This window comes from Catharus ustulatus, chromosome 3 (genome assembly GCF_009819885.2).
Source record: "Catharus ustulatus isolate bCatUst1 chromosome 3, bCatUst1.pri.v2, whole genome shotgun sequence".
NCBI lineage: Eukaryota > Metazoa > Chordata > Aves > Passeriformes > Turdidae > Catharus > Catharus ustulatus.
This window is the reverse complement of record NC_046223.1, coordinates 48,919,157-49,063,335: the sequence shown is the minus strand read 5'-3', so window position 1 is coordinate 49,063,335 and position 144,179 is coordinate 48,919,157. Positions and strand designations below refer to the sequence as shown.

The 144,179-nt window shown below is 40.1% G+C and overlaps 4 protein-coding genes and 1 long non-coding RNA gene across 6 annotated transcripts; 3 read left to right on the top strand and 2 right to left on the bottom strand.

The window, feature by feature from the left end:
• Positions 1 to 58,672: 58,672 nt before the first annotated feature.
• On the top strand, positions 58,673 to 77,800 carry TAB2 (TGF-beta activated kinase 1 (MAP3K7) binding protein 2). Of its 2 annotated transcripts, none has more exons than XM_033055582.2 (6): positions 58,673 to 58,862; positions 64,060 to 65,572; positions 72,217 to 72,377; positions 73,003 to 73,096; positions 74,446 to 74,526; positions 75,751 to 77,800. In XM_033055582.2, the coding sequence occupies exons 1-6, from the start codon at positions 58,761 to 58,763 to the stop codon at positions 75,894 to 75,896; spliced, it is 2,097 nt and encodes a 698-aa protein (XP_032911473.1). In that variant the 5' UTR covers positions 58,673 to 58,760; the 3' UTR covers positions 75,897 to 77,800. The 2 variants fall into 2 exon arrangements, with proteins under 2 accessions (XP_032911473.1, XP_042635057.1); XM_042779123.1 differs by lacking the exon at positions 58,673 to 58,862 and adding an exon at positions 62,159 to 62,252.
• A 14,630-nt stretch (positions 77,801 to 92,430) lies between these two features.
• Positions 92,431 to 102,149, bottom strand: ZC3H12D (zinc finger CCCH-type containing 12D). The gene is made up of 5 exons (XM_033054378.1): positions 100,022 to 102,149; positions 96,332 to 96,471; positions 95,119 to 95,353; positions 94,396 to 94,502; positions 92,431 to 93,712 (listed from the first exon to the last, which is right to left on the bottom strand). Exons 1-5 carry the CDS (start codon positions 100,402 to 100,404, stop codon positions 92,745 to 92,747), a joined length of 1,833 nt encoding a protein of 610 aa, XP_032910269.1. The 5' UTR covers positions 100,405 to 102,149; the 3' UTR covers positions 92,431 to 92,744.
• LOC116993587 lies at positions 96,310 to 108,026 on the top strand. The gene is made up of 2 exons (XR_004417336.1): positions 96,310 to 96,392; positions 102,146 to 108,026. It is a non-coding gene; the product is annotated as an uncharacterized LOC116993587 (long non-coding RNA).
• A 2,830-nt stretch (positions 108,027 to 110,856) lies between these two features.
• PPIL4 (peptidylprolyl isomerase like 4) lies at positions 110,857 to 132,224 on the bottom strand. Its single transcript, XM_033054379.2, has 13 exons — positions 132,131 to 132,224; positions 131,586 to 131,653; positions 131,436 to 131,500; positions 128,295 to 128,412; positions 126,434 to 126,576; positions 126,108 to 126,204; positions 124,549 to 124,665; positions 123,532 to 123,656; positions 120,570 to 120,636; positions 118,804 to 118,915; positions 117,240 to 117,336; positions 116,487 to 116,625; positions 110,857 to 111,132 (listed from the first exon to the last, which is right to left on the bottom strand). Exons 1-13 carry the CDS (start codon positions 132,198 to 132,200, stop codon positions 110,911 to 110,913), a joined length of 1,440 nt encoding a protein of 479 aa, XP_032910270.1. The 5' UTR covers positions 132,201 to 132,224; the 3' UTR covers positions 110,857 to 110,910.
• A 43-nt stretch (positions 132,225 to 132,267) lies between these two features.
• Positions 132,268 to 140,078, top strand: LOC116994151 (ligand-dependent nuclear receptor-interacting factor 1-like). Its single transcript, XM_033055623.1, has 3 exons — positions 132,268 to 132,341; positions 136,619 to 137,807; positions 138,416 to 140,078. The coding sequence occupies exons 2-3, from the start codon at positions 136,743 to 136,745 to the stop codon at positions 138,584 to 138,586; spliced, it is 1,236 nt and encodes a 411-aa protein (XP_032911514.1). The 5' UTR covers positions 132,268 to 132,341; positions 136,619 to 136,742; the 3' UTR covers positions 138,587 to 140,078.
• The last annotated feature ends 4,101 nt before the right edge of the window (positions 140,079 to 144,179 follow it).

Here is a 144,179-nt window from a genome sequence, read left to right as displayed (position 1 = left end):
TGATACAGTAGTGGCTCTCTGACATTTTAAAATACCACACCACATGGATTTCTCACTTCATTTGCATTTTCCTTCTTCTCTAGACAGCTACAAACTTAAACTGATTCAGATGCTAGGTAGTAACAGCAGTGTAAAATAATAATTATCTCAGACTAACAGCATAAATTGAATCGGGCAACCTTCTGTACACTTTGTTATCAGCCTGCTGGGAGCAAATATAGCCCAGTAGTATCAAAAGTCATTAGTTCAAGTCAGGACTTGGGTGACTGAGCAGGTGGAAGTTTTACATGTCAGACGGAGGAAGCTTAATGCAATATTGAGTAGCAGTTACATAAACTCTGCTACGGTGTTACTGCTCCTTTACAGACAGGCAAGCTGCAGAGGTTAGGGAGTTGGAAGTGGTTAGAAAAGTCAGGTAGTCCACAGCCATAAAGCTTTTCTCAAAGTTTGTCTGGATTCAGGTTTTATCAGCAAATCATTGCTAAAGAAGTAATTTTGTAAGCTTCTTTGTCTGCCTCTCTGTGTAAAGGCAGGCTAATTTTCACCATGCTGTTCTCTCACTCCCACCATCAGCTGGCACTGAACTGTGAATGGGATTGAGATTTACCATTCATTCAGGGTTTTGTTGTGACTCTCGTCTTGGAACATCCACTTCTGTGCATCTGATCCACAAAGAGTTGGTACAGCCAGCCAGTGCCAGCAGTGGTACTGCTCTGCCTCAGGGTGAAACGCTGTACCAGCCTGGGGACTACAGCTCAGGCATCACCTCTGCCAAAACCCCTGACACTGGGCTTTAAACAAGCTCTTTCTTCCTCCTTCCGCTTGGGGTGCCAGAAGAAGGGGGTTTTTCATCTGAACTATGAAGTAACTCAGATACCAGGTAGGATGCAGGAGGCCTTACATGAAAATTTCCTCTAGTGGCATGGGTGATCAGAACATGCATGTAGGAATGACTTGGACCCTCCCTGGCAGAGGAAGACTCCACATCCTAGTTGATTCCTTTCTGGTGAGTGCTATATGCTACTACACAAAATGTAGCGAGTGTCCACTGGTTTAAATAAGTGCCAATAAGCAACAATTTGAGGAGAGATGGCATATGGAAAGAAGTAAAGGAAGTGAAAGTAGAGGTAAAAAATTGTATTATCTCTAAGCTACTGAGAAATACGCAAGAAGGAGAAGGGTGTTTAATACTGAGAAATGAAACTGAGGACATCTATGATAGCAAAGTCGAAAGATCTGAATATGCGCATTTGAAGGGTGGGGCAGAGATGATACAATAAATAATCACTACATTGGAAGAACTAGCACATAAAATGGAATCTAGAAGTAAAGATTTTGAATAAGAGGCTGTGACTTGCTCATATAGATGGAAAGGGCATAAATAGCAAATATGTCCCTATGATTAAGATGAGGCATGAATGCATCTAAGTAGTTGTGGATCCATTGCATATCTCAACCTCTAAACCCCAAGCAAGACTTGTAAATATTGAATGAAGTCTAACCAAAGATATTAAGAAAAATTTAAAATAGGATCCAACATGTACTTTAGGAATAGATTATATCACAGTGATGAGGTATATGTCATTACCAATGGTAAAGTTCTTCTTTCTGACTAGGAAAGCATTAGACCCAAGTGCTTTGGATGTCAAGGAAACACATGAAAAGAAAAGTTAATGTATAAAGATGAAAATTAGTAGGAAAAAACAAAAGGTGGCTAATGGACCAGCTGAAGAAGAGGCAAAAAAAAATTAACCTAAAATCAAAGAGAGCTTAGGATTGCTATCTCCCTCTCTGGTGGATAGAAAGTTAATATTTAACATAAGAGTCAATGCTGGCACAAGAATGAAGTAGCGCAAACTGCACTAAACAAATATACTTTGAAAACTTCAGAAATTTTGAAACATCTGAGAAGAGCAGAACAGCTGCCCAGTCAGTATAATGGAAGTAGCATTTTAAGACAGAACTTTGCAAAAATATCGAAGGTTGATAAATTATAGACTACAAGGCTGACTCTGATAACAGGAACACAGTCTTGATGACCCAGGAGATCCTTTCCAATCCTTTTTTATAAACTGGAATACTTGTCGACCGGTCTTCTTACTGATAATGTCTCAGATGATAATTTCTAATACTAAATAATATTATAAAATGAAGTGACTTATTCCTTTATCACCTGTTACTCTGAAGGAAGATGTAGAGAAGAGGTATAATCTTTTGTGAACCATAGAACTCTGTAAGAACGCAGATTTTTTTTCTGTTTACATTGGACAGCATTTTTTGCATATATCTAACATGGTAGTGTTTTACATAGATAAAGAAGATGATCACAAGGCTAAAGGTTATGATAAACTAATACAAATGTTTGCATTTCAAGTACACATTTTTATTGTATAACCAGAATCACATGTAATAGAAGTAGGCCTAGGGAGGGACTTAGAGAAGCCATTTAATTTATTCCCTGAGGGATGAACTACAGCCTACAGCATTCCTGATACATTTTTACTTTAAGTTCTTTGAAGATCTCTCCAAAGGTGGAATTGTGTGGAACTACCCCAGCTGTTGCAATGCTTTTGTTGCACTCACTGTTCAGAAACATTTGCCTAAGCCAGTGCTGATCAGGGCAAGATTATTTTCTATATCTTGCTGACTTTTTTTGTAAAGCCTAATATGACATTGCTTACTCTGAAGTTCTTCCTGTTTCAGAAAATGATCATTTCATGAAGATGAGAACATGGATCAGTCAGGCACTTTCGAAACAAAAGTTTAAGTTTGAGTTTTAAAGGGAAATACAGAAGCATAAAATAACAAGGAGAGTTGTTGGTTGATAAATATCAATCTCAGATTTCTGGAATTTAGTCAAGGGAGAATACCCTGGTAGAAGTAAGCCAGTAAACATGAGTAGAATATTTAATTTCTTTTGTTTTCCACATATTGGAAACTAAAGGAATTCTTTCATAATAGTTATAATAGTAATTAGTAATAGCTGTAATTCTTTTCAAGTAAAAGAGAGAAATGTTAATTGAGAGTATCATGGAAGAGAAAATGTTCATGTAATGGAACTGTTATGTAATTTGAAATAATGCAGTGTTGCATTTGACCTACTTCACAGCTTTTGCTGATGTTGAGGTGAGGAGGTTCTGTGTTTTCAGGTTGTTTTGTGTTGCATATATGTCAAAAGCCAATGTTCCCAGTGTGTTTACATTCGGACCAGGTTTTCTTCATGCATTCCAAAGAACCCGTTTTGCAGCAGGGGGAGGACCCAGCCTTCGCCCAGGTTAATTCTGCTGCTGTTTGTGGTTTTGGAGAGGTTTTTCTACATGTAGATATATTTGTAACAAATCAGTTTGTTGCTGTGCTGTCCTATGTGCTTGCCTTCTAATTAAGGCATTTCTAATGTCTCTAAGTTAGGTGCATGACACATTTTTCTCACCACAGGAGTAAGTAAATAATTTAAATGTAGGCATCTTCCTACACAGTTAAAATGTTAGGAATTACAATCCTCAATAAATTACTTTATTAACAGTATTTCAGGCATTGCACTTACCAGAAACCTCTTGCTTGCTTCTTACTCTGTTTTTACCATAAAGATAGGACAATGCCCCTTTTACCTTGCCAGGGAAAGAATTATAAACAGCACTTGCTTTAGATCACATGCAAGTAACTGCTGTGCATTATGCAATGTGATTAAAAGACACATGGTACTGCCTGCAGTGTCTGCTGATCGCTCTTAAGCGAGGTATCATTAGGGTACCTGTTGCCACCATAGTCCAGGCACTGTGTGTTGAGTAGAGACATGAAAGAACTCTGCTCATAAAATTATCTTGATCAATGAGAGCTCTGTTTTGAGACGGGCTGCAGAGCCAGCTGTGATTATAGCTGTGCACCACAAACTGCTGCTTGGTACTTCCTGCAGCTTTGTGTTCCTGCCTCAGTTTTTGCATAGATAGTTATAAGGCAGATGGAAGAGTTCCTGCTTGCACAGGGTGATCTGGGATAGCATTGCAGCCGGGATAATGGTCTGAACAATTCTGGCCAATAACACCTACAGTAAAGACATGAACATAAGACTTCACTACAATCTACACTAGTGAACTCCACAAGGGCATGGACCAAGAGCCTTCAGATTTACATTTGAAATGCTCAGCTAGCACCAAACCAGGAATTAATGCGTGCAGCACTGATGACTTTTGTGGAGTTTGTGAAGTTTATTATTTGTTTAAAACACACAGTAATGAGGCCTCTTAATAAGCATAACTGGTTTCTTAAACAAGGTGGGTTTTTAACTACCGATATTTCCCTTTCAATACAAATCTTAAAAGCTGTATGGACTTAACACGTAGCCAGGTAACCAGAACAGAAGGCCTCTCTGCTAGCTACAGTAGTGACACTGGAGCTCTGCTCAGCAAAGTGTTTTAAAAGTACATTTGAACACACTGATGATCTGATCTGCGTATTTAGAGGCAGGGCACTGGATTATCTGAAGAAGATGTAAACTGATATGGGTACTGCAACTCTACTGTATTTCAATAGCTATTTTCAGCCTAATTTCAGTGCCTAGAAGTCATGCCACCACAATACTGCTAAAAGTACTTTCCAATGTGATACACACTTTTTTTTTCTTAAAAAATGTATCAAATTATTGCAGTTTCAAAATTATTCACCTTTTACTGTTTCTCTTGGAATGGTTATAAATCCATACGAGTAAAAGGCACTGCTTCTCACTGTTCTTGATCTGAGAGAGACAACTGCAATACAAACACCTTACAGGAAATGTAGGTGTACTATCTGCAAGCCAACTTTTTTATTGCAATGCATGGTACTTTAACATTGCACACTATTATTTTATTGCATCATTGAGGATTGCATGTTCTTTCATTTCAGAAAAAAATTACACACTGTGCTACAATTTTTTCTCCTCCCTTTTACAAGACTTCTATCGGATTCCACTCTGAAATTATACCAGGTATTGTTTTTTCATCGCTACTTTGCTTCAGGGTGACTACATACGTATAATTTGCTTTGGTAATTCATCATACCTCAAAGAAACAGAGAACAGTTGTAATTAAATTACCCAGTTACATGGCCATATGGTCTATGTAATTCTTTTTTTGAAGCCGCGTTATCTGAACTGCAAAGTGCAAATTTACTTATGCTGCAGTTATGAGAAAAGCTGTAGATTCAATTAGATGAAATCACAGCTCAAAATTAGTGACTTATGCATTCTTAAACTAAAAGTTGGATAAATTAATGTTTTATCACGGGTGAACAATCAAAAGGAAGCCAATAATTTAGGATATCTTGACTTACATATTTCAAAACTCATCTCTTGTGCAGCACATGTGCTACTTGTTCTTTATGCAGGTACCTTATGAGTCTCAGCTGCAACATTTTAACACCATCTCTTAACTGTTTTCTACACTGTTTTTATTTTGTTGTGATTTTTTTTTTAGGGTTAGGATAATTATAATCAAAATAATAACTAAAATCTACTTTATTTTCAGAGTCTTATTTTATTTTGTAGTTTCTTCTCTCCTGTGCAAGCTGATGCATGAAAGCTAGTTTAGATCTGAAACTGTTGATTTTTAAAATCCCAAAGTTCCTGTGAGTACTAATCATACTTCAAACATACTAATTATTTTAATATTTATTGTCTCAAAAATACACAGGTTCTTTGGAACTTTAATACATGCATTGCCTTTGTAGACTTTTCATATTCAGGAACAAAAATTTGTGCATGGTACTGCAGCAAGATTTCTGGATAGAAATACTATTCCTAAAAATTAAACTGACACTATTTAAATTAGAAACAAAGTCTGTTTACGCTTTTGGGCATCAAGTATTTATAAACAAGCTGAAAATTTACTTGTTAAAAAAGTTACTAACAGTGGCTAAAATCTTCTCTTATTCTTTTTTTTTCCTGAGGATGATGGTCTCACTAAAATAATTATATAGTGACAATTATCTTTTCAATAACAGTTCAATGCATGTACAAATTTCAGATTACTACTAGTTATTGGATTTTGGTACTTAGGAAATTGAACCAGATGAGACCTCTATGGTTCATTGCACATAGTTCCATGTTTATCACGTTTAAATACATGTTTATTACATTTTATTTCATTTTAAACTAGTTTTCACTCACCATTATTGTTGGAAGACATTTCAGAACTTAATTGCTGTGATTAGAAACTTATTTTTGCTTTACTGTAAAGTGTTGCCTACTACTGGGACTGATTCTGACAAAGATTAACTGAAATGAGTAGGTGTTTTGCTTGGAGAAGGGCTGATGATTAAGCTTCAAAATATGTAATGCATTAGGAAGCTCCCAAACTGAGATCTCAACTGGTGGGAGTTTTTATGGTTCCATTACAACAGCTCTTTTAAACACATAACCCTGAGTTAACTGTTGGTGGACCTGAACCATCATTCCAGCCATGCTCCTTAGCCTGCTCCCTGTGGCTGGTTTCTTCTGCAAGTCAACACATCCTAGCTTGACTGCCCAGCTTGACTTAGCCCTAGCATTGCTGCTGTTACCAAGAAATGAAACTTTCCTTTCTCCCACACTCTCAGTCAATGTGCAGCTGAGTGCCAAGGGTTCTTTGCACTCCTGTCTCCACACAAAACCTGCACAATTCCAATTTGCATTCTGGTCTCCTGCCCATCAGTAGTAGTTGACAGCCATGCAGCAGAATTGAGACATGACTTGTATGAGTCATTTTTCTCCATGATATTATTGATTGCACAGTGCTTATGTCCAGCTGAACAGGTGGTACGGAGCTTTACTAGAAGTGTGCAATTTTAAAAATCATTTAAAACTTTAACCTGATTAATGATATCTGTATACAACACTGCAGAAATCAACACAGAACCTCAGAAGAGTTAGTGGAGAGGTGAATTTTGAAGAAAAGGCAACCTCTGACATAAGTGGTAGGAAAAATGTATTTTCAATTTTTTTTTAAACAAACCCTACTAACTGAAGTCCCATAACTGTCTATAAGGATTACTGGAGAAAGCATTCCTTTGGAGCCATTTTTCTTACCATCTGTAATCTCGTAAGTTTCATGGAGTCAATGAATTTACTGTTTAAAGTTTGTTTGTTCTGTAAGGCATTGAGACCATGACCAGGTCTTCACTGAGCAATGGGCCTTGAAAATAAGATATGAAAAAATGTTTGTGGATCCTGAGCTGTAAAATCCAGTCAAATCAGGAATTTATTAATAGTGGAGTAATGAAACCTGCTTTTCATATGTCTCAAGGTTGGTGTTTCCAGCAGATTCCCTCATGTGTCATAAGGGTGAGATAAGATCCATCTTCATTCTTTCCTTTTGTAAGGACACTACTGTCAGCTCAGACACTTATTTTCTGAAAAAGTTCTGAACTAGAAACCTGTCTATCTGAAACTCTTCAATGAGCTCTGGGGCTGTAGCTGGCAATGCAGAATGAGCACAAACACCTGCAGGCTGTGCACTCAGCAACCTTGCACCTTTGGAAGACGGCCTATAAGGACAGAGCTACTAAAGAGCCTAATTTGCAAACGAGTTATGGTATCTTCTGAATGAAGGTTTTTCCTTTGAAAAGGCAGAAAATACAATGCACATGCATTGCCTGGTGATTCAGGTGTTAGCAATGCTAAAGGAGTAGATGACACTGTGGAAGACTTAACACATTTTCTGTGCGAGGGTATAAGTGAGAGGGTTGCTGGTACAACTCCACTGCTGCTAGGAAGTACCAAAGTGTCAATGCAGAGTCCTGCTGTGACCACTGGTGCCTCAATATACAGAATCACAAAATCATAGAGTGGGTCAGGTTGGAAGGGGCCACAGGGGGTCATCTGGTCCAACCTCCCTGCTCAAGCAGAGGCATCCTAGAGCACATGGGACAGGATTCTGTCCAGACACTTCTTGAATACCACCAGGAAGGAGACTTCACAACCTCTCTGGGCAACCTGTTTCAGTGGTCGGTCACCCACATGGTACAGACATTCTTCCTCATGTTCAGGTGAAAATTCCCAAGCACCAACTTGTGCACATGAAACTGGTGAAGAATCTGGAGCACAAGTCCTATGAGGAGCAGCTGTAGGAGCTGGGATTGTTTAGTCTGGAGAAATGGAGGTTTATCACACTTTACAACTACTTTGAATGAGGTTGTAGACAGATAGGGATTGATCTCTTCTCCCAGCTAACAAGTGATAGGATAAGAGGAAATGGCTTCAAGTTGCGGCAGTGGAGATTTAAATTGGATATAAGGAAAAATTTCTTCAGTGAAAGGGTTGTCAAGGATTTGAACAGGCTGTACATGGAAATGACAGAATGACTTCCCTTGAAGTTCAAAAAAAATGTGTAGATCTGGTGCTTATGGACAAGGTTTAATGCTGGACTTGCGAGTAATAGTTGGACTCAATGATCCAAAAGGTCTTTTCCTACCTGTACAATTCTACGATCCTTGCTCTTAGGGATAGACTGTCCTTGAGCTTGAATATCCACTAGCTCTCTTGGATCCATCTTGCCTGCTGGGTCAGTTCCCACGGGATTCTTCCAAGAAGGTAGCTGAAAATTAGCTCTCCTGAAGCGCATGGTTGCATTCCTACTTGCTGCCCTCCCTCCTCCATGCAAGATATTGAATCTCATGTCTGCTGTATCCAGGGCTGCCCCCAACCCTCACATCTGTAACAAAGCCTTCCCTGTTTTGTTAGTACACGGTCGAACAGCTCACCATTACTCGTTTTTTCCTCCAGCACCTGTGTCAGGAAGTTGTGGTCAACACTTTCCAGAAACCTCCTGGACTGTTTGTGCTTTGCCATGCTGTTCCTCCAGCAGATGTCAGGGTGGTTGAAGTCCCTCACAAGAACCAATGCCTGTAACTTTGTGGCTGCTTCCAGCTGTCTGTAAAAGACTCATCTACTTCCTCCCCGTGATCAGATGGCCTGCAGTAAACACCCATGCAGTGTCACCCTACCAGTCTGCCCTTTAAACCCAGTCCACAAACTCGACTTGCTCATCATCCACCCAAGACAGAGCTCAATTCAATCCAAGTGTTGCCTCGTTGCATAGAGGGCAACTCCAGCTCTGCCCTTCCCTGGTCTGTGTTTCCTGAAGCATGTGTGGGCCTTCACACAAGATAGAGCAGCTCTGAACGATGACAGATAGCCCTGTGCTTTAAATGCCAAAGGAGCCATAGCTACACTAGAACTCATACTTTGCCCCAGTGTTGTTAGCAACAGAAAGGTTTTGCTGGAAAAAATAAAATTAACACGGACACAGTCTGGTAGAATTGTATTCCTTCTGGTTTTGAGAATGATGTAAGTTCTCCTTAAAGCATAGACCTACAACATCAAATATTCAGAAAGGTTCTTAGCATTAAAAATAAATACACATCAGTGCACAATGCATACAAGAGAATTAGTTAGCTGACATTTATAGTATGTATGCAATTATGTGAACTTGAATGACCAAATTCAGGTGCATGTGTGTAATGAAACTGTGTTTAAAAAGCTTGGCCTCCTGTCCTCTTCTCCAGGGAATGCAATGTTATATCTGGAAAAAGCTAGGCTGTTACTGAACAGTGGGAAAATTGCTTTTGAAACTTGTGCTTGCAAAAGATGTTTTTCCTTGATGTGCAAATCAATTTGCTTTTGGGGGTGCAAGGATGCAAAAAACTGTTTTTTCTTCAAATGAATTTTTTTTTTTAAAAATGCTTCTGTAGCAGACTAATTAGTTTACTATCTAAAATGTTTTGTTTCACGCCTGATTTCTTTTCTAAATATATAAATACCAGCTAGTGTTTTAAAGCTTCTGTGACTGTGAATGGCTCTGCTGTCCCTCACTGCAAGCTACATTTTTATTACTTCTTCCCAAGAAATTTATTTTGCTGACATAGGCCCTAATCCAGTAAAGTGTTAAAACATATGCTTAATTTTAAGTGAGTTGAATAACGCCAACAAAACTTTCCTATGCTTAAATCTAAGTACAAATTTGTGTTTGGCTTAGCTGGGGTTATACTTTCTGGGTTATGATCTAGAGGGCTATGTGTGTTTTGCAGAATGGATGCCCTCCTGAAGGAAGAACAGAGTTTTGTGGAGTTTTAAGGTATTTTGTTATTTATCAGAAGATCTTGAGACGAAAAAAGTGCCGACAAGTGAACACTAAAATTTTTGGTAATGAATGTACTCCTTTAAATATGTATGTCATGCATCTCCTAACAAACTTCCCAAAATTTCCTCTTTTTTCTCTATGTGACAATGTAGTAGCTGGAAACAGCTGCAGTGGTAGCTGATTGTTTTCACAAATTATCACTTTCTTTCTGTATTGGTTTTCCTAGTTGTATCAAGAATTTTACCTTGGAAAAGAGATGACCCTTCCTCATGCTAGTGGGCTGATGATCTGGAAGTTAAGTATTTCTGAGTATTTTGTTCTGTGATACTGAAACCTTTTTAACTGTGGGTGCCCACAAGTCATCTTTTCCCACAGAAAGGGTGAAACCACAGGAGATTATGACTGAAACGCAGCTCAGTTTGGAACTCGAAAGTCACGCAAGTAGAACAGGAACTTGAGGATTCTGATGCAGTAGCTAGAGGACAACTGGTTACATAGAGAACTGTATTCCCACAATTTTCACTTCTGCTGCCAGTCTCACAGACCTAGGACACAGTGGACCCAGAATAAGCTGCCTTTTCCTTACAAAGGCTTGCATGAGACCCAGAAGGAAACAAATTGGTACCGTGTGTATATAAGCTCACATGATCACATGATTGATTTCTTTGTTACACCATTGAGTTTTCCACTGAAAAGGGGAATCCAGTACCCTCTTCTTCAAAATTTACTTTGTCTAATACCTATCAGCATTAGAAAGCTCTGAGTTGCCTTTTTTTTTTTGATATGGGGTGGCTTAAAGGCTTTGTGTGTTTCATTTGTACCATGCAAGCTGTCAAGTACTGCAGCTGAAGAGAAGAAAGAATGCAGAGAATTTGTACTAAGCTTTAATTTTCCTTAATAGCAGGCACAGGATTTGTTCAGAGAGTTTTATTATTTGGTGATAAGTTAAGGTAATTACAGTGGTGGGGCAGAAGGCCAGAAGAAGACAGAGAAATCTAATACCACGAAACATTTAGGTTTAGAGTGCTTTGGATTATTTTTTAAAATATATTAGCCACCTACAAACAGCCTCCTGCACATTTAGGCAAATTTAAACACAATATAATTATTGTACCTTGTGTGTTAACATATGTAATAAGATTAAGTATCTTGCAGTTTGCACTCTCACTTCTCACATTTATAAATTGTGTAAAGGGAAGGAATTTGGCTGAAGTCACTGAGACAGAAGAGGTCAAAATCAGTAGCTAGAGAAAGAAAGAGCTGTAAGACATTCTGCAAGGGTTTTTACTATGAAAACATTCATGCCTGATTTGTATCTGGAACAGGCAAGTCATTTGTTTGGACTTCAAGGTAGGTTTCCTGTCTCAACTCAGCAAGTTATACCTGTCCAGAAACACTTAAACCCATTTTTTGTCTCAGGTTTCAACACAGCATAAAGTTCAAGCAAGTGATTGAAAGGTATTTGAATAAAGATGGACTTTAGCAAAAGACTAGAGGTGTCTTGCTGATCAAAACCCTGGAGACATGTAGGAACTACATACCAGTATTATATAAATCTTAATAATAGTGGAAATAAAATTTTATCATTACTTTCTACTCTATTTCCTACAAAGCATAGGAAACAGTTGATTTGGGAAGAAACATAATCTGTGTTTCTCCTGAAGTATTTTGAAGCCTCTAATAGTCTTGGCTTTTTATATTTTTCCATTGAATTATCATAAAATGATTCAATAAAAAAGGTTTATGGTAGCAATAAGTAATACTAAGTTTGTCTCCCTAGTAGCTACTGACTCAACTGTATGTCATATGAACATATGAGCTTTTATTCACACATTTTTAATTCTTTTATTCAGAGCACTGAAGGATGTGTCAAGGATGCATTTTTTCCTACTTACCCAAAAGATTGTTTTAATATACTGTCTTCCCCAGTTTTAAATCAATTATTGAAGAAAACCTTCAGAATTGCTTTGGGTAGACAAAGATATTTTCCTTCAAGTGTAAACATTCTCCTAAGATGCTCATGATCAGTATAAACAAATGTGGGGGTCTTAATGCATTTTAAAAGTCTTACCAAGTCTCAAAACACTATATTTCCATCATTTTAATACATAAAATACAATATGCTTCATTGTAACAAACATCCTTTTGCTTTTACAACTGGAAAGCCTGCTAGGCTGGCTGTCCTCAAAATCTCAATGGATTTTCCTTCAGCAAAGACCTTATCCAAATCTTGTGAAGCTGCTAGAACTCATGAACCACTAAGGCACCTCTTAATCACATCCTTATCCCAAATGTCATGTTTGCGCTCCACTCCCAAATAGATGAGCTGTCAGGAAGTGAAAGAGCTGGTGCTGCTATCTTGAAGAAAGGACGGCAGCAACCTGGAAAAGGAGGGAGTCTCAATAGTAGTATCAGGAGCTGTTTGTGTTCTGCAAATTGCAAAGAAAGACATCGTAGCACAACACCTGGTAATTTCCACATGGAAAGAGAGAAGTACAGTTCCTGAAATTTCTTGTGAAGTAAGGTGAATTTCTGTGTTTCCTTGTCATGTTATTAATTCAATTTCTAATTGCTTTTGTAGGAGAAGCTGTGGTTGCAACCTCAGGCTAGGAACTTGCAAGGAGTGTCCTTGGCCAGTGAATGCTACTTCTGTTTTTGTCACCCTTCCAATAGAAGGATTGACAGACCTCCTTTCTAGAAGAACGAAAAAAAATTGCGAGGTGAAGGTTCAGTGGAAAAGTGTCTTTAAAGCTGCCAATGCTACCTTCTTCTGCTGTGGAAGATGACTTTTAAACTCAATTTCAGCAATAATGATGCAGTTGTTGTGGATTTTAACTGGACTCTTCCTCTTACCTTTTCTGAAGAGCATTCTCAGGAAATTTCATTGTCAGAATTGCCAGTAGCAAGATGATGAAATTGACTGTATTTTGTAGAAATAGCTTTTCTGTACAAGATGTTCAAAATAATTCCCCAAACCTATTCAAAATTTAATTTCCTAGCAAGGAAAAATATAAACAGTCTAATGAAGGTTTAAAAAACATGACCTCATATCTTCTATGGCAAAAAGGGGGGTAATATCTAAAATCTTCAGGGAAAGAAGCAAGGCCAGTGCCTCACTGATGACTGAGCTTTGATTTGCACCACGGTAAGAGTTACACACAGAATGTACATATGTACTATGCCTAGTTCTTGTTTCAGATACACAAGAAACAGTTCATTTTTGAAACTCACTGAAAAAACTAATTTCCTAAATAGTTGTTCTTTGCTTTTGTAAAGGTGTTATAAACTGATTCAAAATTAGCTGCTATAGGAAGAGAGAAGAGCTACTTTAGCAACGGACTCAAACATAGATGTGGTGTGGGGAGCCGCACCTGGAAAAGGGGGAGAGGGACAGTGCAGCTCACCCACATGATCCCAGTGCTTAAGCACTGCAGTAAATTCTGCTGATAGCACAGTGAGAAGTGGTCTCACTTTCCTGGGGTAAATTCCTGTTTTAGCAACTGTAGGCAAAAAGGTCAAATATTTAACTTGGTATTAAACTTAGCAAGATAAACTGAGTTTCTTGCACACAAACCATATTAATGTAAGTATATTATCCTATCTATCTTAAAGGTCAGGAATGGCTTATCGAAGTTTGAAACTGGTGCTGGAAGAGCTGAAGAGCAGGGTGGTTGAGCAATGAGCAGAAAGACCATGAATTGTCTACAGCACAGGTGGCAAAAGAGAAAGGTTTGATTAATGTACCAGGATACTTAGAGTGGAGCAACCCCTGGTACAGCTGTGACCTGATGTTCCCACTGCATTTTCTTTCTTGGTGCCCCATTACCCATTTTTGTAATGGACTGTAATAATTTCTGTCTCAGTTTGGAGAAATACTATTTTGTTTGCAACAAACAAAGAAATTTCAGTGACTCTCAAGCCTGTATAAGCTTGACACAGGCTGAGTACTAAGGTTTGAACACATGCGTTTCATACTCCATGCTGCTGATGTACAAAAGAATTGCAGACTTCTCTGTTGCAGTTTATGAAAACAACTGATTTTTACTGGAATGTATATACATACATACATGCCCCCACCCTTATATTTCCGTTTTATGAAGGAAAAAAAGCTGTCTTCCTCTTCCCCTTTTTGCTATTTTTTCTCCCTCACAGCATAACAACTCACTATTAGACTCCTTGGTATTTTCTCTCTCCCTGCCTGCACCAAGCAGTCAGTCCTTGCAGTTCCCTTGGGATTCTGACAGCTTTAACTAAATGTAGTTGAGAGGGATTTTTTCACTTGTTAATGCTTTCATTTGGGAAGTTCATTTCCAATTTTTTCTGCAAATGTCCATTGTTTCAGCAGCAAGGTTGACTTTATTTCTTGTAACGGAACACTTAGCCTAAATTGTCATGAGTAATTTAGTTCCTGCCTACAGCATGCTAGATTTTTTATTAGTTCATGCCATTCACTGTTGCAGCTGTTAATTGGCCAGTTAATCGTCCAGAAAGTGCAGCGCTCTCTTGTCACACCACTGAAATGAACAGTGCAAGGGATAGTTTTGAGGTTTGAGATGATTATGACCTGGCTATTTTCTAGTACCTTTCACACACTGGCATGTGCTGGAAAACAGGAGTGGTGCCTCTGGGAGTAAAGGTGGTGGAGAAAATCTCTATTGGTTCCAGCCCAACCCTACTATGTGGGAAAAGCTGAAAGCTTCAGCACACCCCATTCCTTGCCAGGTCTCATTCTCATTCTCATTGCAGGGTTTCAGGTAGTTTCTCTGTGCTATAGATGATAAAGATTACTTTTAAATTATTTCTGTGTCTGGCTGTACTTTTCAGAGTAAGATGACACTAGAATGGATGGATAGACTACTGTTAGACAACATGGGCTGCACCTGCTCATTGCAGGGAGGAAGAAGGAAAATTCAAGAGATGCAGGAAGAAAGCAAATATAGAAAGATAAGGAGTAAATAGTGTAGGGCATCACAACCCCGAAAATCAACTGGTTTACTGGATGATTTTACAATATCATGAGAAAGTTGCCTCTTCATTGAAACTGAAACTACTCAAATTACGGAAATACAAAGACCTACTTGGATACCCCACTAAAATTAAAGATGCCTGTCGAGGACGGGGTGTTGGTGGACCTGAGAGGGGAAGAGGGATTCACCAGCATACTGAGCCCTGTTCGCCTGGAGGCATTTTTGGGAGATGATTAGTCAGAGCTCTGCCTGAGAGGGATGATGGAAATCACGTAGTCTGTAAAGTGCTGCTATCTCTGACAGAAAGCGTCCAACAATTCCCTCGAAACAACCATTTTGGAGATAAACGGGGAAGGGGGCTTAATATTAATTTTCTTAGGGTTTTTTTTCCCCCTTACATATGCTGCTCTTCCTTCCCCAGCCGTTCGAGACCCTGCTCGCTTCCCAGGAGGGCAGTCAGCCCACCTTCCCGCCACCGCCGCTTCCCTCTCCCTCCTCTGGCGCCGGGCCAGGCGGAGCAGCAGGCAGGGCAGGAAGGGGCCGCCGCCTCAGCGCTCCCGGGACACCGGGATGCGCGGGAGCTCACGGCGGCCCCGCTCCAGGTCCCTGTCCCGGTCCCGGTACCGATGCCGCCCTGAGGGCGGAGCCGGCGGAGGCGCCGCCCGCGCTGCCCCCGCCCCGGCGCCCATTGGCGCGCGGCGCATCCCCGTTAGCGCTCGCGGCGCGCTCTCGCGATGCTGGGGCCGCCGCCGCCATATTGTCGCTCTATTTTGATTCGGGGCGCAGCGAGCGCGGGGGGAGGGGGCCGGGAGCGGCGCGCGGCCCCAGCGGCGGCTCCGGCTGAGCGGGAGCGGCGCCGCCACAGCCACCGCACGCACACCCTCACACACCCCCACCCCACCCCGCCCGCCGCCGCGGCAGCACGGACCCCCCTGCCCTCCTTCCTCCTACTCCTCCTTCCTCCTCCGCCTCCTCCCCCCGCGGAGCGGAACGGCGGCGGCGGGAGGCTGCGGAGCGGGTCGGGTCGGCGGGGTCCCCCCTGCCGGGCGGAGGCGGCGGCGGCGCTGGTGGCGGTAGTGGCGGCGGCTGCTGCCGTGGTGGTGGGGGAGGCGGCGGCGGAGGAGGAGGAGGAGGAGGAGGAGAAGCGGCAGCAGGGTAAGGCTGACCCCGCCGAGGCGGGCCTGGTGGCGGCTCCCCGGGCCGGTTTCCTGGTCCCATCTCGGGGGGCTGCAGGGAGAGGCGCGGGTGGCCGGCGGGGGCGGGGGACCCGGGACTCCTGCGGCCGCTCAGCGCGCCCCGGACTGTGCCATGGTGAGGAAGACAGGGAAGGCCTGTGCGAGGGGAGGGAGCAGCCCCGGCACCCCGATCGTGCCGGCGTGCTGGGGCGGGGTGGGAGAGCGGGGACGGGAAGCCTCCGCACAGCAGGGCGTTCGGCAAGAGATGGAAACTTATTTTCCTTCGCGAGTCGCTGGAGCTTCCCGAGGCGGGGAGGGATCGGGGGGCTGCGGCTGCTCGGGGAGGGGCGGGAGCTGCCAGCGGGCTCGCCTGGCTGCGGGAGGGAGGGGGAGAGAGAGAGAGGGAGGGAGGGGCTGGCCCGGCGCCTGGCAGGTGACAGGTGTGAGTTCGCTGGGCGAGACTCCGCCATTTGAGGATGAGTACCCGAGCGTCTGAGGTGTGGGATTTTGGTGCCCCGTGTCTTTGCGGGGGCTGGCTGGGCTCGATTCCATATATAGTATATTTGGGACCTTAGTTTCCATTATTCGAGTCAATTTAATTGTCGAGTAGAAATTCTTGAAATTATTCTGATAAGAAGAGTTTTGCAGAGGGGAGATACATACTGTTTCTCGTTTTCTTCCCTTTTTCTGTTTTGTCCCCTTGAGAGACGTGGGAACGCTTTGCGGAGGTGTGTAGTACTGTCTCATTCATTGGAAGGCTTGTATGAAAAGTCTGAGTGCTCGGTCCTGTTAGATGTAGGCAAGGCCTTCAGAACAGAAACCTGGTGTTCTTTGTGCTGTGCCTGGTGGCTCAGCAGGGCCTGGTTTGTTCCCAATATCTGTGGGTGTTTCTGTATTAGTGATGGGAAGCATACACATAAAAAAGGAATTTCCAAAGGGATACTTCTTGGTAAGAAGTGGGTTTCAGGTGTGGTTTTCTAGTCGTAAGTTTAGGATACAGACTTGATAAAGCAGTTCCTGAAGTTCAACTGCAGAATGCTGAAAATGGTGCTGCATATAATTTTCAATACTCCAACATATTCCTTCTAAACATCAGCATAAGTCAGAGTCTTTCTCTTAGACTGTTCAAATTAGTTCATGTTGTGATTTTACCCACCAAAATGGTACTGTTTATGCACTACTTTATAAGGAGGGCCAGTGATGCTGAAGTAATAGCATTATATTCACAATTGGCTGAAATCAGGAATAATTTTCAACTTAGCTATTGATTTGTAGATAATTAGATATTTGTGTTTCGCATGCATATTGCAGTTATTTGTTCTTTACCTATATTGCTGTAATTGAGTTTTGTCAAACCCCAGAATTCTGATACCTGCTTTTGGCAAGAGGGAAGTTCCACTGACACATTAGGAGAGACACGTCATCAGCTTCAGCAAGTTCTACTCTCTATTTTATATGAAAATCTCAGTCAATTGTGACTGTGATCCACATGTTAAACTTGGGGGTGCTTAACCGTGGATAGTACCTTGGTTTGTGCTGCAGCAGAATGAACCCTCAGTTGAGTCTCAGTTTCTGGTAAAAACTGAGAAGACCTGGGTGGTTTTTGTCAAGTTGCTTCACAGTGGAGAGAGTCTGCAAAGGGGAAGAGGTAAGGAAGGTGGTTGGGGGAGGTACTCAGTGTGGGTCATCCCAATTTTGTATTTAAGCAATACTTGATAAAGCACCATCCCTATCGTTACGTGTGGAGGCAGTGCCATCTTGCTATGCTGTGCTATGCTACCCTTCCTTATGCCAGCTTTTCAAGACTTTGTGAAATGCAAACCATTATCTTTCCCAATATAAGAGAAGTCAAAGAGTTCTTCTCTCTTCCTTTATATCTGCGGATACTGTAGCAGAATTCTTGAAAATGTGCACTCTTCCTATGTCCTGGTAGAAACTTCTCTTTTCCAGCAGTGACAGAACAGTGTTTTTCCACGCCATGACATTGCTTTGAAGGCCGAGGTCTTGTGTTGTTTTGTAATGGTTTTTGGTGTTATAGGTAATTGGTATGTTTTTTGAGTCTTGTAGAACTAAACCTGTCATCTGTTGAAGAGATTATTCTCAACAAAAAAAATGTATATTTTTTTGCTAGACAGCTTGAAGAGCTATTGGCAAACTATTTCTTTTTGCAAGAGTGTACTTTGAAACATAAAATTGTGTTACTATCCATCCCATTGCAAGTGCTGCCTCCTTATCATGATCTCCATGGTTGGAAACACTGGAAGTAATAAGTTGGTCAGACGTGACCTCAGGTTTATGAAATGACTGTAAATTTAGGACTGCAGGATCAGGCTGATCTTTTCTGAACCGCTGCAAGCGGAATGCTGAACCATGTTACTGGTGGTGCTTTTACAGAAAACAGAACAAAAATTCCAGTGATTCAGAACCGGAATTTTAAAAGCTGTATTCAAAACTCAAGTATTTAAATGTTTGACATGAAAGGTAACTTTTTTACCACGAATGTATACAGTGATTCAAGTTGGGTTTTTCTCAGTTCATTGATGTAGTGGGTTATCTCAACTGGGCAAGTGTGTGCTTTCTGTTTCAAAGAGGAGAAATGCTGCTGGATGCTCTAAGATGTCTTGAGCCCAGCTTAGCATCCTGGTCTGGTTTGGATTCCACATATTTAAATCCAGCTATGAAAGCAAGAAAGCTGTCAGATGTACAATTGGATAATATTTTTTTAAATAAAATCTTCAGTGTCATCAGGAGTTTTTCAGTATAATAATTGTTTCAGTTTCATACTCTCTTGAGAATGCTTACCAAAAAATCACAGACATAATATTGATGCTTTCCCTGACAAGTTTTTGTAGACCTTTAACCTGATAATAATAATAAAACTAGGAATTTATTTTTATTGAACTGATCAGTTCAATTTTCAGTCAAGAAATGACTGTAAATGCTATACAGATATTTACTGAGTTTTGTGGTTTCTGTTACACTGTCTTTAGTGATGTTCCTTAATTGGTAGGACTTGGATTCTAGTGAAACCAAGTGAAAAAACATGACATAAGCAAAGTTGAAAGATCTTTGTGTGTAGGGGTTTGTATGTAGTATCCTGATATTCTTGGAACATGACTATTGCTGAATGAACAGCATCACTTGGCATATTCTTGTTGCCATAGGTGCAGATAAGGTGTAGTTAAATGGTTAATATTTTTAGAACTTATTACATTTTTTTTTTTTTTTGCTGGTTGGAAGAAGTCAAGCATAATTTGTTAATGTGCTAAATAAATTGTGAATTAATACCTAGTCAGAGAATTTTACCAGAAAAATGTTTTTTGTTGTCTGAAATGTGCATTCTATTCTTAGAAGAAGCTATGTGTAATCAATTTTTGTAGCAATATGCAAAATGTGTAGCTCTTTCCTATTCTAAGCAGAGATGAAGATCAGATTTCACTGTCTTTTAAGATGAGTGGTTTAAAACTCCTTCAGATCCTGGTTGTACTACGAACAGAATTTTTAATTTTTCCATTATTTAAAAATCTGTGTTTCAGCATGGATTTAAACCTTGTGCCTCCTTTAGTGTTTAAAAAAGCATTGTCTTAGGAATACTCCATGGCAAAAGAAAACTGTAGATTGTATATATGAGTTTTTAAAAAATTATCACCCGAGTAACTAGGACTGTTATACCTATTAGTCATGATAGTGTTAGTTTTGCTAGAATTTACCAAAAATGGGATAAAGCCACTTTATATGCTCACTGCTTTGATGATTAACTTAAGGTAGATTACCACTTAAAATGAAAAGTATCTTATGCTTGTTCCAAAACTAATCGAATGTGGTGCTATGTGGTGCTGGCTTGCTGGTCTTCCGGGGCTGCCAGTGGAGAAGGCAGAATTCCACCTGCTTTTACTCTCATTGAAAGCATGAACTCAAGTTATTTTTTTTACAAAGCTGCCAGTTTTCACAAAATTTGTAGAACCCTTTCATCTTTGAGGATATATGTCCTTTAAAATGCACTTGAAAATTATCAGAAGATGCAAATAGTTATTAAAAGGACAAAACATGTAAAAGCAATTTCTTGCTAGAAAATAAGTTTTTGCATTTTGGGAGTTTGGAACCAGTTGTTCTCTTGTGGGTAAAACATTGAGGTGCACCTATTTTCTGTGGGGTTTTTTAAAAGAAATACTTGCTGGTTTTGTATCTTTGTGTAGTGTATAACCTGTTTTTAATTTGCATTTCTAAAGTCACAAATCTTGAGCAATCATATTTCATTTAATCTTGTGTCTCAGTAAATTTCGAGCTCATAAAAATTTCAGCAGAGAAATTAGCGAAGGGTCAAGGTGTATAAGATTTGACATGATATTAATGTTGAAAAGAAGTTAAACTTGTTAAAGTTGATGGCTTCATTAAGATCATCTCTTTAGGGGAAAGTTTTGCATTAATTTAGCGGTTACCTGTACTTAGCTTCCAGTTGTAAGTGGGGTAAGAACCAGGTCTGAAGTGCTGTACTCTTTTGTTAGGTCAGTAGTTAGAGGACATGAGAGGTTAAGTATATTGTGGCCAATGCTTGGAAGAGAGTGGTAAGATAATAGGCTTCTGGGATCGAGGTGGAATGTGACTAATTGGGACACAGGGGCATGGCTGAGAGAGAGAAAATCTGTGGGAAGCAGGACTGTATTACTTTTGCTGTTTCTGGGACAGCACCCTGAAAAAAAATCACATTAAAATAGGTTCTTAAGAAGATGAAAACTGGAAAAAAACCCAAAACTTTGGTGATATTGTTGCTTCCACTCATGAAGCCTCTTGAACTGTGCCTGTTCTTGTGTTTGTGTGGGTCTGATTCAATAGGAGTGCCCAAACTGGCAGTGTGTGAAGTAGCACGGGGCAAGAATGTGCATGAATAAGGGAGGAGTTACATAAGTGCGTAAGATGTACATGTTTTTCTCAAAATACACTATCCAAAACATTATTTTATTATTACATCATGTGTAGTTGCAGTTTCTCTAGATAATGTGACTTGCATGGTGGTAGTTTAATTCAGTCATGTCTTTGTGGGCTGTTGCATGCCCACAGTACGTGTTGTGTACTCCCAGATCTGAGTGAAGGTGAGACATGGTACTATCAAATTGTTTTAGTAAGCCTGAAATTATTTACTTTTTAATACAGATTTATTACAGACTAAAAATTTTACAGAGTTTTTTGAGTCTTGAAATAAGTATTTGCATGGTACACCTCTATTTTGTCCATAATGCTAGTAAAAATGAGTAAGAAATCACTGACAGGTGGGAAATACTCTTTAAGAGCAACATTTTAATTGTATTTACTGCAGCCTGTCTTTATTGTTCAAGAATATGCTTTCCTGTTATCAGGTGTTTTCATAAGTGACTTGTAGAAAGATCAAGCATAAATATGTTTAGGGAGTAACTCTTGAGACTGTCAAAACTAGGGTTTTAGAATACATTTCCAAAGGAAATTGTACAGTGTGTAAAAATCTCTTGCTGAGCCATCCATTTATCAATGTGTTCTCAGAATGTCTTTTTTAAGAGGGGAAATGAAAAATCCAGTAAGTTTCAAAATTTAACTATGCCACAGACATTAGTTACTGATGCTTCAGAAGCTGTGAATGACATGTACATTCAGATAAATCATCTCTTTTCGTGATGCTGTTTGGGTTGTGAAAATTGTTTTCTGTTTTGTATTGAAGGCTAGAAATATGGAAGTCTTTCCATGTGTGAGTCCTAAGCCTGATTTTCCCAGGTAGAAAAAAATTTACTGTTTCACCTATATATTGGAAACAAAGCACTCAATTAAAGAAATATTTAAGTTGTATTGTGTGGTCTGTAATTGTATCTTTTGTCAATTCTTGTTGTGTTTAAACTCTTAAAGAACTGAATTCTCTCCTTCCTGTGTCCTGTGCTACACATCTCTTTTTGAAGTACTACCCTGTCTTTTTACAGCATTCATAGGGTTTTTTTGTTTGTTATTCTGTTAAGTTTTTTCTTTACTCTTTTAAAAATCTGTGCCATACAGAATTTATCTCCTCCAATTAATTTACTGACATCCTATCATATTTGTAGGTGAGCTAGAAAAGGGGAAATCTGGTCATTCATATCCTCTCCATTTACCTTGCCTAGGCATGCTCATCCATACTTTATAGCTGAAGCATTAGTGCCCTCTTGTTTATACTTCACTTTGTCATTCTTTTTGTTCTAATCTTTCTTGGATTCCTTTCTTAAGAAAAGGCATTCAGCGCTTGTCATTTCATTCCCATTTTGTCTCTTCTTCAAAGTGTCATTGCTAAGTTTGCCCCTGCTTCACTTAGGCTTTCCTGAGAGAATGATAGGAAAAAAAAAGCTTTTGAGTTCTGTAGTTGAGTTTCTTTCTATTCGTTCAGCTGGTTCAAACTGCAGCTTTCTGTGTGTTGAGCAAACATTGTTTTTCAAAGGGAATGGTGAGTTATCTTTCTAAAAGTGCCTTTTTAAGTCTAACAGCCTTAAGCCTGGGAACAATCTCCAGGGGCTCAGCAAAAGTGTGCTTAAAAAGATGTTTTAGGTTGATAAGTACAAAACAGTAAAAAATCTGGTGTCTTTCTCTTTTTTTTTTTTTTAGGTACTATTCTTGTCTTTGATAAATGTTAGTAAGATTACTTTGTATGCACAAAGTTGTGTATTTAAAACTGTCTTACTGTAATAACTGCCAATACCAGGTTATTGTATTATATTGACTGGAATTAAACCTGGACTAGGCCCTTTTGTGCAAGGCAGTGTATAAATATTTATTAAATAAGTCAGTCCTGGAAGAGTTTGCAGTCCCATGAATAATAAGTTTGTTTACCTGGGTACACATCTATTGGATTAGACAAAGACATATAGTAAAGTATTTTTATCTTTCTTTTATTAGGCCTATTAGTTCTCCAGTCATTTAAAAATTGTAAAATAATTACAACTGTATTTGATATCTGTAATTCATTTAGCGATGTTTTGTTTTAATATTTGTCTGGAAAATTCATATAAGACTTACAAAATTACTTGAGTTAGACCCTCACTAGCTTGTGTTCATTGGTACCTGCTTAGGGTGGAGTTTGGCATATCAAAGCTGAGAGGTGGATCACATCTGTGACACACTTGAGGTTTCACCCAGAATAAGAACATTTATTTCTTTGGAAAATGAGTTGAATACAAGGAAAATTTAACCACAAGCAATTTCTTTAAAAATATATTTGTGTTCTATATCTGAGTTAAAACTTAGTATGAACATATGTATAAAAAAGGTTGCTAAAGGATCTGTTTTTGTGCCTCTACAAGAAGCATTTTGATCTTCCTTTTCCATGTGTAAAGTGCAACACTTTTTTTTGTTCCTCTTCCACAGTATCTGACAAAGGAGAATAAAATAAATTGTAAGCAACAGGTGAAAGCTATCGTTTGGATTGTGGAAATTCCTGTTCTTTCCAGTCTCTCTCTGCTTGTGTTAAGCAGCAAAGTTCAGAGAAAATACCCATTATTTGTTTCTTCTTTTCCCCTGCATGAGACTGAAAACCCCTGTGGTTTCCAGATCAAAAGGAAAATATATTTTCTGTCAGTAGTGCTTTCATGCATATACTGTGAAGGAAAAGGATCAGTTTGATAATGTAGTGTCTTCACTGTTCTAATTATATTGGTCTTGTCAAAGCTGGGAAAGGTATCAGCATGGCTGCATGATTTTGGATGGATGGAAGAGTATCCTTCCATAATGCAGCAGTCTGCATACAGAGATTGCTGATGTAGTGCGGTTATGTGCACAGAATGATATTATTATTTTTCTGGAAGAGCTGCAATGTTGAGTGAGTAGTTTTGGTTTATTGATACAAAAATATGCCTTTGCTGCCATGAAAGGAATGCTTTTGCTATTTTGTCAGTATTCTGCATACATGAATTACTCTTGAAGTAATATAACAAAATGGCTTTGAGATAGGAGGTTTAGAACAAAAAATGGAAGAACACAAGTGTTTGTGAGCATCAGGGGCCATTGATATTTTGCTGTGACTGAACAGGGAAATTGCTTTCACTAACACAAGCAGCTGGTCTCTTGTTCTGGTCTCATCTGTCTGTGAGCCAGGGCAGTTTCTGTATGGTGGTTAGAAAATTACCCAGATTGCTATTTAGCTTAGGTGATCTTGTGGGCTGAGACTAATCCCTGGGTGCCAAGGAGCTGCAGGATCAGTCTGGCAACCTCCTGTAACTTCACACTGAGGGGGTTTTGCACTGCGTCAGTGACAGGGCATGGATTTGCCATCCTTTCCTCTAAGTTTGCTGGTGTGGTTTTAGTATAAGCCCACAAATAGGTTTTTCTGCAAAGCTGAGATATGGTAGAAAAGACAGAAGAATAGATATATAGAAGAAATGAGAGTTAATTAAGCTGATATTGTGGATGATGAAAGCCTCTCATGTAGCTGTAGACCTGAGAGTGGTCCTGTGACAGAGAAGCAGAAAGACCAGTTCAAGGAACTGTCCCTATACACTGTGGCATTGCAACTGTTCACAGTCACCAATAGAAATACTGAAATGGTGTAAATTAAAAGCTAGCCCTTCAAAAAGTAGAACTAACTTCATTAGTTGAACTAACTTAATAAGTTGAACTAACTTCACCACAGAACCCACATATGTGGATTCTACCACTGTGTAAGATCTTCACTAGTGACCTACCTGGATGAAAGGTAGTATCAGTCATTTTTCTCCTCTTATGTGGACATGTTCAAGGAGTCTTGAATGCTTTCAACAGCTGTACTTTAATTAGCTCTAAGTGATGGTGCCTGCAAGAATCCTAGCAGTCTTCTCTTGGACAACATAAAGTTTTTTCTAAGATTTTATAATCTTCAAATGCTGTAGTCCAGTTTTTCAGTGCAGTAGGAAGTTCAGGTCCCTCTGAAACTTGTCAAAGTATGGCTGATAGATAAGTATAAATGCAATGAATTATGTAAACTATGGAAAGAGAGATTAAGAGAAAAGGTGCAGCACTCTTGAGGAAAAATGTAGTTAAAACGGGATAGCAAAACAGGTATTTTGTAATGATGTTCATATTTCACCTGTGTACTGCAAGGGAGCATTATTTGTGGCCTAGAGTTGGAGCCTTTTGTAACCTTTAATGGATATAAAACTAGTGAATTTCTCAAATTGTAATCTGCTATTCAAACATATAATGAATACTTAATTTGAAGATGAGTAATTTAAAACTAGCGTGTAGGTGTTCTCTTTCTTCCACTTGCAGATTCTGAATGAACTTTGGAACTCAGCAGTAGTTGCTAATCTGGCCTCCATGTTCAGATTCTGGGCTGGCAGATACCAACAACTTCTTCAAGCTAAAGTTTAGGCTGTGATTTCTTTAATGTTTTCTTGGTTGTGTTTATTGTATTTGTTTTGTGTGATTTCTTACGGGTTTTGATTGTCAGTAGTTTTGCTGTGACAAGAGAGTATCTTAAAGTCGAAGTACCACCTAATGGAGTTAGCAGAGTTGATGGAGCTACCGGCTTCCTTCCTGTTGAAACCGGCCAAAAGAACGTGCCAAGCTGAAGCTTACATTTCTTCGGTGCAGAGCCAGGGGCAGCTCTCTGGAACGATTTTTCCACTCCCCATCAATGAGTGGGGAAATTCTTGTCAACGCAAATGAGATTGAGACCTGCAACTTGCCTCAACATAATGTAGTTTATGCTGAGAGGAATACTTAATCTAGAAAAATATTCAGAGTCATACTAGCATGGGATCTTGTTAGTTAAAAAAAAAATTGTCTTCATGTTTGAAGTTTTTAAGAGTCTTGGACAAAACTGTATTTCAGCATTGTCTGTGTGACTTCAAGCTGCTGCATGTTTGTGATAAGGGCAAGTCATCACCTTACACTGTCATATCAATGAGTGCTGCAGAATGCCTGCAGTGACTATGCAGACTGTCAAAATTCACTGGTTTTGAAAGCCCTTTCTCATTTTATGTTTTACTATTGCCACCTTCTCTGGCTGTTGTAGCTTTGTTTTCTGGTATATATGGATTGACTGGGATTTTGAATTAACTTGGGAGAAGCCTAGCAGTGCAACTTTGTTTACGTTGTGAACTTAAGAATTTATTGTCATTTGTCATCTTTTCTGAACCTCTTGTGAGAATGAAACTTTATGTAATTTGAAAGAATAGTTCTTAGTTTGCCATTTATTTATTGGGGGAAATGGTGGTGATATCACAAAATTAAAGCATGAGGGTTTCTTTTTAATAACTTGGTTCTTGCCAGTTCCTCTGAAAAGTTCCCATCCGCATTTTTAAATTATGCTTACCTGTAAACTATGGCTTATTATTTTTGCAGGACAAGCATTAGAAAATTGGGATGAGTGAAAAATTGAATTCTTGTGAAATGCAGAGCCAAATAGTTACAAATCCTTTGCTGCTTGATCTGTGTGACACTGTTAATTTTATCTTTCAAAAGTCGGTCTACTTCTATTAACAGGCCTCTTATCTTTGTTGCAAATGCAAGAAATGTATTAGTATGTCGAAGCTGAGAAGAGCTGTCTGGACTAGCAGAGTTACTTTTTCACCATGCACTTGTTTAATATTTATTTTTATAAAATGGATTCTCAGCTTTCTTTAGTTTCCTGAAAATTCACAATATCTGGCTATATCTCTGGTTAGAAGATAAACATTAAAGGTTTAACAGGTCTTCTTAATTTTACTTACTTTTTTTATATTTTCTTTTTTTTCTTCGTGAAAGACTATCAACTGATACCAATATCCAGAAAATATATCTAGACAATACCCAGAAAACACTGTGGAAAGTTGAAGTCTGAGTGGAAATGGTTTATTTCTGCACTTTTCTTCTACTTCTCTGTCCATGGTTTACAGAAAGGGCCTGGAATAGGGATTGCACAAGGACAAACGCTTAGTTGCAAGTCCTCTGGATTTTTTTAATGTGAATTTTAGTCTAGTGTAAAACTTAACTACTTTTTTCTTCCCAAGTGATGTGACAAAGTGGAAGACCTTACAAGGCTAAAACCTCTTTACTCGCCTGTTGCCATGAGGCATCTTTCCTATTCTTTCTTGGCTTTCTTGTTACTTTTCCTTGTCTCCTTTTTCAGAGCAGGTTACTTAGTTTATTTTTTCCTTTTGAGTAACTAGGTGTCTTGTTATCTGTTGTCAGGCTCTTGTAAGGATTTTTAGTTTAAGGTAGGAAAAAGTAGATGGTAGGTTACTTTGTAGAAGGGCTAATGATCATCTTCTAAAGGTTGTAACAGCAGGAAACAATAGGTACAGAGAAGCTGTGACTGCTGGACACATTTCAGCTCTTCCTGGCTTTCCTCTTCCCCTTTCTGTGTTAATCTCCTTCCCCCCAATCCTGTATGGAGTAAAATGCAGGAAAAAGAATCAGTGGTGTTAATCCCTTACATAACAGCGAATGCAGTGATCACAGTTTTCTTTCCTTAACAAAAGGATGGAGAACAGCTAGCATCTTTTCTTCCTTGAAGACAATTCATAGTGAAACATGGGAAACCTGGAAAAAAATAGCGATTTTAAAAATTGCATATTATCAGCTCCTTGATGGGAAATCTATATCTTACTGTATAAGAAGATAAATATGGGAAGCTATCAGGGAGCTAGAGGATGAGCTGCTTAGATGTCTGTGTTAATTTGCTTGTGCATCAGATAGGGTCTTGGAAGAAATCGGGAAAACTGAGTTGTATGAGCACTACCATGAGTATTTCTATTTGACTCATGCCTAGCAGTGTCTGTTACCTCATCTTGATGTTGGTGGAGGGTTTTTCCCCAGGTTATTGGATGGATTTTTGTTTATTTTCTACTACTACAAATTTGGCAGAAAAGAAGTGGAAACTAGAGACTTCCTCCCAAATATTGCAGTGGTGCTCTTGGGTTTGTCCTTATATATGTTGGTTTGGGAGCTAATAGAGAAAAGAGAGAAAACAACAACTAGTTTTCCATGACCACACTTCACTCTTTCTTTTCCCCCATTTTCCTGGCAGCTGTCAAAAGTCCTCCACTGTTACCCCAGGGATTTCTGACAGTGCAGTTTCACAGGTGAAGATAACTGCAGATACAAAGTAAAGCTCTGTTAGCCTAAAACCATGGCAGCCCAGCTGCGAGTCTCTTCCTAATATGGACACCCTTTGGATCCAAGGATCTCAGTTACCCTTCTAGAGTAAAGGATTGTCAGAAAAAGGGGAGTTCTGTGGCCATTTTTTTTGTTTATGATACTGTGTTAAATAGCTAAAGGTCTTGGTGGGAGGCTCTCTCTTGGTGTTGTCCTGCCAATCTTTCTGAAACTTCTCTACTGCCTTTCAGTTCAGGTGCTGTGTTTTTACAGAGTTGTTTCCAATTATAGCGGCTACCGATTGAAGGAAGTGGTTTGCTGTTATTTACCCTTTGTATTGCTTCTATAGAACTTGTATGTTTCCTCCTTAGTCTTATCCTACAGGCCTATATTGTTTGTTTGTAACACCTGCCGGAAACAGCTTTGTGTGATTTGGCTAATTTTTTAACTTTTTAAGTGTTTATTCTAGTGCTAATGTAATGTGAAATCAGAAAAGTCTGATTTAATGTTGAGTAGAACGTTGATTTTTCTCCCCCCTCCAAGATTGTCCCTAGGAAATGTTAAGGGTATGATTTGTAAATCTGCTTCTTTCCCTGTGTCCTCCCTGGCATTCATCTGACTCAAAGCTAAAGTAGCAGAAAATTACATTATTCCCTGTCCCGATTTTGCTCCATGAACTGGCTTGCTGCAGAATCAGATGAGTACCAGAGTTGGACACTCACAGGAGGGGTGTGAAGGAGGGGAATGCATGCCTGGAACAGGAGGAATGACAGTGGCAGTACTGAATTGTTTTGGAACAGCATTTTAAGGAGTGGCTGAAATACCCAACCTTACTCTCATTAAAATATTAGGAGTAAATGATATATTGGTAAACAAGCCAAGTCCTTGATTAAGATGAAAAAGTAATTAATTTTTTTGCCAGTCTGGCTTCTAGTAGGTATTTACGCAAACACTGGATTTACCAGTGGCACCTCTCCCATCAATTAAAGAAATCGTTGAGTTTTGTAAAGAGAGGAAGAATGGAAAAGAAAATACCGAGCCAGTCCAGAAGTAAAGGAAAGTATTCAATTAGTCCCGAAGTAAAAGCATTTGTGAGACACAATCCTCTGTGCTCCTTGATCATGAGAGAATATGAGTGTTGCTGGGAAATTAAATCAAATCTCAAAGTTCATGAAATAAACTGGGATGTTTTGCAGGGTGAGTCATGCAGCGTAAATGAGAAGAAAGTATAAGTTGCCCTTTAGTTACTTGGTTTATCATTAGGGAACAGGAGGGAAGTTGGAGCTTGTGACACTTGGCTGCTTAGTTATCTCACATGTTCCCTGGCCCAGCTGCTTCAGACCTTTCATTCTGCTCGCATCTGTTTCTGTAGGAAGTAGGACCACAAGGCTTTCTAAGCAGTACCCAAGTGTCTGATAGTGGGCACACGTCCTACTGTTTCAACTCTTTGGTAGTGACAGGTGATATCATTTTACTAGGAAAGGTGCAAATGTTTGCAAAATGATCAGTGTACTTCCAAAGAGTGGGTGAGTATTTTTCTGTGCTCATTAACCTCTTTCCACCTGCCCACCTTTATGGAATGGGAGTTAAACATAATGGGAGTGTGTAGGATAAGGTATTAGTGGTCATGCCAGAGGAGAGCAAAAGAGTTGCATTTGATGCTTCCTTGAGGCTTTTCCTACTGCCCCAGTTTCACATGTAATTGCAAAAACTTTAAAGCGTGGCAAAATGGAATAAGGAGAGTTTATTTTGGATTAGAAGCCTAGCAAGAAAAATTCAAGGAATTTTCCTTAATAATTTCAATTATTTTCTCAGGAAAATGTAGGCGAAATGAAGTACAGCAGTGCACAAAACTGAAGATCTTTTCTATTTAATCATCAAGCATATCTTCTAATTGTATGTTTAGTTATTACTATATCTTTGATCTTGCTGTTTTCAAAAGATGACCCCTATAAATAAACTCTTGGGTGGAGATATCCCCTTAAAATAACCATAACTACCTCTGCTAGAAAAAATCTGCTTTATATTTCATTAAAATAAGAGAAACATATGAGTGATTGCATTAGCCAATAATTTTCCCACAATCAAAATTTTACCTTAGCAAAAAAATTTTCTTTCACTTCTGCCTTTCTGTTTGATAAAAATACACACTGTGACACGTATACATTTTAGTATAGTGACTTTGTTTTCTAGATTGAAGTGTAGTTATGAGTCTTTTGAAATGGTTATTATTTGTAATGAAAAATTTTAATTGAAGCTACTCTTGAGCAAAAAGAAATATAGTCTGTATGAATGGTGTAAAGACAGACAAGAGACTCTTTTCTTTGAAAAGCTGGGGAACCTAACTTTCTGCCTGGATATTTTGAACAAATTGGTTTTCAATTAGGCTTAAATAATTCATTGAATCTCTTAATTGAATTTCTTCACTTTTTAAATGAGTGAAAGGAAATGGTAGTTTCTTGACCACTAGTATTTTAACCTTTTTTTTTTTTTTTTTTTTTTTTTAGAGAAACCTGATTGGTGCAGATGTTCCTAAGGGAGAATTTTTTCATTTCTTTCATTTTTCTTCAGCTGCTAGGGATAGTGATGTAAGTATCTTTAAGGGACCATGATTATAGCTTTCAGGTATTTAGTTTTTACCTCTAATATCATGCATAAAAAGCAGGCATTTGTATTTATTGGAGCAAATAGTGAGTGAGGAACATGAGTCAGTGTGTGCTTGAGGAAGTGTTCTCTGATAATCCATTCTGAATTTTTTACTCTTCTGTTCTTGGTTAGGATCATGTGCATTTACATTTTCTTTGACACAAAATGAAATGGAACTTTGTTTTTATTATCTCCTGCATGCAAAATGCATCATACAACTTCGTGTAGGTAGCAGTTTTCTCTTGACAGCTTGGACTTAGAAGTTTAAGATGTTGGAAATTGCTGGAATTAGAGGGGCAGAGCCTGAGCTTTGAGTCTTATTATGTTGGTCTCTTACATTTTGAGGCAGATAAGTTTTATCAGCAGCCAGTACAACTTACCTTTCAAGAGCAGATGTAATTGCCGAGAACTGGATCAGCAAACCATTACAGACAGGTGTATGGACTTCTATATTTATATATATTTATATATATATATATTTATATTATGCAATACTTGGTAGGTTTTATATCAATATAAACTAACGGAATTCAACAGAGGATAGTCGAAGCCTGTTTCTAGTAGGCGTTATTAACTCATCTCTTCCTCTCCAAAGATCTTCTGAGTGTCTGCTGTTGTGAGATTTTTTTACTCGTTAGTGGGTTGTTTCTCAGGACCTGAGTGTCCTATAAGGATATTTGCACTGTGATCTTTCTATACCTGTTTTTAACATTTTCTTCCATGCTACTGAGCTAGACCTATTTTACACTACATCTTTACCTGGTTTGGTCTTGCTGACTTGGCAAGATTGTTCTTGAACAGATGAGAGATTAGACAGAAAGGGATCTAGGGTAATCAAAGTGTTGGTTTCTGAATGTATTTTTTTGTTCACTGGTAGGATGTGCATGAAGAAATGACAGGAATAAATGGGAGAAGAAACACTCTGCCAACTCCAGTGGCTTTGCAATGAGCTGCATGGTGCTGCCCAGTATTGAAGTCAGAATTTCAATATTCTTAAAACACAATCTTCTGTCCTTCAAGGCTGAAGAACATAGTTGACATAACTGCTGGTTGTTTTGAATGAAACAAAGTGGAAGAAAGGAAAAGAAATTGTACTGATCAGAATTTCTTTCTTCTTTCAGACTTTATTCTGAAGTCTTCCAGAAAACCAGAGCCTATTTATATGTGGTCATCTGTACTGATTACTGTTTCTTACTTTTAAAACTGAAATTCCAAATACTTTGAGTAAGCTTCATGCTGCTGATGACTACAATTAATCTAAAATGACATTTGTCATAAAGTTAAAGATGTTAAACTACCCAACTGAATGTTTGGTGTTCGGAAGGGTTTTCACAACTGAGTGATGAAGTACCAATCTAAGCTAATGCATCTCCATGACACTCTGGTGGAAGTTGTTTTTATGAATTACCAGATACCTGTACAATTCAGTTACTTTGTTCATGCTTCATGCCTTGCTTCACTTGCAACTTCATGAGACTTAATTTAAATTTGAAGAATTTAGTGAACAGATGGATTGGTTTTCTGTTCTTTTATCAGGCTGATGGGTATTAGCACAGTTGCTAGCAATGGAGTAGTTTGAATCTCCTTGGAGATTCACTGAAAGCTTGAAATCAAATAAGTGTGATCTTTACTTCGTATTAATTCAGTACTTCAGACTATATTTCCATTCCAAAGGGATGCAAGATCAAGAATTCTAGAAGGTACCTAAAATCAGCTAAGAGTTTTATTTTCAAAAGCCCAAGTGTCTTTATATGTGTGTGAGAAAATAGTAGACTTGAGAAACCAACTTTTACTGGTTTCTCTAAGCAATATTGACATGGTTGGTTTTGTTGATAACAGTAGGTGGCTTTATTTGTAACTAGCAACATGCTAGTTGGCTTTGAGAGTTCAGCAGTCATTCTGCTTGTTCCTGTCACTGGAAATAATACAGTGCCAGTCTAAGATTTCCCTCCTGTTAACATAGGAAATGCATCTTCCCCTGCATGTGGGCTTGTATTGGCACTTCTCAGGTACCTCTTCTAACCAGCTCCATTTGCTAAAGACAAATTCAGGCTACCCCTTACCTGCCAGATAATCACTTTCTGTTCACTTCTTAAAAGGACTTCACCTTTTCAAGTGTCCAGTGAGCAGAAGATCCAGAGAAGTTTTTGTATTGGAGAAAGGAGAGTAAAGCTTTTCCGGCAGGTGACAGCAGCAACCTGTTGAGCCGGGCTGGGTTGGACTGGCTTGGAGGTGTGAGGGCACAGAAAAATGACTGGTAAATGATAAACAGATGAAGAAATGTCATGGAAAGTAACTTGCTAGCTTTTAATAGACAATGCCCTGTTAAATGATTTTTCTCAGACCTTTGCACAACAAGATGTGGTGTAGGACACTTGCCATAAAAGAGCTCTGGAATGGTGTTTGGAAAGGAGCCCCTCTGAGTGACAGCAGGCTGCTGTTGTTTGCTCAGCTACTCACTGTAGGATCTTCTGAGGAAGTAGATTTGTTTAGCCCTGCCTGTGTTACCGTACTTTGTTACCACAGTAAGACATATGTAAGAGGAAATTCGCATTTTTAGATAAATGGTTTACTTTTTGTGCAAGATAAACAGGTAGTGCAGTAATTTCATGATTATAAGCTGCACCATTTTGACTAAAATTTTGGTCCGAACCTGGAAGTGCGGCTTGTAATCAGGTGCGGTTTATATACGGACAAGAACGAAAAGTTGCTGTTTTAGTTTGGAGGACAGGTGTCTGCTGAGAAAGGCAGGAGTTTCTCTTTGAAATGGAGAATGTAAACCCCCTCCCTCCAAATTATTCTAATTTTGAAATCAAGGGGCTTTCAGGCAAAAATACGGGAATTAGGAATAACAGTTCTTTTCTAGGGAAATTAAAAGAGAAATACAGTACTACAAAGAAACAAACCCCAAACCCTGACAAAGTCAGAGTACAACCTGACACCCCGTCAGGCAGGGTGTTGGTAGCAGTCCCATTAAATGATGGCTGCATCCTCCTGCAGTGACAGATGTGATTCAGTTGGAGCAGTGCTCCTGTACAAGGTGCAGTTTTCCTCTAATGGTCCAGTGGTGATGTGGAGAAATCTGGTTTTCCTCTGGAGTCCAGTGGAGAAAGGGGCTCCCTTAGTGTCCCAAAACCTCTGTTTTTATCTTGGTAAGAAATGTTGGGCTCTTCTCCTTGGCTGGAGCAACTTCCAATGGGATGCAGTAATTTTATCAGTCCCACAGTGGGACTCAATGGGCCATTAGCAGAAAATGACTTGCTGGAGGAAGGATGGGTTGTGAAAAGATAAAGAACAATGCCCCACCTGGTTTCAATGGATGGCCCATTAGCAGAATATCTCCCATAGAGATAAGGATCACTACCCCCACCCTCAACAGATGGTGATAGAACAGATACCTTTTATCACACCCTGTATTGTAACCCATGACAGTTGGCAACATCCGGAAGTGCGTCTTATAATCAAATTTGGCTTATAATCGTGAAATTACTGTACTTGTGTTGGGTGATGTATTTGGTCATGTCAAAATTCATGACTCTTTATCGGAGTAAAGATAAGACCAGGTAAGGTGCTAGAACGAGTACCTAAATAAAATATGTTTGTGGGCTCCCACAGGCTACCGTTTGACCATGATTTTATCAGAATTTACACTGTAGCAGCAGTACAGTGAAACCTGACCCCTGAAGAGGTGTGTTCAAACCAGATGAGAAGCCAGACTGCTGTCTACAAAAACTCCATTATATGGGCTACTGTGTTTATACCACAGGATGGTCAGTAGTTTGGGATCATTTAGGCAAGGTCTGACAAATACACTGCTTATCATTCTTTTGTGTCTCTTAATTGCTGAAGAAGTACATGCTTCTGGCTGGTTTTTATTTTAATAGATTTAGAGTGCACCACCTTAACTCCTGGGAGGGGATAAGCAGTAGAGCAAGAGGCAAAGTGCACAAACTGATATAGAGGAAGTTCCACCTGGACATGAGGAAGAACTTTTCTGTGAGGGTGACCAAGCACTGGAGCAGATTGCCCAGAGAGGCCATGGAGTCTCCCTCCGGTAATACTCAAGAACCATCTGGACACAATCCTGTGCTGTGTGCACTAGGATAATCCTGCCTGAGCAGGGAGGTTGGACCAGATGATCGCCTGTGGTCCCTTCCAACCTGGCTGTTTCTGTGCCAAGTTGTATTCAGGTGAGGGAGGAATTCCGTCTTAAACTTAGTTAAGACTGTGTCAGTGTTCGACACTATTGTCATTCCTGCTTGAGGTTTGGTTTTGGTTTGGGTTTTTGTTTGTTTTTTTTTAAAGTCGTCCAGAGTTAGCAGGCTTTCATGCGTTATTGTTACTGGTTTGCCATATTGTAGTATCTCTTGGGAGGTAAATATAAAGAGTCAAAATACTAAACAAGGCCTGTTCCTTGTGACCCATCTCTAAGAAGTACCCTGCCCAGCCATGTCTGGAAAGAGTAGTGTGTACTTGGTGTTAAAAATTTCTTCAAATCAGTGTTATAAGGCTTATTCTTCACTTAATTTCTTATAGGAAATTCTGAACTGTACTTTGAATTAAATCTGATGATAAACATCTGAAGTTAACAGGTGAAAAAAATACATTTATTCCTTTTTCTCAAAGTTAATAGTGTTAAAAATGTGTCATGAATGCTTTGAAGCAAATTCATAGAAAGAAGCTACAAAAGTTGGACATAACTGTTTGATGTATTTTAAATGTTTGGAATTATTGATTTAATTTATTGACTTTTCTGATATGCGTTCAGAGACTGGCCTGAGTGTGAAGTATGTATGTGTAAATCAGATATAAAATGAAATAATATAATGTTCCCAGAATTAGTGGGTTTTTCCTTTTAAGAAAAAGTAAAAACATACTTTCTTTCAATATTAAATGCTATACTCTCAAAAATTGTGCTGTAAGCAGCAGGAAGTAGAAGGCTGTGTGCCAGGGATGCTTCTTTTGAATGTGGTTGAGACAGGTGTGTTCCCTGTGTGTGTGGAGTATGACTCTGTGCCATGCTAACGTGCTATAAACCAGCTTCTGATGGGAAGTTTTATCCACGTAGCTGTAAACCTAAGTATTTGTTGCCAATAGCTCATGCCCAAGATAGAAAGTGTTTGTATCAATAGAGCACAACCAACAAGAGTTCCTCCCTTTTCAAGGCCTTGTAGACATCTTTTTGAATAAACTTGGAGTAAAGTAGATCGCTAAAGAGAAAGAAAGTCTTGTCCTGTTGCAGAAGCTTGAAATCTTACCCAGAAGCTCGGGTATAGCCCTTACACCAATAGCATAGCCAGTATTGTGAGAGGAATTGTACTGTTTTAGCCTTGTTACTGTATCAAGCACAGAAAAGTCACTTCCGTGCAAAGGTGCTGTAAACAGTTGTTGCCGTCATAGTTAACAGCTTCTTTTCCCATCCTTTTCCATTGCCTAGGTATTTGTTAAGAGGACAGATGCAGTTACATTTTGGCCCTTTGTCTGAAGGATAGAGATCCAGGATCAAGTTTTGTGTGTGAACTAGTGAAAGAAAGAGAAAAGGGTAGAATACACTTCTTCCACAGACAGGAAATTATGGTGGTGGGGGAATGGGGGCAGACAGTTTGAAACTTCTGTTTTACATGAGTTTTTAAGAGAATTTCTTGTAGCCCTTGCGTAGAATTTTTTGAAAAGTAGGCGGAAACCTACCTTTTTTTCTTTTTCCTTTTTTTAAAACATGCTTGTAAGGTAGTAGTTAGTATTCCCTTTTATTCTGCTGTAGTTGGATTATGCAGTTAATCAGGGAATGCCAAAACATTTAAAGACCAAGAGTGTATTTTCATGAGCATTTCTTTCCATGTCAGCACTGGCATGGGCTGCCCTGACCTTAACTTCTTATTCCTGCCTTGCCCCTCAGTTGTGCTGGTGTAACTAGTTAATGTGCCAGGTGGCTTTGCAGCAAAGCAGATTGTGGAATTTACCATCAGAAAAATATTATTTTTAACCTGGATCGATTCCCTGACTGGCCTCACTGCTCAGCTGCACAAACAGTTGTGCCAGCACAGCTGAGGAATGAGGACTGCTTAAGCTGGTACTGCAGTGGAAAAAGTGTTGTGAAACTATAGCTTAATCTGTGTATTCTAGGTACAGTTGTACTATGCTGGCAAAATATTCTTAACATAGATACAGCTTTTATTAGCACAGTTTGACTGTGGAATGGAGAAAAGGATAATTGTGGGGTTTGTTCTGATATATTTATGTTGTCAAAATGTGTCTATAAAACCTGTCTTGACAGTTCTGTGTAAAATTTATTATTCTTTACATAAACTGATTTGAACTACTAGGGATCATTAGAAAATTGAAGAACTGTAAAATCAAGACATCCTCTGCTTTTTTATGCTGTCTACTTGAAATAAATGTAATGTTGAGATAGTTGCTTCCATCTTCAACCACATTGGTATTCCTACAGTTCATTCAACCTATATTTTTGAAGGTGAAAGTAGCAGAAAGTCTTACAAGAAATGAAATTCACAGTTTTTTAGTAGATATTATAAGAAATTGAAAAATCTGAAGAACATATTTAAGATTTCAGGAGATGATATGCAATTTCTTAAGAATTCCTTCTTAAGTAGCTATGGGTCTTTGCTGAGTCCATGTAGCTATGGGTCCCCTTAAGAAAGAAAGCATAAAAGTGCTTTCATTCTTTGTCCTGAAATGCTGGCTCTCCTATTGCTTGCTAAATGTCCTGTACATTTAGCAATAATTAAATTCTTTAATTTCTTTTCTGGTTGGATTTTCTTACTGTTTTACATGTCAACTTCAGTTCTCAGTCACATGTTATAAATGAGAGTTGGGGGAGTGGGACCAAGGCAAGTATTTTCCCTTATTTGGACTAGTTAGTTAGAATTTTGTGATGCTTTGCTTTTAAATTTTGTAATTCTGCATATGGGTATGCATAGTATACAGTGTTGAATAATTAAGATAATAATAATATTACATTTCTTTGTATTTAGGTGTCATTCTGCTGGGGTGGTCTTCCTTCAGTCATGTGTGCCTAACAGTATATTTCTAAGATTAAAAAAAAAATCCTGCAGTATTTCATGGTTTCTACTCTCTAAGTTGGCAAATATCTAGGCTCTTGTGTGGCTGTAGAAGAGTTTCATTTATTTCATTTGGTAATGAGTCTTTGGAATGCCTTCTACCCAATTCAATTTCCAAATATCCATCTGGAATGGACTTAAATACATGCACAATGAGAGGTCTTAGTTCTTGAAAAAACTAATATTCTAAATGCTTTTGTTCAGCATTACTTATCATGTAAAGTTAAAGTTGAACAATTACAAATCAGTTGAGAAATTAAAGATAGTCTTACAGTAGAAATTTGTGCCTTAAAGAGTTCACTATGCCTATGGCAACAACTGCAAAGAGCTTTTTCTTATTATGCAAAGTTTAAGGTTTCATTAAAATAGGGGGGGTGGATGGGAAGCAGCTCCTAAGCTTCTACATTTTGTGGCTTGGAAAGGAAGCACAAATCTGTTCTTTGTAGACGGTTTTTTTTGCTGACTGTTTGTAGCTCTCCTATGCACTGAAAAGAAATTTTAATATAATGGTAGGCTTACTGATCTGTGTGAGAGTGAAATTGTTCTAGTCTCTGATATTTGAGAAAATTATGCAGTAGTTGGGAAACTGTAAAGACAACTCATGCAGAAATTCCTCTGATGCTGGAAAAAAGGAATACAGACAAGGCATTTCACTATAATTAGTAGTGGTTTCCTTTGCTGAATATATAAGAAATGTATTTCTAACATCCAGTGTTGTTTGTAATGGAATTTTCTTTATAGTAAGTTACAGGAAGTGCTAGTTTTTGTCTCTTATAAATTGAGATACAAGGAATAATTTTTTTAAAGGGCAAGTTACATATATTGTAGAGTTTAAGTAATTAATTGTTAGATTAGATTTTACTATGAAACTTTATAGTGGGTAAATGTGTTTATTCTACTGTTACGCGTATTAATTGTACTATTAACCAGTGCATAGGAGCATTTCATAATTCCTCATTTTGAATTCATATGACTGAAATGGAGTATTCACAAAAGAGTTTATTGTTCTAGAGTATGTTGTTTTGTTTTGTTCCTGAAAGATACAAGGCCTCTCAGGTTGCTGGTATTGTTGGCATTTAGGGTTCTTCTGACTGAGCTATCAATTCTGTTGGGACTCACTGCTGATAAAAAAGAATTGGTTTTACTATAGGTGAAACAATGAAGGAAATTGAAGTGTTTCAGAATATATTTTAACATCGTGAAGTTAAATGGCTCTAGGTGTATTAATTTATTTATTATAACCTGTGTTGTATTATGGCAAATTCAGTGCATTCTTTGGAAGACTGAAATCAGTCATGCTTTCTAAATGTATCTAACTCTCATTGATGTAAAAGAGCACACTATGGTCAAAATTATGGCTGTGATGTCTTGCAGTTCATCCCTGGTGTGATTTAGTTGGTTACTGTCACACCTAAACTGCTGTACCTGTCTTCTGTGCCTCCCAGTGAAAGGATTAAGATGTCTTGGTATTACTGCATAATAATAGTGGGGGAGAGACCTCCTCAGTGATTCAGTCACTGAGGGAACTGCTTTTTTTAAGATGGGCAAAATAGTACCTCAACAGTGTCAAAATGAGGAGGCAGCATTTCCACTGACAGATCACTGACGTTTTTTACAGCTTGAATATAACTTTTAGGGTTAGAAGGGGATTCAAGCTTTTGTTCTTGTGTAATGACCAAAAGCGATTTTATGTCAGCTTTGAAACTAATCAGTAGGCCCTCTGGAATATCTGTAGGATAAGAAGAAACCAGAGCGTTTCAAATATTTTTAATCTTTTTTTTTTGTTTGTTTCCGCATAAGGCATTAACTATACCACCTCATTTAAAGTAACTAACCATTTATTTGCAACATGCTGGTAACTTCTCTTTTATGGAAAGTGTAGAAGTTTCCATTCCTTGTTGGTAAGAAGCATCTTTCCAGGCCAGTGAGGGAAAATGAAGTTTAGAAGTCCATCTGAAAACATTTGGTTTTGGTTTGGATTTTTATTTTTTCCTTAGTTTCATAATGACTGGTGCCAGTAGCAACTCATAATAGCCCTTTTTGATACCTATATGCATTTGCAAGGCTTACTGTTCTCATAGCCAATAGATGGCCATCTTGTATTTATCCAAAAAGGCAGAGCAAGATCTGCCAGCTGTGATGACATGGGAAAATTTGGATCTTGACAATTTTTTCTGAACTTCAGTATATGATACTGAAAAAGCTTTTCCACTGTCTATACTGGCATCAAAACTTCCCTGCTGTGCAAATAACGTTAGTAGTGGCTTTGATTTTTGTCATTTAGAAGTTTGGCATTTTAAAATTTCAGTTTCAAATATTTAAATGTGTTCGCTATGATGTCTAGAGAGGACATGTGTCTGGGCTAGAAAGAAATAAGTCTTACTCAAATGGAACCAAATTCCACAGAGGTACGTAAGCATCTAGTTAGGGGAGAGGGATCTAAAGGTCTGGAAAAAATGTGGGGACTCAGAGAAGCTACTGATTAAGGATTTGCATAGAGCCCAGCAGTACCAGACAAATACTTGGCACAGAGGTTTGAATTTAATTTGGAGTCAGTATCACAAATTGTGCTGAAGGTTATAATTTTTCCTATCATTCTTCCTCCTACCTCATTCAGACCTATAACTTTCCTTTCTCTCTCTTTTTTCCCCAATTCAGTTCTTAAGTAGGCAACTGTCAAACCTGAATTATTTTCTCGGTGTTCTGCAGAAGAGGGAGATTGCACATGTAGAAGTAGAGAAAAAGTATTTCTATACTAGTTATTGTATTTGATTAGATACCTAGCTTTACTTGAGTTATAGTACAACTGCTGGTGTAAAAGCATCAAATTTATTAACATTGTTTTTAAAAAAGCATCTTTCAAACAGCAGCTGTGGATGGGCTTCTCAGTATGTACTTCTCGATAAGTCGGCTTGTCAAAGGATAAGCAAAAGGGCTTTTCAGAGTGAACACAAGAAATAGCATAGGCAACATGCTGTAGGATGTGATTCCTCTTCAGCACTTGTGAGGGTGCATCTGACAGCTTTGAGCCTGCCATTGCAAGACAAGCTGGCAACTTCAGATGAGGGAAATAAGGTGGTTAGTGTTCTAAGTGGAGAGTGAGGAATCTCAGCCTGTTTAATGTGAGGAAAACAGGTCTGAAGATGGACTAATGTAAGGAATTACAGGCTAGATGGGGCAGGAATGCTTTTCTCAAGTAGCAAACAAAATGATAAGAAGTAATAGATTGCAACAAGGGAAATCCCAATAGGATATAAAAAATAAGTTGATCTTAGTGAGTATGATTAATCAGTGGAGGAGATTTTCCAGAAACCCAGTGGTTTCTCCGTCCTTGGGTTTTTTCAGAATTTGGCTGCCCTAGGCCTCATGCACCTGCTTTAAAGCTGAAGTCCTGCTTTGAATAGTGTTTAGAGCTGTTCACCTCTGTCAGTACCTTCCAACCTAAGTTTATCGGTAATTATATGAAGATAGAATTGGATTTTATTAGAGTATCAAGAATGGTAGGACCAAGTTTAGAAAACATTCTGGATCAATACTGTTTTGTCTGGGATGCTGTTGGAAGTGCTTTGAGACAGAGCAGCCTTAGGTTATATAGTGAAAGCTTTTTTGAGAGCTCCATGAATTGAGATTACTGCTTTCTAAATTCTGCTTTTACATGTTTTTTTAGAAATGCTTTTGATTTGTGTTTTTTAAGCAGTTGCTGCTCTTCTGCACCTGTTTTAGGTGCAGAATTGGTTTTATATGTAGTCCCATAGGAGTATGATAGGAGTGGGATATAAAAATGATCCAGTCATAGCACTGATCCAATGCAGGCTGCTGAAATAACAACACATGGCTCTTAACTCACTGCTCCAGTTCAGCTTTTGGCCTAACCATGCTTACAGGGTCTGTAATTCAGATTCTTAATTACAGTTCTTGGAATGCAAGTGTAATTTATGTCAGCCTCGTTCATTATTTCTTTCAGTTTTGCAGTTAGGTCTTTGCCTTCAGAGTAATACATTTTCAGGTTACTTTTTGCATGGTAGCATCTTCGTCTGCTAGATGTGATACAGTTGAATATATCCAAGATGGTTTGAGCTTATGCAGCAGCTCATCGCTGCTGAAACTCAAAAAAGAATCCAACAAAAAAAGAAAAATATTATCTACTAATAAATTGATCTCTTGAATTTGCAACAGAGAAGAGGTGGACAAATATCATGACCACAGCAAGAAAGAGGGCAGAATTGCAGGGTCTCAGAGCAGAGTGGCAGGAAAGGTAATGTATACTGAAGATTTCAGTCTGTTCAGCTGTCTCATGTAGTTTCACCCTAAATCTGTAAGCACTTCATTAGTAAAGGAGTGTGCAAGGCTGACTGTTGCTGTCACACAATTAACTTGCATCTTGTAGTCTTCTCATGAGGGAAGATTCATGTGATAATCTTATCCTCATAGTGAGTGAGAATACTGATTGTGGACTTATGGCCTTCAGGGAAGCTAAAGGAGCCCATTCTGTGTTTTCCTGACTTAAGCTTCTTTGCTGGCCTTGTGCCACAGGAGGCAGCTGACAGATCTAATAATCCAAGTTCTGGAGTTTCACTGTTTGCATCTAGAGCTATGAGTGGCCTTTACCTCTGATTTGAAAAGGCTTATAGCGATGTCAGACATATATATTCAAAGGATTTTTTTTCTATTTTTTTCCAAAAGAAAGTAGGTCAGAGTGTTAATTCTGGGATTACTTTGAAGAGTTGAAAGAAAAATTCTGGTTGGCTGAATAGCCAGCTTTCATTTGTATTGAAGACAGTAGATTTTTGTCTAAATATTTAGAAGTATCTTTTACTTGGGGCACTTAATGAAGGGCCTTAAATATTTTGTTTTGATAAAACTTCAACTGTTTTGCATTAGTATTTATTTGTTTCTTAATTAAGAAAGAACAAAGAAGAAAAGTGAGATGAGTGTTACCTATGGAGTTTGTAATCTAAATGAGCACAATTCTCTCTTCAGCAACTAATTTTTTTTCTTCTTTTCATGTGTACAGATTTTTCCAGAAATTATGCTCTTAGTTTGGCAGTCTCAATTATAAGAAAGGTCCTGCTTTTGAGAGATTATAATCAGTATAATTGCCATCCTGGACCAATTATTTGTGTACTTGAATATTTTCAGGTGATTTTAAATTATGTAAGTGAAATTTTGTTCTTTAAATATGAATATAAAATATAAGGGACTTTTGCATATAGATCACAGAATTGAGAGTACTTTCTGAAAGGAGTATCTGGAAAGTAAAGGGAATACTTGGAGTTACTCTTCAACTTTGTGGATTTCTTGTGGCTTTTTGTGACACATGTATTCACTACTTTGTGAATACCAGAGAAAGTGTAATTTGATCATCGTGCCATGTTTGGTAAATACCAGTTTTGTGGGGACAGGCTGTTCTGTGCACAGGGGGAAAAGGTCCCTGCCAAAATCTAAAAGCTTTCTCTGTTATTTGGTTGTCTGTTATTTTGCTCTAGAGGACTGCAATACAGATGTGTGTTACTTGTGACACGACAGCATCTGTATTTCTTAGTTGCTGTAGTGCTTGATTAAGAAAGCTTCAGACTGCACTTTTGACTAAATACAGCTAAATAGTTGAAAACTTTCGATAGATGATTTTGTGAAGCTGCAAGCCTGCTGCTGCTTAGCACTTGTTCAAATACTTACTTAAGTATGGTGTAGATGAAAAAGAATTGTTTCTGTTCTGTTGTTTGATGCTTTCTTTAACAATCCAAAGCTACTTCCAGTTTTTCTGTTAATGGTGTATTTTAACACATGCCTCATTGGAGGAAGTTGTGTGGTCTCATGGGTGTACATGACAGCTAGGAAGAAGTAAACCGTTTTGTTACTTCCGCTTATGTGCAGTGCACACAGCTATGGGTTGCTGATGGTCCATTAAATGCTTTGGGCTATGGCTTTCATGGAAGTAGGATCACAAATTTCACCAAGTTTCCAAGTACAATAATTTCACAATTATAAGCCAAACCTGATTATAATCGTCCGGATGTCACCAACTGTCTTGGGTTACAATAGAGTGTGATAAAAGGTATCTATTCTATCACCATCTGTTGAGGGTGGGGGCAGTGATCCTTATCTCTATGGGAGATATTCTGCTAACGGGCCATCCATTGAAACCAGGCAGGGCATTGTTCTTTATCTTTTCACAACCCATCCTTCCTCCAGCAAGTCATTTTCTGCTAATGGCCCATTGAGTCCCACTGTGGGACTGATAAAATTACTGCATCCCATTGGAAGTTGCTCCAGCCAAGGAGAAGAGCCCAACATTTCTTACCAAGATAAAAACAGAGGTTTTGGGACACTAAGGGAGCCCCTTTCTCCACTGGACTCCAGAGGAAAACCAGATTTCTCCACATCACCACTGGACCTCTGGAGGGAAACTGCACCTTCTACAGGAGCACTGCTCCAACTGAACCACATCTGTCAATGCAGGAGGATGCAGCCACCATTTAATGGGACTGCTACCAACACTCTGCCTGACGGGGTGTCAGGTTGTACTCCGACTTTGTCAGGGTTTGGAGTTTTGTTTCTTTGTAGTACTGTATTTCTATTTTAATTTCCCTAGTAAAGCACTGTTATTCCTAATTCCCATATCTTTACCTGAAAGCCCCTTGATTTCAAAATTATGATAATTTGGAGGGAGGGGGTTTACATTCTCCATTTCAAAGAGAGGCTCCTGCCTTTCTCAGCAGACACCTGTCCTCCAAACTAAAACAGCAACTTTTCGTTCTTTGTCCGTATATAAGCCGCACCTGATAATAAGCAGCACTTTCCAGGTTCGGACCAAAATTTTAGTCAAAATGGTGCAGCTTATAATCGTGAAATTACTGTACACTCGTGTGTGGTGTCAAAGCTACATTTTGGTGTACAGGTAGCTGTTTGTACTGTCCAGGAAAGAGCACTGAAGATGGAAGGTGATTAAGTTGTTTTGCTCTTAAATCATACAGTTTGTAACTTGCAATAGCTTACAGACTTGCTCAAAATATTGTTGCTCAAGCTATCCTTGGTATTTTTGCTTTTCTTTAAGCAGATAATCTCCCTAAAGCCAGTTTACTGCTCAGGAATTTTTCACTTTTCTTTTGAGTGATGTTTTGTATAAACTAGGCATTCTCGAAATAGTCAATGAATCACAGTGAAATGCTGTATGAATGTGGATTCAGCAAGCTGAATGGAGGTTTTTTGTGCACATTGTATACAAGTGCTGACAGAACCCTTGCTATAAATTTTTGCAAAATGTTAATATTCTTGAAGTGCCTGCTTAGCATATGGGGAATCAGAGACTTTGACCCTGTGACCTGGAAAAATTCCTGTTGTTTCAACAAGTTAGAATTGCTGCTATGTTTTAAAATGAGATCAGCAAGGAGACTGCATTGATAAGAGTGTTTGGAAGATAATACAGTTCAGAAATGTAGTGTTTTACCTACTGCAATAAAGGAGAAAGATGATGAATGAACTGGAGTATGATAAGAAGAGAGAAATTGTCTCTTTGGTTGCGTTCCAGTGTGTTAAATTCAGAGTGTGAAGCTCTCTTCTTGGCAGTACTGTGGAGTTCCTGCGGGATGTTAAGCGGGACTTGAGTGATGTTAAAGCACATCAGGCTTAACTGTGATGTTACTAACATTTTTCACTCTTAACTTCCCAGTGCCTTTATGATTTTATTCTGTAAAAGTAATATTATTAATTCGCCTTTGGTACAGTCATGCTTTTTTGGGGCCTTTCTGTGTTGGTCTGGCTTTCCATTTTGTGGAATATGATGAACAGTATATAACATGGCTACAAGGGCAAAAACCCAGCAGCAATATTCATAACAATGTTATTGTTCATAGTAGCCTTATTGTAGCAGGAAATGAGAATTTAAAATAATTTTTTTATTATTGTTGTTATTCTAATATACCTACTGTCAGAAGCTCAGTTTTTAAATTTGGTAATGAAAAGTCCTCAAGCTAGAGGCCTCTCTTGCTGTGTGAAATGTTATTGTAAAATAACGCTTGTGAAATGTAATCTTATTGGCTGAGTTAGAAACTTAGTAAAATGTTTCCCTCCGTGGCCTGAGGAGGTTTCCGTTCGGTGCTAGGACAACTGCATTCAAAAGCATTGCCAGTAGTGCCAGTGTTATTACTGATGCCCTCACATCAGTAGTAACAACCTTTAGAGCAATAGAATAAATAAAGGATGGAGGAATCTCTTGGCTGGTTGGCTCTGTTCTGGGAATCACTAAGAAAACAAGATTAATTTGAGTCTTAGTGCAGAGATGGTAGTTTCCTCCAAATCAGTTTTCCAGACCTGGATTATTTTTCTCCAGCTCCTGCTTATGGCAAGAGTTAGCCTTATATCCTTTATGTTCCCTTAGATTCTTATAGTTAACCTTATACTTTTATCATCAGTAAGAGGATGGACTGAACTGTCATCAACCTTTAGACAACTTCTGGCCACTCGCATTGGTGACTCAGGTGGGGCTATACTGATGCCTTTTGAATTTGTTCCATTTGCCTGTCTAAACCACAAATAAGTTATCACCTTGCCTCATTTAGTCACATTCAAGAGACATAAAAGGAACAGGGAAAGAAAATAGTAAAAAGACCATACTTGCCAAAGGTAAACATCTTCCAAATAAGAACATAGATGTTTTGATTTGAATTTTGAATGACTGGAGAGAATGTCAAAGTGCATCTAGACCTGAACTTGAAATCTGTGCTTTGTTTCTTTTTACAGTCACACAAACATTTGAGAACCAGGCATTCTTGGAGTACAACTTGCAGATCTTTGCTTCCTGTATCTTTGCTTTCTGACAGCAGATGCTGCTCTTGCTAGGCTGTGCTTCTGTGACCAGGTTGTGCCGTAATGGGTCACTGTATAGATGGGGCTTGCACAACTAAGAATATATAAATTTAAGTTAAAAAGTAAAGAATAGAGAATGACTCTATGAAATCAGGCAAATACTTAGGAAATCTTCCTTGTAAAATCAGGAAACGGCCTGTATGTTATGTGTGCCTAAGAAAGAGAGATGCAAATGTCTTAGGAGTTTTTCCCATAAATTAATGTTTTCAGTCAAAGTAAGATAAGATAAGAAAGATAAGATAGATTCACCATAATTTTGAAATTATTTGGGACAAGCTTTTGTTTGTTTCACAAAATCTCACTTTTTATACACTAGGTGTGCTATCACAACATTTTAGGCCAGTATTATACATGAACCATTTCTTTTCTCTAGGGAAAAATGTAATACAAAAACTAGAAAATAGGACACATCATATAATGTGAATAAGACAACAATAGGCATGCCTTGTTTCTGCTGGGATTTCTCTGTTTTTCTTAATGAAATTGTATGCATTTAATTTGCTATACAGCCTGACTTCAGCAACATCGTGTAATTGTAGGGAAAAAGGCATTACTTAACTGCATTAAAATCCAGTTGCTTATCCTTGGTTTGGACACCACTGATACAGAATGTTTTAAGTCTGAAGGGGCTTGTAAGATCAGGAACACCTTTCAGAGGTTCACATTGCTTAAAACTCCACCAAACTGTTCACTGCCAAGGAGGGGCACCTACAACTTCCCTGGGCAACCTGTTCCAGTGTCTCACTACCCTCAACACAAATTATTTCTCCCTTATGTCAAATCTAAATATGTGCTCTTCTAGTTTAGAATTATTACCTCATCTTCAAAAGTTTTTGGTTGTGGCTATGGGCAATTATTGAGATACTTTGATTCTTTAATGTTTTCCCTAAAATGCTGTTATGTCTCTGATCTCTGATTAGATTCTTTTCTGGCTTACACCTGTAGGATAATGGAACTTGTCAGCATTTTTAGGGGTGCTTGCTTTACTATCAGTATGAAACACAGAAATAAGTCTTTCAAATACCAATCTAGTCATCAGTAAAACCACTGGAAGATTGTGTTACATAGTGCAAGCTCTGAGATTTGTAATACTGTTGTTGACTTCTGTATTGAACTGCTGAAGTTCAGCTATTTGCCTGGATACAGAGGCTTTCCAGAGCTTCCTGCTGTGAACAGAATAACCCAAAATACATATCAGAAATTGAGCTACCTGGCAAGCTGCTAAAACATGGCACAACATGTTCATATTCTCATATGAATTTTAACAAAATACAGTAATATTGTCTTTGGGAACATACTAAAAGGGCACAAAGTTCACTCTCAGACTTTCCACTCTTGTGGAAATGTGACAACAGGATAACTTTACATTTAGCAGTTGCAGGTCACTATAAAGATCACTGTAAATGAGAACAAAAACATTATGTATTGTCCATGTAATTTAGCATTTCTTTAGCCTTTTGGATTCTTTCATCATTGAAATAGCAGTATTATAATGGAATTGAAGATTTATTTTTTTTTCATGGATAAATCTGAGAGTTATTGCAGTTTCAGAGCAGCTGGGTTTGAATTGTTTCTCTGATACAGTCTTCTGAGTCATGGGGAGCAGTGTAGTGTTAGTAACTCTCTTTCTTAGTTCTGAGTTGAAGCGATGACACTTACTGTTCTCTTCAGAGTGATAGCAAAGGTATATGAAGTTCCAGTGTGAAACTCACCTGTACTTTTGTATGTCATTATTTCAATGTGGTTTTGAGTCTCTGTGCTTGGTTAAATGTAATTTAAGTCATTTTGATCTTAATTTATTTCTCTAAGTCATATTTCTGTTTTCAAAAAATAAATTGTTAATGTATAATTTTGAATAGATATTTACATTGAGAAATCCAGAGATATTCCTGGTCGTGTGATCTTCTAAGAACAAAAAAACGTCATGTCCTTCCTATGTGCCTCCTTCTATACATTGATGTCCTATGATGGCAGTAGTAATTGTGCATCTTTTACTGAAAGGTTTGATATCTGGTGTGTGTGCTGTCTTGTTTTGGTTTTAAATTGGGAAGTCACTGTCAAAAACTACTGCTAAATATGTAGCTTTCTAGGAGTTGTGATTCTCATTTAATGAGATGTCTGTTTCATTTATGTGAAGATTTTTAAATTAAATATGAGCTTAGCAAGTGTAAGCTCAATCTTCCCTGGGTTCAGTGAAACTATCATGGGACTGATGATTCTAGAGTTCAGATTGACAGCCCTGAAGCAGCCAGTCATGCTGGACTGTGGTTTTCAGTGGTGGAGCCAGAAGTCTGCAAACTCTGCACGTCCAGGTCTAGTTGGAATGTGGTTTCATACTATTGAAAGAGGGTTAGGAGCCAGGAGGTTTTGAGATGGGCTCCTGTGTACTTAGGCTGCAGGGTAGTCCCCTTTTGCCTGGAGTCAGTTATCGTAGAGGTTCCTGAAGCTGCTCAAAGAACTTGTCATTCACGTACATTTTATTGCTGCTGTTGGCAGTAGGTTACTGGCGACTTCCCTGAACATCTAAGCTTTGTGGGGGCAGTTTGTTCAAGGAAGACTTTGATCTGATTTGGACTGGTGAGGTAAAACCTGAAACTTTACAAAGTACTCTGGAACCAACTCAGAACCGGCTTTTAGAATTGTTCTTTTTGTAGAGTAGTGATTGCAAGTCATGAAAGCAGGGGGATAGTGATGAACAAAGTAACAATTTCATGTGCTTGTTACCCTACTTGTTACTGTGATCACAGCCAGCAGGTATGTCAGACTTCGTGTCATGAACTTCAGGTTTTTCTGACTCATGCATGCTGGACTTCCTTGGCTGTGGCTCCGATTCTTCTTGGCATTGTAGCTTTTACGAAGCTGTCTTCTACTCAGTGAACTCAGATGTAGTAAAATATTGGGAAATGTTTGAGGTACTAGATAGGAGAAGGAAAAGTATAGGTGGGAGAAAGAGGGATAGGTTATTAAAGTTCTAGTATGTCATCTTGTGGTGTGTAATGAGCCTGATCTTGTGCACAGATACTACATTCATAACTCATTGCAACTGACAAGAACAGTCTTGGATTTGTGAGGGAGTTAGGTGAAACTTCTGGTGGAATGTTCAGGAGCAGATGGAAAAGCCAGCAGAGCTATTGAGCATCATCAGAACGGTACTGAGAACATGAGAAATGGTGTCGTTCCTGTCTAAAACCCTGGTAAAAGCCTTCCCCTTCAGTACTGAGGACTACAGTCCCTGTATTTCAGGGAGTGTATGTTGGTGTTAGAGAAGGTAGTGAGAAGATGTTATTTTATTTTTAATCAAAGCCTCTTGCCTTCCAAAGAGGCATTTAGATGACAGACTTAGCAATTTGGAAAGGTGAAGATTGTAGGAGGATTTATGAGTGAAGCTTGCAAATTAATGCAGGTGGTGAATGCAGAACCGTTAGGAAATGCTGCAACTTTGGAACTGTGTGCCACTCAGGACCTGTAGGACAAGAGGTTTGAAAAAAAGTCTAAGGAAGATGTTTTGGTTGATTTTGAATTACTGTTTCATAATGCATGAAGTAATAAACGTCTGGAATTCTTTGTCACAGTGTATTGGAGGAGCAGAAAATTTCAGTAGGTTAAGAAAAGGAGTTTGATGAATACATCATCAACAGACCTGTAAAGAGAATAGGCAGGGTGCTGCTCTCGAGTATCCTCAATCACACAGTTGTAGATACAGAGACAATGAGAGGAAAGTGCTCAAAAAAGGCTTAGGCTTACATGTTCTTCCTGAATATTGCTTTTTGTTGCCACTCATGCAGACAACACTGAGCTAAAATGATCCTTTTTTTGACTCAGTAGGATATTTATATTCTTACTTTAGTGCACATTGTGATCAGAGAATCTGTGAGAGATTATAGCATTTAGTTAGATTTAAACTGGTTGTTTAAAATCATTGCTTCATTTTAGGCAGCCTTTGTATCTTTTTGTCAGTTATCAACCAAAAGCAGATTTTAAAGAAGTTATAGTTAAATTAATTTAAAAAAGAAAACAACTTTAATCATCTTTCTTTATAGGTTGTAATTGTTTTCAGTTACTTTTTCAATTTTTTAAAATAAGGGCTGGTAATATAGGTGTGGTTTTCCTGCCTCTTTCTCTGATTGGCATTTTTATTGTCCTAAGGTTTGTTCTCTTCCTTCAACTCTCAGAACAGTTGCACTGAAAATAGTGCATACTCTTCAAGATAGCCACACCTGCTTTTGACTTCAGAGAGTTCGTAGAGGATTATCTTTATGAAAGCTTTATGCTGCAGTGACAGTAGAAATTAAGTATGCAGGAGGGAAAAAAAAAAGACTTGATGGTTTTCTCATATTGTTCATCTGTGGAAGAAACCTGATATAATCACCGTTGGGGATGTGAAGATTAATACTTTCTGGTTGACCTTCCTGTGAATTAATAATGGGTTTTTCATTCACTGGGAAGCTGACAAATGGAAGCAAATGTACACATTTGCATAATTAAAAAGGGAGTAAATCTGTTTAAGGTAGAGAGTGTTGATTATCTAGGTGAAACTGACATGAAGAATGTTAGGACTGGAATCCTAATGCAGGCAGAATTTAGTGTTACTGCGGCATTCGTTAATGTAATTTTTAAAAATACCCTGACTGGATTATGCAGTGCAATTTTAGCTTCATGTATCTCATTTCTGTATGACATCCTACAATTGCCATAAAACAGGTTTTGCAAGACATATACAAAACATAAGGTTGCTTCTAAGGTGAAGAAGATGGTTCATAAGGATAGATTTATAACATTCTTGGACTTTTAATTCTGAGTTTCATCAAGTACTGTATTTAAGATACACATGTAGTTCAGAAATTTTGATTTTTGTCTTCACATATATTACCATTATAACTTAATGAGTAGTGATGTAGAGCTTTTAGGGGTCTTGTGAGAACTATGTGGACTGGAGAGCACAAGAGAAGTGTTGCTCTTCTACTGTTGCATGTGCCTCAGAGAATAAGTGTAGGAATAATTGAAAATGCCTTCTCAGCTATCTTAGAGGTATTTTGCTTTCCCCACCTTTAGTTCATCTCCAGTAAAAATGAATTAAACCCTTTCTACAAATTTCAAAGCTTTCAGATCTGGATTACTGTTGATAACATACTGTGCTAAGAATACAGGGCAAATCTCAAACTGCCAACTCCTAACAGTAGCTTAAGTCAAGTTCAACTGTTGTGATAGATTTTTCTCTAATGAAACCGTATTCCCGAGGAAATTTTTACAATGATCTGAGAAACCTCATTTTTAACATGCTTATATATGAGGTTTACTGACACATTGCTGTGCTATAGATGAAAAGGTCAGCTGTGCTTTGGTAGAATTGACAGAATGACCTGCAGTAAAGGATAGTGGCTTTGTTTTTAATTAATTCTCTTAAGGGAAAGGAGAAAAAAAAATTCAAATCAAACTTAGGTACAATCCATTAATAGAGTCCCTTAATGTGTGCATTAGCATTACTGAACTAGCATGAGTTAAAAATGCACAGTCAAACACAACACTTTTTTTGAAATGTACTCAACATGAAAAAAGTACAACCTCAACTAATTTCCCTTGAAAAAGAACTCATGTAACTGGTCATAGTTTCCAAGGAAATACCTGACAGATTAAACCTCTTTAAGTGTTTCATGTGTGCACACTTTTGCTGTGGGACCCATTAAAGTACATTGTTATTCCGGCCAGGAGTTTAAAAGACATTATGAAATGTGTTAAATAAAAATTTATTTCTGGAAATTACTCTTTGTAATGAATTCGGAGGAATAAAAAATACCATGTTGTGCTTCCAGGTAGGAATTGCTTCCAGGTAGGAGTTGCTTCCAGATATGGTCACTTAAAATAAGTTTTCCATAGGAACAGATTATTTTAACTGTTCCAGAGTTTGCCATTTTCCTCTGACCTTGCTCATCACTAATTATTTGATAGAAGTCTTTTGGTTTGATCCAATTCAGTAATGTGCTTGGGAAAATCTCTAAGCAATGCTTGTTTGCAATTTTGATTTTTTTAAGTTTTGAGGTCATGCAAAGAAGTCAGATTTATACCCTTCATGTTCTTATTTGGATTCAGATCAATGCAGAGTAGAAATCTGGCAAACAGTTACAAGGAAGTATCACTGTGTAGTAGGTTGAGGATGAGATGGGAAACTGTGATGAGCTAAATTTATTCATTCTCTATTTATTTAAGAGATGGATGGTAATGAGTGAAGTCTAACATCTGGATTTGATAATACTATTCTTTAAGCAGAGATACTGGTGAAGATCTATTGAAATGGTTCAAATTAGCCATGGAAAAGCTGAGTAATACATTAGAACAATTAAATTCTACTAGGAATATATTAATAAACCTGTTTCCATCATCCAGTTCTCACACTTTCTTTAAAAAATATGCATTTAAAGCATTAACAATGTTAGCATAAGCTTTTAGATTTTGTCCTGTCACTTCTTAATCTCTTTTGCAGAAAGAATAAGAGTGTGGGACTCTGTGGTAGAATGTTCTTGTTTCTGTAATTTTTCCCTTACAAAATTACTCTAACTTTTAGTTTTAAGAAAACAAGTATGTGTTGAGACTGCCTGATATTTGGCTCCATGTAAGCTTTCAGAAAAAGTCTATTAGGGCTAGATGTGGAGAAAAAAATTTCATTGTTTCTTGTTGTTTAATTTATAATTCTGTGTGTGTGTGTTTAGTTTCTCCGAGAACCATATGATTTTGGTTTTGTTATTCTTGGGTTTTTCTCTTTTCCTGCCTGCAAGGTGTCAGTGACATAGTTAAGTGTGCTGTCCTACATGTAGCTAAGAACCAATTTCTTTAAGGAAAAGTTGGCCTTACATGCAGTGGTATGTCTTTAATTCTGCCCCCCCATTTGCTGTTATATATACAGTGAAAGTTTCTAGTCTCATATTTAACAGGAATGTGCAGTTATAAGTGAGGAAGAATAGGTGTGGAAATTGGCATGTAAGATGTTGGAGAGATAGATTACAAGAGAACAATACGGCATTTATTGTCTGATGTTGTTTTTTTCCCCCCAAGCAATAGAGATACAGAAACATACTTCTAATTGTAAGGGGAGTGTTAACACATAAGTAAGTTCAAATTGGCAATAAGCTTGCAATGCTTGTTACTGTCACAAGAATAGAGATCCTGCTTGGAAGGGGTCTTCTGTGAATAGAGATTTGTTTATTTTTAATGTTATTGCCAGTCTTGTAAACTAGAGAGGAAATTATATTTTTTAAAGAAAGCTGAAAGAATTGCTCACAATATTAATATCAGCTATTCTTTATCATTCAGGCAATTCAGTGTAAAGAAGCCCTCGATGTAAAGTGACCTAAGGTTATCTTTTGTTGAATTATTGGAGTGAAACATCAGAATTGTGGTCTGGCTGAATAAAAGAGCCCATAGAAATTTCTTAATATTTGTTGGCTTGGTGCCTGGATAGGTGTTTGGATAAGATAACAGGAAAAACGGTAGCTAAATATATGGGGCAAGGTAAAAGGTATTGCTCATGAAAGCATGGAGTGAGGAGGGGTGAAGATAATTGTACTTTTTAGAGTTACCCAGTGCACAGACACATAGTCTGTGTGTCTTAGTCCTGATGAAGGACCTGAGATAAGTATAGAGAGATTGGGTGGTTTCTTTTGGGTATTTTGCTGGGTTTTGGTTTTTTTCAGTTATCTTTATAATTGCTTGTGTGTTTCTGCTGTTGGTTTAGCAACCTTTACCTGTTGGTTTAGCTGCATCTGATTTCCTGTTATTACAGCAGTCTTTTTATGCACAGTGTCTGTAACCTGCACCATTCATACTACAAAAGAATGTTCTCTTGTTTCTGTATTCACTCTTAAAAATTATTTGCGGCCAGTTTTCTAAAATAAGCTTTTAGATAGATTACAGCATTTTATCTAGGTGAGTAAAACACAGATGTGATCAGATTAAAACAACAGAAAAGCGTGAGCAATTTACTTACTAGATGTAGCTGAACTAACAAGGGAGATATAAAGGCTACATTGATTTGAGTTTGGAGAAGGTGAAGGGCATGCTGGTTACTGTGCCAGTGTTCTGCATATTTCCAAAAGCTGTTCTCTTGAACGCACAAAGGCTGTTTTCCAAATGGCAGCTGACCATAAATGGGACTTCAGTCATAATGAGTGCATCATAACTTGAATTATTAAATACAGCAGTTATGTTAAAATCTGCACAATTACCTTTGGTATTTATTGTGACTTGGACTGTATGTGAACTTGCAATAGGAAAAAATTAGAAATTAACAAGAAGTGCAGATAACATTCTAGTCTGTCAGCTTCTTTGTTTAGATTTTTTTCAGGTTTAATTATTTCATAGAATCCCTTCTGGCAGAATCTACTCAGAAGAACACTTGTTTTTGTAAGAGTTTTATGGAAAGTCAATGTGATACAAAGTTAAGTTTTGTACTGAAGAATTGTCTGTGATACTTTAAACATGTGCTCTGTCAGAAGAAAGGAGACTAGAAAAATTATGTGTTTAGCTAGCACTGGTCCAGCACTATTATGGCCCAGTATTTGGCGTTTGAATTATATTTCACTTTAAGTTGTCTTCAAATATTTTCATAAACAAGAGAGCCCGTTTATTTTGTGTCTCATACTCATGGTTCTGAGTAGTCTTTGGGAGATGACACGTTGTTTACTTTGGTTTCAATAGTTTTCACAGAATAAAGCTTCAACAGGAGCTCCATCATGATACAATTGCCAGGCCTTTTAAGTTGTCTGGGGATCATGCCAATACTCTTTGAAAAACGACACAGCTAATTAATTCTTCCGGTTACTTAGTATTTCTGGCATAAATGAGCACTGGGATCTCTGTCTCTCTTCAACATTATAAAGTCACATTGAAGGGCTTATTTGTTTTGGGGTTTCTTTTTAAATAGCTAGAAGCAGTATGCAAAATGATTAGTAAATGGACATTATTACAAGAATAACTTTATATTGTACTGCACTCCAGTATTTAGAAGTTTTCCTTTGTAATTAAACTCTCATATTAATGAATTTAGGAAGAATTATTTCTCTGAGTCACCAGTGTTGAGTTTTCCTTCTTTCAGTAATTAATTTCTTGAATAGATTTTTGATTACTTCTGTAGTGCTGTATTGCCTTTATTTTTATGCCACGGTCTGTGAATGAAGTCAGCAGTTTCCTTTGCCTCCTATTGGTACCCTTTTCTTCTGCGGTCTAGTTGCAGGCAGTCTTGGCTATTTACTCTTGCATTCATGCCTTTTATTTTCCACTTGCATATGTAACTTTCTAACAAAATTCTAAGAATATTTCTGACAATGATCCTGAGTTCCATGGCTGGCAGCAGTGGTGTGTGTTTGTTCCTTAAGCTTGCATCTATCAAACTAACTTTCAGTTCATTTAAGTTTGCCACTGGAGATGGATCCTGCCTCCTTTTGGTAGTTTCTTGCAACATCAAGAACATCAAGAACTTTTTCATTTGTCTGTAGTACTAGAGAGGCCTCAAAAGGCCCCATGAGCTGTCACTTAGTCTTCCTTAAGGTTAATTTGTGTTTATTAATAACCTTTTTGTATCTTTGAGCTCTTTAGTGGGTTTTTTCTTCTTGAAGTGATGATTGGAATGAGACCTTCATATTCATAGGATACATTTTTCATATGTTAAATTGTCAGTAAAGCCGTATTAGTTGCTTATTGTAATTGAAACTAAGGAAAAAATCTTTTTTCTTTTTGTGTTGGAGTATATTTCTCTGAATTAAGATAGTAGGGGCAGAGCCTCTTTGGTTTACTTCCTCCCCTATTAGACTAAATATCATATTTTGCTATGCTGACTCATTTGATGCCTACGTGCAAAAATTTATCAGCAAATTTAGTAAAGTGATAGTGCCTGCAGGCATCTGCTTGGTACTAAGCCACTAAAACTCCAAAGTACAGTAGAAAAAATAAAAATAAGCAATCTCCCAAGTTTTGCATGCTACCAGCAAATGATTGAACTTCGCAAGCTTTGAAGGATGACCCATAAATCATTTTATGCATCATGAAGGTGCAGCCAAGTTTTTCTGTAGCACTTTTGAATTTTAAGGTAATTGTTATAATATTTTGCTGTTTCAGAGTAATAAATGTAAATTGTGGTTGTATGTTTTATCAAGACTTCAGACACTGAAAAATGAGTTAGAATACAAAATAATTCATTGAAATGAAGCACTGGGGTGACAATGTGGAACGTTTTTTTAAAATACTGTTTTTTTAATTTATTCTGTGTTTTTTTGAAAAGACTACATACATTAATCTCGTTCCATGGAGTTTTTGCTGTACTAGCTGTGAAGGTGTTTTTTTGGTGATAGAATTTAAATAAAGAGTAAGTACAAAATTTTGATACTGTGCAAGGAACCTGAGATGGAGATCATAGAATTTGCTCTTCTGAAATAATAGAGCATATTGCAAAGAGATTTGCTTTAATGTAGGTTAGAGAAATTGGAAAAAAAATTAAGCAGTCTTAGGAGAATTGAGGGGGGTTAACTATTTAGCAGGAAGTTTCATGGACTGCTTAGCAGATGTGGAGTGGAAAAATGGCATTTGGTACTGAACTAGGGTAAACCAGTTTTCTTGGTAATAGAATCTTATGTTTTTGTGGACTTGCTGTGATCTTGTTGGATTTGAAGGTTAATGAGAGAAGTAGTGGAGTACAGTTTTTGATAAACAATGTAATTGTTCAGGTTTTTTATTTGAATAGTGTTTTTCCTTATAATTTCTTTAATGAAGGTGCAAAATCAGTAGTGTCTTGTCACTACTCAGATTAGTCTAGCACTGTAAACCATTGAAAAAATAACATAGGGATACTTCCAGTGAAACATAGACATAGAGTAACTTTTTAAATTTCTCAACTGTTGCCACAGAGAAAGTGAATAAAATTCATGGAGATGCGTGAATGAAATTTGCTATTTTAAGATGTAAATGTACATTGGAGTTAACTATGTCAGGGTTTTTATGAACCGTATGGTCACATTTATTTATACTATTAGTTTAGATGAAGAAGATACCATTCCATTGCTTAACACACAGGTCCATTCTTTGAAGATTTATTGGTGGAAAGTCTTGGCAAAAGCCTGTAGATATCATATGGTCTGGACAGATAATTTATATGAATGTGTTGATTGGATAATTGTGGAATAATCTTGTTCATAGCTCTTCATAACTTCATTTAAAGCAGAAACAGAATTATTTGAAGAAGCCTAAGTTGTTGTCCTTCTAGTAATAATTTCAGAGTATTCTGAAGTATGCTGGGCAAAAACCAAGTAGACAATTGCTAGTAAATTCTGAAACTTAGTGACATTGAACTTATATCCACAATATCCTAGCAAAACAACATAAACAAAACCAATGATGGTAAAAGTAAAAATGCAAGTAGATTAAAAAGCTGAATGAACACTATTTTCTAGTGTTTGATGTGGACTACTTCTCATTTGGTTTTGTTTAAAATATGTAGAAGTGCTGTTCTTAAACCAAATAATTTTAATACTTGGATAAATCAAGTCTCTTTTTTTGTTCTTATTGTATTTTATAATATCAGTATAAAACCAAAGATAGAAGGAAACTGATTCTCATATGTGTCTATAACTGGGCAATTTTCAAGGTTATGAGTGCGTGAAGGGCAATTACTTAACCAGAGATATCGCACGGGAAAACATCAGCATGAAGTACTGACTTAGGTTGCTTAATTGAAGCGGGATTTTGTACATGTTTCAGTTTTTTGTGAAGTGTTCTTTTCATCAGAAGTGCCTGTTTTTGGTGTCTCAAGGCTTTCCTTTCTCTTCCAGAAAATGCTGGGACAGAAGAGATGAGTACTCCCTTTACTAAGGCCTGAAACTGCCTGTTGAAAAACAATCCTGACCAGGCAATATACGAATGGCCCAAGGAAGCCAACAAATTGATATTCAGGTTTTACATGACCTGCGACAGAAGTTTCCTGAGGTACCTGAAGGTGTTGTATCCAGATGCATGTTACAGGTCAGTGCTCTGTTCATGCCTGTACAAGCAAGCGGTGTTGTAATTTAAGCTTTCTGTGTGGATGTCCCCTTTAAAAGCAGATGTTTTTGTTTTTCTCTATAAATGAGACAAATATATGCAGCCAATTTCTTTATATTGCACAGCAAGCAAAGTGTTACATTGACCTCTCTTTTTCCAACCTAATCAGGGTTGGTCCAAAGCAAATCAGCTTGTAAATCAATAATCAGTGTGTGCTTTCAGACTACTGTCTCACCAATCAATATGCTCGTGCCTGTTGACCATCTCATGAGCCAAAACTAACTCTGGCAAAAGGAGGGATGCAAAGCCAACTTGAGTCCAGCATGGACAATTTAAGGCAATGCTACAAAGTGTGGCATTTTTAAATTTCATTTTAATTTTTATTTGAGTGTTGGAACAGGTCCAGAAGCAACTTTGTACCTGGTTTCCATCAGAATTAAAGGTGGGCCCTTGCCTGCGGGCAGGTTGGCCCTGATGCCCATTCCCAGCTCCCTTGGCCTGCAGAACCAGCACTGGTGGCCTTAGGTACCCTCTGCAGCAGGGAGCCTGGAGTGCAATGTGGGAACAGCCACACATCCAAGTTGGGCTCTCTCAGGCAGGGTGAGGTGCTTGTAGCTTTGCCTCCACCATGTTAGATCTGAGTGGGGGTGAGGCAGTGGTGTGCATCTGCCCAGGGCTTTGGCTGCCAGATGGGCTTCATTTTTTGCTGTACCTTTGGAGTATGTAGTTAATGGATTTCTGTTGGGCTTGATAATAACAAAACATTTTTGACCAGTGCTGTAGTTAGTGCTAAAGCTGCATATTCTCAACTTCTACATGCAACTGTCTGTTTGTAATTCTGCCACTATCAGAACACATACCATGTTTTGTGTCAGCTTCTTGTTCTGTAACATCATGTTAGCTACTTCAGAAGATAAATTAATTTGTTCTTCCAAAGCCCAATAGGGACACCTAAATGCCTAGAGATAACAAATGATGGTAGGCTTATTTAATTATGTTACTTAAACATGTTTGCTTTGCACTTTCCATTGATTCAAAGCATCCATATTGATTGATTTTGTTTTTCATTCTAAGATATTCAACGTTTTATTTGCTCTGGTTAAGAGAATTATCCAAATAGTCATACTGATCATCAGTATACACTGATAGGAAAAATGTTAGGTTATGGCTTCCCAGAAGTTAACTGTCTCTGGACTATGGCTAGGACATCTGTGGTTATGATTCAACATTCTTTATGTTGTAATTGTTTGGTTCGATATTTAGATGTACTTTTTAGTAGGAAATACATGTTTTTCTATACTTACATATGTATATGTACTCACACACGCATACGTCCAAATAAAGTGTTTGTCATGTTGGGAAGATTGTCTGTGACAATTTAACATTCATATTGCCAACACTTTATCATGACTCTCCAGTCTTTCTAGAGTAAGAAGAAAAAGTGAAAAGTGTGTTTCATCAACAGAAGTGGTTTTGATTTGCAAAAAGGCAAAATTCTGTTTGGGACTCATGAGCTTTCAAGCTTTCTCCAGTCCCTTCTTTTTCATTATTTAGCTGAAAAGGAAACTGAACCAGAGTATAAATTAACTGTACTTGTTCTCAGGACTGTACACTATTTTTATGTTAGTGCTCTGTAGGACTTTATACTACAAGTATAGTTTTGTTCTTCAAACTTCAGAACTGCTTGTTCAGCAGGGTCTGTGGACTTGATGGAATGAATGCATCAGTAATCATCTTTTGAATTTAATTCTTCATAAATTTAAGAACTAATGCTTGTCTTTTAAGAGACTCTACGGTCTTCATAACATTGAATACCTGGTTTTAATAAAAAGAGACTTATAACTGTGAAGAAAAGGTACTGCACATCCCATATTATGACAGATTTATGGGGAAGTGTTTTAAGTAGCTTTCATACAAGGATCTTTCAAAAACACTCTAGGGTAATTAATTTTCCATGTGTGCAGTATTGCTAAATTAAACTGTCACTGGAAAGCCACCTTTTTGTGAACTGACAGCTAAAGACTCACCGTGAAAATCCTGTCATGTTGGTGGTTCTTTGAAATTTCATGAGCTTGGGTTTCTCTGATGCAAATTCTAGCTTTGCTACTCTTTTTGGCTTGGGGTTTTGTTTGTTTGTGTTTCAGTTTGTTTGGGGTTGTTAAAAAAGCTGCCTAACGTGACTTCTTCAAACCAACAAATTTTGTGCTTGGGCTGATGGGAAAGATTGAAAAGCAGAATTTGAGAGTACTTGTTCACATGTTTTCAATGCTGCTGGAACAGTTTCTGAATCCTGAGTTCTGCCACCTTGTAGTTGAACATAGAGGAAGGAATTTCTTATAAAGACAGTAAGTGTAGTTTAGGTCAAAGACAAGTACTTGAGGACATTTGATATAAGAAATGCCTTGCCCCCACAGTACCTTATGTGCAGGCATTATATGTCAGGATGAAGTTACTTTAAGCTAGGAATTGCAAGAATACGCCAGGTGAGAATCTGAAAGAATATAAGCAATTGTGCAGTTTATAGTATTATTGATGAGGCTTTTATAACAAGGAAAGGGTTTTTTTGTATCACTATGAGTTGTGCAGAGAAAATGTACAGATACTTGAGTCATCCGCCATGAATTGTTTGTAGACAATCACTTACAGCTGTTTCTAAAGAAAGGTTTATAGCATTATATGCTTATAATGAAAAACTTAAGGAGAAGAGAATATGCAAATACCTGGAGGTAAATAACCGACTGTTGAAATACGTAATACAGCATACTGAAAACAGAGGACCACAAAAGAGCTAATAAGAGGAAACTGCTAAATCTAGGGAGTAAAAAGTCTTGGGCTGACAGCACTGAATATTCCTTAAAAGTTTTGTATCCCTCTCTTCTTCCCAACAATCCTCCTGCATTCAGCTCTCCCATTCTCCTCATTTAAAGGAGTCACTGCAGTGTCCACAGTCTGTGGCTATTGTTCCCTATTCTATTTTTTGTGTCCAGAGCATTCTGTACCTGCTCAAGTCTGCGTCCTCTCCTTGCTTCCTCATTTCCCTCCAGCATTCTTATTCTTTCTTTTTTTTTCTTTCTCTTTCAGGGTGCCAACATTTTAAACTCAATTGGGACATGGGCAGAGATAAGATGAGGGGTATTGTTTTGCTGGAATATGCTCAGTTCTGCCATCAACCGGTTCTGTGATCTGTAAAGAGCTAGAAGCGGTTGAAACTCTGCCTCTGCCAGCCAGAAGATGCCAGGGGTTCCATGTACCCCGGTTTCCCCTTTGAGTTCTCCAATTTTCTCATTGACGTCACTGAAATTTTGGAATTGATTGGATGCGATCTTTAAAAAGAAAAAAAAAATTATCCAAAGAAATGCATTCAAGCTGAATGTAAGGGCCTTGCAAGCTTGGCCTGTTCCTTTTTGGTTTGGTATTTTTGGCCTTTCTGTTAATAATTTTATTCACTTCATGCAAAATCTGCCTTTGAAATCTTTCTAGCTTGTTTTTCTGTGGCATCCTATCTTTTTCCCTTTTCTGGTTCCCTTTTCTCCTTTACAACAAATACCAGGCTATTGTTCTTATCTTTTCTTACCCACTGTTCTGTCCGCGTGTTTTTCTTCACTACTAACTTCCTTTGATTACTTTGTCCTCTGGTGCTTATTCAAAACTAGAGCCAATATACATATCATCAACTTGATCCATTTTTCATATCTCTGAATACATTTTTGCAGCAATCTTATATAGAATTGGCTTGTTAGATAGCCTTTAGGAAATCCTGTCATTTTAAAAGGTTTTGTGGCTGAGGTTTTTTTGGGGATTTTTTTACTTTAATTTGGAAGAATTCAGAACTGTACTGGTCTGTATGAACACGTAGTTTTGGTTTGGTGAAGTTTAGCCTTATCCCTCCCCACTTCTGTTTTCTTTTTTCTTTTTTTTATGTAAATCTGTAAGGTAGAGACAGTCCTGCTATGTCTACACAACACTGTGAGCTTCATCATGGTTGAAGAATGAGAAATGTCTGCTAGTTTAACAAAAATAGAAAGCATGTAGCATGGATCAGTTTATCTGGTTGTGGTACTTTTTAACTAACTGATGATGTTGCTACTTGGCACACGCAAATTTTTTCCTTGATCACCTGCATTTTTTTTCTAGTAACTGTTTCTATGTGCTGGATGGATTTGCCACCTATATAGTATTAATAATATGGACCTGAACAGGTGCTCTTCTGGCTGAAAGTATTAATCTTTATTTCTTGGGGGGTTCTGTGTGAAAGGTGATGAAGACAGAGCACAGTATAAAGAAATTAGATCACTGATGCATGTTCACTCTTTCTAAAAATCCTTATGTAGGAAACTGAACTGGAAAGATTAGAGTACAATATTATTAAACGTGGAAAAGGAGGTGAGAGATTAGCAATTTGCTTCTGAAATGTTCTTTAAAAAGAATTAGCTAGGCTGTAGTTTCTGTTCTAAGTCATCCTATTACAGGTTTTAAAAGGCAAGAATATAAGTATTTAAAAACTTTGCAACCAGTGGTTTAAAACGAAAACACAATTGTCCTCTGGATTTTCAATTAATAGCTTTATCTTACAAAAGAGTAATCCTGCTGTATTTGTATAAACTGGATTTTTACATTTCTTCTGAAGTCATGTACAGTTCCTTGGGTCAGCATGTTTCTTCTCTTCATAAGATTTGCTTTCTGTTTTCAGCAGGAGGTAATGCATAACTGGTATTGAAGTGTTTGGGAAGACATTTAAAATAAGCATGTGTTTTTATTTCTGTTTTGAAGTTATTAATCAATACTATGCAGATGCTGTGAATCCATCCCTGCTGTCATTTTGTTCCCTAAAGCCAGAGATTTGGTCTCTGCTGAAGATGGTTCTGAAACTGAGAAGGAATAGAGAAAGTATTCACCCTAGGTGTATCGTACTGTATAAAGCTAGCTTGCCAAGGTGCAGCATCTCCCTGTCACTGCTTCAGAGGCAATGCAGATTTCTGCCCTTGGTGCCACTGGCTGAGTCACAGTTCCCAGAGCAGTGAGCTTCCCATGCAAGCCCTTTGTGTAGAGCAGCTATGCTAGCCAGCCACCTAAAGCTTTCTATCTGATGCTCTATTGTTAATTTTTCAGTTACGATTGGATGTATTCATACTGTGACAGTATTTTGTCAGTAATGTAAACTTTCATCTATCTTTTTTAGAATAACAATAATTTGGATGCCTGTTGTGCAGTTCTCTCTCAGGAGAGCACAAAGTATCTCTACGGTGAAGGAGACCTGAGTTTTTCAGATGACTCTGGGATTCCTGGACTACGAAATCACATGACATCTCTTAATTTGGATTTGCAGTCACAGAACGTCTATCACCATGGAAGAGAAGGAGGTAGAATGAATGGAAGTAGGACTCTAACTCACAGTGTTAGTGATGGACACCTTCAAACCAGTCAGTCCAACAATGAACTGTTTCAGCAGGAACCACAGACAGCACCTGCGCAGGTTCCACAAGGATTTAATGTCTTCGGGATGGCTAATGCAGTTAGTGCTTCTAATCCAGGGCAGCATCTTGGATTTCACCTAGGCAGCAAAGGAGTATCTAACTTGTCTCAACAAACACCCAGATTCAACCCCATTATGGTAACTTTAGCCCCAAACATCCAGCCTGGTCGCAATACCCCAACGTCTTTGCACATACATGGTGTACCTCCTCCTGTACTTAACAGTCCCCAGGGAAATTCTATCTACATTAGGCCTTACATCACAGCTCCTAGTGGTACCGCTCGACAGACGCAGCAGCAGCCAGGCTGGGCATCTCAGTTTAATCCCATGCACCCTCAGCAAGTCTACCAGCCTTCGCAACCAAGTCCCTGGACTACTATTCCTACATCCAGTACTACGCCACATACCTCATCGCAACACTCAACACAGCCAAACCAGCAAGGCCACCAGACTTCTCATGTGTACATGCCTATCAGTTCTCCTACTACTCCACAAGCACCTATGATTCATTCATCTGGTAGCTCACAATCTTCTGCTCATAGCCAATACAACATTCAGAATATATCCACAGGACCTCGCAAAAATCAAATTGAAATCAAACTTGAACCGCCACAGAGAAACAGTTCTTCTAAATTGCGTTCAACTGGCCCTCGCACCTCCACTGTTCCCTCTTCCCTCAACAGCCAGACATTAAGTAGAAGTCAACCCACTGTTTACATATCGGCCAGTCCTCCAAATACTGATGAAGTGATCACACGTGGTCAGCCCAAGGTCTACATTTCAGCAAATGCCACGACAGGAGATGATCAACTTGTGCGGAACCAACCCACGCTTTTCATATCGACAAATCCTGGAGTATCAACTACTGCTAGGAATATGTCTGGTCAAGTAAGCATGGGTCCTGCATTTATTCATCACCATCCACCCAAGAGTCGAGCAGTGGGCAACAGCACCACTGCAACCTCTCCTCGAGTGGTTGTTACGCAGCCTAACACAAAATATACTTTTAAAATTACAGTTTCTCCAAATAAGCCCCCTGCAGTTTCCCCAGGGGTAGTGTCCCCAACTTTTGAACCTACAAACCTTCTAAACCTTCCTGATCACTTTGTTGAACCAGAGGGTATCCAGCATCTTACTGACCCTGTTTTAGCACATGTGGATAGGATCAGTGATGCACGGAAATTGAGTATGGGATCTGATGATGCTGCCTACACGCAAGGTAATATTCTTAATATAAATTGTAGAGATTTTGACCAGGTTGTCAATTCAGTGTATAGATTGCAGAACAGGAAACAGCTAGTAACTTTTGTGATGTTAATACAGTAGCTTTAATTTTAGCATTTGTGAGTGTTTCCTAAATAAATAAAAGCATTTTATAAGCAAATCATAGATTTCTTTTTATGGTAAAGACATGTAACTGAATACTTGGAGATATTCTCCTGTTTGTCTTGCATAGATATGTTATCTGTTTAATGAAGTGGAGTCATACCATCTTCATTTTATGTTGCTATGAAAGAAACATCTACGTTTGTTCAACTTGTCCTAGTGATTTAAAGCTACAATTCAGTTGTCAGATTTTTGAATCAGTTGAGGTACTGTTTGCATTGGATAATGTTCCTTTTTTGGGGGGGCAAGTGTTATTTAAGAAAGAAAAGCAGACTTCAGAAGCAATTAATGGGACAAAGTGTTGGCCTGACCTCCATGTTTCCTACTGTGTGTCTGACAATAAAATGCTTAAAGTCTTGACACTCACTTCTGTTACATTTTAAAATGTGAGAAGAAACACCAAACCAAAGGGATCAGTGGTATTAGAGGGGTAAAACTTAGAATATATGACACATCTGTTAATCTTTTTCTTCTGTTTTCATGGGTTTGCATGCTTTTATTACCAACTTGATGGTTTATTAACCCTCCTGTAAGCTTTTTACATAAAAATGTTGAATGAGTCTTAGGATGTTTAAACAATATTTATGATAGGTTGTCAAAATAATTTGTCTTTGACCTCGTTGGTCCTCTCTGGACTTACCAAACAATTCAGAATTTAAAAAACTGTCTTCTTCCACAACCAGTGTAAACATTCTTCAGATTAATTTAACCATTTTATTTTGTGTAAGTACAGTGATCAGGACACTGGAAACCAGGTCTGCATCTGGAGTACTGTGTTAATGAAGTAAATAAAAAATTGATTCTAGCTTGTGCACTACTCCTTTGGTGAGGAGTAGTCAATCCTGACTCAAAAGTTTCCAAAGGTTATGTGTCAAGCCTAAAAAGCTAATCATCCTTACATTCTCTTATGTTCAGTGCATAAAAAACTTCAGAAAATTCATCTGTAGGTAAACAAAAAAATTGCCCTCCAGACTGTATTTCCTTATCTTACTTTGGAGGGAGACTTACCTATCTGCATTAGTCTTAGTCCTGGAAGACGTCATATACCAGAAATTAAGCAATTGAAATCTTGCCCTTAGGCTCTAAACACTCTTCTAGATCATGAACTTGCTTGCCAAGCAAGTTGGGTACTTTTAGGGGGTTGGTTGCAAAACTGCACTTAAGATATTTTTGAGGAGTTTTCTCTTTCTTCTCTCTTTTTCCTTTGGAGGGGACTGACTTCTAACAGTCGACTTCTTTGTCTCTTGTACTCTTGGTAGTGATGGCCACTGTAACCTCCTGCACAATCTCTACAAGCTGCAGGTATTAGTATTCAGTTTATTGAGGTGAGGCAAGCTTGATATACAATCTGGAGTTCCAGAAGCATTGACCTCATATCTGCTGTGACCTCATATCTGCTGTGGGGCCCAGCTCTTCCTGAAGGCAAGCTGCAGCTTTTAGATGATGTGTACATGTATGTGGGCTGGTACAACTTTAGGGACCTCAGGAAATCGCCATCCTTCTGTGTCCTTCACTAGAAAGTGCACTTATACTTATGAAGTTCTTCACATGTACAGAGATGTTTTGCATTTCCTGCATGTGTGCTCCATTTCTACTGCAATAAGTGAAGTTTTTCTAACATTTTTTTATTAATTAATATTTGGAAAGTTGAGAAATTTGTAATAGATTTACTTGTATGATATCGATATCTGAAGCCCTAACTGTTGCTTTTAAACATGTTTCTTACACTTAACAGTGGTTTTTTTTCCCCCTCTTGTATACAAAAAGGGATTTGAGTTACCTCATGTTTTCTGTGTTCTAAACTGTTTATGATTTAGCCAGACTACCAGAATCCTTCCATGTGAGATGCTTGTTTCATTTTAATTTTAGCCAGAGAAGATGAGTGGTTTCTCTGGCCATGATTAGAGAAAAATGTATTTTCATCAGCTTTTCCATTTCTGTCAGAATGCTCCTTATCTTGACAGGGGGAATGGAAACTGGCTTGGGTGAAAAGAAACCTTGGGATGGAAGATGGAGTTGCTTTGATGTCAAATGAAATTCCCTTTGCTCTTTTTATTTATTTTACATTTATATGCATGGCCCAATGCAGGAGGAAAGAAGATGTGTTGGACCACTGTAGATGCTGCTGCTTGCCACCAAACAAGCTTTACTTAATTATAGTGTGTGTAGACACCTCAGTCTCCTTCCATATTTCAGGCTTCCCTCCCAAGAAAATCACAGTGGGTAGTAGAAGGCTGCCACAGATCTGTCTTATTTGCTGCCAGACCTGGAGGTTATATAATGTGTACAGGAGTGAGTGCTACTCAGATAAAATCAGTGTCATTTCCCTGGAATGCTTGGTTGTATCTCTGGCACTGACTCCATGATCCTAAGAAACTTGCTGTCACCAGACTTTTCAGAGCTGGTTGCTGTGGGATGTTTCTTATTTTCTAGGATTCTAGTTTGCCATACTGAGGACTCGCTTGTGGAAATGTTGGGTGCATGTGTCCACTGTTTGAAGTCAGTAAAAACTCATAATGCTGTGAACTGAGTAAGGCTAGGTGCATGCCCAGAAGGACAACCAAAAGAGGAGCATTTTTATGCTCCTCTGTTTGTTAATCATTCTGTTAGTGTGCAGGAGTATTCCCATTAAATTAGCAGAGATTACAATTTATAATTGGTTCTCTTCGTATGAAGTAAAGTGAGATTTTTGTATGTAATTTAGGTTAATATGAAGTGTCTTATGGATGAAGAATTGGAATCCTGTTAGAAAGTGGAAATTCTGTACTCACAATTTTGTGATGTATGCTCTGTATGCGTGTCATGTGACAAGTAGTGAGGCTGATCAGTTGCTTTATAGTTGGTCATTCTGCATATAGCTTTCCGTCTGTATAATGGGAAGGCATCTCATCAAGAAATTGCATAATAAAATCACTAGGCTTTCTTACTAGGGAACTTAAGTCCTTTGGTTAAATATTACATGGCTTTTACTGTGATGTTTTCATATTACTTTCTTTAACTTGAAAGAGGATGGTGTGCAAAGTTGAGTGAATCACTGGTACCAACTAAAGTCACATATATGGAGCATGTTTGCTTAGCAATTCTTGCCACTGTGTTTTTAATGTAAATAAATTAATTAATAAACTAGATCAGTAAATTGACATTTTTCACAGGTCTTGCTTTGGTTTCTTGGAGCTTTTTAAAACTTTAAAAAAGAAATAAAGCTGCAGGAAACAAATCTTTAATTCTTAGCCAGTTCTTGTAGATGGTTAAGAAAAAGAACTTGAATGGGATTCAGCTGTGGCCCATGCTCCTAGGGGCTCTGAGCCTGTTGCATCATGTGGTCTAAGAAAAAATAACACTTTATATTTGACTCTGTATATCAGGCCCAACTCTTCATTGATGCTCTTTTTAAAAAATTAAGTGAAGAGAGTATTGAAAAGAGAGAACAAAACAAAAAAAACCCAGTTTGATCTATTGAAGTTGTATATCAGATGACTGAATTTTGTGCAGCTTCAAATACAGGTTTTGAAAACATGCACAAGCATAAGTGTGTTTTGAGACTCTCGTGAACCTCCTGCCACAGTGTAATTGCATTGCCAGAAATCCCCTCCGTATCTGGCAAACTAAGAGATTTGGGAAATACATAGGTCTCTAGGATAGGGCAAAATCGTATTCCTAGATTAGAATTTCTCTTAGAAACACTTAAAAGACACTCTAACTTTAAAATTCACATTCAGAGAGTCTTTGAGAAAACAATTATGCATACATTTACAAAATTAAAGGTATATTTACTGCCTGACTGAAAAGGTCTCTGGGAGAGGAAGAGTGAACTTTTGTCCTCCAGACTTTTATACTCCTCCTTGTAATTATAATGATGCATAATCTTTATGCGAAAAATGTGCACTTTGGATGTCAGAGGAAACAGTGGCATCTGCCAGAGCATTGAAGTGTTCTGCACTGTGCTGAATGCAAATGTGCACAAGTGTGAAAAGCTAAATGTGCCAAATAACCTGTTTGCAGGTTATTTAATTAAGAAGTTGAACTGCATTGTTTTTCTGAACGTTTTCAGTTGCTCTGAGCAACACTAGAGGGAGCTGAATACTTAAATTGCCAGTTTCCATTCATAACTACTGCACTGAAATACAGGGAGGGTTTTGTCTTCCCCCCACCATTGTTTTCCTGCAGCTGCCAAATTGGTATTTAAACAAAATTACCAAATTATATATGGAAGTGTCCACTTAAACCAATCTCTTTCAAGTTCCTTATCAAAGTTACTTTTAATAGTAGAAGGATAGCATAATGGTATCAAGTGATTCTTCTTTAATCACAATGGTAATTTTTAATGTGTTTTTAAAACCTGTTGGGATTTGAAATTGTCAGATGGTAGTCACAAAGCTCCTTGGAGAATAAATTGCATAACTTTCCAGACATGACATGAAAATGAAAAGCATGTAATAGTGCTGTGGGCTTCCATCAATGCCTCCTCCTCCTTGTGCAGTTCCGTAATGACAGCTGAATTTCTAAACCTCGCAAGTGAGAGAACATCAAAATGAGAAATGATGGGTTTTTCCCTTTACAAGAGTAGCTTAAAAAAGGACATGAGGGATGCACAAGCAAAGTCTTGGTCGTAGTTGAACTCTTGAGGTCATGCCATGCCGTGCAACCTGATATTCTGGGAACAACGCTCCTCACCTACCACATCCAGCTGCACTGGCTATTTGCCAGCAGCCTGCATCCACAGTTTGACAGGTCTGAAGGGTTTCTGAGTCTGGGCAGTGGAGCATGGCTGTGTTGCCTCAGCAGTCTTACCAAGGTAATGAAAACAGAAGAAACTGTCTAAAAGTGGAAATAAAATGTAGAAAGAAAAAGGGCTTGTACACTCTGCAGAAGAAGAAGCAAAGTAGTCTTTGATTTCCTTTCTTTTAACTTGCAGCTACATTTGCTGTTTGTAAAAGGCAGATTTTCAAGAGGAGAGAATGTCTCTTGAGATTACTTACCTGATAATTCCCAGTCTTTGACAAAAATCTTTATCTTGAGATTTCAGTTTTTGTATTTTTATTTTACATATGAGCACAGCTGCCATTTTTACTCTAGCGCAACTACTGTGACCCAAAACAAAGGTATGTTTATGAAAACTCTGATTTGAACGAAATGTACCAGAAACTAGGTGTCATTTCAGTATCTTGAGAACATTTGTGGCTCAAAAGCTTAGGCTGGATCTGAGTACAGCCTTGCATTTTGTAACACTGTTCAAAAATAGTTTGGCATGGTTCCTCCTTTTAAAGAGCCTCTGGAAGACAAAATGCCATGTGTGAATGAATGAATGAGCAGGCAGGAGCTGCAGGAGAAGGTAGTTCTGCTTGCCAAAGATGTGGAAGGTTGCATCTTTTTGATGTGTTTTTTTTTTCCTCTGCTACTATTTGGGAAACCTAGGTAAACAGATTTGAGTAGTTCTTATATTTGGGTACCTGAAGAAATTGTGAGGAATTAAAAATCATGTTCCAGCTACAGTTTGGCTTAAAGACTTTGTGAGGCAAATTTGATATTTTTAAAATACCTTGTTATTGCTACTTCTTTATAATTTCCAGGGTGATAATAAAAGTATTCATAGTCTGTGAAACTGATCACAGTTGATATGAATTGCTAGTTTAATGGATGAATGAGTGACTGTGCAGAAGTTAAAATTATTCTTTGGTTTATTTAATGAAATACATTTTTATAGAAGGTGATTATTACTTTGAGCAGTGATATCTACTTTTGTGATGATATTTAATAGTAAACCTGCCTGCAATGAAATAAACTTTTTAGATTGCATTAATTTGTATCATCTACTACTTGGGTTCTTTATACTTTTCAAAAATTGTGGTTTGAATGTTAACTTCATTGTTTCTAAATTAGGTCTCCTTGTGCCTTTGGCTTTACAAATAGTAAGCAGTTTCATAAATTGGAAGCTGAGCTAATGATTCTGCACCGTAGTTGAGGGGTAAAATGACATACAGTCCAGCTTTTGACAAATACCACAGTTTGCTAGTGATGTGCTTATTTCTGGTTTGGTTTCATGTGGTGGGTTCTACTAACACTGGATCCAATCCTGATTGTAATAAGCATATATAGTGCTCCATATTGCAGTTGTCTGAAATCCTTTTCATGCTACCTGTTTTACAATGGTTAAGATGAATACACAAAGAAGTATTTGTTCCTGGCTTTAGGTAGTCATTTGTAGATTTTTACAAATTACAGGTAAATTTTGCATGGCTATTTATTACGTTGTATGGCTTTCTCGTATTTGCTTGTCTGTAGTTAGTTTGTGCTGTTTTCAAAAATACAGCACTTTCTGTCTTATGGCAGAGATTTTCCAGTGAGGAAATTTGGAAAAGCAGTCTGTAGTAGTGGTTTTTCCTGTTTTTTCCCAAAAGAATACTAACTTGCATCTTAATCTGATGTTGCCATGTGAAGGATAATAAAGTAGATAAAATGGGACTTTATGTATTGCAGCTTTACTGGTACACCAGAAGGCCAGAATGGAGCGACTTCAACGAGAACTTGAGGTTCAAAAGAAAAAGTTGGATAAACTAAAATCAGAGGTCAATGAAATGGAGAATAATCTAACACGAAGGCGCCTGAAAAGATCGAATTCTGTTTCCCAAATTCCATCAGTAAGTTGAAACGTCTGTAGGGTGCAAACCTAAACCACAAGCAAGTGTGGTCTGTCACAATAAATTAAAGGAAGAGTTGTTCATATATTGACAATATACTATGGACAGGCAGTGTAGTTAGAATTAAGCTGGTAAACATGGAGTTTAGAGTAAAGACTAAAAATGTGTCATTTAACCACAATCTTGCAGTTCGCTAGTTGCTTTGTGAAGTATTGCTTTTAAAGGCTGTCACAAAAGGTTTGACCTGGTAGTCCTTACAGGTTAATACTCATACTGCTATCACACCAGGTACTTTTTGGTGCATATACTGATCTCAAAGAAACTGATTAATGCACCAGTTTTCAGTACTGGATGATCATCTGTTGATCTGGTGGACCAGACCACTGGCTGTGTCTTTACTGCAGTTTGGAGTTGTTCAGTCTGCTCTGAAGTCTGATGAGAGCAAACTGTTCAGTGAGTCTGGAAGGCTTTTGTAAGATTATGCTTGGATTAAAAGAAAGCTGGTCATTAGGGCAGATTCTTTTATCATCGTTTCTGAAATAACTAAATGCTATTTATCTGTGCGTGAATAGTAACTGTTCATAAACTGGGAAAATTAGTCTAACAGGCAGATTTATTTTTTCAGCTGGAAGAAATGCAACAGTTAAGAAGTTGTAACAGACAGCTGCAGATAGACATAGATTGCCTAACCAAAGAGATTGATCTTTTTCAAGCAAGAGGTACAGTATGTCTTAGTACATCAGTAACTGTAAATGTTGATTTTCTTTTTTTCACTGTCCACATGGTTTCAAAAAAGTCTATGTCATAAATTATGGATATAAACATGTTTTGCAAAATCATCACATTATTTTTAGTGAAACCATGGAAGAAAATGTCTTTAAAGCCTGTTGTTTTTGTTGGCCATATGATTTTCCTAATCCCACAGTCATTCATATTTCATACTTGGCTCAGAAGGCAGAAGTTTGTGATGCCATTTATTTTTTAAATGCTGGGGGGGAATATTTAGTTATTTAGTACCAAAGAAAGGGAGTAAGTTTCTTGGACAATACAATTACACGTGTGTCCATCTCTCTCTTTTTTTTTTTTGGTTTGTTTTTTGTGTTTTTTGTTTTGTCTGTAGTGTCTCGAGTTAGCAAATATAAAGTACGGTTGTAACTTCCAGTGTGCTCTCTGCTTTCCTTGTCTGCAGGGACACAACCTTTGGTCTTGGGGGTGAAATTATGAGACAACTGAGCCAGTTCAAGAACTGCCAACACTAAAACCTTCTCTCTTCCTGCTTCTCTCTCTTGCCACTTACTGAGCTCTGGCTCTGTATTCGTTTTTTAGATCCTTTGCAGAGAGGATTCTGTTCACGAGCCAAGCTAAAACTTGCATTGCTGGAAAAGCTTGCTACCGCTGATGTGAGGGAGAGGCACAGGAAGGGAGGACTGAGATAGTGAGAGGGAAGGAACTGATACTTCCCACTTTCAGAGCAGTGAGCTGTTAGATCAGTTGGGACACGAACCGCAAAAATTCTGCTTCAGATAATAAACCTGAAGTTCAGGAGGAGGTAGGCAGGTATGCTAAATGTAATGCTGCTCTAAAAACTTGACCTTAAATGCTGCTCTAAAAACTTGACCTTAAATAGAGTGACTGATGGGTGATTTTTTTTTTTTTTTTTTGCTTGTTGCAGTAAATTGCATTTAGAACTTCCTCTGAGTTTTAATTCTAAGCATATATAATACTGCATTGTAGGTAAGATATCTGAGTAAAGTTGCAATTTAGAAAAAGTCAGCTAAGATTTACTAACAAAATGGTTTTAAAGAGTAGCAGAAAAAGATACCTTTAAAGGAGTCTAGTTTGATAGATTTTTGTCTCTGACTTTATAGTGCATATTTTGGGCAGTAAGTTTCTTAAAGTGTATTGTAATCACTATATCTCACTTAGGTCTGTATTGATACCTTGATATAAAAGGTGATGAGTGAATAACAGTATTGTTGCAGAATTAGTGCCAGAAAAAAAGAATATACCTCCCTATTCAAGTTTATTTTTTTAAACTGCTGCACTTCTTTTTTTTTTTTATTTTTAGGACCACATTTTAATCCCAGCGCTATTCATAATTTTTACGATAATATTGGATTTCTTGGTCCCGTGCCACCAAAACCCAAAGGTATTGTATTGATAAAATTTGGATTTGATACAAATACCTGGTTTGTATCTAATATCAAGTTCTAATTTACGACTCTTAGGTGTTGATTACGAAATAGATTACTTGAAAAGCATACAAACCTTGCGTTTTATTTGTATTGGCAGTAAGTATGCTTCTGTTTGCTCTCATTTCCTCTCTATTCATACATTCAGGAAAGAGAAGTATATTAAATGGGTTATGTTAAAGATAATATATTGTAAGGTAATTTATGTAATGGAAGTATCCATCTTTCTTTAAAAATGAGCATGGAGTGTATTGCTTAGGAACCAGTGAAATTCATTCAGATGACTTCGGTATCTTAGTTCTTCATTAACTTTAATTTTCATTTCATTTTGAACTTCAATTTAGCTATCATGTAGGCTTTGACTTAAACCAGAAATACTGCTGTTCACAAAAGAACAAAAATAATTCTTCTTGCAACTGTGATCAGTACCATTGTACTTCTGGAACTCTTGCTGTCATTTTGCAGCAATTGCTATTGATTAGTTGCTGATGAGATGTTCTCCAGATAAAATAATGGGCTAAAAGGATTTTGCAGTTGCCTAAACCAGGGAGCCGTTAACTTAAGAAGTCACTCCTGTGTCTTTTCATCCTTTTCATTTCTTTTCTTTCTTCTTCCTTTCTGTTTTAAAATAAGTGAAGATTACAGTCTAACACACCATGCAAAAAGATGTGTTGGTATAGTTGGGAGGATTACTCTGTAGCATGACAGAGCCAGGTAATGGTTTCTCTTTAGTACATCTGCCTGCTGAGCTGGCTTAAGAACTGCTACCTTCTTTCTAAGACAAAAAGTTAAACATGTCAAAGGGTTACAAAGCACATACTTCTTGTCATAATCAATTTTAGACCACTCCATAGATCTCAGACTTCTAAATCTTGTCCATGTTTCCAGTGCTAATTAATTTGCAAATTTTACCTCCGTTTTATGCAGTAGCTTTGAACTGGGGGAAGAAAGCAGAGTTAAGGGATGGGAAACTTGATTTTTGTAGTTTTACCTTGAGCCTTTTGGCTGACCTACAATCAAGCTGTAGTCATGGGGGTGGTAAAAGGCTGATTCTGTCACTTTTAATAACTGTGCTGTTCTCAGAAGAGCAAGATAGCTCTCAGTTACTGAAAAAAATCTCAAAATTCTTTCCATGCTGTTTTCAGTTAGTAACTGCTTATCTTATCTCTTCCATGTCACAGATCAGAGGCCCATTGTGAAAACACCAAAGACTGTTCCCGACACAGATGAAGATGAGGGAGCTCAGTGGAGTTGTACTGCCTGTACTTTTTTAAATCATCCAGCCTTAAATCGCTGTGAACAGTGTGAAATGCCCAGGCATTTCTGAGCCAACAGGCCCATTACCTTCCGTAAAACCGTAGCAAACATACAAGGAATTGTCCAGGCATTGGGGGGGCAAAAAAACGCATTTATGCATAGGATTTTGTAAAGTGGAAGGTGTGATGAGATGGTATTTTGCTAATGTTAAATGTCAGTCCACAGAGCAAGCAATACCTCAGAGTTGTGTCACAGGCAGTTGGCGCTGATCAGCTGAAGGGCAATCGGCTGAGAGGCTCGCCAGCTGCCTAAACCATGTACAGTATTACCGGTAACACACACCGTGTTCAGTGCCTGGGTGTTGCCCATCCTCTTCTCTACCCCCATGTCACTACTGAACTTTGACAGGGGAAAGGAATAGAGTGCTAGTGTTTTTGTTTTGAGAACGTTCAATGAAACACTACATGCACAGAGGAGATCTTAAAAGGAACAAGGTTTAAATATTTAAACTGTTTGCTGCCACATAGTGCCTTTGATAAAGGGAAGAACTTCACAAATCAGTGAAGTTTACCTTGTCTTCCCTTAAAACATCTCTGTGAAGCCAGAAATCAGTACAATCACATCTAAAGATGAAAAGGAAAAACTGCATGCGTTGTCTGTACAATACACACAGTGAAATACCCCAAAGCTTTTCCTACTGTACATAGCTCTAGAGCCTGCTTTAAGTGATTTCTTTTCCTCACCTTTATTATTTTCTTGTACTTCTGTATGTATAGTGTAATAGTCTTTTTGTTAACTTTCTTTTTTTTCCCTTTAAGTGATTAAGCACGATCATGTCCCCTTTTTTAAGCTTTTATCTGAGAGAAGCAATGCCTTAAAATAAGAGCATTAATAAGAAACTATGCACAAAATAGCTTTCCTCTGCTCGTTCTGTACATTGCTCTTGTAAATGCTGATGATCTGTGAAGACCTGCAGATGCAGCGTGGTAAAAGTGCAGGAAAAGTTGGAAGAATTATGCATATAGTTCACTCTGTACACTGAGTTTTACGGTGGGTGACACAAAGGAAGCATTTTGTCTGGTGTGAGGAAACTTTATACTAGGAAACTTTCAACCCACCAACAGATCAGCATCCGAGTTAAGCTTGCTTCATCTGCTGGGTGTCTTGCAGACTCCTGAAGAGAGATTCATTGGGGAAGTACATACAGTGCCAAAATCAACAGCAGCAGCATCATACAGCTTTGTTCAAGGACTTTAAATGCTTTCCTGTTTTGGCAGCCAGTTTCTAAACCTGACTTTGTGGTGAAGTCTCATATTTATAGAAAACAAGGATAGCAATATTTAGGACAACTGAAATAAAGGCTGGAAAAGAGAAATCAAACAGACTTGAACACTGAAGCAACCTCAAGCATCTCTTATTTTGATGATCTATTTTTTTTAAGGAAAATACTCACATGTTCGGGGATGTATGTAACCGAGATCAAGAAAATGGAATTCCAGTACAATTATGCATAAAAGACGGCACGAAAAGAATTATGTAGCAGCAGCGCTTAGTGAGGCTGGAGGGAGTGCTAACAATGTAGCAAGAGACAAAGTAGACTGTCACCCACTGTAAACATCCGCCAGTGGACACTTTTATTAGAAGTTTTACAAGTGATCTATGTGAATGCACAGAGGCCTTTGTTTTGAAGGCTTTGCATTTTTTTTATGTGGGAAGAAAATGTCAATCCCAGGTAATTAGGCAGTAGACCCAAAGCACTTGCATTCAATGCATTTTGTTTATAAAATGAGGCCTTGTTTTTCAGCTTCATCTGCAGTTCTATGTGAAGATTGACAAATCAGTTTTTACCTGTTTATTAATAAAACCTAATTTGGATATCTTGAGTTGATGGTTTTGTGATTTAGCTGGGTAAACTGCCTTTGTAACAGATAAGTTATTTATAAAAATTAAAAAAAAATATATTCTAATGTTTTCTTTTGTGATTTGTTTGCTTTTTCCATGCTGTGGATCAACAGAATACTCAACAGAACAATAAGTATTAACAGTATTAAAAGCAGGCTGATTTCTTAGGATGAGAGTTTTTATTTAAGCTTTTGTTTTCTTGAACCTTGTCTCTCCTGCCATGCATTATTCTGTTTAATTCCAATTCAGTGAACATAAGGAATGTATTTCATAAAGTTGCACTGATGAGATTGTTTTCTGATCAAAGACCCACTCACTTATTCATAAAGCAATAAGGTAGACATGGATCCTTTTACTTCATGCTTCTGGGCTTTATGATTTTTAAAGTACTTTTCTACATCAAAATGGGCAACCACTTTGTGGTAACAGATGACAAACTTATATTGATATAAGCACAGTTTAATGATTGTGTTTTGGTGCTATGGATATAAATGCTGTGAGATGTGGAGTGTTCCTTGACATGTCTTTCCCGCTTGGACCCTGTTAAAACACGCAGATACTTGTTATGTGGAGTTGAGCTTTCCTGAGACATACTGATGCTGTGTAAAACGCCTTCAGGAGACATCTATAAACTGATTTAGCAAAGGAAAAAATAAGCTGCAGATCCAGCAAAAAAAATCCTTAATGCATATTATTTAACTATAGTGCCTTAATCTGAAATACGAGAAATAGTGTTTGGAGTGAGAGGGGCAAATGTATTTATAAAGGAAACTAAAAACTCCAGTCAACTGAGGGGTGGAAAGAGCATATTTGGAGAAATAGGTGAGATGGAATCCTGCTCATTCTATGAAATGCATAATTTATCTTTTCCCTAAATATTAATGTTTATTTTCTGAAGGGAAAAAAAAAAGAAACTTGCATCCTTGCTCCAGCTAGCTGGGCAGAGCTATCTACTCAACATGAGTGTGTGTTGGACAGCCTTTTCAGTAACTGATCCTGGAACAGTGGCATAAGAGAAATTATGTCTCCAGTGTCTATTCCAGACTTGTACCTTCCCCTTCAAGAGTTTTGTGTTCTTTGTGTATGTGAGGTCATATATATCATCAGGTAGTGGCATATCAATGTAGTGTGTCATTCAGCATTTCAGTCTGAAGGGTGACCTAGAACTGTATTTTTTGTGAATGCTTAAGATTATTACTTTGTCAAGTTCCAGAATTGGGGTAACTTTAGAAATGTAACAATGAAACAGCTGGTACCTGGCTGCTGTGTGACATCAACTCTGTGCAACTGACCAGTTTACCTTGCTAGTTTCTACATATTTTAGAAAAACGTTTGTGTTGTGCAGTCTCCAAGCAGTAGAGCTATTCTGTTGTCCAGGAGTGTGTGGCCAAGTGTGGCACCTATGAAATTCAGTTTAGTTGTGAGATTCAATATCTTCAGTCTCAAGCTAACGATAGATTTGCTTTAAAACTGTCTGGTCAGTATTCATTACTGTCTATTTGCTTTATTCATGTGAATTTAATCAGTTTTGTGATCTTAAAATGTCTGCCTTTAGTGTGTTTTGTAGATGATCAGAGGGGAAAGTATCCTTATCAGTACTATATTTCTTCAATCAAATTCCTCTAACTTGAATGTATATTGAAGCCTGGACACAAATTAAAGGAAGACTTGATTAAAGATATGGAAGGAATATTAGAAAGAAGTCATCTATTAAATTTAGTATTTACTATTTTCAATACTGCTTTGGTATTCTAAAATACTCCTACTGCTTCAAAGCAGTGGCAGAAACTTTTCAGTATTATTTAAAGAATATGTAGTGCAGCTTGTGAATGCACATCAACTATTACTTATGTTTCATTCTAAATTTAGCAAGAAAATCCTTTGATATTTAATCTCATATTTGTTAAAAATGCCCTGCTAAGTTGAACAGCAAATGCAAATTAAACTTTAGATTATTTTCATTGGCATAGGGCAGAATAATTACAGTACATTCCTTTTTCAAGCCTGACTGCTTGAATAGCTCTTTTATTGCTAATTTTGAGAAACAGTCTTTGATTTTATGTAGTTCAAAATGCCTTGTAACATTCATATTTTGTGTAAACTACTTTTAAAAGTACTGAGAGAAAACAGGAAGAGTTAGTATGAAATGTTTGGAGACTTAAGGCTCTATGACAAACTGAAGTGCTATAGGAACAATTGGGAGTGGTGGTAAACACTGAAAATTATATTATCAGACTCAATTTTGACTTTTTGATATGATTCTTTAGTTTTAATTGGTTTTTGCTGTATGGATAGCATCTACAGTAGAACTCAAACAGTGCCACCTTCAGAGGGAGCACTGGGTGAAACTCTCAGAAATTTTTGCTTCAGTCAAGACTTCAGACATGTTAATTTCCAGCAGTGTGTCTAATTATGCTTTCATCACAAATGCAAATAATTTTAATATTTAATCAAAATGTAACAGTCTTCAGCCACTGCAGTGCTGCTGAGTTTAGCTGATTAATTTTCTCAGTGTGTTGTTCTCTTCATTGATTAAATTTGCAGATATGCACGTGTACTTATAGATGGACTTTGAGCCAAAATGATTGATTATCTACAGGGGTTCAAACTGCCTATGACTTGCAAGTTTATTTAAAATAATAAAACCCTGTCACATTGCATCTGACTGCAGAGGTGCCAAAATAGTTTTGATGTAGCTGATATGGTAACTAATGGAGATGCCGTCTATTAAGCATTTTAATGTCCTTTTTGTCTTAGTAGATATCAGCAGACCTTATCAGCCTGTGACTGATAAACTTTACCTAAATTCAGGTTCCTCTTGCAAGTGATTGAAAGTCCAAGACTGAGGAATTTGGTGTTGGAGACATCAAGGAAATGGACTAAGGAATGCTCTACCCTTTGTTCTCCGCATACAGAAGCAGGTGATGTTGCATTCCTTGCACCCTGCTGTAACATACAAACTAAAACATGGCAAGCAGAAGACCTCAGAGCTGGACAGGGTGTGTTGGAGTCAGGAACCTGGGATATTATATGAGAGAAATGCTGGTGTCAGCACTGTGCATGTGCTGACAGCACAGCCACGTCTCCATTGTGCGCTAAGGTCTTGTGCTTACCACGTTTCATTACATGCCAAGGAAAAGTTCTCAAGGCTTTCCTGAGGAGAGGACAGTGGGAAGTGAGTACCTGGAGTTCCTTGCTTACCTACAATAGAGAAGAGGTACCTGCATGTAAAGGGGATTGCTTGGCCTCTGTGGTTTTGGAGGTTGGACACTAATTCCTTAAAGGCAACACTATTCTCAAAAGAACAGCCCACGCATCATTAATTCTGGATTAGCTATGTACCATCGTAGTGCAACAATAAACCAATAAAAATGGTGTTGCCTAATTCAGGTAGTAAATCTAGGAGTTCAAGAGAGATTAAATGAATATTGATAGTTCTTCTGAGGTGATAGGAAACCTGATTCAAATGAGAGAATTAATGTATGTTTGTAATGAACACTTGATTATAGAAGTTATCATCCCAAAAACTTTAAATAAAAAAATAGTTTTATAGCATTTTAATGTTGATCTAAGATTACAAACAAGCAATGTTTGCATGTACATAATGGCTCATCAGCTGATATAAAAGGCTTTATTTACAATGTACTTATTCATGGGAGCAGCTCGGTACTTCAAGTTAGCTGTAAATGGTAAGTTAGGAACCCTTTTTTGATGGTTATTTTGACTTTTAAATTTATGTTTGATATTTAACAGGCTGTATCCTGTGTAGAACAAAATTGGATGGATGGATGGATGGATGGATGGATGGATGGATGGATGGATGGATGGATGGATGGATGAATCTTTATGCAGCTTTACTCTTGTTTGTCCTTGTTTTGTGTCTTTACTTGTCACAGAGAGCTGCTGTTTGGAAGAAGGACATGTTTGGCTGCATTGTGTCTCATCCCTACTCTGAGGCTAGTCCTGACTGTGAGCCTGTGTACAGTAGTGAAAAAGCACGAAATACCACTTAGGCCTTAAAAGGTACCGGAGAGTCTTTGAATGGTTTGGGTTGGAATGGACTTTAAAGCTCATCTAGTTCCAGCTCCCGCTGCCCCAGGTGGGGACAACTTCCACTAGAACAGGCTGCTCAAAGCCCCACCCAGCTTGGCCCTTGGCTTGTCCATCTCAGCAATATTGCTGTGTCACTGGCTCAGTTTCAAAAAGATGCTCTGTTTTTGTGCCATGGCAGTGTGCAGAATGCAACCCCAGGATTTTGCTATTCCTTGTGCCTTCATCTCTGCCTCTGTCTTTTCAGTTTTGCTTTTCTCATCTCTTATAAGAGACTTGAACAACCACTCAGGCCAAGTTTCCTGTGTTTTGTTGCAACTATCCAGTAGCTACAGTGAAAATTTGGGTTAGAAGTAGTATTTATCTTTTGGGGTTTTTGCAAGCCTTTTTCTTCCCTCTGTGTTTTGGGGCCGTAAATAAATAAATTAATTTTAATTTAATGTGGCATCTTTTCTGCCTGCAAGAATCACTTTTTGGTTGCCAATGTCTATAGTTTATATTTGCTGTCACAAAGAGGATGTTGGATGCTGTCATTGGACACCCAGCTTGAAATTTGATGGCTTGTGGTTTGATGGCCTGTTGCAGACTTGTTCAGTGGTTTGGAGAAAGTTGAGCAATTCCCCTGTGACTGCAGAAGCATTTGGAGGTGCATACATCTTTTCTGCTATGCGTACTCCTGAATATTAAGGTTTTGAAGAAGTGGAGCTGTTCAACAGAGAATCTTACTGTGTTGCTCCAACTGAGCTGCTACTGGGTTTAAGGGGATGAGCGGGGAAAGGCAGCATGATGCTTGGCTTTGGAAACTCTTCGTAATCCTTGGCACAACTGCCCTGTACGTGAGAAAAAAATTGTCTTTTTTGAGTGGAAGGACATGAGAAAAGCTTTCTGTCTTTAAGAGTGATTAGTAATGTGGGGGTTTTTTCCTGCTGAGCTTGATACTTTTAAATTAAATGGCTTAGACTTTCAGAAGCCCTAAGGAAACTGAGTGCTGTCCTGCCTGGCCACTGTTCTTCCCCCATGAGCTTCACTTCTCGCCCTGGGACTCTGGAGTAAATGAAACAGAACAGCCAGCTAGCATCGCCAGGGGCTGAATTTCCTTTTGTTAATGGACCCTACAGCTGCCCTGATGGATCTCACCAGGGAGTGCTTTTCTGCCAGCCCCACAGCCATGGCTGCCAAGCTCCACACTGCAAATGTGGAGTTTGCTCTGAAGCAAGACTTCATTGTTTTTCAAGGCAACTGTCATGTGTCCCAGTCCTCAGTGCTTCCTGAAAAACTCATAGGGGTTGAGTGATGGGGAGAGGTACTTTACTTTTGACATGATTTACTATTTGCCCCCAACACAACTGTTGGGCAGCACTGTGCCATGTGATGCCACAATTGGGAACTTCCAACTTTGAAAGCCCAACCATGTTCAAAGTGGACATGATGAGGTAAGTGGCGTGCAAAGGTATGTCCTACATAGTTACATAGAGAAGTGTCATCTATTTCCTGATCTATTGCTTCATGTTGGTTTTCATTCTCTTTCTTTTCATCCTGTTCTTTTCCTGGACCAGTCCCTTAACTCTGGTAGCAGGGTTGAACCTATTGACACTTGATTGCACACAGTGCTTGAGTGCAAGACTTCAGTCAGCATCTAGATCTCACTTGATCATCATGGTAGCCATGCTTTCCTCTCGGATTTTGAAACACTTGTGTTAGTCATGGTACTGACCCGGAAGGTGGTGGGCTGCCATGTGGTGATTTCAGCTCAGTATCTTTTCATTTCATATGTGAAATTCATCTCATGAGACTGAGACAAAATGCATTAGTAATGCTTCAGAGCTGGGATTGCATCACCCCCAGCTGGAGGTGTCCTTGTAACTGCTTTACAGGGCTACACTCCCGGATGCTCCCATTCTCTGTGGAGCTGTTAGTGAGCTATGAATCCTGTGTTCTGGCACTGGAATGGCACACCCCTAGGGCTGACAGGGAATGGCTGATCTTGGCATTGCCCATCATTTGGTCGCAGCTGCTGTTTCCTGACTCGTGTGGAAGGGCTTTCACTTCTGCAGTTGAAAGGAAGATGTTGGCAAGTGGTGATTAATATATTTTTCTGGATTTTGGTTTTATGACTCCAGATGAGTCTCAGGAAGGTAACACAGCTCATTTCACATCACAATTGGCTTCTGCTGTTACTGCCATGACCTAATTGTTTTTATTTTCATTTTAAGAGTAAAAGCGTTTAAACCCAACCTTATAAAGACCAATGAATAAAACAAACCAGTGAAAAAGCTGTGGCTGAGGGCTTGTGGTAGGTGACATGAATTAGATTGCTCAGAGGCTTGTTTTGTCAGTCGTTATTCATCTGTTAGCAACTCCTGTGTGATCCTCTAAAGCATCAGCCATCACTCATGTTTGACAGGACTTTCTGTGGGATTTCCCCTGTCCCAAGCCTTCCTGTTGTGTGTTTAGCTCCAAAAGCTGCTCCATACCTGCAGGTTCTGTTGGCTGCTTCTGGTTGGTTTTCCTGCAGTGGTTTGAGAGGGTGCCTGCAGCTGTCAGGGCACAGGCACAGTTAGCTCTCTCTGCATGTCTTTTAGCAGTAACGTGAGCCAGCATGCTTGCTGACCTTTTCCAGATGTTTTTTTACAAGCCTCCAGTACCTGGGTCAATGGAGTTTGTTTTCCCTGCCCTTTTAGCCTTTTCCAGTCAGGAGAAGATAAGCCTGCTGCAGTGCTGTGAGGGGTTATACCATGTTATGGCCAGGGTTAGCTCCCAAACCAAGTGTTTCCTCATTCTCTCCTGACTTCTCTGCTAGCGTGTTTGGTGGTGCAGGGCTTGATGTAATGCATACGTGCTGCTGAGTCGCCCCTGAGCTGGCAAGGTTTTATTGTACTCTTAAACCGACACAGAGTGTTTGGTCCCTAGGCAGGCAGGAGCCAAGTTGGTACTTCTTGCTTCCTTCCAAATCCTGTCAAGGCCAGCCTGGGGGAACCTTTGTTTTCAGGGCAGGTTACCCTGCACTTCAGAGGCCATGTACTGCAGAGCAGAGTTTCCAGGCTGGGCCATGGCAGTATCCTGGAGGTGCTCCAGTAAAAGCCTCAGTGTTTAGAATCATAAATACGCTGAGTTGGAAGGGATACATGGGAACCATTGAGACCAACTCATGCCCTGCACAGGACACACCTTGTACCTGAGAGCGTTGTCCAAACACTTCTTGAATTCTGTCAGGCTTGGTGCTGCAACCACTTCCCTGGGGAGCCTGTTCCAGTGCCCAGCCACCTCTGGGTGAAAAAACCTTTTCCTGATATCCATTCTAAGCCTCCCCTGGCACAGCTTCATGCCATTTTCTCAGGTCCTGTCACTGGTCTCAAGAGGGAAGAGATCAGTGTCTGCCCCTCCACTTTGCCTTGTGGGGATGTTGGAGATAACAGAAAGGTCTCTCAGTCTCCTGTTCTCCAGGCTGAACAGACCAAATGACCTCAGCTGCTCATACAGCTTCCTCTCAGACCCTTCACCATCCTCGTGGCTCTTCTTTGGATTCTTTCTAATAGCCCTAAGTCTTTTTTTATGTTGTGGTGACCAAAACTGCACACAGCACTTGAGGTGATGGTGCACCTTGTGGGTCCTTTTGGATGACAGCTCATTGTCAATACAATGTAACATAATGTTTATACATAACATAGTAAAATTATATTATTAAAATACAGGAAATACATTTTTATAAGATACACACATTTTATACATCATAGAGTTGTCTGTGTCCTCTGGAAGATTTGCTTTAGAAGTTGTTCAAGAAGGATGGGGATGTCCTCTGTTTTTCACAGATTCTTTTACATATTGCAGAGTTTAGAAAGCATATGTAGCTTTTGTAATATCAGTGCTAATGGCTCTGGTGTAAATCTGCCTTGAAATGGAATGAACTGCATTCAAAACTGTATTGAGCCCTGAAAACCGAGAGCTGGGCACCACAAATGCAGCATTTCAAGCAGGCCTGAATAAATGAGATTGAGTATGGCACAGTATTGGGAATCATCTGCTGGCTTGTGGACAACTACAGGGTCCATCAGGAAATCCTGCCTTCAAGCCAGTTTTGCTGCTCTGCTGGTGATGTGATAGCCGGACCCACAGGGTTATTTGTGCCTCTGGCAAGGAGCTTAGAAACAAAGCGGCAGGCAGGTTTCAGATAGCTGTGAGCTCAAGTGCCGAGTTGCACATCCAGCCTCTGCCTGGTGAGCGGAGAATTTTATTTTCAGTTCTGTTGAGATGTGGGTGCACGACCCAACTGTACAGCTGTGGTGACCTTGCTCCCCAAAAATGCAAAGAAGGTGTAGAAGGAACGCAGTAGGAGCTTGTGCTGGTTTGTTTTGTGACAAAAGTTCCCCCCAACACTTAATGCTGCCTTACAGCTGCATGCTGGCAATATTTGTTGTACATCTAACTGCTGATTGACACATACAAGACAATAAACTTAATTAGTTTAAGTCCCCTCTGTTCTGATTGACTGCCAATGTCCAAAGTCCACCTGGGAGACAACATTTGTGAGGCAAGGCTATCTGGGCTTGCAGAGTGTTTTTTCAATTAATTTCTGCCTAAGGATTGGCTGTGATACTTATCCACTGGCAAACCTAGTTTCAGATTTCAGCTTTAAAATATAATTGGCAGCTCAGCAAATTCATAAAATTGATCCCCATTCACACTTATTTTTGGCTTGCGTTAAGAATGTGCCAACCTGGAACTCTAAACTTAACCCCGAGTGACTTTCCCAGGGCTGCTGCCCTGAAAGGAAAGCCTGGCAGCAGCGCCTGGGCCTCGGCCAAGATAAATCCTGAGCCGCCGGTGGCAGGGCAGCCACAGCTTGAACTGCAGGTGAGGGGAGAATAAATAGGTGGGATAAAGGGCAGATTTTGTAAAATGCCCCCTTTCTGAAACCTCTTGTTCTGCATTTGTCTCTCACTGCTCTGCAGCCTGACCCTGCTGCAGCCTCCAAGTCCTCCTGAGCTGCTTGGACACAAACCAGGGGCTGAGCTCCAGCAGCCTGTGAGTGTTACCGCAGCACCCCGTGCTTCAGCTGCCACAAGGCAGCGCAATGGCTCCAGCTGTGACGGAGCCTCTGCCGCACCTTCCTGGTTTATTCCAGCCTGCAGGAGCCTCTCTGCCGGGAGCGCCGGCAGAGGAGAGTCCGAGCTGAGCGGGGCTGGGCTGGGCTGAGCTGAGCGGGGCTGGGCTGAGCTGAGCTGAGCGGGACTGGGCTGAGCCTGTGCCGCGCTCCTGGCTCCTCTGCTGCTCCCAGCGCCGCTTCTGCTGCCAGGATTTCCCCGAGTGCAGGCGCTCCCTGGGGAAAGGCGGCCATGGAGCAGCAAATCCTGTCTCCAGTGCTACCACATTGACACCTTGTGGCGGACTTGACCATCATGTTTTTTAGAAATAGGTTAGAATAGGTGAATGCCTTAGGGATGTCAATCGCGGGACATTCCCTAGAGGCTTCCATTTGGCTGTGGGCAAATTCAGACATTAGATCATCAAAGAGCAAAGTGTAGAGTCTGACCTAAACCGGTGTCTCCCTAATACCATCCCCAACCATAGAAGATGAACAGAAATAACCACTGATGATATTTTTTTCTACTTTTCTACTGATGTAGAAAATTGGATTCTCTGTTCCCCACCCCCCCCCACCCCCCCAATTTAATATTGTTTATTTGACTTCAGTTTAAACTGATATTAACTTTTTTTCACCTTCTGCAAGGCTTAAATATGACCTGGGGAAGATGCTCCAAAATTTAAAGATCTTCCATCTGCTTCTTTACGTGAAGCCAGGGCTCCAAATCCACCACATCGTACATTACATTATGAACAAAAGGATATGCAGATGCTGAAGTTCTCTGAGAATGTTTCCCTGCTGGAAATAACATTTTTACAAGCTTCTGTATTCACTTCAGCCTCTTCCTAACAGGACCTCCTGTGGGGAGAACTCAGTATTTCTCATTCTGATGATGGTTTTGAGTAAGACTTATAATTGTCTGCCAATGGCCGTGTATATTTTGGCAATAACAAATCATAGTCAAGTTTGCTTCCCTGCTAAAAATTTCCTTAGCACTACTTTTGGAGCAGTGGGGGAATGGACTGCAACCTTTGCCAGGGCATCATGGTACTTCTTAGGATTTAGATTTCCTTGCAGTTGGAGACTGTGGTTTTATTTAGGAAGTGCATTTTGCCATTTACCATTTCAAGTAGGAGAAACCATCACATTCCTCTGGGCTTCTCCTGCTGCCCCCCTTGGCAAGCCTTGGTTGTTCTTTGGTCCTCGTAGGCAGTTCTGGTCTCTGCACAGCTCTCCTGAGCATGCCAGAAGAACTTTAATTCCTGTAGTAAAATGAAATCTAATCTGCAAACGAAATCACAGACGGTGAAGTTATCTTTGTCTTGACTTTATGTTCAGTGTTGTAGCTCATTTGGTTACTACAACTGATGCTGCTTCTTATTTAGCGCTTTTCTCACTTGTTTGGAGTCTCTACAGATATTAAATTACAGATTCTAAATTCAACAAACTGAGAGCCACAACAGGGCTGGACCTGCTTTGCTCAGCCTTGCAAGTGTGCAGATGGGTGGCAGACACCTTTTTCAGTCTTACTCTGCACAGCAGCTCTTTTCCAAGGTTCATCCTACCGTATGTGACATTCAGTACTTGCTTCTTCAAGCTCTACTATTCATTGATTGTATTTAATTTCTTTTTGTTATTTTCTTGAAAAAATCTACTTGTTTGTCCAGTGTGGCATTATGCCATCCATATTTTGCTGTCTACTCCTAGTTTATGTTTTTCTTCTGCCATCAAGTGTGCTGATGCCTATTTGTCTTCTGTATGGAACCAGTAGTGTTAGTAACTCCCTTCAATGCCCAAATTAGGGAATTGTAGGTGCAGTAGAAATCCTGAGCCCAACAAGGATGGGAGAAGAAGGGGAAGACAAGGAAGTTTGACTCAGGGAAAGAGGAGCTGCCAGTGTGATTAGGGTAAACAATCCTGTTGCCACCCTTCATACACATCATCCAATTTCCTGACCGTGCTCAAAGCCCTTCGAGGCCTGCATGTGTTGTCCTGCTTCTCTGGCTCACTGTCCCCACAAATTGCTGTGTTCACTCCCTCCTCTGCTCCACTTGTATGTCTGTCTGGGTTACATTTGCCAAGTCAGCCCATCAGCACATCTCACTGAACAGTTCCTCTGAGCTTGCTGCAAGACTTGAAGGCAGTGAGCCCAGCTGGGGGTGGAAGAGGGATGTGGCTAAAATACTATGAAAAATCCCTTTGCTATCAATTTCAAGTCATAGCACCTTCTTAATAATGCTGTAATAATGCTGTAATATTAAACTCTTCTCAAGAGTTCAAAGCATCCCAGTCCCACCACTGCATCATAGATAGATCCTACAGCAGTCTTGTGTATACATCAGTGAGTGCAAAGGTCTATCACACTTGGTGAAGTACAGGCCTTCTTCTCACCTAGCAGGCCAACATTTTTTAAGAAGTCATGTTCTATTTAGTTTTTCTGATTAGTTCAAATGTTTGCTGATGGATTGTACCAGCTCTTGTAGGAACTGAATTAAATTATTATTGAAACTTCTCAGAATAATTGGCAAATACAAGTGTTTGGTACCCAGTAAGATTACCTACTTCATAGATTGTTTTATGGCATTAATTCTTATAGTACCTTAGCCCACCACATCAGTAGGTTTGTTATCCATGTTCTGTGCAAGAGAGATTTCTGTATTTTAGAAGAGGTGGAGGGAGGTGCCCAGGACTGCAAAGAGCACCCTCTTTCCCCCTTCTTATGCTGAGGAGCTGTTGCAGGGGGGAGCCAAGATTTTCAGTGAAATATTTGTGTATAATTTCCCTAGCCCCTTGCAAGGGAGAGTGTTTCTGGCTTTTTGGGAAGGGCTGAGTGTAGAGAAAGGAAGAGGAATTTTTTTCAGACTTTTTTATTTTCTTTTTTTTTCTTATTTTTCTTTTTTTTTTTTTTTCTTAAAATGAACTTGGCAACTCTATAAATCTCCCTTGGGAAAGCAACCCATCTCCTGGAAGATTGCTCTCAGTGCTTTCAGCATCTTCTAAAAGAGTCTTGACAACCAAAAAGCAAAGAGCATCAAGGGCTTTCTGAGCCTGTTAAGATTTATGGGTTCATTTGCAACTTGGCAGCGAGAGCTGGCCTCAAATGCATCTCAGCAGAGATACCAAATAGCAACAGCCTCTTACCCCCTGTCCAAGAGCTGCCTCCTCCTTTCTGTTGGCAGTCCTTTCCCCTGCTCCAGGGGCTGACAAAGGCAAATCGAAATCCCTGCTTTGGAAAGCGCAAAAGGCCCTGCAGCATGAGCTCCCAAGCCCCTGAGCTTGTGCTGTGCTGGATCAGGGAAACAGTCCCTGCTTTCTGTGGGCTCCTGGCCAGCACAGTTCCTCTCAGGCAGTGACACAGTGCTGCTGCTGAGCTGCCCTTCCAACAGAATCCCCATGAGAAAAAACCCTCTGGTGAGCACAAAAGCCAAGAGAAATCAAGTTCTGTTTAGCACCAAAGTCTGATTTATTTTCTCAGACACTTTCTCAGCAAATTCTGTGTATTTTACAAAAAGATTCCTCAGTAAATATGACAGAAATTAAAAGAAAAATAATTATTAAACGTTGAGAGGGTTTTGAACAACCACCAAATTCCTGTGCATCCTCAAAGGAAAAGGGCAAAAGTTTATACACATCCTCAGCATGCCAAGGGCATATAAAGGCAGTGTGGCAATTTTCCTATGGATTTTTAAATGCTTTGTGTACTCAAATATGCAACGTGCATGCCAGACACAAAAAGTGATGCTGACATGTACAGTTGCATCCTGCTCCATTGCTGTGTGTGTTTTCTGAATGCTGCCATTTGGGACTTGCTTTGCTTGCGTGGGTGGAATGTGTTTTTCCACTCGGCATCATACTTTGTCTCCAGTATTTTTTGAGGCATATCACAGCAAATTTTTTCCACAGTTTTGTTTTAAGACAACTTCTAATCCTTATGTCATATGTAGGGGATAAATTTGTAATCCATTCCAACAATCCATAGGACATAAGGACAAAACTGAGGTGTTCTGTGAAGGTAAGTCATACCTCCAAAATCCAAATTGCTGTTTCTTGGATCCAGTCACAGGGGCATAAGAAATTGAACAGATGCAGTTTACTTATTTTCTGCAGATTCTTCAAATACAATCACAAAAAAGTAAAAGGAAAAAAAAAAAAAGAGCTGGTGATGGTTTCCAGAGGGAAACTTATCACCACTTCCAAAATATGCATCATGTAATAATGTCACTAATGGTAAAATTCTGCAACCTTTGTGAAACTAACAGAATTCCAACTTCTCATTGAGGACCATGTTTAATTCCTGCCTGGAACACTGCCCTTCAGAGAAATGAGATACTGCAGGGTCAGAGAGATTGAAAATTCCACTTGAATGTTGAAGCACCGGTTCTAAGAGGACTGGGGGGAAAAAAGCAAACAAAACCAAAAAACTAAACAAAATAACAACAAATCCCCCACCACCACCTTAGTAAAACCCAGAAAATAAAGAAGACATTATTGAGAACAAATTGTTATAGATGAACATTTTATAATGTGTTAAAGCATTTTTAAAACATGTCATACTGACATACTTAAACTTTGGTATAGTGCCAAAAACCTTCAGGATCAACCTTACTAATGCAGAGATTAGCAGCTTTACAGCTTACTGAAAATCAAACATGTCCTAACAGGACATAGTTTGCTGTATTGCATTATGGGGCCACATTTAGGAATTAAGAGTTACGTCAACAATAGATTTCTTGTTCAATACAGGAGACACTGAAGCTTTTTTTTTTTCTTTCCCTCTTTGGCATCATCTGGACTTCTGGATTTTAATTACCAACCCCAAACCCTCAGTCCACACCAGGACTCACACTGGAGATGACTTCCCTGATTTGATTTATGCTGTATGTGTCCCTTTTCTGAGAAATGTGTCTTCCTTCAGGTGCTCTGTGCACCTCCAGCCCCTCTGCTAGCAGGTCTGTGCGTTCTCAGCTTTGATTTAGAAGCACAAGATGTAGCTTTGAAAGCTCACTGGCAGCAGGTTGGGCTCGAATTGGGTAATGACAGGGACCCAAAGCTGCCTACTAGCAGAGAGCACAGCCCTGTGCTGGAGGAACAGGGCAAACCATCTGTGCTGGCTGAGCAAGGAGTGACAGGCAGGTGATGGGAGAGCCCTTGACTGGGGAGCACGGGTCTTTTACGGAAGTTGAACAATAGGTCAGTCACCAGTGAGGTTCAAATGCTGACAGCCCAGTAACCCTGAGCCCTCCTGTTCTCTTTCAGGGGAGATGGAATGCAATCCTACTGCCACGGATAACAGCCTTTTCCCTGACTTGATGCTTGTATTCCTGGAGAAGCTCTAATCCTTGCCACAACACCCTCTAAAAACAGTTAAACCTCAGAATAGCATCTTCTTGCCCTAGGACTTGTGCTTGTTGGGAATGGTTTGCTCTGGAGATTTCAGAAGTCTCTGTCTTTGAATCATTAAAGTCCAGCAGGCAATATCATAGAATCACAGAACTGTTTGAGATGGAAGGGATCTAAAAGATCATCCAGTTCCAATATCCCTGCAGCCATGGGCAGAGACATCTTCCACTGGACCAGGTTGTTCAGAGCCCCACCCAACCTGACCTTAAACACTTTCAGGGATAGGGCATCCACAACTTCTTTGACAACCTGTTCTAGTGTCTCACCACCTACACAATAAAAAATTTCATCCTAAAATCTAATCTAAACTTACCCCTTCTCAGTTTGAAGCCATCCCTCTGTGTCCTATCATTATAGTTCCTGATTAAGTGTCCCTCTCTAGCTTCCTTGTAGGCTCCCTTCAGATACTGGAAAGTTTCTGTGAGGTCTCCATGCAACCTACTCTTCTCCAGGCTGAACAGCCCCAACTTCCCGAGCCTGTCTTCATAGGGGAGGTGCTCCAGTCCCCTCATCCTGGATACTGGGGTACAAAGTCATGGCCTGGCTCCTCACACTGTAAGGATAAGGGGAGCACAGCTCCCTGTGTATGTTTATTTGCTGGGCAGAGGGTGGCCTTGCAGCTGGGCAGGGCCAGTAGTCCCTGTAAGAGGCACTGGGGTAAGCACGTGTTTTCTGGAATAAGCCCGTTCCATTGCTGGGATCTGTCTGGAAGGGCGGCCCTGAGGGCTGGCTGTGCAAACAGCGGTGCTGGCGCTCACTGTACAGGGGAAGCCCGCCAGGGGACAGAGCTGTGGACTGCAGCAAAGCAGGGTGCTGGGTCTCCAGGGCCTGTTTGTGCTGAGCACTGCCAGGGATGGAGTGGCTCCCGTGAGCTATTCCACGCACACCATGGCGCTCCTGAGCCCAGCTGTGCCCGGGGCACATCCCGCCCGGCCCAGGTGGGAGCACTCCCTGCTGGCAAGGGCACCTGGCTGAGGCGCTGTGCCCCAAGCCCTGCGGGTGACGGAGTGAGAGCAGCTTGTGCCTGAGGTCAGGGCAGGGCTGAGGGCTGCCCATGGCCCCCCTGTCCCGAGAGGAGCACAAGGACCAGCTGCAGCCGTAGGTATCGTCCCTGATGGACACCGCTGCCATCCTCTCCAGGAGCGGCTCCAGCCCCGGGTCGGAGCCGGGACTGCTGGCCCAGGCACGGAATGGCTGCTCAGAGCAGCTCCCCTGGGATGTGCCTGGGTAGCAGCAAGGCCCGGAGCAGCCTCTGGCTTCCCGCAGAGTTTCTGTGCAGGCATCGCAGGGTGCAGGCTCTCCTCTTGAGCACTGACACCTCTCCTCCTCTTTCCCCAGGGCTAGTGGGACCTTTGTTTTGGCCCTGAGCTCATCAGCAACTGAAAGCTGAGCTTGATGTTGTCTCTCTGGATGGTAAAATTTGCATTTGTTGCCATAGGTGCATTTTTTACCTGAGAGAATAAAAACAAATCAGACAGGAAGTTGTCACTGGCACCAACATCAGTTAATGCACACAGCACTTCTCCCCAGCACTGGGTTTGATGAACACAGAAAAAAAGGGGAAGTACTATTTTCAAACTCAGTACTTTTGACTCCAGATTTAAATATTGCTGATATTAATAGCAGGGTGAAGCAGCAGTGAAAGGAAGTCTCTGCTATTTTGGGAGTGTCTGATATTCAGGTTTCAGTTCCTGCACTCAGTGGCCTGGGAGGCTGCTGCTACCAAAGGTTACTTTAAAAAATGGCATAGGGATTTACCTCTGAGAAACCAGCACACTGCTAGGGGGCTGTCAGGATGGGAGAGAGGGAAAGTGTTTGGATGGCCATTCCCAAGTGCTGCAGCAAAACCCACTCCACAAAAGTGAGAAAGAAGGGTGTGCAGGCAGGATGGTCAGCACAGCCATGGTGCCCGTGAGGGCTGTGTGCAGGCAAGGATGGAGGGGCCAGAAACATCTGCTGCCTTTGCTGAGGCTGGAGCCTCTTCAGCAGGAGGGGAATAAAGCAGCACACCTTTGAGCAAGCCCAACCCAAGTCCCTACCACACACAGCAGGACTGCACGTGGCAGTGGCCCCTAGCTGAGGGAGAGCACTGCTGGGAAGCAGGGGGCAGTTCACAGCCTGGGGAGAAACCCACCATAAGGGCAAGGTTGCCATTTCTTCTCAGGAAGCACTGGCTTTTTGCTGAGGAAGTTACTTAAGGTGGGTCCGTGCCGGCCTAATGGATCATCAGGAGGCATAAACCTGGAAAAGTAAAAAAGTCAAGGATGTAAGCACATGTCTGTGCACTCTGGATGTCCCAGTGAAGTGCATTTCCCCTGGACTCGGCTATTAGGAAACTCAGGAGAGAAGAGAGGTTAGTATGAACAGATTGAGGAGAACTCAGCTCAGCCTCGCATGAATGAAAACCTTCTCTCAGCAGGGATGGTGAAGGGCCAGAGAGACCAGCTTCTTGTCTCTTCTAGCAAGCTACGATTGCAGAAACACAGGGAAAAATCCTATTTTGTCATGTAGGGGAATTAGAAATACTGCCAGCTAGCCTCCTCTCATGGATTTAATTCTGCTTCTTACAGGAGATAGAAATCAGAAGATACCAACTCTTGGTTTAACGTCGCAAATTGGATTGGAAAGAAGCAAAGCTGGTCACTAATGCTATCATTCAAGTAGGAAAGTTCATAGGAGAGTGACATGGGAGGTTTTAAGATCAAAGCTGGGGAGTAGAAAACACAGCAAATGAGATAAGAAAAGCTGCAGTAAATTCCTTTCATAAAAAGGCTCATGTATTCTGTGGGAGGTACTCTGATGCTGGAGCTGACTTGGCCCATAATGTTTAAATTCTGTAACACCATCCACCTCTTACCTGTTACTGACAAAAGAGTACATGAGTAGTCGCTGCTCAATGAACCATTTCCACTCGGGATTTTCATTTTGGAGGTCCCGGTAGTGGTCATTGGAAACAATGACTCCGTCCTTCTCATAAGCGACTTTCACTATGTAGCGATCATCGTAGCACACCACCCTCTTGCCTTTCACCTTCCTGGAGGGTGTGTAGACCAGGACAGATTGCTTTTCCAGCTCCTCAAGAATGTGCTGATCTGGTGGGGGGATTGGCAGAAGTAGATGAGGGAAGCAAAAAATAAAAGAGAAACTAATTAATTAGTTTCAACCATTAGGTCTCGAGCATCTGCTAGAAACCTACAGGACTCTAAATATATTTCAGCAGTTTAGGAAACTCATGGTACAATTTTCAGATGCAGTGATACCTGGTGGTTATTTAGCAACTTGAAAATTTGGTCTTTTACAAAAACGTCAACTTGTAAATTTTGAGACACCCTTTTTTTATTTCTAAGTCTTATCTGTAAAAGAATGCTTTGAATTCTACACCAGACTGATACTGAATCTCTGCAGTGCCCTTTTTACCCTGCTAGATGCCAGAAGGCTCCTAACCAGCCCTGATGTAAGCTTTACCTGGAAATAAAAAGTGTGTGATACAATACATAAATAAACTTCTTTTGTTGCTGAGGATGCTCTGACCTCTTGCCATTCCTTCTCCACAGGAAGGCAGATCTGCCTCATCTGCAGACACCAAACTGCTGGCACAAACCTCACTGATTTGTTTCCAGAAATCTGAGTCTCACTCCCCTCCACAGACTTCTGCTGATGCATTTTCTCCTCCTGGAAGCAGAGCCCATGCCCCCTCTGTGGTGGGTACAGGCTGACAAATAATAGTCATGCAGCAATGAACAGCACTGTCTCCTGGCAGGCCCCAAAAGCTCTGTAGGCTCATTGCAAGCTGACAAACTCCTTCTTTAACTCAGTTTGGCAGCACCTCGTGCTTGTTAAGCAGAAGGTTTAAAGCAGTGTAACAAAGCCTTGTAAGCAGCTTTAGCTGCTAGCCAGGAGCACTGAATGGGGCAATGATTTAATGACTCATTTAAGTGAGGGAAGCCTGATACACAACTTGCACTGTGCTTGTCTTTACAGAGAAAAAAACTGTATTGGGTTCCTCTCACCCCCTCTGTCTCCAAACTGCACCTAATGGTTGCCAAATTACACCCAGGATGATGACCTACCTGCAATGGGGCTGTCTTGTCGAGGGGGTTCCTTTCTCCAGAGTGGGACAAAGACTTTGATGTAAGTGTGCCCCCTCTCTCGAAACCAATCCACTGCCAGCTGGATCCCCCAGCAGGAGAACACCTCCTTGTTTCCATGACTATAGAAACAGAGAGAGGATCATGAGGCAAAGCTTTTATGAAGCTTAGAGCTCTCTTTAACTGAGCCAGTAATGAAAAGGCAAAATAAACAGCTTTTATGTCATTCACCAGTTTCCAAGAAAACAACCTGGCAGGGTGTCCTGGTGGGACAGATCCAAACACCTCCTCCAGCAGAGCCAAAGACTTCTCTGAAAAGTTTAGATACTTAAAAACAGAGGTATCCTATCCCCTATTTCTGTGACCCAAGCCTATTCCTTCCATCTGTATCTCAATGGACTTGAGTTCTAAAGTATCAACAAGATCTTAGGCCTTGTCAAACCCTTCACATGCCTTGTCTGAAAAAAGTTTGAGGAATGAGAGTTTCTTCTTGCATAAGCAGAAACCCATGAGGCTTTCCTGTGAAAAACAAAATGTGGGGATTTTCTTCTGTGGTAACTGAGGCATTAGAGACTTTAAAGGCTGAAGTGGCTGCAGGTGTAACCACAGGGCACTCCACTGGTGATCTTTTTTGGAAACATGAGACAAAATACGGGGGAAAAAAAACTGTAAGAGGTGGGATAGGAAAACAGAGAACCAAAAAAGAGACAAGACGTCAGTGGAGATGGCCACAGGCACCTCAGGCCCACTTTTATCTTGCTCTAGCTGATGGCTATTTTTCTTCATTGCACAGAGAGGCAGGAAAGCCCAAAGACAAGTGTTCAAGAAGTGCCAGTAAGGTGGGTTCTGAAGAATTCAATATGAAGCATAAGATAGAAAATAACCTCAAGGAAAACAACTTGGGGTGACATCCTTCTAAATGTCTCACCTTTCCTGAAAGTTCCTACTGCTTGGCATTCGCTTATCTAAAATTTTACTAGAGTGCAGTGTATCTGTAAAGGAAGGTGGTTTGTTAACTACACAAGGAAACTAAAATAAACTGTACAGAGTGTCCTAAATGGATAAACACCTTCACAGTATCTACAGAATACTCACCCTTGTACTTTGACCTTTCTGCATAATAATGCCAGTCTCACTCAGGCTTTCACCTCTGCAGAAAGCCCTTGTGAGCCACTCTCTTGGCTGCTGCACCCCTGCACTGACCAACCAGCCAAGGGTGATGCTGCAGCCTCCCACCACCACATCCCAGGGATTCATCTCTAGGATCTGTCTACCCCAGCCTCACAACCAAAGCTCTGTTTTACACCAAAAGGCTAAGTGGAACAGGGAAGATGAGGCACCTGGAACTACTCCCCAGCATTATCACCTAATCCAACTGCTGCTACACTGCTACAGCCAGACCTGGGGTCCATGTGAATGAGTCTGCACATGTGTGGGGGGCTGCACATCCCCACTGAACACCAGTGACTGCTGTGCAATGGAACAGGGCCCTCAGAGCTTTCCATCCTCCCTGTGTGGGCACAGACTGGCTCCTGTCAGCCACCTTTTCCAAACAACCCTGGAGTCCATGGACCATAACCCATCCATGATCTGTCATAACTCAGTCTCATCTCTCCTGACAGCAACAGCTACACTGCACTTGGGTCATAGACCAGCAGGGCACATCTCTCTGAAAACAAAGCAGCAATTTGGCATCTTGAGATATTTGGCGAGTGAGACTGGCTGAAGGCAAGGTTATTTTCCATTCAGCTTCTCTGGGTAGGCTGCTTGATGGCTAGAGACTGCTGAGTCAGTTACTTTATTACCCTGGGGTGTTTAAATCCTTTTCAAAACCTTGCACCCTACAGTGGGCTCTCAATGCCAACTCTGAAATGCTCCGGAAACAGCAATCCTAAGATATAAATACAAATGCTCAAGGTATTTTTCTCCACACAGACAACTGCCACTTGATGATCTAACTTCCTGATTGTTTCATTCCTAAACTGCAGCTTCTACTGCACTTTTATGGCTGTTGGTATTGATGATGATGGAGTTTTCCCCAGCAAGGGAATCCCCAGCAAGGGAATCCCTGTCCCCTGACACCTGCAAACAGTCCTTCTCTGTCTGACAGCCGCAAACCAGAAAAATTAAAGCAAGAATACTGAAAGCACTGACCAGGCCTACCCCATTAGCCAAAGTAAATGCCATTCAGCACCACTTTGAAAGGCATCCAGGAGAGGAAAGCAGCTCCTTCCAGGCTGTGCCCTTCCAGGCACCAACTGAACTGACAAGTTCAAGTCTCCTCCATCATCCACACAGTCATTATCAAGACAGAGGTTGGGATGTCTAAGAAGAGCTGTAAACCTTTGCCTTTCTGCAACTTAAAGCTTCTGTGTCAGGAGACCTGAGAACAGAGCCCATGGCCCACCATGGGAAATACTGACCCCAGCACAGGGACAGGGGATCAGCTCACACTGCCTGAGTGGGTGCTCAGTCCTTTTGCAGAGAGGCAAGAAAGGCACCCTGAGGAGGGGCTTGTGTGAAGAGGCAAAGCAGGGTAGGAGATCTCACGCCTGGCTACCAAGCTCACGGCCCACACAAGGCCAAACAAGTTTGCTCTGTTGTGTATTTCCCACTCCTGATGAGCTGTCTTGAGCAGGGAACCTCTTGGTTTTGGATAGGATTTCTCCTTTCACCCACAAGATGGCATAATTTGCTTAGTTGCTGTGGATGCTTGACCACTTTTCTCCCTAACAGAGGAGATATGGTCTCATCTCATCTCACATCTCATCTCATATCTTATCTCATATCTCATATCTCATCTCATCTGACAGCTAACAAAAGGAAGAAGCCTTCCTTTGCCCTGTCCTAACCTGCAGGGATGGATTTGGCCCTGCTGAGTGGACAGGGAGGTTAACAGAGAAAACAGATGAATAGCCAGTGCATCCTGGACTCTTGGCTCTGTCTTGCTTGGATAAACAGAGTCCAATCCACTGCTGTCTTTGGACATCCCATCCACAGGGACATGCCAGGCTCCCCATCTGTAACAGTGTTTTCAGAGTGCCAAGGCACTGCTCAGGAAAATGCTTGATGTGACATTTCCCAGAAACAGAATGACTAAGAAGGGAATGAATCTATTCAATACAAGTTAACTACCAATTCCCTGATATTTCCCTAAAACTGAAGCCAAATTGAAAACCAACAATTATACAAGCTGTGAACACTTTAGAGTTTACTTGCAAGTCAAAGTGGTACAACTGTTATATTGTTAGAAAGCACAACCACCTGATGTTATTTCCCCTCAGATTAGTTGGGCGGCCCTTCTACATGTTCATCAGATTTTCCCTGAAAACATCTCAGGTTTAGAAATTGGAGGTGCCTGTTTGAAAAGGAGACTAATTAAATAGTGAGCCCAAAGGGAGGGACACTGCCACAAACAGTGGACAGAGGTTGCCTTATTCTGGTCAGAATGCAGTGTGAGCCAGTAATTGCATGTGACATACATATTCATGGGCATCAAGACAGCAGGTCCTTAAAAGCTGTGCATCAGCCGAAGAACAAGAATAAGCAATTGTTCATACATCAATTGCATCAATGCACCTCTCACTTGAAGGAAAAACACACTTCAAGCCATCAGTTCTAAAGTTCAAAGCTTCAGAGGAAGAGAGATGCCTTTCAGGGAACGCAGCTTACCTCATTGCGACATTGCTGCCGTCAATCACAATGGGTCTCAAGGAATCAGAAGAATCACTTCCATCTTCTCCAAGCCACTTCAGCCCTAGCGTGGTGCTACATGATCCACGGGCGACCAGCTTTAGCTGGGAAGGCTGAGCCTGGTTCTCCAGAGCCTGAGGTTTGCTCCCCATCCGAATCAGCTCTTTCAGTACATCATCCTCCAAGGCCTCTTGGCCCAGGTTCTTCAGCACTTTGCAGATGTCCTGCTTACCATAGCCCAGCTTGCAGAAAAAATCCATCTTGCTCTGGTGCACTTCCACCCCTGCTGCAGAAGCTCTTCTGGAGTGTGGTGGTGCTGCTTTGCTAGAAACTGAACTGGCCAATGCCATTTTAGTAGGCATTTATCTTCCTTTAAACCTGATGATCCTGTCTTCCCAGCAGTATCTCACAGGCATCAGCTTCAGGGAGGGAAAGATTAGAGACAACAAAACACAAGAGTTAAGGAAGAACATGCAGTTGTCTCAGTTCTTTGCCTAGTGCACAGCAGGGACCAGATTAGCTGTGTTCTCTCTGAGGAGACTGTCCAGTCTTCTCTCAGCATTTAAGCATTTTTCTGGTCTGCTCTCAGTTACAAAAGCAGCAGAGTGTCCCATGCAACGTTCGTCACTCTCCAAACATTATGTCAGACAGGTGTCACCTTACTGGGTGAGCCATGCCAGGCTGCCTGTACGCAGGCTGCATGCGTGAGTTGGTTCTTCAGACTTATCTCACAGGAAATGACACAAAGGGGATTTTCATTTTGCTGTGTGGTTTCTCAAACCGAGATAAATATCAGATTTTACTGGATGGGCTCAGATGCCATAGCAACTTAACAAGTATGGCAAATTTCATCCAGTAGTTTAGGGAAACATGTTGTTTGCAAAGTATCTGGAAACTCTTTTTTTTAAAGTAGTTTTATTTTTCCTGCTATGTGTCTATCTGTGTGCATACAGACATAAATTCTGAAATTCTGTCACTCATCGGTTCTAATGACGCCTTGACTACTCTTTTCCTGTTACTTGCTGTTTCAGTGAGGGCTTTTGTTTTCAGAGAAGCAGCTTGTTTTTTTGAAAGCCATTGGGACAGTGCTTTGAAGCAGGTGATCCGGAAAGCAGTTTCAATTTCACTTACGTTTATTGTCAAGGTAATGAGCATGCAAAAGTAGCAAAAAGCTACTTCATATTCTCCAGAACTGCAACACGTAAATTTCTGGTTTACCCAGTGAATGAAGGTGATGGGCAGCATAGTCAGGGATACCCAGAGCTGCCTAAACCCAGTAAGTGTGACAAAGAAGGACATCAAGCCAAACATCTTCAGTCACTGTTGGCTTGCTTGCACTGCTCTTGCCACATCACTGCAATTATCGGTGCTGCTTAGTTAAAAGCTGTGGCTGGTTGTTTTACCCACATGAGGGATGTAAGGGTGACCTCTTCCCTCTGCTGATTGTGGTCAGATGCAGAATTAAGTGACCAAACTGCCTCTGTGCTGAGCCCAGAGCCAGAACCACATCCTAACCCACCAGCTCCCCTTCCCATCCTGTCAGCCACTCCTTGCCCAGCACTGGGCCACGCCAGGAGCCAGAAGCTGAAACCATGTGAAAGAAGGCATGGAGCAAACAAGCAGCTGGGAGAGGATTCAGAGTGAAGCTCCTCCCCAAAGCATAAGAGGCCTCTCAGGCTGCGGGCAAGAAATCCACGCTGAGTTCAGTTAATTTAAAACTGATTAGTTTAGCAGGAAAACACCATAATTAGTTACAACCTTACCTCATGAAACTTTGATCTTTACTTTTCTATGTAGCTTTATATATTTCAGGTATTCTCTGGGAGAAATCTGGCACTCAGTCAAAAATAACAAAAAGCATCAACTAAATAAATCATACCTTATATATGTCATAACTGTAAGGGGATAACAGTTACCATGTGTATTTTTCCACTTAAACTAAAACATTGCTTATTTTAGTCAGTGACTGTTTTCCTCACACTGCACTCTGTAACAATTTTACAATTTTTACATCTAGTCCTTCTTTTCAATTCATTGATTAAAGGTGAAAATGTATTTGCCTGCCTTTTTCATTATTGAAATGTTGTCTTATCTTTGAAACAGCTACTGTCTGAGCTGAAATACATTGATGTAACTAAATAAAGCAGAAGCAGCTACATCTGAGCTAGCACCACAGTAAAACCTGCTTCCAGGTATGTAATCAATGGCTCCACTTAAAGTGTACTGCTTGATTTTCTTTAAAAACCTAGCTTTTAAAAAATAAATTACTGCTAATTAAAAACTTCTCTTAGTACCTGTCTCTAGGTTGAAAAGAAAACATTTACCACATAGTTTAATAGCCATTACTATTATCTTCAAACCTGTACTTCTGTCTGCTTTGATGCTTTTCCTTTTTTGTCTTCCCCCCCACCCTTTCTTTTACTATCAAAACAATTTCCCATGTTAGCATCACATTGTGATGCATGGACGCTTGTCCTGGATTTCATCTTTAATCAGGTTCAATGCAATCCTTCAGAATTTTACCAGAGATTTTTCCAGCTGCAGAGGGGGCAGAGGCCACATCCACCTCACAGCCTCCATCACACATGAGTAGGTGATGGATAAAGCTGTTCACCACCACACTTCTCTAGCTCCATCCCAGGCAGCTCCAAGCCCATGGTCCATGTCTGCACCCTTTGCTTCTTTTTGCAAGGCTTGGTCCTTCTGTGCAAGGCTTGTAAGCTGGGAAATGCTGAGCTCTGGACGGCTGCCTGGGGCTGATGTGATGCAGTATCAGCAACCACCAGCAATATGGTAATTCTGCAGAGTTAAACACTGGACTTCTGAGCCAGTGTGGCCAAACATTAAAAATGTGTGACACAGTCACTGCAGGGTTTTCACCACAGAGAAAACAATTTGGAAAAACTGAGATGGAAGCCTTGGTCACAGAAAACACTGAGGTCACCCTTCTCAGGGGGGAATTAAAGGGCAATAAAATACCTGCCTTACACATTAGTAAACAGTCAGGAGTGTGCCCGAGTCCAGCAGGTCAGCGGGCTGCTAATAACCAGCACAAAAAACATGACAAGAGGAGAAATTGTGTATCACAGGGTACAGCTTCCGCTATCACAAACAGGTTGTGAAATTCCATTTATAAACTTTATGACCTTCATTTGCAAACTACTTAGATTTCCTCCTGCTACTTTCCTCCCTTTATCTCAGCTGATCCCACTGGAAGCTGTATTTGTTCTCACTCTACTGAAAGCCTGTCTTCTCATTTCATAGAATAATTTATCCACAGATCATGGTCTGCCTATGTTCTAGCTTAAAAAGCACTCTCTGTGGTGTTGTGACTCCTCTTACAGATACACACAGAGACTCAGGTTTCCAAAATTCTATTTCAATATTAACATTTTAGAATGTTAATATTTCAATCAGTACTTTTGTCCAAAAAATCAAAAGACCTCTTACGGTTTTCTGCCTTTGGTATATTTTGACGGATTTTTAAGATTAGAAAAATATAATTGAGAACATTTTTCCATAGAAGTGGTGCTACATCTTGAATGACTTCAAAGAATAATTTTTCCTTGTCCTTCCACCTGATGTTTGTTCCTCTTCTGACCAGTCAGACCAGCACCTCCTGAAGCCTCAGGGCACAGAACCACAGTAAGGACCAGTCTGACTCAGAAGGAGTTAGGGCTCCTCAAAGTCCCCCCAAAAGGCCTGTTCTGCCCAAGCAGACTGAGGCAGAGGGGACACAGCCCCAGACAGACCTGGAATTGGTCAAGGCAGAGCAGGTTTAGGTCTTCCCTAAAGTTCATATGCATGCTGGGTAGCACAAGGAGCACAGCTACAGCTCCCTGCCACCACAGCATTGCCCCTCAAACCTCAGGGCTGGACCACTTCACCCCTCTTCCTCCTTTCACCCCTGAGAATAACACTGCAAACCACCTAAGACTGACAGCCCATTTGAGCCCTGCCATGTTGTGTTTCCCTGAAGGCAGATGGGTTGCTCTACCTTCAGAAAACTAAGAATTTTTATTTACACAAACGAGAGATGCACATGAACTCTTCACAGCAACACCAGTAATTTGTTGTCTTGATGACAAAGAAAAGATTTGCCTTTTTCTTCCCCACCTTCCCTGCTCTGTTTGCTAAAAATAATGAAGCCAAACTCTCCAGGAAGCGAGCAGTACTCCCAGGTAATCCCTCTTGCTCTGCACCTTACCTGGCAGCTGTTTTTTCTGCAGCCCAGCAGTGTTGTCCCACCATCCTCCAGCCAGAAGCTGGATTCAGAGCAGTACCAGGCTCACAAGGAAGTCACCAGCTCGTATTCAGAGGTAAGGCTGATGTCAACTGAGAGCAAATAAGTGCAGTGGGCAGAACTCATTTTATAGGAAGGTTTTACTTCCTCATTTGACTGGCCAAACTCTCACATAACCATAGTTTGATAAACTTTCACTTCATTTTTCAAAAGGAAAATAAAATAAAAGCAGTTCCCAACACATCTCCGATCTGAGTCACAGGCAAAGATTAGTCAAACTCACTACGGCAGGGATGCAGAACATTGGGCAGTGAGAACATAGCATATGAATTCTGGGCCAAGTGAAGTCTTCCACCAGGGTTGCTGTACCAAGTCAGCATAGCCTCATTCCCATGCATCTGGCAAATACCTGACCTCCGGGGAAACATGGAAAAAAAAATGTTTTAAAAAAAAAATCAACATTTTGTTTAGTTCCCAATACTGCAAAGCCTCATTCATGCCTGAAGGAACCTGCTCTGGGACACTACAATGAAGCATCAAAACCCAAACAATCCCCTCTAGCCTGCTGGTGCCTCAATCGAAAGGCTGCTTCAGAGATGCTCCACAAAGCCTGTGCACAACAAAGACCGACAGGCACTTCTTCATGGAAATTTGAGGTTTTCCTCTGCTTTTTCCTTACCTTGTTGCAAAGAAACACACCCTAAATACAATTTTAGGCAGCAAGAAGAGTTGGAGACTCTCAGAGGGGTTAACCCCTGGTGCTTCAGACAGCTCTTGCAAGTGCAGTACCCCCTGCCCCAAGGGACGACTGGGGTGCCCTGCTGTGGAAGGAGAGAACCTCTGCCACTGTCATAAGGTAACACACCAGAGCAGGGCTGACCTTTCCCAGTCAGAAATCCCACTACCTGCACACTTTGTGGGAGTAAGCAGGGCAGCCAAACCCTTTGTAGTGGTATCCTGTTTAATGCAAACAGCGTTTGCTAGTTGCTCCAAGCCTCACTTGTTGCTTTTTCCAAGTGATGGTTATGACTTTACATCACACCCAGACTCCTGGAAACTCTTTGGGAGCCAGGATGCCCTACTGCTGTGTAACGCAGTGCCCAGGCAGTCACAGCATAAAGGGATAACACACGTCCTCCTCTGTCCTGGTACAACACTTCCTCTAATCCACAAAGCTCTGGCTGGGCAGGTTAAGGCTACAGAAACAGGGAAGCGATCCTAAGAGCCACAACTAAAGAAATGTGTTAATTCCCTGCCACCCAGAACAGCTGTGAGTAGAACAGCCACAACCTTTGACTCCTCACTCCTTGGACTCAAAGTCACAGAATCACAGAATGAACTAGGTTGGAAAAGACCTTTGAGATCATCAAGTCCAACCTAAACTTCAAACACCCCTGGAGAGGAGGGATTTTCTCTGTTCCAGTTAAGCTTTCACAATGCCACACATCTCATCACAAGACCACCACGTAGCAGTAGTACTGGAAAGAGAAAGTTGCTGCATTATTTATAACCCAGAAAGGCAACAGAGCAAAGCACACTACATTATTTTTACCCCTTTACATTTTAACCCCTACTTGTCAGTAAAACGGGGTTTTACTACCTAAATAGGAGCTTATACAAAGTCAATTAGATAAAAGAAATTTCATTTCTATTGAAATGACAATGCCCATCTACTGTAAAAAGCCATGAGCAAACAAGACTTCAAAATCATTCAAATCCTAGGCAACCAGGAAGACCCTCAGTCAGCTCCTGAAACCTGTTTACCTAAGTGATCACCTGCTACCAGAAAGAAGACCATGAGAAATAAATGAGCATATTTAACTTTTCAGATGGCCTCACACCTTTTCGCCCATCAGCACAGACACACATTTGAGCACCAAAGCCTGTGGTTTCAAAGACATTTCCTTTCTCAGCTGTGTTCCCTTGAGCTGACAAGCACGCTGAATTTTCCCAGAACAGATTTATTTCTGCTCAAGGCCAGAGGGAAAGAGCTGCAGTAGGAGAAGTTTTCAGAGGGGAAGACCTCCCCACTAATGGATGTTTCAGTGTTGAGGACTGAGGTTACTGGTTTGTGAAACAAGTAGACACTCACCAGAATCACTACCAACCTCAACGTGAGGCAGCCTTGCTGCAGCAGCTCCTGGAGGCTATGGAGACCAAGCATGACTCTGAAGAAGGCTCCCCATGTAAAACAACTTTCCTGATGGTGTTAGACTCCTGCATGGAAAAAATATTCTCTTGAAACTGGTTCTGTGGAACACCTCAGGTGTTTTAGACTACACACCTCAGTGAGATATTTGCTTTGCTAAAGGAAACAGTCGGTATTGCATCAGCACAAAAGAAAAGCATTATCACCCTCTTCCTCATCTGAAAAGTTCACCTGCTGTGTACCAAACAAACACATGTGGCCCTAGTAACACAGTGAAAATCCTTTAGCCCCTACCCAGTAGAATACAGTGAGAATGAAGCAAGTGCTAAATCTAATGTAGGTCTATTTCCAGGAATATTTTGAATAGTTGTGGAATTAATACATTCTCCATCCTGCCTCAAGTGGGAGTATTCCCCTACTCCCTTCAGGAAGGCTCAGGTCAGACCTTCAAGCCAAGCTCTCTCAACAGTATAAGCTACACTCCTGACTTTAATTACAATTTTTTACTATTAGGCAAATCTGGGTGTTTTCTGCCAGTGAAATTCTTTCCCTGTTGGAGACACTGAAAATTTTGAATTGGAGACAGATGCTCACCCCAAAAGCCTACATCACTAATTTAGCAGGTCCTACTAGAGTACCAGCTCAGTTACTGACAGGCAATCCTATACTCAGACTGGCAGAAAGCTACTATCTTTAAAAGAAGTATTTCTACATGCTTACCAAAACGACCACCTTTCCTACATCCCCAAAACAATGCCACTGTAGCAAGCACTCCTTCTGACCACAGAACAGGAAGAACAAAAACAGGAAAACCAGTTTTATTAATGCAGACAATGGTAACTTCTTGGAAAATTTCAACCCCATTCATAACACCTGATGCAGGACGATCCCTACTTGGTTTTGCCTAAAATATCTATTTTTCCTCATTTTATATAACCAGCTACTGCTATGACTCAAGTTGTTTTCCACTGGGCTCAAAATAAAAAAGTACCTTTTTCAATCAGAAAGTCCCAAACAAGTTTCAAGTTCAAAAGTTTACTACCGTTCAGGTTAAGATTTCAGAAGGCTCTTGGAACTGTCTTTCAGCTTCAATGATTTATTGTAAGCTTATAAGACTGAACCCTACATACAGTTTACTGTATTTGTTTTTAACACAGCTACCATATTTAACCAAGGTGATACTGGCTAGCTCATTAAGAAAAAGCACATTCCATCTGTGGCCAGACCAAGCATTTTACACAAAAAATGCTGCCCGGTAGCAAGTATTTACATAAATCTGATTGTGATTTAACATTTTTCAAATTGCTTGTGCTTCCTCTGTATGCAACAGGTGATTCACAGTAGGAGAGAAATTATCCATGCTCCAGGAAGCTTACAAGCAAAACCTGTAATTGTGTTGCCAATAGCCTACAAGTTTTACATGAAAAAAATCAGGACACGGGAGGGTGAGAAGAACAAAGATAACAGCAGCATCAGAAATTGTTCTAAACTTCTTGAAAATTTTAAAATGCTTGTCCAAATAACTAAAAGATGATGGGGGTAGGGGAGAATTTGGTTTGGTTTGTGTGGTTGTTAGGGTTGGGTGTGTTATTGACAAGTGAAAGGAAGCAGGTAGAGCTTTACCTCAGAGTACAGGGTTACCACGAGGTAACCGTGGGGGTTTGGGTAACTCCCATCCTGCAATGCCAACCACTTGGATACAACATTTATGCTCCTTCCACTGACTTGTATGATGTCCGTGGGATTAGAGAGAGACCTCTGTTGCAACCTACCCTTCTCCCACTTGTCTTTAGCACTCTATGACCATGTCCTATTCATAATGTAGTTTTGGCCAAGTCCACACCAAGTCTTGGAATCAAGCTCAAGAGATCTCGAGAGAACTAAAGAAACCACAACATATGATAGCAAAATAGGTCTCAAACTTACTCCAATCCACAGAATAAAACAGTTTAGAGTCTATATCTCATTTTTAAGCTGTTGCAAGTAAAGGAATCCAATAGAAAAGTCTGAGGAACTGGTTTCTAGGCCTTCAACTAATGAAGAAAGAGCCTGAAGCATGAGGCATTCCCCTTCCAATACGCATCTTGACTTGACAGCCAAGTCAAAGCAAAGAAGTTGATGCTTCTGCTATGTTTTTAATGCTATTTTCAACATTCAGAGGAAGGTGGGGTTTTTTGTTCTGTTTTTAACTACCACAAGCACAAGGTCAATACCGAAACTGAGGCTGGAGATGGCATTGACGAAAAAGAAGTGACAGGAAAGTGTGACTTTTCATGCCATTAGAACAAGACAACTCTTCAATTCTGAGATAATAAAAAGTTCTGTCCACTCCAACACCTCTGGCTGGATACGAACAGCAGGAAATGTTTGTGGTTTCAGATGGCCATACAGGTTGTTTGTACCATTTCCCAAAGAACCACATGAACAAAACCATTTCAGATGACTGGAGGAGTAAATCCCATCTAACCTAGAGTGCTAAACTGTCTATGTGCCAATGCCAAGTGAACTGTGATCCCTCCAGTGTCAGCTAGAAATGCAGCCTTAAAATTAAGTACTTGCCTCCAAATTGGGAATTTTTATACTGTCATTGAATCACCTATTATCACCTTATTTTTGAACACCCACATTTGAAAGCTTCCTCTTAAAAAATATAAGCAGGTAATTTTGTTAATCTGAAAATACTGTGTGTTTTTAACAGCACCAAGGCATATTGAAAATCAGAAACTTGGAATCCTTTTGGATGTACTGATTTTTTAACCCCTTATTCTCAAGACTCTGGCCAATGGACTATTTACTTCCGTATACTACTCATTTAAACTTTCTGTTCTTAAGCATTTATCTGTTGCAAAGCAAAGAGCCATTTCTGCTGCAGAAAGGAGAGCACATTCACCTGAAATAGGGTGTTTGTTTCTAAACATCAGTCACTTTTGTGTGTCCTACAAGTGGTTGAGGGCTAGCTGAAGGCCAGGAATGGCTGCTAAAACTTAACATCTTTGTGATTATAAGTCACAGCTCTCCAGTAAGAGGACCTCTGATGTTCAGCAAGAATCCAGCTCTCTTCCCCAGCTAGAAGTTTTTGTTTGTTTCTATGACTGTCATTTCCTGAAGAAAGCAAGAACACAATTCCTTTACTATATCCACATTCTTTTAAATCTGGCCAGTGCTTTTTGCAAGTTGAAAATGTTGTGTGGAAAAGGACAGCAGGACTGAGAACAGTATGACAGCACAAACCTTGTTTCCTTAACAGAGCAGGCTAAGAGCAGGAAGAGTTCAAGACAACCTACTGCCTCCATAGCACTATTCACAGCACCATATGCTGACCTAGCAATAGTTCCTTGGAATCTTCTTATACCCAGAATGAAGGCAGACATTTTCTTGACAGGAATAGGGAGCAGTCCTCAGCCTAGATTCCCCAAGAGATTTCCAGGAGAATTCCTGTTTACCTCTCCTCTGGGACAGAGGGCTCTTGCTCAGACTCTGCAAGGATAGACCTGTAGGGTCTCAGGTGGTTAGAAATGTTCTGCCAGGAGACAAGTTATGGAAGCCCTGGATTTCTAATTCTGTGCTTTGAAAGACACAAAAGTTAGAGATTTGTCAAAAAGCAGCTTCTTAGCCAAGTACATTTCCTGTGTTTGGTCATGTCCACACCAAGTCCTGGAATCAAGCTCAAGAGATCTCCAGAGAATTGAAGAAACTATATGACAGCAAAATAGGTCTCCACCTTACTCAAATCCACAGAATAAAACAATTTAGAGTCCACATTTAATTTTTAAGCTGTTGCAAGTAAAGGAATCCAATAGAAAAGTCTGAGGAGCTGGTTTCTAAGCCTTCAACTAATGAACAAAGAGCCTGAAGCATGAGGTGCTCCCCTTCCAACAGGCCTCAGCTATGTCAAAGTGAAGAAGCCGATGCTTCTGCTACAACATTTTCAATATTATTTTCAGCATTACAGGAAAGTGGGGGATTTTTGTTCTGTTTTCTAACTACCACAAGCACCGAAGATGTTGGACTCCAGCTTTGTTTTTAACAAAGCAAAGACAGGGTAGATGCTGTTGGAAAGCACATTCCTGTATTAAATACCCTCAGTATCCCTGCTGAGCCTAGGTCTGGAGATTATAGCCATCTCACCTGGCCTGCTTAGTCAGAATTTTCTACCACAGGATAGTTTCAGCTGATTATGTTCCTTAAATACCAGCCTTCCCATAGAATCATCTTAATAAGAACTTCTCTTTCTTCACAGTCTATCGAAATCCTCCATCCAGGCACAGCTACTGGCACTCCAGGGCAGAGCAATTTGCAGTGATTCATCTTGAATTTTAGAACTAGCAGATCATGTTCCAATGAGGGGTGTCAAGCTATAAAATCTTACTGCACACTGCAGTCAGACACTACAGCAAGTATTACAGAAAAAACACTATCACAAAAGAAAAAAGCTAAATTTATTATTTTAGTTCCCCTCTGTCTTTTCCTTGTCCTTCATCTGTACTTGGACCTCTCTTTGTCTTTCGATTTCTTAGGACTTCTGCTTCTGTCTGCTTTTCTATCCCAGTCCCTTACTCGGGTGTCTTCTCTGTATTTGTCTTTTTGTCTGCTGTAAGTGTAATCTCTCTCCTGAGAACGGCTGCGGCTCCGATGCCTGTCCTTCTTCTCACTCTTGGTCCTCTCCCTACAGCGCTCTTCGTGTTTTCGGTCAGAGTCCTGTCAAAGGAATTGGACAGAAATGCAGTTAAAACAAGAGGGGGAAACGTACAGAGGCATGAAGAGAACTAGAGAAAAGCTGAGCATGGCTGGTTCCTTAGCTACAGCTGGTACTACCTTAAAGAGACTCACATCCATGATCATTTGAAAAAGGTAACACAAAACCATCCCACTGAAACCCTCTGAAGAAGGTAAGTTTACAAGTAAGCTTCTGTCAGTGTTTATGGAAAAAAGCATGGCTGTCAGGCAAGTTTCTTGTACTGTCTAAGGAATTTTAGTAAAAATTGGTTATATTGGGGATTCCATTCAGATGGATACGATCAAACTCTTCACAAGCATCAAACAAGTCTGTAAGCTAGATTTGGATTTCAGATTTTTTTACCTAAGTTTTGGTTCAATGTCCCACAGGCATTCCAGTGCTATGCAGATGGATAACATATTTTAAGACCTGCCTGTAATAATTCTTAATGGCCTAAATTCTAGGCTTCAGCAAAATGAACAACTTGACAGTTTAGTATCACTATATATGCTAATAGAGAGATACAATTTTATGGGATTTTAGTAACAACTCTGTTAAGCACAGATCAATGTGAGTTAAGAAAATTGTCTGCATTAAATCACACCATATTTCTTTTCTCATTTCAGATCTTTTTCTAAGGATGTACCATGACAGCAGCCTTCACAACTGTATAGGATAAAACCTATACTCCACGTACAAACAAGCAAACTTTATTTATTTACAAGAATGGTGAAAAAACTTTACTTTAAACAGATTTTATGCAGAAAGTCAGCGATTGAGGTGGTTCCCAGAGCAAACACCATCTTTAGAACGACATGGATAATGCTAAAATTACTAGGGTTACAATAAGCAACATAAATCCCCTGGATAAACAGACACATGAATAATCACAGGTTTGATCTATAACAAGAACATTCTGCTATTGCTGGGTACAGTGAACTCACTGGTGGCCAAATGTCTATTCCACATCTTTACTGTCAAAATTTGTTTCAGTACAGATTTTAAAAACGGGATCCACCAAAAAGACTAATGGTCCATCCATTCTCAAAATAATGCACAGCAGTATTACTCTTGTACCCACAAGCCTCACTCTCCACATGTTAGACAAAGCCAATAGGTTTCAAGCTCCTCCATGACAAGGCTTGAGTAAACATCTGATGATGAACATGCTGGTGGAGGGGTACACAGGAACAAGGCAAAAAATATTGGCCAGAAAACCAAGTGGTGGGTTTGGTGTATGGCTGTCTTCTAACTGGTTTGTTGCTGGAGTTTCCTCCCAGCACATGGGAGAAACAGGAGAAAAGCAGGACAGCACTCAGTTGAACAATTTACCAAGTAAACCCTGGAGAAAAGGCTACTGGCCAAGTGGGGGCAGGAACAGGTTAGTGAACATTTCAAACTATAGACAAACAGCCCACACTAAATGCCACAGAAAAGGACAACTTGCTGAAATGATCAGAAGTCATATAAGCATTGAATTGAACAACTATAGTGACCTTCACAAAAGCATTTAAGGTATGGGTGCCCAGGACAAATCTGAAAGTAACACAACAAAGTCCCCACAGTAGCTAATATGATCACAATGCAGAGAAAAAAATGTGCAATTTGAATTAACAGAATGAATTGCATCTTTATTTCTTGCCACCATAAATTACACTTCCCCTTAAATAAGATTTTTCATTTTAAAGTCTTTGGCATAGAAAAAGGTCAATTTTTAAAACACACCAAATTACAAAAATAATGGTATTTTGAAACCAAATTTTTATGCCCGAAAGTCAAGCAAATAGAGAGGGCCTTTTCTGGGGGGAGATTTTGATAAAAGTTGACCCTGAATATAAAGGGAACAGTGCCAATAAGCAGTAAAAGCAGGAAATCTTAACCAGAAAAATCGGTACCTCGGCCAAAACCATGCACTACAGAAATCAGAAATCAGGAAGTCCCTATGCCTCACCAAAATCTATTGGATAGGCTGTACTACCTCACAGATCCAGTTATCTTAAAAAAATAAAATCCAAGAGAAAACACATGGAGAAAACTGGAAGGTAAACAAAGTCATAATACAGATCTCAGGAGGAAGCATGTTCTGTACTCAGAAAAACTCTACCAAATCCTACTCACAACCCCACACGGCAGTCTACCCTCCTGCCCCAGACCCACATCCTGTTACTTACTAAAAGCAAGTCACAGCACCCGACCTCTTCTGCCCACTGGAATCAAGTTAAACAGCACAAGACTCAAAAATATATTCTTGAAACATCAACACAGAGGCCAAAAATTCAGGAAATGGGTGTCAGACTAAGAAAAGGATGAGTCAAAATATACTAAAGAAGAAAAGTAACACCAGCAAGAGAACAGAAAAACAACTCAACATCATGGAAACTATTGAGAAAATAAAACCCCTTCAAGTCATATCTAGAGTTGATAGCACAAACTGCAGTTCCAGTTTGCCAGAACTTCCCATTATAAGCCACATATCTCTCTTAATTAAAATCTCTGCCACACTATGGACTCACAGCAGAAGTTTCTGTATGAAGAATGGCTACTGTGGTCTTTGGCTGATGAGTTATGGAAGGTCTCTGCTGTTTTATTTTAAAGTTCTTATCTCAAATACATTCAGTGATTTACAAAATCGGGTTAAGGAAGAATGCTTTCTTTGCCTATACTAAAAATGCTACCATTCACTAAAAAGTTTCCAAGCTGTTTCCATTGGACTCAATATTCCCACTGAATATATTCCTCCTCAGGAACAGGTCTGTTTCCCCTTAGTTTCACATGTTATGCATAAAGTATGAATAGTAAAAAATAAAACAAAATTAAAATGCTAAACAGGATTTGCCACCTAAGCTGCCTGCAGATTTCACTAGAGGCCATGCCCAAAATACTGAGTCTGTGTGACACTGAGTACACACTGCTCAGTATGTCCATACCGTACAGTACACACTAACAAGAATATCCAAATCCAGAGAGAAAAATTCTTCCCAGAAATTAATTTTCACAGTTCCAAGAATTAGGATGCTTGCCATCAGAGACTAGAAGTAATCCTCCATCTGTGATTTCAGGTATAAGAAAGCTAAACTACTTACAGCAAAGCGGGTAAAAGTGACTAAGAGAGAAGAAAGCTGTGGGAACGCAGACACTAGAACACAGCAGTAGACTATAAGATCAAACCACATCAGGAGCTGGTGACTAAATCACAAAAAGATAAACATAAACATAGAGGAGATCACACAGACAAGCACCAGAATATGTTCTATTCCAGAACCTGAAAACAGCACCAGGAATCCCTCTGTCCTCATCCATGTTTTTGTGCTATGAAGTCTCACAAACCCTTTACGATTAGAACAGATGTTAACAACCTCTTGCTGCCAGCACTGGTTGGCACAGCAATCACAACCTGTTGTGCCACCTGCAGGGGTGAAGATTTCTGAATGATTTTAAAATGTTCTCTGCTGATAATGCATGACCAGCCAGTTCCATGGGTGTAATTCCTGAACTATCAGGAACAAAGATTACCACCAAAACCACCTGTTTCAAGAAGGCTAAAGCAACAATCAGCCAAACAGACAGGACAAAGTCTAAACCAACATTAGTCCACACCTCTTGTACGCACATGCTACAGTCAAGACTTTACTTACCCGAACAAGCCCCTCCACTCAAAGGACCCTGACTGAATTAGTACAAAGACAAAAGGACTGTGTCCATGAATGAGCAATAGGGCTCACTGCTGGCACTGGAAGATTTTAATTGCTGATGTTCATGAGAAAAATTATTTTCAAGCATTACAGCAAGAAGTGATGTATAAAAACAGAATCATGTATGTTTTGTGTATACAGAACTTTCAGCAGTACTCAAAACTCAGATGGGACAATAGCCTTATTTGCTGTGGCTGAAACTTTTTCACTTTCTGCAAAGTTGCTAGAAGACAGCTTTGTTCTCATTCATAAAACTTGCACTGTTAAAATACTGGGGTTTGGTTTTCTTCTTTTTCAGCTTAGCTCAATTCTTCCTAATACTCATTTCAGTGGTGGTTAATCTTCTACTTTCTCACTGCAGACTTTGTTTCCACAAAACACCATATCTTGAGTATCCCAAGTTCACAGAAATATGGGAATGGTGTCCCGACAGGCTGCAATGGAACTAATGAATAACTGAATTACAGTAATTTCACAACTATAAGGCGCACCGGACTATAAGGTGCACCCTCCGGGAGTCACAAATTTTGCAACTTTGTAGATCATATAAGGTGCACCAGACTATAAGGTGCACTTTTTTTTTGCAGCAAGGAGCCGTGCGGCACGCAACAAAGTAACGAATTACTGGCAGGTGCTCAATTTGCAAACATTTTTCAAAGATCGGTGTAGCCTTTAAACACAGCTCCAGGCGCCCTCCCTGTGCAGCAGGTCCCGGAACTCCCACCTGCCCCCGGCGCCAGTTGGCACGGCTCACGGCTCCTGGTTCCCATCGCGCAGCCGTGCTGCGTCCCAGCTTCCCCCCGGTTGGCGGTTGCACTGCTTCTCGCCGCTTCCCCGTGGTCGGCGGTTGCACCGCTTCCCCCCGCTTCTCCCCAGCCGGTGGCTGTTCCGCGTCCCGGTGTGCCCCCGCCCAGCGGCCGCGGCTCCCACGGTTCCCGACTCGGCTCGCAGTTCGCACTTCCGGGTTTGCAAATTTCGCAACTTTGTCCATATATAAGACGCACTGGACTATAAGGCGCACTTCCGGGTTCGGACCAAAATTTCAGTCAAAAGGGTGCGTCTTATAGTCATGAAATTACTGCACTGTCTCCTGGTGCTGTCCTCCACAGCCCCAGCCTAACAGCACCATAGGCTTGCATATTCCAGATGCAAGCAAACCTACAAGCACATTTTACACAAACACTTCCAAAACAGTGAAGGACAAATACAAAAAGACTGTAAAGAGATTGTGTTCCCAACTCCATATAGGAAAAACCCAATATATGATGGTCTGGCAAGAAAACGAGACATAGTCTACAGTCATGAAATATGATTAACTATTACTTTATGACTAGCAATATGTGAGCAACAGGTTCAAAGTGCTGAATACACCCTACCTTACAAGAGGCTACATTGCCTCTTCAGCATGTTTTGGCAAAACACCATCTAGACAGACCGAGTTTCAAAAGTCTATGAGGATTTGGAAACCCCCTTTCATAATAAAATATTAACATCAGCCTTCTGTAGGTTTACAACAGCTGTATTTTACACAGGACTTTGCATGCCATGTCCTTATTCAAAATCAAGACTTCTTCTTTTTCCTGGCTTCTTTTATGAGGAAAACAATGAGCAGGTATAAAGTTAATGCATGAACAGTCAAGTACCTTAGATTTTTTGGTCCTCTTGTCATCATCTTCATCTTCAGAGTGGTGGTGCTTTTTCTTCTTCTGTTTTTTAGCCAAGTGCGACTGACTTGTGTGAGACTCTTCTACATCCTCATCCAGCACAAGGTCATACTTGGCACTGATGGTGCTGGTTAAGGACAGATCTGTTTCCCAATATCAGTAAGGAGCAGAACACAAGAGCCTGGGAAGCAAACCAATCTCTGTTTGTCCAACAAGAGTTTACTAAGACTTAACACATATTTCAGTCAGAACACAGAACACATCGAAAAAACAAAATCAGCTGTGCTAAAATGACTGAACTCTGTCCTGTCAAACAGTACAGCCAGGCTGTATTCTCCTTTCCTTTCTACCTGTGGATATCTGAACAAGCTATGGTGTTTTCTCTCATGCTCACCACAAGAAAAATATAACCTTAGAAAATTATTTAATTACTAGTATGGTCTCTTCTCAGATACAGAAGGTCCCATGTGAAACTATGTAAAAACTCTGATATGTCACATGTCATTCTAGGTCTGTGGACTTGGAACATTACTTACCTGCAAACATTTTGATTTGACAAAATTCATCAAAGTGAAAACCACAAAATATTAAATTCCATCTCAAACACCAAATGGTTTTATAAGGTAGCAGGGAAACATCCATTTGGCAAGCTTTAAAAATAAGAAGTTTTTTCCAGGCTGCTTTCATAAACTCTACTTAATTCAAGACATGTCTTTGACCAGAAAAAGATACTCTTGCTTTGGTTTTACTTTTTCTTTCAGAGCAAATTTCGAAGGTTTGTCACGTTCCTTCTCATAGTCCTTGAAATCTTCCTTGGTATACCGCCCACCTGTCCAAAAAAATATATATCCATTTCAATCTACCCACAAACACAACCAAGACCCACAATTATCATTAAGTTCTGATAATGATTTAGGGGCTCTTTATAACCACAGAGAACTCCACAGTAGGATACAGTTCCAGAAACAACACTGACATCTGCATAACAGAGTGTAAGAGAGCAGGACAAGTTGTGATGTTCTATCCTTCTCCTGTCTGCAGAATCCATTAAACAACATCCAGGTCTCTCCTCATTCATGTCCAGCGCAGACAACATGTGAAGAGGATCACAAAGCAGGATTCAGCAGCTGGCTTAGTCTCATTTCTGTTACAGGTCCTATATCACACTATTTAAAATTCTGTTACCATGAAAGCCCACAGACTGTTCTCATTATTACATTACTTTTTGCTCTGGTCTGCACTGAGGGAAACCTCTAAGACAGCTACAGCTCAAGAATTCAAACGGAAAACTATGAAAAAAAAAAAGTTCACGTCTAGATTTAAAGAGGGACACGATAGATTTCAATTTCCATTCTCTCACTGAAGTACCAGGGCATACATGAACAAACCATGGCAACGTGCTGCCCTCTCACGGCCACGCTTAGAACTGCAGCACTCACTGGCTAGGCCAGAAACCACTACCGAGGATGGAAGGTCATTTTTTGGGTACCATATAAGCACAAGACAACACTATAGTTAGCTTTCAAATATTTTGGACAATTTAGACCTCAGATAAAGTTTCCCACCCAGGCATTCAATACAGGATGCACTGCAACACCTGGTATAGGCAGAATACAGAGTCATCTCAGCTCCGTGCAGGACAAGTTCAGTATCTCCAGTATCCGTATCAATGTTCATGGCCACAACCCTACCTGCAGAAACTGCGTGCCAGCAACTGAGGACTGACTGCATTTTTAGAAGACAAAAGAATGGCACAAGAATGTCACCAATGCAATGCAGTAATCACATAACTACTGCATCCACCCCTTCCACCACCCTTTTTGTCCCAAAACATCCTCAAACACGTGAAATTGGGTGCAGTATGTTTGACCTGCAGTAAGTGAAGAGCAGAAATCCCTGGCCTTAATACTGATTTTTCTTGTATACACCTGACTGTTACAGAGTGAATAAAGAAACTAGAAAACAACAATGCACTGCCATATTATTTTGCTAATAATAAAAAAATCATGTGCCAAGTTTGAGATGAAAAAACATTTTAGTGAAAAAATACATTGGCTAACAGTGGCAATGCAATGTTCATGTAACAGTAGGAAACCCTTCTACTTTTTCTTACGAAAAAAGTGAAGGGAAGAGCTAATAACCGTGTTGCTTTATTTATTATAGTACCAGGAACATTTATATGCCTGAAGATGGAATGATTTAAACTCCTAACTCTTTATATAATGCTTAGTTTAGAAGTCGTGGCTTATTAAGTGATGAGGATCAAAGAATTAAATATAATATTAAATATACCTACCTTTTCCCTTCCATTTTATCTTTGCAACAGACTGGCTAAAATCCACATGTATCCGTCTGTCATCTATCAGCACATTGTCCATTTTGAAGTAGGCTTTTTCACAGTCTTCCTCCTGATATTAACCAGAAAAATAATCTTGAGTCACAATTATTTCATAGGACTATTCACTGAAGAGCTCAAACAAAAATTCAACTGCTTAGCGGCACACATTTGTTTCTGAACTTGCCTAAAGCACCATAGTTCTTGTATTGTACAATTTCAAAAGACATAGTTATGCTTTGCCTGAATATCAGCATTTCTAATCCCAATTCTTCAGTTCATTTCACTATTTTAAAAATTTGCCAATCCAGCTTCATGTTTGGCATATATAATACATGCAGAAAAAAAAAGGAAAATAGAACAACTGATAGAAGTTCCATTTTAACTACATAAGTAGGCTCATGAAAAGTGAGAACACTTCCCATTGTTTTCCTTGCAGATGAGAGATACCAGCACATATAAAGCTACGTAACACCAAGAGAACTACTGCCATCAATCTCACAGTAAGGGAAATGTGTTGATACAGCAAGCATCATTTACAAGCCCAGAAGAAATAACTACTGTACACATGGATTCCATACATCCGCCTTTCTCTATCTCTTCAAAGTCTTCATGCGCTCTGGGGAAAAGTAGGGTCTGATCCCCTCCCACTGGTTTCAAGACAGTCTAACTACAGTAATTTCACGAATACAAGCCGCAGCAATTTCACAAAAATTTTGGTGGAAACCCGGAAGTGCGGCTAATAGCCGGGGGCGGCTAATCTGTGAATAATTTTCTGACATTTACAACCCCAGACGTGCCAGCCAGGGCGCCGAGCCAAGCACCTGCCAGTAAAAGCCGGCATTCCGCGATTGTTACAGTGTTACCGTGTTGCCCTGGCTCCCTGCAGGCAGCACGGGGGGGCGAGGAGAGAGGCGGGAGAGCTCTCTTCTTTCCTCCTCTGCCGCAGCCCAGGGGAGAGACGGGGAGACTCCGCGCCGCCATTGCCGCGGCCCGGGGAGCCAGCCGGGGCCCTGCACCACCATTGCCGTGGCTCGGGGAGGAGGGGGGGGGCTCTGCCCCCGCCCTCCGCCGCCGTGGTGGGAGCAGGGGGTGCTCCATGCCCGGCCAGCGCCGCGCCGCGAGCGGGGCGCTCTCTCCGTGCCCGGTTGGCGCCGTGGCGCGAGCGGGGCGTGCTCTTGGTGCCCGGCCGGCGCCGCGGCGGGAGCAGGGCCGGGGCAAGCGAACCCAGAGGCGGCGGCCAGCCCCGAGTGGCAGCGTCAGGCTGGGCCACCTGGCCCCGTCAGCAGCCCCGAGTGGGCAGAGCCTGCACAGCCTTAGTTGAGCCAGTAAACCCCCCGCCATGCCACGGTTCTGCTAGTATTTGGCAACTTTGTTGCACGCGGGTCCTCACTGTGAACCACAGAACGGCTTATATTCAGGTGCGGCTTATTTATGGACAAAGAACGAAATATTTGCCAATACCCAGAGATGCGGCTTATACTCAGTGCGGCTTGTATTCGTGAATTTACTGTACCTTTTTGTACTGGTTGCCCAAACAGGAAGACTTAAATGTTTGCCTCATTTAGGACCTACAGCTTCTGTAACTAAGTTATAGTTTCTCTCAGTATAAGAAAATATTAGCTATTCCACACTTGAAGATGTCAGTGCTTTTCCTAAATGGAAGAATACAAAAAAGGGGCAGTTCCAAGCAGGATCTACATACAGTTTATACCTAAAACCCATACCTTTTCAAACTCAATGAAAGCATAACAAAGAGATTCACCAGTCTTCCAGTCTCGGATCACTTCACAACTGAAAAAAGAAATTAAAATGTCAACACTACTGGAGCAAAAAATACAGGGTACAAAAACAGTGCTTAAAAGGGAGAGTAAGAGTTAAAAAAAAACCAACCCAACCCACAAAACTGAAACACCTTGAAGGTATTAAAACACTTGCTTCTGAGACCCCCCCTACTGCAAGAAAAAATGCATGAGACATGTTTTGAGCAATTACACTAAACTCACATGTGGTTACCATGAAGCACAGAACTAAAGATGAATTTCTAACCAGTGAAACAAAATATATTTTCCAACATTACAATTTGTTTTTAATTTTATGCATTTCACTAACGCAAGACAAGAAATTTCACATTTTGTTTTCTCTGTCATTTTAAGCAAATTTTAAACAAACATCCTGTGACAAACCTTCTCTTCTTAGGAAGCACCTCTTCAGTAGCCCATCTTTTTGTCATGCAGGTCACTGGGCAAAAATAAGAAGCCTAAAAGTATTGTGTAAGTAGTGCAAAATAGGAAGAATATAGTATTGTATCAGTATTACACAACTCTTGTACTGAACATAAGAATTCTGACTACAGGATGCTGAAGGAGGGTACACAGGCAACAAGGGCAGGATATGTGGCATTAAGGTGAGAATAATGTGAGACCTCCCCCATTTGTAGAAAGGAAGTGACAAATCAGGATCCACAATCAAAAAGATGATCAAGGCTGAAAGAAAAAAAAACAGCTAGGGAAAAAGAAAAAAAGTAGACCATAAGGCTACTCGGACCAGCTATAGGAATTCTTTGCAGCAGAAGGCAGAATAATTTTGCGCAAGAATTCTCCTTCATGGATTATTCAGAGAACCTATGTGAAAGTGGAAGGACTGCAGAAGAGTGACAGCTCTCACAGAGGAACAAAAAATTAGAAATCCTCAGGGCATAGAGAAATCATGCTGGAATTGCAAGAGTGGCACATAGCGCCAATTTCACCTACACACAGAGACAGTGTAGTTTAGGATCTGGGAGCCTACAGGTCTGTGTGCCAGTACTGCACAAGTTGCTAGAAACTTCAAGCAGAACAGAGTTAGCATCCATCTGAATACACAGGGCCTACTCCGGAGCACCTGAATAAACTTAAGTGAAGCGCTCTAACAGAGTCAATCTGCTCATGTGTGGTGATGATGATGATGACCCATTCCACGAAGTCTTTTGAAATCCCTCTGTAAATTCTAATAAACTCCTGTACCAAAGGTTTTTGGGGAAAGTGCAGTAAGGGCATAACAAACATCTTTGCATTGATAAACATGCAAAAGACCAGGTAAGAATAAACTGGTTCAAAGTCTGCTGATGGCACTGAATTGCGCTGATGATATTAAGTTGTTAAAGGTAGCAAAAATAAAGACTGAAGAAATCTCAGAAAGTCCTTACAAGACCAGTAAGACAGCAAATGACCTTCATGACATAGATATATGCAACAAGATAAACATGGGTTGAACCTTAACTGTACATTGTAAAACACCCGCAGAAACACTCATATGAAAAAAACCAGCCTTAGCATTCACTAGAAAAAGGGTTGAGAGTAATAGAGAACAAAACTGTTCCACTATAAATCTGTAAGTTCTTCAAAACTGTGTGCAATTCTGATTCTCTCATCTTGAGACCAAAAGAACAGGAAAAGGACAAGAAAAACAAGAAAAGGTAATTAAGTCTGTACTACGAAGCAGCATGAATATGTAGGTTAGTGCTCTTTACAAGGAAAAAAACCAACTTTGGGATGTAGGATAGAGGAGTGTAGGAATGCAGATTTCATTGCCCATCCTGCATTTGATAACAGTACTGGGAGGAATCAGATGAAACTACTAGAAGCCAAGGTCAAAACTGAGAAGGGCAGCAGGAATGAGAAACATCTTACAAGGAGTGTATTAGATGCCACAGATGTTTGGTGCTTTATCCCAAACCACACATATTCCCACAGGAAAGAAAAACCCAGAGACTCTATCCAGCTCACTGAACATTTGACATAAACACTGCTGAAAAGAGTGAGAGGATGGAGGGCATGGAGGAGTGTCATAAGCTTTCTTGGTTCCTACACTTCCTTAAGCTTTCCTTAAAACCACTCCTGGGGACAGGACACTTATCAAGCTAGATCTGCCTTTGTATCCCCGTTATTGTGGTCTTTCTCCAGTGTCATAGGTTGCAATACAGGATGCGACCAAAAGTATGTATTCTACCACCATCTGTTGAGACCAGGTGGGCCAGTGTTCTTCCCATCCTTTCTCCAGAAAGAAGGGCCATTGAGTCCCACTGCATGACTGATAAAATTACATCATCCCATTGGGAGATGCTCATTGTGGGGAATGACCCAAGCACTTCCTACCTAGATAAAAATTGAAATTGGGAACACCAAGACAGCCTTTTTCCACTGGATCCCAGAGGAAAATTGGACCTTTCCGCATCATCACTAAACCTTTGTAGGGAAACTGCACCTTCTACAGAACCACTGCTTCAACTGAATCACATCTGTCACTGCAGGAGGATGCAGCCAGCATTTAATGGGACTGCTACCAACATCCTGGCTGATGGGGTGTCAGGTTGTACTCTGACTCTGTCAGTGTTTTGGGTTTGTTCTTTGTAATACTGTATTTCTGTTTTAATTTTTCCTAGTAAAAAGCTGTAATTCCTATTCCCATATCTTCACCTGAGAGGTCCTTAATTTCAAAATTATAATAATTTGGAAGGAGAGGTTTTACATTTTCCATTTGAAGAGAGGCTCCTGCCTTTCTTAGCAGACACCTGTCTTTCAAACCAAGACATCCAAACAGAGCATAAATCTCCTGAGACACCAGACTACTCCTTTACAGCCAAACCTAAACAGACTAGGAGGAATCAATTTCAGTTTCAACAAAGGTTTTATCTTTTATCATAATTACCTTTTAATGGGACCAAATCGTGAAAATATTATCTCCAGGTCTTCACCTGTGGTCACAGGATTCAGTTTACAAACAAACAGCACATTTTCTGGTGGCTTGATGTCTGCATCTGGTAAGTCTCCCACCTGGGATACAGAAATAAGACACTCATCACTTCTGCCTAAAGCTCTCTACAGGCAGCGCAGCACACTAGGAAGGAACACATCTTTTGCGTGATCTCACATTCCTATCACAAAATCAAAATATTAATAAAATATTTTTCCTCCTCAGTGTCACAAAAAAAGTGTTTGCTATAGCACCTACAATTTATTATTTATTTGCAATTCCACTGCTAGACTTTATGGAAGATCACAAATACGTTCTACTTTGCTTTTTTGTTCTTAGCATAACAAACAGACAGTTCTAAAAGGTGGAAGTGCACCCTTTTTGTCCCTACAAATCTTCTGCAACTTTGTGGTCAGATCCAGCTTGATCTTCGAATTAGTCTCTGCTGCAAACTATTAACTATAAATTTTAATTTGGTAATTGTAAGGAAGTGAGATAGATTCACTCATCCTTCAACAGTGTGTATGTTTAAAAAAAAAAAAAAAGACTTAAAGCCTGTTCAGAATTTTTTCTTACTATGGAGTTTACAACTGTATGCACTTGAAGGGGTTTGTCACAAATTAGCTCAGCTCTCTCCCACACATGCTAAACCTTTTCCAAGACCGCCGGTATTTCAGCAGCATACCATGTATGCTACATTTTTAAACTGGATGCATTTCTAGCAAGTTTTTAGAAAACCTCCACTGGAACACTGTGGCAATGAAGTATCACCAGTTTTATCAGAAAACCACAACAACATAAGTGCTCACGCTCAATCCTTTCACTGTACAATAGATATTTATCATCAGATTCTGAAACATGACATCATCATCAGATAAGTAATTCAAGACAAGTAGTACATATCCTCCTAGACTTAATAACATGCACACACACTGGAATAAATCTAAAAGGTAAATACAGAAAGATGTTCACCATTTCCAGAAGAATGGCACGAGTTTTTGCTTCTTTTTCTGCCTGAACTTCTTCGATTTCATCTGCAGACCGTCCTTTCATGTCATCAATTTCTTCATCTGCTCCTATTCTGCCGCTCTGAAAAATGAAAGAAAAGGCTATTTATTACCAAGTCATGGTCAAAAATTCTTCCTCACTTTCCAACTATTACTTGGATGATCACTCCCCTCACCCCTCAAGACATGAAAAATGGTTAAGCACTGTATGTCTGCAGAACTGGGTTTTCATTCTGCTCTTCCCACTTAGATTAAGAAAAAAAAAAAAACGAAAAGAAAAAAAGAAAAAAAAAGTTATCCTCATATTTCAGGCACTGTGAACTGTTTCTGAATTTTTGCGACCAGTCTGAACCATATTCAGTGAGGTATTCTAAATTCTTTTATATATACCCACCTAATACTCAACATCTCACTACAAGTGTCAACTCATTTCTAATCCAGGTAACTCCTGCCACAAATGAAGGAACACTGCAAATATCTTTTGTGTCTAGCAAGACATTAAATAGAACACAGAACAATAATAATTTTGTTTTCTTACATCTATACCTAGGCAGGACTTGAAGTTTAATTTTTTCTCCTCACCAGCATCTCTAGAATGCTGTCTTTGTTATAAACACTTCCATGACAAAAGGGGTATCCTTAGACAGACTATGAGGGAAAAAAAGTACGAGTCTTCTTATCTCTATGCTCCTGGCAGTGAGCTACTAAATACCTTACTCTTAACATATCTGAAGGTACACCAGAGATTAACCACAGTACACATATTATAAAACACTAATTTCAATCTTGTAATTGCATCTATTAGGCTTAAAATTAAACAACATTCTCTCTAGTTAATTAATTACTTGAAACAACTGTTTCCACACAAGGAAATAATCTCACATGCAACTTCTGTAACTGTATACTGTGAGTGAATTATTAGTAAATGCAATTATTTTTTAGAAAATTCATTCTGTCTGAACAAACAGCCCACAGTAGTATGTGTACCTGCACATACAACTCTAAGAATGACCAAGATTACTTCCACTGAAATACAGCCTATTCACATTTAAAAGAAAAACAATAGTAACCATTTTAATATTAATAAATGTTTGCTATATTTTGTCTTCTACTAGAGTATACAGAAAACCAGTAATACCACCATTGAATATTCTGAATGTTCTGCTTATCAACACTGTAAATAGAAACCTAAAATACAGCTTTCCAACATAACTCCACCAGAGCCACACGGGAGGGCACCCAAGAATTGCTTTTATCCTTCTCTTGAAAGGTTAAGCAGCTGTATTTGATCAAACACAGCAGTAGCTCCAAATAACTGACAAGCATTTGACATATCAGAACTCAAGCTGGCACAGCAGAAGAACACCTCCTGCATGAAAAAGTGTGTAGTTCTTTTAGGACATAGATTTGAGAGACAAAATCTTAAAGACTGGTTTCTTATTTTGGCAAAATCTGTGCTGGACGCTAATTCAGATAAACTTAATTAATAATTTCTTCCAACTTTTCCCTGTCATGAATACTCACATCGAGCTGTTCCTTTGTAGGCTCTGGTGAACGATCAGGAACACACAAGCCAGGTGGATCATCAAAGGGATCATCTAAAATTACTGTATGGTTTATCCTTAGAGAAAACAAAATCAAGATCAGAATTGGTTATGTGCAAGTAAAACTTGGTTCACCCAACTAACAGCAAACCAGCCCCACCAATTCTCAGTTGTATCCCAAACAGCCAAGTATCCTGTGGGCTTGTAAATACAAAAGCACTGATGCTAGTTTCTAGTTTCCAAAAAGAAGTAAATTCATTACATTACAATGTATTACTCAAAAAGTAAAGTTAAAAGCAGTCACACCTGATATCCTGATAGGGGATAAAATCCTTATCTACAAAGGTTTCATTAATTGTCTTCAATACATCCATGCCTTCTGTCACTTCTCCAAATACTGTATGTACACCATCAAGGTAATCTAGATTTTCCCCTGTGGTAATGAGGAACTAAAAAAGAAGATAAAAAACAAGGAACAGTAAATATAAAAATCCATGTTGCGTTTTCTTTTTTTTTTTTTACCTTAATACTCTCACTGAATTCAGTGGAGAAAAAAACACCTCTTCCCATCTTTTGTATAAGATTGGTCTGAGAACATGGTGAGCCAACGTATAGCTCACAGCCACTGTCTGAGTAAACGTCCCTCTGCAGAAGCCTGTGGGTGCAGCTCACTGGACCCTTCTGTGAATTGCTTTGAATTGGTAATGGAGCACAAAACCACACGGGCAGAGTAGGAGCAGAGAACTCTCTGCTGGGGAGGTTTGGTCAGCAAGACCAGTAAAGGTTGTGACTGGCATCACAGCTGACAAAAGGGAAAGGACAGAAAGAGCCCTTGTGAGCTGAGTTCAAATCACCTGCTCACCAAGCAACATTTGGCAGGTACTTTTTCATAAATTTGGCAAAAACTCCCATTGTACTGTCTTTATCTGATTCTATCCAGACTTTTTTTCCTTCTTCCCACAAGCCCTTGCCTCCTGAAAAACAGGATGCAGTAGCATTAAGAACAAACACACAATGATTTAGATCAACTTGAACTGCTACTGGAAAGTATCCTATCACAAATCAGATCTTTCACCTTAAGGCAAAACTGAAACTATGAAAATTGATACCAGCTGAGAATTTAGTAACAAATTAAAGAGGGTACTCGGTAATGGAGGAAGAAGAGGCAGATATGTACAAGCTACAGGACACAACCATTACACCCACACTTTACAGTCTGACTGGTAACAACCGCTCCTCATTCTCTCTACAACACTGTTAAGACTGGTTAGTATTAGGTTACACTAAGCTACACTATACTTGTAAGGCAACTCCATGTAGTGCATAATTACGTGTATATATTACAAGCTGTAGCTCAAATAAAACCCTACCTTTTAAAAAAATTGTTCTTTGATTGTTAGAAATCCCTCTTCTAAAAAATTTAAATATATGGATATTACAAGTGGGGCATTTTAATTCATAGAAATGACAATGCACCTAAAATAATAATAATTTAGAAATAATAGCAATCTATGACCTTTAAATTAAAAAAGCCTTAAAAATAAGTTAAAAAGAATTACCTACAGCAAAAACTTTATGTGCATGAACAGCAAACAAAGAGCAAAAGGAACAAGACCACTTTCAAAAACTGTTTTATACCAGCACTGGGGTAAAACTGCAAACTTACATTATTGATGCACACTTTCAAGTAACCATACAGGAGAAATATGATTGCAGTTTCCAAACAGAAACTCATACCCAGAAATGTCAACAATATTTCAAAACTCAGTTTCCCTAATTTTCACTAATTTTCATTTAACTACAGATTATTTTCGTAACCATTTTATACATTAGCAAAAAATCACACCAAAATATTAGCATAGAGAAATAAATAAAGGAAAAAAGAGAAATAAATAAATGAAAAAAACACAGGACTGAGCACTAGCAAACAAAATTAATCTAGGATAGGATTTGAATCTGAGCATTTTAATTCTTCTGTCTGTAAGCAAATACCCACTGGCTCATGGAATGCTATGCAAAATATTTAGCTATGGGTTTTTTAACATGCCTTTTGATTGTTTTACAAGATGATGCTATTGACACAACAATGTCATTGTTCTGCAGCTTCTGTAAACTCATGGAACTTTCCTTTTAGTTATTTAGCCATGTAGCAACACCATATGCTGACCTGTGATCCATGCTGATCACTGCCATTGTTCACCATTGACACAGTTCCCTTCTTCTTGTGCTTGATCCTCGGCACCTTTTCTGCCTCAAAAAATCTGGCTTGATCACCGTACAGTTGACTAAAAAGCGTATATAACAAGTACGTTACAAGAAAAAGGAATTTTTAAAAGTGAGCTAATCAAACATCATAAAACCATAAGTGACATCTTAAAATTTTTTTACCTTTCACATTTACATCAGGCCTTCAAATAAACCTAGATTTTACATTGCACCCATGAACATATTTACGGACCTGTACACTTTCACAGTTTCTATTACAAGGAACAAAATATTTTTCTCTGGACATTTCACTGAGGCTTTTGGGGAGGTGGGAAGGGTATATGTATATATTTTTAAATACAGTACATAACATTTTTCTGAAGCATGAAGAAACTACACATTTTAAGTAGGTTCTGCAAAAATAAGTTATTACACACTGTAAAAATGCAGTCATTTTCATCAAAATTCAAGAAAAACAGAAAACCAATACATCTATGTGTAAAATCAGTTCATCATACAAACAGGACTACATGCAGTAATTTGAGATATACAGAACATAGCAAATTGTTGCATTCTTTTTAATTTCTTATGTCTAACCCTGATACTACTTATTTTGTCTCACTCCATAAACAGACAGAGGCACGATCAATAACCATATTTGCCCAAATTTAAGGTGTAATGTAGTGTTTAAATGCATTTTCTAAGCACGTGTTAGCCTCTATGAAAAGAGGATTCAAATTAAACTTTGCCTGCATGAACAGAAACTCAAGTTTCATGGACTGCAGCAGTAGCAAACAGGTACAAAAGATGAACTGACCCTCTCCACGCAGATCCTGGCAGACAGGATCTGACACTCTCTCATCACACAGTACTTCCCCATTTGCCATAACAGTAAGTCTCAGAAGACTTGTAACATACCAAAATAAACTTACAGTAATTTCACAACCATAAGGTGCACCGGACTATAAGGCGCACCCGCCGGGAGTTGGCAAAATTCGCAACTTTGTAGATCAGATAAGGCGCACCGAACTATAGGGCGCACTTTTTTTTTGCAGCGAGGCTCCGCCCCCAGCTCCCTCCGCGCGGTTGCTGGCCGAGGCCCCGCCTCAACCCGGTAGTCATTGGCCCCCGGGCCCGCCTGTACCTGGCAGGGGCGGTGCCACGGGGCCCCAGGCCCGCCTGCATCCGGCGGGGCCGGGGCATGGCCACCACCCCTCCGTGCTGCCTCTCCGGGGCCGGGCTATGGCCGCCACCCCTCCGTGCTGCCTCTCCGGGGCCGGGCTATGGCCGCCGCCCCTCCGTGCTGCCTCTCCGGGGCCGGGCTATGGCCGCCGCCCCTCCATGCTGCCTCTCCGGGGCCGGGCTATGGCCGCCGCCCCTCCGTGCTGCCTCTCCGGGGCCGGGCTATGGCCACCACCCCTCCGTGCTGCCTCTCCGGGGCCGGGCTATGGCCGCCGCCCCTCCGTGCTGCCTGCACGGGGCCGGGGGGTGCCTCTGGACGCGCGGCTTCGCCTGCACGGGGCCCGGGGGTGCCTCTGGAGGGGCCGTCCCGCTTGCACGGGGCCGGGGGGTGCCTTTGGAGGGGCGGCTCCGCCTCCACGGGGCCGGGGGGTGCCTTTGGAGGGGCGGCTCCGCCTCCACGGGGCCGGGGGGTGCCTTTGGAGGGGCGGCTCCGCCTCCACGGGGCCGGGGGGTGCCTTTGGAGGGGCGGCTCCGCTTGCACGGGGCCAGGGGGTGCCTCTGGACGGGCGGCTTCGCCTGCACGGGGCCGGGGGGTGCTTCTAGAGGGGCCATCCCGCCTGCACGGGGCCGGGGTGTGCCTCTGGAGGGACGGCTCCGCCTGCACGGGGCCGGGGTGTGCCTCTGGAGGGACGGCTCCGCCTGCACGGGGCTGGGGCGTGCCTGTGTAGGGGCGGCTCCGCCTGCACAGGGCCCGGGCGTGCCTGTCCCTGCTCCGCCCCACCTTCACCTGGCAGCCATGGCCCTGCCGGCTCCCCTCGTGGCTCGCAGCTCGCACTTCCGGGTAGGCAATTTTTTTGAACTTTGTCCATCAGATAAGGCGCACCGGACTATAAGGTGCACTTCCGGGTTCCAGGGAAAATTTTAGTCAAAAGGGTGCGCCTTATAGTCGTGAAATTACTGTAATTTACTTGTGTGCAGAGACAGCTCAAGTCTGGCAAGTTCACCTACCTAGACCTGCATCTGCTTAGCACAGTTGCACTGGTTCCAGGACCACCGGAGCAGTAATTCACGGATCCGTAAGTTCCAGGTTTTGTAATTAAGAGGCTCTGACAGACTGACTTACAAAGCCAACACTAGTCTAGCAACACTGTCTCTGTTCCAGCTGAACTCTTTTATAGCCTTATATTGTGTTTCTCAGCATCACCCCAGTAATTAGTTCTGCTCTGTAATCTTAATTCTACTTTTAATAACTATTTCAAATGAATCATATAGAACACGCGCACTTTAACTTCATCCTAGCTGTCTGATTTCTTCAACTCTTGTCTCTGTGACCACAGAAAACTTCTAGAGCAAATAAGAAATGCAATTTCCTTACAAACATTCAAAATGACTAAAATTCAAATAAGTAAGGGGATCACTTTCTTATATACAGAGGAAACGAAATATAGCCTCTATGCTCCACTCATGTGCTCAATTTAGTATATTTTTTTATAATAATAAAGGTATTCAAAATGCTAATTGATTCTGTCTTCTACAGAGCATGTAGTTATGATACTTTTCTTACCAAATATACAGTTATTTGCCAGCTTTCAAACAGAGAGAAATGCCTGCACAAGTTGTTACCTGTAACTTCACTTCTAAGGTCAGAGACAGAACAACGTCCAGGAAAAAAACAGTGAATGCCCAAAAGCAACACAGGAATTAAAAAGGTATCTAAATATGAAAACCAGAGAAGCTTATGCATCAGCATTTTTATTTCCCACCACTAACTGTGCCCCGAGAAAGCTGAAGACAATCTAACTGGAACTCCTACTCCTTTATACAAATTCTCCATTGAGATACATATATGTGTGTATATATGTACAGATATATATATATATATGTATGTATGTATGTATCATTTTTATATATAAACACGTACCAAAATATAGATTCACCTCCACGGCCAGTTCCCATGGGGTCTCCAGTTTGTATAATGAAATCCCTCTGTCACAAAGGAAAATATATAAGATACTGCTCTCACGTTTGTGATTTTAAACCAACCGCAAAACAAGGAACTGAGACTACTCACCTGTACATTATAAATAAGACAATAGTTGTAGTACTTGACTTTGCAGAGCTTCAGAAAATTCAGACAAGCTGCAAGAAATCGTACCAACATTTACAAAAGAAACTCCAGATACAATAACAGATGTAACAGAGATCTAGTTTAACGTGCAGAAAAGTGGTTTTGGAGCAGACTGTGTTGAGACTTATCGGGGTACAACTACAAACGCTGAGAGAAATGCTCAAAGGAGACGTAACATTTCCTCCCTTCCTACAAATCAGCTCTAGCGATTCAAACAACCCTAAACACGTCTGGTTATACAGAAACACACTTCGCCCCTCCCCTTCCCCCCCGTTTCTTTTCAAACACTTGAGAAAGAAGCTCACGGCAGCCCTTCGATTTAGCAGATATTACATCTGCGGCCGCAAGCGCCGACTGCATCCCCCGCGCTCCGTCCCGCTCGAGGCCGCCAGCTGCCCGCGCAGGGGGAGAGCCGGCGCCGGGGCGGTCAGGGACGGGCCCGGTGCCGGCGGGGACCAGCAGCCGGTGCCGGCGGGCTCGGCTCGTACCGCGGGGCCGCTCCTCCGTGTACAGGTCGATGACCAGGTCGCCCACCGTGGTCTCCAGCAGCACCGCCATGGCCGCGCGCGCCACGCTCCGCCCTCGCGCCCGCGGATGACGCGCCCTCTGGCGGCGCGGAGGACCTCGCGGGCCGCCGGGACTGTCCACGCGGCCTGGAAGGCGCGGGTGGTGGGAAATGTGGAATGTGTCAAAATTAAGGTAGGACGTTCTTCGGTGTGTAAGATCCTTGCATACTTTCAGATAGAATAATTCGGTTAGAAAAGCCCTCCCTCTGAGATCGAGTCCAAGCTGAGAGCTAACTGGCACGCCCAGTCGCTCCTTAAGCACCTCCAGGGGTGGTGAACCCACCATGTCTCCCTCCTGCACGTGCCAAGCACATCTGCGTGCTGTTTTTTGTTCTGGTGCTGCAAGTGGTCATAGCTTACTCTCTCAGGCTGTACAGGGGTGCTTGCCTTTTTCTATTCTACAAGTTTCCCCTTGGAGGCTATGCATTGTTTCCAAACAGGATTTGTCACGAGCTGAAGGAAGCCACCTCTTTTCGAAATTGGTGCAGTATATATCGTATTTGTATGTCAAGCTCAGCATCTGAAACAGACAAATAAACACAGTGTATAATAAGCAAGGGCTTTACATGTTAGGACTTGGTCCAGAACCCTCTGAAATTTGGGGTTTTTTTCCCCTAGGCGTTTAAAGAAAACTCTTGTGCAGACAAAAAAACCCAAAAAAACCCCAACAACAAAACCAAACAAACCAACAAAAAACGCCACCACCAAAAAATATGAAGTCTGTGAGAAACGATGCCTTGTTTTAAAATTTTGAAAAGGTTTACTGAACTACAAGAAGGGTCTGAATAAGGAAAAAGGGACACCAGTGGCTCCTTAGCTGCAGCCAGAGGCACACCACCCACATCCATAACAATCCTTATATATACTATTGACAAGCCAAACCTCCCCACACTCCTGCAATGTCACTCTTCCAACCCAGCTCCTCCTTCGTCCCACCTCTCAGTCTGTGCGGTCCTTCATGCTTTGACTTTCCCAGAATCAGAGATCAACTTTCAACATTACAAACCTTATATATAAAAAAATCCCAGATCTTGACAGAACTTCTTTCAACTTTATAACATACATTTAACATTTGTGAGAGCCAATATCACACTGTTCATTTATTGCAAATTAACATCTATTCATTGTCTGTGACGTGCTGAGTCACATTCCCAAATCAGTGTGAAAAGCCAAATAGAGGGTTGATACTAAAGCCTTCTCTCCCCTCTCCAAGCTGTAGGCAGGTAAGGAACACCTCCTGGTTTGCAGCCTCCTTGCCAGCAGAGTACAGCAAATGGGCTGTCACCCAGGTTCCCGGAGGGCTGGGCTGAGCTGAGCTGGGAATAATGAGATGGGCTGGGATGACAGGGCCATTTATAGGTGTGCCAGGGCAGAGGTTTCCTTGCTCACCTTGGCCACAGGGCTTGTTTCTGCCCCCACTCCTGAGCACTGCGTGGCAATGCAAGGGAAACAGTGAGGCCAGGATGGAGGCTTGGGCCTGCTAATGCCTTCCCTTCCAGAGCCACCAAACCCCTGGCTGGAGGACAAGGACATCTGAAGGGGCAGCGAGGACCTGTGGCCAGGCTGTGCAATGGGGAGAGGTAGAGGGACACAAGGTTTGGCTCTGTGGTACAGGTCACAGAATCATCTGTGTTGGAAGGGACTCAGAAGGATCATGGAGTGTGGTTGTGGCAGTGAATGGTCCATATGGGATCGAAGCGACATGGTGCCAAGGGCCCTGCCCTTCATGGGCCGGGCTGGGGGCAGCGTGGCTGTGCGGGGCTGCAGGCAGTGACTGGGGCAGTGACTGGGGCAGTGAGGGCAGCCGGTGCCATCCAGAGCAGCTGTTGAACGTGCTGGTGTCAGCAGCCTTTGGAAGGTGCTGGAAGGCTCTCTGCAGTTTTGGCCGTTGCCGGAGCGGTTGCTGCTGCAGTTGAAGGCTGCACTTCCAGCCCGGCGCTTGTGCTCTGGCTGTAGTGGTAACTAAACCTCATCCCTTGTTCCATTCCCCCAGCCTACCCTGGCCGTGCTGCTGAGACCTGGGCTTCACCACAAGCCGGGAACCTGAGGACGTGTTCTGGCCTTACATGGCCTCAGGGGCACCACTGTGGGGTCGAAGCTGATGGGAAAATGGGGTGTTACACAGCAGGGCCTGCTGCCAGCAGGAAACCCATGGAGAGAGCCTTGCTGGCTCGGGAGGGCCCTGTGCCTCCTGCTCTCAGAGCCTGGGGAGCATCCAGGAAATTGCCACCATCTGCATGGCCCTCTACTCAGATTATTGTTGGGCCTTCGCTTTTGGCCACCATCAGAGGCAGGGACTGGGCTAGAAGGACCCCTTGCATGTGCACGACACATTTTTATCAAAAATAAGGAAACTTGAAATATGGATTTTATTCACTTTTTGAGTTCTCTAAAGACTCTTTGCTGTCTTCATCTCTGGTGAGCCACAGTCATAAAAAATGAGATTGTGAGATCAGATGGAAAATATTTATAACGTGAAATCTAAGTAATAGGGAAATCTGTGATCCTCAGCTCCTAAGCATGAAATTTTGCTTGGCAGTCTTCAAGTTTTAAGGTGGAAGAAGAAAGAAGGATTTCTTTCAGATTTTTTTTTATGTGTGTAAACAAGGACATTTTAAGGCATGTAGATATAAAAAATTATTTTTTTCAATTTTATTGGGAACCTTGAAGCCCATGACACAAGGGTTAGTATCTTAAACTCAAGGACTGATGAAGTAGCACAACCAAAGTCACTACTGTACATTAAGATGTGCACTGTAAGGTACAGTATATTAATCATCGAAATTGGAGACTATACTAGACCAGCCCCATCACTGCATCAGTCAGTCAGAGTCAATCTATGACTTCTGAGAATCAGAGACTTTCTCTTCTGCAGTGATATTTGCCTCTTTTTCATCTGGCTTTAAAATTAACCAGGATTTTTGTAGCTCAAAAATATAAACTTTTTTTCTTTTTCTTTTTTTTTCCTTTAATTTTAGTTTAATTGCTGTGTCTCTAAGTTTCTGAGACTTTCCATTTTTTAAGATGCTAAGAGACTTTCTAGGTCAGAAGATTGACCCTAGCTTTATCCCACTGCAGTGCTGGATGTAATAAAAAAACCCTAACACCAGAAGTGAAAAAGCAGAACAAAAAAATGCCCACTCATCAGATAAAGCAAAGGAAAAAAACTGGTTTAGAGTCTGCTTCTACACAAGGCCTCACTGCTCCTATATGTACAATTAATTATTCAAATAACTTGCTGACAAGTGATAGAATTGTTTCTAATTATTCTTGATTTGAGTCCTGGAACTGGGTGATTATATCTTGATGTATGCATCATAAATGCAGGAGATACAGCCTAGATGAGGATGAAATGTCATTTTATTTTTCAGTTTATTCATTTTTGCTAGATAAAAGGACTCAGAAAATTTAATTTTCATGATCCTATACAGAGGCTTACTGACCTTGTTTTTATAAAATTTCATTTTGTAAGTTAAGTAGTAGAACCTCTCACTGTTTTTTTAATATTTAGGAAGTCTAAAAAGCACCTTAGAGCTGTGTGATTGACATGCAAATAATGTGAGTATGTATGTTTCCTTTCTACAAAATCAAGTCTGTAGTGCTAAAATGAGTAGGTTATTCCTAGGAGAATATAACCACTGTAGAAGCAGCAGTTAATTCAAAGTTAATTTGTTAATATCTCTCAGGATACAAATTTAAATTTCATGTTTCCTTCTCCTGTACATTCAACTATGCCCTTATGCTTGTTCAGCAGTTTAAAATTTCAGTGGTGCTTGGAAGATTTTAATATGTGTCAAATAAACATCTGAATTGGTTTTATTTTATTTTTTTTACATCTTTGTTAAAACTCATCACAAAGCTACTGGGTTGATTTTGCTACAGCAGAGAGTAGTGTAGGCTGGGGTTGACCGCTGAAGTCAAAGCATTCTGCAAGCAAACTGATTGTAAAGATCTTTTGTTAAGAACATTTTTATTAAAAATGAGCATTAATTTCAATGGTGTTGTGTCTAAGAAGGTTGTATCTTCTGACACAAGGGAGTGCTACATCTGAACAAAATTAATTCTGTCTGACAGCAGCTTGCAGTATTGGGTAAATTCCTACAGAAGCAAGCAGAAACTCACTGCCAACGTCAAGACTGGAAGTATCTCACAGCAAATTATTCTTGCAGAAAAATTCTACTGGCTGGGTGAGCTGTAGTTAATACTTAAATGACAAATACGTTTCTGTTTATTAATTTTCTTTGAGGTAACAAAGAAAAATCTCCCAGTGTATTTACAAACATGTAATCGCATTTAATTTCTGTCCACTTTTACTGTAAGCATGTCAGGCTGCAGAAGTGAAGCCCTTCAGGAAAGAGGTGAAAATAGATGAAACCTGCTGAAACTCATTTTGCTTTCTCTTTCCTCTAGAAGCCTTTGCAGCGTGTAAAACTGCCCCTTGGCAAAAGCTCATCTGTCTACACGGAACCCAGTTTGAGTCAAACCACAACGCTTGTTAGGAGCTACATCTGCTCTGGTGGGAGAGGATCAGCAAATGAGCAGCGAGGAAGGTTTCAACATGCTAGGAAATAGTGTCATGACCTCTGCTGGCAGAGGAAAGTTCTCAACCAATTTTAAGGCTCAGAGTAATGAAAACTTAGCTGTAAAGCCCTCTCTGCAAAGAGGCTTCTCACTAAGTTGTGCAAATCAAGAAGTACTCACTTCTGAAATCTCTGGTGCTCTTAAAGTTACTGAAGAACCTCAGGCACAGATTTTAAACCCTGATCTAGAGATACCACATCAAGCCAAAGTCACATCAATACCACTATCTTTTTTCCCATCTAAACTACAGCAACTGCTGTCAGCTGCAGAGAGAAAGGTCTCTGAAGCAAGGCAAGCTACAGAAACACAATCGGTAATTTACATATGGCCAGTAATAAAGATGCAAGAGAGTTCCAGATCCTTCTGGCACAATTTTTCAAAGTCTTTAATACCAAGCAGCCCAGACTTAACAAGACGCTGTTCTAGTCCTGATGTAACTGAAGAGGAGAAAAGTTCCCAAATAACCCCAGTGAAAAAGCTTGCACAAGAAGAGCCAGATGAAAAGACAGCAAGATCCTATCCTCTTATTGTAAAGTCATCTAACAATTCTGTTTCAGAAATTTTAAAGTCATTCACCAATATCAAGAATAAGGATTACAAGAATATATTAACAATTAGTCCTATAGAAGAGCAACAGGAAATTCCTCTCTTTAAGGGAAATGCTCTAATGATCTATAATGGTCAAGTCTACCTTCTATATGTAATGAGGCATGAAGATGTGGCAGCAGAAATGAAAATATCTGGCCACCATATGCTGTTTATGAAGACCATCTTTTGGCTCATTACATGTCGTTCTGTCCGTAAACTAACATTCCAAGTTTCACATCCGCGGCTGTTGAGAGAGGATGGTGTGAAACAGAACATAAAATGTCTTACAACCTGTGCTACTCCCACACTCCAAAAGAAAACATCAAATGAAACACATTTCTCTTCACACGAGATGACTGCAATCTCTCAGCCCGAGAACTGTTCCCCTCTTGCTGGGAAAAGGCAGCAGGTGGTAAACCATGATTATCAGGTGAGTGTCTATGTATGAACAGCAAACTGCTCTCCTCTTAGACATAGCTGAATGCAAAGTGCACTATTCAGAATATTGATAACAGGCTGTGAAAGTTGAGTGACCTGTTTTTTTCAGTTTTTGGGGGGAAGCTAAACAGAAATTCAGCAGATACAATCACTGTGGAGGAAAACAAATTAAGGTTTGCAGGCCTATAAGACTTTACTGTTTTAAAAATATATAATTACATAACGCTGAGAAAAAAAAGTCTTGAGAAATACCAAGATTTTTCTAGTATTTGAACAGGACAAAAGCATTGCAGTCCATTGTTATTTAGAGAACAGTAGGGCAAAATTTAATACAATGGCAAGATATTTCCCAAGTGGGAAGGCTGGGTTTCTGAAAACAGGTGATGAGTGCCATCATGATAATTTTTTTAAGTAACGATGGAAGAATAGAGAAGGGTTGGTGTGCAAGATCCCTCTTGAATTAAATTCTTCTTGCAAATCCACATCCTCAAGTTATGTGAGACTGTAGAAAAAAAGCTGTGAAAATAAACTGGGGTGGGAAGAAAATGACTACTCAACACTCACTTCCTGATAGTCAAGTTCTACTCATTCCCATTTCAGTTCCTCAGCCAGACTGCATTCCCATTGAAAGAAGAATTGCAAAAAAGAAATTATGAGGAAGCACGTCAGGATAAAGACAAGGAAATAAGAAAGAAATTTGGTCTTGTTAAAGGTGTAAGAGTTGTTCTCAACAGGCTAAATGCCTCTGAGCTTAGGAAATGGATTGCTTAACCTTCTGCGCATAAAAAGAAAGGTAACCATTAAGACAGAGAACTGATGGAAGTGGTACACATACTTACCACTCTGTACACAGTTATGGAGTATACTTCACCTTGAAGTATTTATTACACAGCATCAGTATAATTTTCAAAGTTTTTGAATGTTTAACCCCGAAACATAAAACATCTTTTGTTAGAGAACCTCACCACAGCTACTTCTAAAATGTCACAATCTGGTGCTTCCCCCCTCTCCCCCAGCACTTTCTCCAAAAACTGCAGATAAAATGCCAGCTAGTGATTAAGTATTTAGTGATTCTGCCTTCTCTTTGGCATGCATACAACTGCAACTGAAACTAGAAAAAGTGCCTGCTGACCTCGTACTGGTAGCAATGGTTTGCAGTCTGTCTGCCAACATGTCTTGTAGGCAGAAACAGGAAGCTCTTCATACCTGTGCTGGGCTCTTTCTGGTTTGAGCATTGCTATTCATTTCAAGTGAAGGTGCTGGAAGCACAAACCACATGTTTATAGTCACTGGCCTGCTTTTGAGAAAATCTTGCCCCATGGCTTTGCTTAGAAGTATTATTTGGCAGTTTTGCCTGGTATCATTAGAGCCTCTGGGAACAGGTGTTTGCTTTCTCTAATCCCTGACATTTTCAGATTCACCTCTTGTGTCCATTTTTTATTTTTTTACAACAAAGCTCTTAGGATTTTTTCAGCAGGGAGACTGGGTATGACTTTCCAGAATCCTGTGTCGTTTCAGTATACCTTTGTTCAAGTTGTTACTCTGCAGATTAATTAGTGATCAATAATGAATCAGCACTTCTTCTCCATCTATCTTATATTCAGCACTTATATTACTATCTTGTATTCAGCACTAAACTTCCATTTCTGTCAACTGGATTTTAAACCATCATCACCCAACCTTTCCAAGATCTTTGAGAATAGTCTGGTTTTGTTGTCTCTAAATGAGAGCATCATTGGCATACCCTCAGCATTCATGAAAATATACTGTATCTTGTTGTGAAATATTTTGAGGTCAGGTAGAGGAAAACTCTCCATAGAATGTATTTTAAAAAATGCAGGTACAACTCCTGGATTAGGGATTTTTTTTTTCCTTTGTGCTAGTATTCAAATGAAAGTAAGAAAATTAGTATTGGCTGTCATTTCTCCTAAAATTTCCTTCCCACTAAATACACCAAGGCAGACCCTTAGGATAATCAAATCTTTATGGTGTTTCTCCATCTATACATCTTATAATTTCTCAACATGTGTTGCAGAAATCAAATAAGATCAAATACCTAGGAAAATATTTAATGTTTGGCTGTTTTATATAAATGCTTCCACTTGCTGGACTGCTACTGAGAAGTTTCAGTTACACCAGTGTTAGTAGTTCTCATTAATCTCAACTGTTATTGTGACTGCTTTTCAATATTTCCTGCTGCCGTGTCTTTTCCTTTGCAGAATGCATTAGTTTTGTTACATCCTGTGATTTCACACACACTGTGTTCTTTGCATTCAAGTAATAAAAAGATGTTACATCTTCTTTAAGTTGTTCTCATTTCTAACTCTCTCTGGTTTCTTTCATGAAAATTGAGCTCATGTAGAGGTTGTGACGGTGGGATTAACCTACATTTGTTGAGTCTTGGTGGAGGACCTTCCAAATCCAAGTGCTCTGGCTAAAGGGAACACCTGTACAAAATGTTTTGTTTTATATGCAAGACATGATTTACAACAATAATAGTAGTTATTATTATTAAAGGAACTGGAATATCCAGAAAAAAAGCATCGTATGGATGAAATGGAAGAATAATTGGTAAGGATATCATTAAATACATAATACATCTACTATTTAATACCTAAACAATAGTTAGTATTAGAAGAGCAAAGAGGTTGACGAAGCAAGAGAAGAGTGGTAAATAGATTATGTCCAGAAGGCAAAAGAATGACAGATCCTAAAAGATTGTGGAACGTGGAGATAGGGGAGTAAGAATTACAAGGAATTGTGAACAGCACATACAAATGATTTAGAAATTAAAATGTAACACAGAACCAATTGTTTACCTGACACTGATATTCAATATGATCATTAATTCTAGCAGATGGTAGTGTGCTTCATCAAAATCCTTCATCTCAATCCCGTTACCAAAGTACATAGGAGCTAATGGCAAATGTACCTTTGTTAGGTGCTCTAATAAGCATCCTGAGGGAAGAGTCCTTCATTTTCAATCATATGATAATAAACTTGCTGAACTTAGCAACCATTGCAGCTTCTGAGTTCTCCCTTTTGGCCAGGGGCCAAGCTGCTTTCACCTTCTACAGTTCCTCCTTCCCTGCTACGTGGAAGGCTTCTGGTCTCTTCCACAAGAGTCACTACCCTGACCACTTTGCAGGAGCGTCCTGCTCTAAGAATGGTTGCTATAAATGTGGGAAAAACCAGGTGAAAATCTATTGCCTGTGTTACATGTGATGTGAGAGGAATAGACCTAACCTTTGCTTCTGACCTACATATTTTATAGATTTATAACTATAGATTTGTTTACTTAGAAAAATACCTAGATTTTGACAGAGTAAATTCCTTTCCAACTAAATACAGTGTCAGAGTATTTGTTTCTGGAACTATATGTAACACCATCTGTTAAAACCTAGTCCGATTTTCCCAGTTATTTAGAGACAAAAAGTGTTAGGAAACACATTAGGACTTTAAATGTAGGTAATTCCCTTCTGTGCTTCTCATTAGATCAATCATTATAATCCACTATCTTTATATATTTCCTTTGTGTACTGGAACTGTGCAAGTCAAGAAGCACAAGCATCCTGAGTTTAGATGAGGGGATGAAGTCATGCAAGTTAGAGAACAGCCAGGAAAGGGGTTTCCTGCTAACAGGAAACCTAATTTTTTCAGAATTTGGTTTCAGTCTGAATTAGATGACATCTTTTTATTCTTCCCAGTTCTCCACTCAGCAGGAAGCTGCTCAGATACTGGAATGGCTCAGCTAAGCTCCCCCTAATACCAGCAGCAAAGCCAGGTATCAGCATGACTGAAAGCTGGGGCTTCCCGGACTCCCTGACTCCTTGGCCAGTTTCCCAGGGGATGGCTGTGGTGTTACTTCAGGACTCTGGACATTCAGTAGAAGTTCACCAAGCGCAAGAAATTTTAGACTCTAAAACATGGACTCTAGCAAATAAAATTTTTTCCATGAGGAAACTTTAAATCTACTATTTTCATCTGGAAGCTCTGTGTAAGGCACAAGTTTTCATAACACAAAGGAGAAAGGCAGTGGGTACAGAACCGTTTGTGCAGTGGCAATAGCACTAAGACCAATGGGAATTGAAGTTTCAATTCACAGAAACTCCCACAAAATACTTGAGTGTCAGGAATATTTTTCTGGTCTCTCTTCAAGTGTGATGTTTTGAGAGTGGCTGAGCTTCAGCTGGCTGCACTCCAAAACCACTGTCCCATATGAGACAGTGCCCAAAGACATCTTACTGTTTCTTGTGCCCCTTACAAACACAAGAAACTTCTCCACTGCTCAGGGTGGAAACTATGGCAAGATGCTCCTTTTGTACAGGGTATGTTTTGCACCCAGCACAAGAGGGGTCTTTGTCACTCAGCTAACACTAGCAAGAAGAAAATACAAGTACATAATACATTCCCCCACCAATTAAAACCATTATCCACATCTATAATTCTGTAACAGGTGGTTATTCAGAGCTCTATTATTTCGGAGTTATAAGGGATTTTTTTGTTTAATTAGCAGTCCAGCTCTGAGGTAAGAATATTACTTATTGATATGAGAATGAGATCTAGCAGACTGCTGACTATGAAGCCAGGGAAAATTTAAGGCATTTGTAATCTTGACAGAGGTACAATATTGTATTACAATATGATACTTCTAGTACTTTTAAATTTTTCAGTACACTCCAAAAAGAGACAACTACTCTGCTGGGCAATTATCCTAAATAAACCATACCATACTGCAGCACATACATCCTGGATTGTTTGTACAGCATCTGATATGCTGTATTGTGCAAAAAATGTTTTGTGTCTCTTGAGGACCTTCATATAGGCAGACCTCTTACAGCCCTACTTTCTACTGCCATCTGGTATAAAAAAATATTATTCACTGCATGTTTGAAGCCCAAATCATTCTGGAACACACTCACATTTTGTTCATATCTTTCTGGAAGTTCAATGATCACAGGGGGTAAATTCCCAGCCTCTGAATGGTTTTCTGCCTATCAGGCAAACACAAATGTCCCCTGTAGGTTTGCACAGAGCCAGAGGCTGACTGAAGTTTTTTGAGTTTTCATTATGGTCTGTCACAGTGTGGTTACAGTAAGAAAATATCTAATATGAAAAACTCCACCTTCTCCCTCTGCAGATTTGCTTCTCATGTGCCTGAGTCCACGCTGATTGTGGAAACCAAAACCTCCCATTTTCTTTTTCTTTAAATAACCTTGGAAGGCCAATCAAACAATATGCAAAAATCTTATAACTTGGACACTCAAATTTAGAAAACAGGGAAAACAACTTGTATCTAAATCAAAAGTCTTATCTGGAAGCTGCAAAAAAGCAGGGCAAGCTGCATAAAGGCAGGCCACTTCTTATTGCTTAATTTGACCATCCAAGGTAAAAAATATTTGGTTTCAACTGTTATTTCTGAGAATAAAATCAGTGTTTTGGTTTCACACTGAAGGAATATTTATAAAGATAAGTAGTATGTCAGACTAGGTGAACTGGGAATGATTGTCCTTTTCTTAAGTACCAGGTTGAAGGATCATTGGATTAAACTAACTACCAGAAGGTTCAGAATAAACAAATGGAGGTGGCTCCTCATGCTATGTGTAGCTAAGTTGTAGGAATCACTGCTAGCAGGCTTTTGCAAATACTTAAATTTATACCAGTGTGAATTAAAAAGGCTATTGGACAGAGTCATAGGAAGATGTGTGAGGATATTAACTGCTATCCCTGGGTTGGGAAATTATTGCACTTCAAATGGCAGAGGGTGGACAAGTATAATTTCATGTTCTCATATGCTCCCTTAGACATTTTATTAACGTTAGGACAAAAAAGTTTGGGTCAGACCAAAGATCCATTTAGCCCCATAGCGTGTTCTCAGCTTTGGTTGGTAGTGAAGGCACAGTTCAAAGGCAGCGCTGGCTACAGGTGGCCACTGATACTGGCCACAGCCACAAACTGGAAGGCCACTAGACTGAGATGTCAGTAATACTGCATGAAGGTCACTGCTGCCACCAGCAAGACACCTGAAGCAGAGAAAGAAGAGAGACACCAACCTGGCATCTGCACTGAAGTGACTGTAGGTCAGCCAGGAGACTCACTGGTGTGTGCAATTTACACAGTTCTCAGAAACACAAAAAATAACACATGGTAAACCTTTACCATGATGAATTTTGCTCTTGCATCATTACTAGATCTCTGAATAAATTTCAGTCTCCTTGAATTTATTCATTATTCAAAAAAATCAGACAAAAATTACCTAGTCCATAATGCAAAAGTACATGCACAAGTCATAACATGCAATTGTAGTTTTTAATGGAGAAATTAACTTCTCAAAATCATTCCTCTAGAGAGAATATTCATAGGA

Excerpts from the sequence above, each read along its gene's own strand:
- PPIL4 (XM_033054379.2), bottom strand. The coding sequence starts at position 132,200 with ATGGCGGTGCTGCTGGAGACCACGGTGGGCGACCTGGTCATCGACCTG. Across the intron at positions 128,413-131,435 it reads GGAGGTGAATCTATATTTTG|TCAACTGTACGGTGATCAAG; the intron begins GTACGTGTTTAT and ends TACGCTTTTTAG. Across the intron at positions 126,577-128,294 it reads GTGATCAGCATGGATCACAG|TTCCTCATTACCACAGGGGA; the intron begins GTCAGCATATGG and ends CTTCTTTTTTAG.
- LOC116994151 (XM_033055623.1), top strand. The coding sequence starts at position 136,743 with ATGAGCAGCGAGGAAGGTTTCAACATGCTAGGAAATAGTGTCATGACC. Across the intron at positions 137,808-138,415 it reads TGGTAAACCATGATTATCAG|TTCCTCAGCCAGACTGCATT; the intron begins GTGAGTGTCTAT and ends TTCCCATTTCAG.
- TAB2 (XM_033055582.2), top strand. The coding sequence starts at position 58,761 with ATGGCCCAAGGAAGCCAACAAATTGATATTCAGGTTTTACATGACCTG. Across the intron at positions 72,378-73,002 it reads CTGTTTCCCAAATTCCATCA|CTGGAAGAAATGCAACAGTT; the intron begins GTAAGTTGAAAC and ends TTATTTTTTCAG. Across the intron at positions 74,527-75,750 it reads CGTGCCACCAAAACCCAAAG|ATCAGAGGCCCATTGTGAAA; the intron begins GTATTGTATTGA and ends TCCATGTCACAG.
- ZC3H12D (XM_033054378.1), bottom strand. The coding sequence starts at position 100,404 with ATGCCTACTAAAATGGCATTGGCCAGTTCAGTTTCTAGCAAAGCAGCA. Across the intron at positions 94,503-95,118 it reads TACTCTTTTGTCAGTAACAG|GTTTATGCCTCCTGATGATC; the intron begins GTAAGAGGTGGA and ends TTACTTTTCCAG. Across the intron at positions 93,713-94,395 it reads ATGGCAACCTTGCCCTTATG|GTAAAAAATGCACCTATGGC; the intron begins GTGGGTTTCTCC and ends TTATTCTCTCAG.